Source organism: Haliotis cracherodii, unplaced genomic scaffold, assembly GCF_022045235.1.
Source record: "Haliotis cracherodii isolate W230 unplaced genomic scaffold, xgHalCrac1.p SCAF_3, whole genome shotgun sequence".
Classification (NCBI taxonomy): domain Eukaryota; kingdom Metazoa; phylum Mollusca; class Gastropoda; order Lepetellida; family Haliotidae; genus Haliotis; species Haliotis cracherodii.
Window position 1 is genome coordinate 37663931 of NW_027266286.1, and position 124453 is coordinate 37788383.

The 124453-nt window shown below is 41.1% G+C and overlaps 2 protein-coding genes across 4 annotated transcripts; both read right to left on the reverse strand.

Annotated features, from left to right (window-relative positions):
- Positions 1 to 337: 337 nt before the first annotated feature.
- On the reverse strand, positions 338 to 80731 carry LOC139474317 (single-minded homolog 2-like). Of its 3 annotated transcripts, none has more exons than XM_071257282.1 (11): positions 80669 to 80731; positions 58581 to 58646; positions 54357 to 54541; positions 18313 to 18392; positions 14286 to 14375; positions 13720 to 13828; positions 6710 to 6795; positions 5669 to 5868; positions 5325 to 5431; positions 2760 to 2907; positions 338 to 2236 (listed from the first exon to the last, which is right to left on the reverse strand). In XM_071257282.1, exons 3-11 carry the CDS (start codon positions 54529 to 54531, stop codon positions 925 to 927), a joined length of 2307 nt encoding a protein of 768 aa, XP_071113383.1. In that variant the 5' UTR covers positions 54532 to 54541; positions 58581 to 58646; positions 80669 to 80731; the 3' UTR covers positions 338 to 924. The 3 variants fall into 3 exon arrangements, with proteins under 3 accessions (XP_071113383.1, XP_071113382.1, XP_071113384.1); XM_071257281.1 differs by lacking the exon at positions 80669 to 80731 and adding an exon at positions 59011 to 59644; XM_071257283.1 differs by lacking the exon at positions 80669 to 80731 and adding an exon at positions 59033 to 59076.
- Positions 80732 to 91152: 10421 nt separating this feature from the next.
- LOC139475406 (uncharacterized) lies at positions 91153 to 92493 on the reverse strand. The gene is made up of 2 exons (XM_071258622.1): positions 92035 to 92493; positions 91153 to 91746 (listed from the first exon to the last, which is right to left on the reverse strand). Exons 1-2 carry the CDS (start codon positions 92491 to 92493, stop codon positions 91153 to 91155), a joined length of 1053 nt encoding a protein of 350 aa, XP_071114723.1.
- Between the last annotated feature and the right edge of the window lie 31960 nt (positions 92494 to 124453).

Below are 124453 nucleotides of genomic sequence, written 5' to 3' on the forward strand. Positions count from 1 at the left end.
CAGACATGTGGCGGTTGCAGCAACACAGTTTGCCAAATTGATGCTCAGTGATGCGGATTATCATATGAATCGATATTGCCCTCACTGAGCTTCTCCAAAGATTTGAACATGTTTCACTGGGGTGCTACTCCGCACTGTACCGCCACTAACAAATATAAAAAAAAATGTCATTTGTCGCTTAGAGATTTTTGTGACTAACAATTCAGCCAAATAGAACACACCCCATGAGGCCCGCGGATGTTTTGTGGTGACGTTATAATCCATAAAGAATGCGACGACATCTCAACAATAACACATGTTTATTTGACAAAAAAAACCTAGAGGTTTTTAATGGGACACAATCATGTTTACAATTATATTCAAACATGACAAAGATCAGACAATGTTTCTGACATTATGCAAATGAATAAAGAACATTGATGAGAAATATCAGAGACGGTTCATATGTAACGACATTCACAGGCACATCCGTCTACACCAGCGGCGTGCTGCACGTACATCTAACGTGCCAACCAATTGTCAAAAACAAGGCACCAAATAACTTAAGTTGAATATATGTTAACTTCATATATAAAGGTTTCTGCGTGTGATATTAAGCACATACTATGAAGTCATAGCACCTTTTCAAGTTGAGATTTTACATTTCTGTTTACTGCTGATAGTTGGCTGCCCATGTATTACAGATGATGGAGCAATAATGAGACACGCTGTGTTTGCTGTATATGTATGTCCTATGAATGTAGCTGTGTGCAATGTCAGACAAATACATAATACAGTACGATAATCACATTCACATAAGTCTCTGCGTATAGACATATTCCCTGAATCATGAAATAATTGCAAGTTTGCTTTTACATGAGCCTTCTAGTGCCTTAAATACTGAATAGGAAGCCCGAAGGGATCGCTGATCACCTCGGTGAGTCATCAATGCACATATCCATTGGCCATATGGTACTGTTGTGGTTCTACAATAACACTGGTGTACCCAGCCTGGGGCACAACCGGGTACGGTCTCTGAGCACTTTGATACATACTGGCCTGAGTGTAATTATCATAGCTACATGCAGCCGCCTTCAAACAGTGAGTGTAGTCCGGAGCGGTTATAGAGGACTTATCCTGCAATAACCTCATATTCAATAGTTTATCCCCGGAAGGGGAATCAGTTGTACCAGAACTGTTCAACAGATTTGATTGAGTGCTCTCCGTCCCGGAAGTAGAACGTTTAGATTGCATTGCCCCGGTACCGGAAGTGTGAGACTTGTAGGACGTATTATTATAAGTATCACTCGAGTTTGCATTTGTACGCACCTCACTAGAGGAGTATGGTTGATTTGATGATCTGCGAATGATAACTGATTGCTGCACAGACTCTCTTTGAGGGGGCGATAATGTTTGTAATGGACCGTTAGACTGATCCTGGGGTTTATATGACTCTTCTTTCACAATTTGATTGGTGGTATCCATCAAGGAGTCAAACTTGGAGTTGTTAGGTCGATCTGTGCGGTGAGACTGTGAACTCGAATGGCGTTTTTCATATTCTTCACTCCCAACATCAACTTCTGATGCTGATGATTCAGACCTATTGCTGTACGGAGCTGTGTAATGAGCGGCTGACTGGTTAAAGGTAGCGTCTCTTGAACTACTTCTAGAGCCGTGTCCAGGAGAACGGTAATCAAACTGCTGAGACTGGGGTTGAGTCGTTTGTTGTCCAGTGCTTTGTGAGCTATCTCGGCTTGACTCGTTTTGCGTTAACCGAGACATTGTCTGCATGGATGATGGGGTGGACGAAAGATAACCTGGGTAGTTAGCAGGGTCTCTAGCAGGATAGTATCTTTCCTCATAACCCCGATATGGGTTGCGCTCGTCTATGTACCGTTGATGAGTCTGATACGGGTAAACACAAGCCGCATCTCTGTACACGGTCATGCTTGGGTGTGCATATGGAGCTGTGTAAAGTGCACTGTAGCGGTCCACACCTTCATGTGGGTGCTGATACATCACTCCAGGGTAGTTCTGCACTGGGACGGAAGCATCTGGTGCGAAATCAAACGCTCTTTCTTGGTAGTCAGAAGAGAAATCTTGCGCCTCGGTAACTTGAGGATATGGAGATCGGCGAGACTTGCGCGAGGGACGCACTTTGCTGCGTGATCGATCGGCAATGGCGGAATACGGAGACACCTCTTTTGTGGACAAAGTTTGTTCCAACTGTATTTGCCAATCTTTGGCAACAACGTCGCTGAAATAGAAAGGGAGATGATCAATATTGTTCATCTTCGGTTGATATTGAGTATTGGGAAACGTCCTCGGCACTCATTACGATGAGTTTGTCATTTAATGCTGGATTTGATGGGAATACCCTGTCTAAACTTCATTGTAATTCTAAGCACTGCTACGCAAATCTCGCGTATGACTTCGGATATAAACGGATCAACAAGAGCCATTAATGATAACGTCGATTTTCATTCGGTGATGTAATTCATGTCAGTCCAATCTTAATTCCCATCACGCGTTACAGTCTGTGGTAAACTTCAAACAGGCATTCTTTCACAAGCAAACCATGCGATTTTAAGTCTGAGATCCCCCGTTTTATTTTGTCTTTGAATAAGTTTGGGGTGTGTCAAAAAGGCCCACTTTCTTACTTTCTCTGTGGTAGTTTTAGGATAGATTTTGCACGGAAATTTTTTCTAATATTCCAGATGGGAAACAGTATGATATATATATATCCGCTACAAGTTAGAGAGTTGCAACATAGCGCCTACCTGAGGACGTAGTTGACGCTCACTATACAGTGTGGTCGGGAGGAGCGGCTGTTGTGCACAATAGTGGCGTAACTCTGCATCCATACCCAGCCGCCATCCTTGGCCAGAAACCTGTAGTACTTGGTAGTGACTTGACCTTTCAGTAACACTGCAATAGGAAACCAGAAATATGAAAAGTAATATAATATTTAAAACTGATAAGTATATGTCTACTAGCTATTTACACATATATGAGACGACGGATGACGTAGTGTTTAGTTACCCATGTATTTTGTTTCAAACAAAACTGTTTGTGATCAATGAAGATTATACATTTAGCAACATGGGAGATCCTGGTTAATGGACACCATCACCTACCACTGTGCTTTATAAAGGAGACACAATTGAAAGCAGCCCTAATGATTTGTAGCTAGATATATAGATATATGACATACTAACATGTTTTGAATTCAAAAATTATTCGAACAAACAGACACAAGTGCTTGATATAATTCGGCCTATACGTATAGGAAAGGCCCAATCAGTCAAACAAGTATGTAAACTTGTAGAGACTGAGATAATAAAGCCATTACAAACGCTTGACCCTGTTACATTTGTCTTAAGTTATTATGTAACTAATTTGGTTTAAGCTGTACTGCACAAAGACACTGTCACAGAAAACAGATGTCTAAAGGACCTGATAGTCAAGTTTATTCATCCAGAGATGCGGCATGAAAAGCCAGTGAGATATATTCGTCTTTAGGTTACCTCAATTACATACACTAACATCAACATGATTAAACAGAGTGGCTGACACACTAAACTACCAGACAATATATATCAATTGATATTAATTCGAATTGGGGATATAAGGCGTCATTAGCGGCTGTGGCCTAGTTTCAGGGTCTCATTGTGAAGCAAATTTGCATAGTAGATCATAATTTATTTCTGACAACATTGATTATTATCTGACTCAAATCAGAGTATCGCTGGAGTATCAATAGAGTATCGCTTTTTCTGATATTTGACACGAATGCCGACGTCGTATGTATTAGTTTTGCGATGACGAACAATCCACGGCTACTATTTCCCTTTTTAGTACCTTGAACAAAACTGAACGTTTAATAAGCCATGGGCAGATACACAAAGTCCCATCACATTTCATTCAGCAGTTGTGCCAGTTAGAATTACAGACATCGAAGATCGACTAAATTACACCCATATCTTAAGCTCACATACCATTTTAGCCCAAACACTAAGATAATTATATTCTTATTTTTTCTATGTGTGCTTATTGTCTTTTTTCTTCATATGCTACGATTTATAATAGTAATGACCCTATGCTAGTAAATAAACCTATGACCAGGGCGATATGTATCATAAACTGTACACTGGATGGTTTTGTCATCGCAGCGTTTAATACGGAAGCGCCTAACTTATGATATTGTGTGTGGTTAATATATGACCAAAAAGCCGCAGTGGTCGATCTGAGATTCGGTTCAGATAAACTTAATAAACACATACAATAAAAAACTATTTGTCTATACTATATAGTAGCTGTTCATATAACCTGGTTTGTGGTGTGTAAACATGTAAGTAATTACTTATCAATAAATGTACGGCAAAGGCTTGTTCATTCCCACCTGACACACATATAGTCTGAAGCAACACAAGAATATCAATTCCGCTTCAACTCATGCTTTCCATGAAAGCTTTAGAATAGCCTAGGAGACTTCCAAATGTTGATACTTATTTGCCAGCAACAGAGACAAGCACAACAGCTGGTCTGGTCCCCTGTAAGGCCATTCGGACCCAGGTGTACGGTGCTTCACGGGACACTTGACCTTTAATTGTAGTTTTACGTGCTCGGTTCTGTATAACTGGAAAGCTCGCACTTCGGACACTGCTATTCCATTATTATTACGCCAGTTACCTAGGCATTTACATTGAGAGTATTCTTGATTAATACCGTACTCCTCATGTCAGAATTATTATTCATGACACGAAGGATTTTCGCGATTGCTCTCCATACTTTTCTTCCCTAGCTATGGCCACAAGTTATGGTATGGGCATGGGTGTCCCGCCTACGCTACTTATGGTGAGACTTATTTCTCAGCCTGATGTTCCCGTGTTCACTGTTTCCACCTGCAACAAGTTGCATAGTCTTCTCCAGTAGTTGTAATCATGCCACCACCCGCTACATTCTGTCAGCCTAATATTCTTCCAGATTGATCAGAGCTCATAGTTTGTAAGTACGGTGCCTTTTACTTATACTTACTTTTGGGGCGGTCGGGTAGCCTAGTGGTTAAAGCGTTCGCTCGTCACGCCGAAGACCCGGGTTCGATTCCCGACATGGGTACAATGTGTGAAGCCCATTTCTGGTGTTCCCCGCCGTGATATTGCTGGAATATTGCTAAAAGCGGCGTAAAACAATACTCACTCACTCACTATACTTACTTTTACAATATATAGCATTGATATACCAAGGAACGTATTTGGAGAGTAGCGTGTAACTGGCCAGCTTCAAGAATAGTTGATGAAAGTGGTTTCTGTAAACAATGTATGCCCTCTTCGTCAGGTACTTACGGGTGTGGTGAGCATATCTCATATGTAGAATGTCACATGCGTGTATGTAGTGATACAGGGTCTTTTCTATGAGGTCTTGAGGTTCATATCCAGTTAGGGCAGCTACTCTGAAATAGCATATGACAATGTGTAGTTCTGTCCAAAAATTGGAATAAAGCATATCGCACATCGACAGATGTTCCCAGATAAAACAAATCAACTATTTAAGTATATCAAATAGTTTTAAAGACCCTTTAGAAAAAAGTAAGACGTTTCACAAACGATTTCCTTCAGATGCACAACGTAAAATTCACCATCACACCAACTTATGCAAATGAAAAACTGTGATAGGGGTTTCAACTTACCTGGCATCCAGGAAGATGAGTTTGAGGTCAAGACTGGCCCTGAACATAAACATGTTGTTGAACATTTTGATTTCAGTGACAGCGCTCGGTGGCAGAGAATGTCCGACGGCCACAAGTCCCACGTTCTGGTAACAACCATCATATGGCGCAATGTCCATCGTGTACTGTTTGATCTTCAAGTAGCCGCTACAGTGTATCACCTGCAACACGTCAGTTAGGTTTCAAGAGACATCACCTCTTCACTACAGGGGGAAATGGTATTAGGTGATAGATATGTAGCACTCAGATAACTGCTTCATCCATCTCAATTACTATAACGACTAAATGCCTCACCACATAGCATCACGCAGACATTGCTATGGTGACGTATTAAAATATCCAGAAATAGAGCTTTGTTTGTTTTGTAACGCCGCACTCAGCAATATTCCAGCAATAGAACTATTGAATGAGCCTGGTGAACCACTGTTAAGTTATACATGAAGAGTATTCTCTTAAAGCGATACTATGTATCTACAATTGAGTGAGTGAATGAGTTTCATTTTACGCCGCTTTTAGCAATATTCCAGCAATATCACGGCCGGGGACACCAGAAATGGGCTTCACACATTGTAGTCATGCCGAGAATCGAACCCGGGTTTTCGGCGTTCCTACAATTGTGAAGGTCGCCCCAGACATATGCACTGCTAGTCTACTGATGTACTCCCATACTAAACATATCGTAATATATCTTACCCAGGCATACTATCTGTAAATATATTCTACTTACATATTAGCATACATAACATATGTGGACAATGCTGACTAGAAATACAGAAATTTGAAACATTATAGATCACAAGTGTTTGTTTTATGACTCTCTTCATACCGAGAACGTCCTCGGCGCAGTAAGGCGTCTACAGTTTGTTCCACGTCTCCAACCTTAATTTGTGTGTTTGTTGCAACTCATTTCAGTGACTTGGAATTAACAGTACTGAGTTAGTATTTGCATAGATGTCAGAGACGCCTAGATATAATATGGCAGTATGTTTCATGGTGTCATACCTTATAGCCGCCTGATGTGAGACCAGCGTTTCTCTTTGCAAGGACACATTTCATCCTCAGAAAAAATGACCTCTCCACTTCAATATCTGCAACAGAGAGCATGTGTCACTTTGATTGACAGCACTTAATAAAGCGATGAGCCAAGGCGGACAATAGAGAAAGTGGTATGAAGTCCTGAGTAATAAGGTGAAGATAGCAACGTTGGTCGCGGAGAGTCCTTGGGTAGGTTACCGTGTTCAATCGGCAGGTTGGCTCCTGAAAGTTTATCGGCCGATCGTGCCCCACATTGAAGCACATGTAATACATGTGGTATCTCCAAAGTGACTTTGTTCGAAATGTGCCACCATTAACACAGCAGTGAATCGGTACTCGGTATGATGAGATGGTAATGTAAATATTAACCTTCCAGCTGAGAAATATTATTAAGGCTCCAAGCTGAAAGGCTGTGGAGCACTATTGTAATCGTTCGATTTATTATAATTATTATTAATTATTATTATTATTATTATTTATTATTCCGTCGATTTTTGTACCAGACCTAGCAAAATAACCACTGGCTCGATTTTGTTCAAGTTTTGCGTGTGTATGTAGACTGTTGGTTACTAGTGACCGCAAAAACTCCAAGACCGTAGGCCGAAAGGCCAAGGGCATATAACTGAAAAACAAGTATTTTCTGACGATATATTTTGCCCTGCTTTGCATGTATCTGCTGCTTCAGTTCCTTGATACTTTTTGTTCTTTAAACTTTGGTCATTGATCACGTGGTTAGTGTGCCATATGCACCTCATGTTTTGCTCTTTGTCTCTGGTCATTGGTCACGTGGTTTGGCAGCCATATTGGATTCAAGGTTTTCACAGGGTTTTTTAGGTACATGTCTTCAAACGCAAACTCCTCCGAGCCCACCGCATGAAATGCTTCCAAACGTTCTGGAAATTCTCTCGATACATTACACATCAAATCTTAATATCCGATTTTGCATATCTTTTTTAGTTACGGCCGTTTTGATTTTTATTTTGATCGTTTTTTTCAATGATTTTTTTCTTTACAGATCATATCTTGTAAGGTTCTCCACAGAAACTATTGATAGTTTACATGAAGTTAGTGTGCCATATGTACCTCATTTTTTGCTCTTTGACTTTGGTCATTGGTCACGTGGTTCGGCAGCTATTTTGGATTCAAGGTTTTCACGGTGTGTTTTGGGTACGTGTCTTCAAACGCAATCTCTCCCGAGCCCACTGCATGAAATGCTTCCAAACTTTCTGGAAAGTCTCTCCATACATAACACATCAAACCTTAATATCCGATTTAGGATATCTTGATTGGTTACGGATTTGGTACAAGGAAACCCTTTGAGGATTCGAACATGGACGTTTGTCCGCAGTGTTACTTGGAGCCCGCCATTGCTGCTTGCATCTTTAATTATCATCATCATCATCATCATCATCATCATCATCATCATCATCATCATCATCATCAACATTATTATTATTATTATTATTATTTACAGATTAAAATAAAAATACAGCAAAGAGGGTTTGGGTAATCCTGGCACAGTCAGGCTTGTTAGGCTCATCATCAGCTCAGGGCCCTTGCCCCCTCTACAAGCAGCCCAGACAGCGAATGGGACTTCTCCCAGGAAGTGCTGCCTAGTCAACCCACCCAGAACTATTCGGAGAATGTGAAGACTCCCCAACACTGCAGCCTTCCGCATTACCCATATTATCAGAAGGGCTGTATTCCTTGTAGCAAACCCGGGTACTCTCCCAATGTCAGTCAACAGATTGGGAGGTACCAAAACCTAAGGCACCGAGAACAATGGGGAGTCGGACAACTTGGCACTTGGGATGCAAGCGTATTATTATTATTTACAGATTAAAATAAAAATACAGCAAAGAGGGTTTGGGTAATCCTGGCACAGTCAGGCTTGTTAGGCTCATCATCAGCTCAGGGCCCTTGCCCCCTCTACACGCAGTCCAGACAGCGAATGGGACTTCTCCCAGGGCTGTATGCCTTGTAGCAAACCCGGGTACTCTCCCAATGTCAGTCAACAGGTACCAAAACCTAAGGCACCGAGAACAATGGGGAGTCGGACAACTTGGCACTTGGGATGCAAGCGTATTATTATTATTATTTACAGATTAAAATACAAACTGCAGCAAAGAGGGTTTTGTGTGATCCTGGCACAGTCAGGTTGGTTAGCCCATCATCAGCTCAGGGCCCTTGCCCCCTCTACACGCAGCCCAGTCAGCGAATGGGACTTCTCCCAGGAAGCCTGCCTTGTCAAACCCACCCAGAACTTTTCGGAGAATGTGAAGACTCCCCAACACTGCAGCCTTCTGCATTGCCCAGATTGTCAGAAGGGCTGTATTCCTGGTAGCAAACACGGGTACTCTCCCGATGTCAGCCAACAGATTGGGAAGTACCAAACCTAAGGCACCGAGAACAATGGGGAGTCGGACAACTTGGCACTTGGGATGCAAGCGTAACATTTCGAAAGCGAGGTCTGCGTATTTGCCATGTTTTTCCTCAATCTTGTCAATCACCTTACTGTCAAAAGGGACAGAAAAATCAATAATATAAATGATTTGTTTGGATTTACCAAAAAGGACAAGATCAGGTTTGTTGGCATGGATATGTCTGAGGCTGTATACGGGCCTATTCCAAAGGATTTTGTATTTATCATTTTCCATGACGCCCTCTACATATTCCGGGTCGTACCATGGATGGACCTCTGTGTCATAACCACAAGCATGGCGACAACGGTAATAAAATGATCGAGCCACCCCATCATGTCGCTTAAGATACTGTGTCTGTGCCAAAGCTGGGCATCCACTCACAATGTGTTTGACAGTCTCATTAAATTCATTACATAATCTACATTTTGTGTGTTTTTTTCATTTTATTGCCAATAACAAATCTAATTCCATTTATGTTGCTGGACTTCACATCAATGTTTGGACATAGTGGTTTCTCAGAAGAAAATTCTTAACTTTTTTTCATACATCTTAAAATTTAATTAAAACACACACAACACACAACACACACACACACACACACACACACACACACACACACACACACACACACACACACACACACACACACACACACACACACACTAAATATCACAATCATAGTTAGACTATTATACCCACATGTAATTCCGGTCCTGGTGTGCTCCAAATATAGATCTCTCTTGTTGTATTATGAATAATTGTTGTTGTCCTTATGTTGTATGGAAAGTAATTATCTGAAGCACAGTTGTCATTATTTACCATAAATGCTGGTCTTGTTATATCTTGGGTAATGGGTGTGAATAGTCTACACCTCAAAACAATATTTAGCTTCTACATGTGGTCTCATGGGTCCTATACATTAAGCCAAGTATGTTGTAGTGAGACCAGCCATTACAAAGCCTTCCGCCGACTTTGACATTATATCTGAATATTTTAAGTACATGTACTTTCAACATGCATCTGTAATCATCTGCAAGACACACACTCACGCTCCATGATTTCATTTAAGTTTTTTGTGATGACAAAAAACATTGTGTAACAACAGTATATTTAATCGACAAATGACACTTGTAGAAATATTCCTGGGATGAACTGGAAGAAAATACAACAGGATAGTTTGCTACTTAACATTTACAACAACTCCCTATGTTGACAAAACCTACGTACATGTACATACACTCTTGGTGTCCGGTCGTGCTGTATATGTGCAGCATTGGAATTAGGAAATGTTTTGTTATGAGTACAATAATATAATAACTACTGAAACTTCTTTTCAAGCAACGTGAACAGGACTTTCCGTTTTATATCGAATGCATATTGCTTGTTTGAATATACAAAGTCCGCATACAAGTCGACGCCGAGAACAATAAAAGGTATACCAATGCTGATGTCTAGCAATGTCCATCTGCCCGGGCTTCGTAGTAGCTTTATATATATATATATATATATATATATATATATATATGATATCATTTAAAAACCACTAACAAAACATGTACCGAGTTTTGTAATAGACGATGTAGACTTTCTTACCCACCTTCCCGATGCCGTACCTAAAGATGCGACTCTAGCCACCTTTGATGTGAAGAGTTTTTATACTAACATACCCCATGACCTGGGATTGGAAGTAGTTCAATTTTGGCTAAGAAAACATCCCGAGGCTATTGACACTGAATTTTCGGAAAGCTTCATCATGGAATCTTTGAAATTAGTCGCAGAAAATAATACCTTCTGTTTCAACGGAAAATTCTATCATCAAAGAAAGGGAACGGCCATGGGAACGAAAGTCGCTCCAACATACGCTACACTTGTGATGGGTTACATAGAGGATATTCGTAACAGGAAGGTACAAGATTCCATGTCAGAATCCATCGCCAAACATGTGCGCGAAACTTGGAAGCGATTCTTAGACGATTGTTTTTAGTTTGGCTCTCAACTCGTGAAAATTTACTATGGAGTTTGGCGAGAGCGAAATTCCATTTCTGGACGTCCTTGTAGTTAAGGAAGATACTAAACTTTGTTGTTGTTTGTTGTTAAAAAGTTCAAGACTCTCTTGAAACCTAATGAAAATCTGTGGGCGATCAAATAATTCCGTTTGTATCTACCTTCAATCCTAAAAACTGTGATATCATGCCAGTCATAAGGGACAACCTCCCAATTCTACAGCAAAGTGATAAAATAAACAAGGGCTGAATAAATTAAAAATTATAATAAGTATCAGGCAACCCCAAAATCACAAGCAAATTCTTTGTCCATCCAAATATTCTTGTACAGAAAGTGTATCATGTGGTATATGATATGAGATGTTCGGGATGCGGCGAAAACTAATTCGGTGAATGGAATTAAAAGATAGAGTCACTGTACACAAACAGCAGATTAGAGACCCTGATGTTCGAGTGTCAACAAACACATTGATGATTGCATAAACGGGAAACTTAGTATTTTTCCGTTTTATAAATTGTGTACCAGTAACAAGCAGCAGAGACCGGAAAAAGAACCAATGTTTATCCAATTAATGACACCCAAATTGAACTCTAGAATGTATTGATACATTTGTCATTTCAATCGTAAATGTTACACTGCTACTTTACAAATACTGTATATTTTAATTCAAATGTAACCCTACATTTGTTAAATTACTTGGTGTCGTCGCTGGATTGTGTAAATACATTATGACGTCACAGTTCAAATTTATGACGTCATCATAAGTATGCCGTCATTCATATGTCATTGTCAGTTAAACTGAAGAGCTGTCATGAGACAGTGAAAGTACTATGTCTGAAACTGATATGTAGAAGATGTTGGACTAACGTGGACTCTATTATTTGTGTGTGTGTGTGTGTGTGTGTGTGTGTGTGTGTGTGTGTGTGTGTGTGTGTGTGTGTGTGTGTGTGTGTGTGTGTGTGTGTGTGTGTGCACTATGAGTTCATATATATATATATATATATATATATATATTTATCATCCAAAACTGGCTCCCACAGGAGATATCGCTTGGATCAGATTAAGCGATATCTACACTGTAGATATCGCTGCAATGAAATTACATCACAATGCTTTGAAGACCATCAAATCAAATGACATCACTAATGGCTCTGCTACTGAAGCTGTTTGCAGTACTTATTACACTGAAGACATTGCTAATTACTGTCTACAAATTAAAAATGTTGGAAGAATGATATTGGATGATAAATAAAATCTCGCCCTCGTGTCTTTTGATATCAAATATATCAACACAAAGTGGCAAAAAATCTCGGCAAGCCTCCTGAGTTCCTAAATATATACATATGTGTGTGCACTATGAGTTCCTGAATATATACATATGTGTGTGCACTATGAGTTCCTGTAAATATACATATGTGTGTGCACTATGAGTTCCTGTAAATATACATATGTGTGTGCACTATGAGTTCCTGTAAATATACATATGTGTGTGCACTATGAGTTCCTGTAAATATACATATGTGTATGCACTATGAGTTCCTGTAAATATACATATGTGTGTGCACTATGAGTTCCTGTAAATATACATATGTGTGTGCACTATGAGTTCCTGTAAATATACATATGTGTGTGCACTATGAGTTCCTGTAAATATACATATGTGTGTGCACTATGAGTTCCTGTAAATATACATATGTGTATGCACTATGAGTTCCTGTAAATATACATATGTGTGTGCACTATGAGTTCCTGTAAATATACATATGTGTGTGCACTATGAGTTCCTGTAAATATACATATGTGTGTGCACTATGAGTTCCTGTAAATATACATATGTGTATGCACTATGAGTTCCTGTAAATATACATATGCGTGTGCACTATGAGTTCCTGTAAATATACATATGTGTATGCACTATGAGTTCCTGTAAATATACATATGTGTGCGCACTATGAGTTCCTGTAAATATACATATGTGTGTGCACTATGAGTTCCTGTAAATATACATATGTGTGCGCACTATGAGTTCCTGTAAATATACATATGTGTGCGCACTATGAGTTCCTGTAAATATACATATGTGTATGCACTATGAGTTCCTGTAAATATGATGCACAGATACTTTGCACAATAGTGACAACATATGACAAACAATGTTACACAAGAAGTATAAAGGGGTTTTCGGTTATCTCGGTCGGTACAAAATCGACATCAAAAGTTGGTCCATGTACTCTATAGAGGTTAACGCTGTGACGAATATTGATTGAAGACCTATTTCAAAACGATGTGTCGTGGCCACTGACGTGTTTTGAGAATATCGAGTCAGTTTGGTCATTAACCTTGGTGTTATAGCATTACATAACAATGAATAATTCTCGAATTCCTAATTCAATGTGTTTTGATTATGACTAAAAATGAAGCAATGCAAAACTCAATTTTAGTTTGAAAAGCGGACCTTACTCGACCATGTCTAATGTCTGTTACTTTGACATAATGTGATTTGATGCTTTGCAACTCATATCCACGTCCATTGTTGCGGCATATACATACCTTGCAGAATATGCGTGTGGTATGGGTGATGGACGGTAAGGAGGGCAGTCATCTCATCATGGTCCGCTGGGTGAATGTATTCATATATACTGTTGCCCGTCAGTTCTACCTAGACAGAAAAAAACACAACCAGTATAATTATCATTACCATGCATACAATAAGATGGGGATTTCTTTGGCCAACATAAAACTGACTTGAAAATAGTACATACAGTCAGATTGTAAGTTCGCCGTACAAATAAAAGACATACCAAAATCACGTTTTTCGTCGGGTCACAATAAAGGCATCACATGTATAGCGTTGTTCATGGATGAGACCAACACTGAATGTGTAACCACATTGAACTTGACCGTTGAGAACCAATTGTCCTATGACCACGGCTGGCTCTTCTTTTACAAGACGCTCACTGCAATATCTACTGATAGTTAGGTGTATTTCAAATAGTCTAAAAATTAAGAAAATAGTTTCTTGGTGGACGTTTTTAATATCCCTTGTATTAATTGCTGAAGGAAGTTCATCTTCATTTTTCGTAAATATTTAAGTCGTCTTTCTCTGCTCACCCTACCTGGGAGAGTCCGAGGTGCACCGATGCCGTCTCCGAAATGTACATGATCTTCCCGTCTGGCGCCACCACAAATATAAAGCCATCCAATGTCTGATAACAACAATGAGAATAAGAATAAGAAGAACAACTTGCACTACATGGCGTTCATGTGACTTAACTTAACATACATTTTACCTTAACCATGGTTGTGGGGTAGAGTTACCTATTAATTATATAGTTAGATAGGACAACATGCGTCATGTAAGAGTTGCCAAAAGAAGGGACCAGGTAGTCTCGATGTATGACATAACTGTGTGCCATCACACGTAACAGCGGATCGTTTGCTCTTGCACTGTCACTGGTTTGCCTGACACTGGCTCGAGTATTTAACAGGAAGCAGTGATATCGCAGAAATATCGCTTGGTATCGAGTAAAACAACATTCAGTTAGTCACTGAAATATAGGTTCACTATGTGTTTCGTATTTATTCATATACGATTTATGTATGACTGTTTCTGTGTGTGTGAGAGAAGTTGGAGTGCGTCATGCTCCGCCCAGTGCTGACTGAAGACACTAGGACTACAGCTGAGCGCGGCGCGGGGAGATCGATGGCAGGATCCCGGCAGTGTGGAACAACAAATACTGAGCTGGGCTCTCATGAATACATAATTTGAAATGTCGGTAATTTGCCATTGTACAAGTGAGAAGTATGCCGAGTCACGCGCGCGAGAGGTTTGGGAGCAGACGATAAAACCGGGTGACGTATTGAGAGGCGATCTTGTTGTAGCTCAACCAGGGGTCATTACAAAAGTCGGAATTCCTCATCCGACAGTGATTAATGTTATCAGAGAGAAAGAGGAAAACAAACAGACTCTCCCGCGAATTTTCCTACATTTGAAACGTCTAGGGCCGAATTACCGTAAATGTTGATGCGCTAGGCAAAATAATCCTTCACTTTGACAGACAGTCCTGCTATCGTCTGTTCAGTTATCAACTATATGGGTCCCTACAATTCTTTATCTTAATGTACACATATAAAGGATATTCTACAAATCCGCTCTCCCGCCCGTGTAATTTTGCCGGAGGCAAAGAGAAAAAAGTGGGCATGTTTAACAGCGACATCCATGGCGTGTCTGTGCATAAAATTACTGGTTTAACGTTGCTGTTTATAGTTAATCGGAATTTTAAAGTTGTCATCTCTCTCTATGCTATGGCTTTTCCGAGCACGACAGTTCATCAAATTCATTTTAAAAGTTATTAGCGGTAACGGGGTTGGATACAAAAACGGCAAGTACCAGGCGACAGATATGATTTAAATTGAATAAAATAAGTGTTGTACCACTGTCAATATTTGTTGAGGGAAATTTAGCCATTCGTAGAGCTTCAAAAGAGGTTTAAACCAATTTCACAAATAGCTCAGACAGTATTGTAAATTGAATCAAAATGATGCTTTGAATTGCTTACGCTGGAAGACGTAGAACATTTTTCTGACAAAACACAACGAATACACTGAACATCAGATGTGTCAAACAGAACGTCAAACAGTTTATTTATATATGTATTTAATGTACAAGTAACTGTATCTCCTTACGTGTTCTAGGTATTGACTGCCAGTTACATCAATCTGAACGGCACCCTTCCACCATGTATATAATGTGAGCGGGCATGTAGTGACAGTGAAGACAGGGGGGTATAGTGACAGATAAGAAAGGGAATGTATTTACAGTGAAGACATGGGATGTAGTGACAGATAAGACAGGGGATGTAGTGACAGTGAAGAAAGGGGGATGTAGTGACAGTGAAGACAGGGGTGTATAGTGACAGATAAGAGAGGGAATGTATTTACAGTGAAGACATGGGATATAGTGACAGATAAGACAGGGGATGTAGTGACAGTGAAGAAAGGGGATGCAGTGACAGTGAAGACAGGGGGATGTAGTGACAGTGAAGACAGGGGGATGTAGTGACAATGAAGACAGGGAATGTAGTGACAGTGAAGACATGGGATATAGTGACAGATAAGACAGGGGATGTAGTGACAGTGAAGACAGGGGATGTAGTGACAGATAAGACAGGGGATGTAGTGACAGTGAAGACAGGGGATGTAGTGACAGTGAAGAAAGGGGGATGTAGTGACAGTGAAGACGGGGGGATGTAGTGACAGTTAAGACAGGGGGATGTAGTGAAAGTGAAGACAGGGGGATGTAGTGAAAGTGAAGACAGGGGGATGTAGTGACAGTGAAGACAGGGGTATGTAGTGACAGTGAAGACAGGGGGATGTAGTGACAATGAAGACAGGGGGATGTAGTGACAGTGAAGACAGGGGGATGTAGTGACAGTGAAGACAGGGGGATGTAGTGACAATGAAGACAGGGGGATGTAGTGACAGTGAAGACAGGGGGATGTAGTGACAGTGAAGACAAGGGATGTAGTGACAGTGAAGACAGGGGGATGTAGTGACAATGAAGACAGGGGGATGTAGTGACAGTGAAGAAAGGGGATGTAGTGACAGTTAAGACAGGGGGTATAGTGACAATGAAGACAGGGGGATGTAGTGACAGTGAAGAAAGGGGATGTAGTGACAATGAAGACAGGGGGTATAGTGACAATGAAGACAGGGGGATGCAGTGACAGTGAAGACAGGGCATGTAGTGACAATGAAGACAGGGGATATAGTGACAGATAAGAAAGGGGATGTAGTGACAGTGAAGACATGGGGGTATAGTGACAGATAAGACAGGGGATGTAGTGACAGTGAAGAGAGGGGGGTATAGTGACAGATAAGAAAGGGGATGTAGTGACAAGTGAAGACATGGGATAAAGTGTCAGATAAGAAAGGGCATGTAGTGACAGTGAAGACAGGGGGGTATAGTGACAGATAAGACAGGGGATGTAGTGACAGTGAAGACATGGGATATAGTGACAGATAAGACAGGGGATGTAGTGACAGATAAGACAGGGGATGTAGTGACAGTGAAGACAGGGGATGTAGTGACAGTGAAGACAGGGGATGTAGTGACAGTTAAGACGGGTATGTAATATATGTGTACACATCCGGACAACGTGTATTACGTGGAGTATGTGGGTATGGAATATATGTGTATACATCAGGACAACGTGTATTACGTGGAGTATGTGGGTATAGAATATATGTAGACACATCAGGACAACGTGTATTACGTGGAGTTTGTGGGTATGGAATATATGTGTACACACCCGGACAACGTGTATAACGTGGAGTCTGTGGGTATGGAATATATGTGTACAGATCCGGACAACGTGTATTACGTGGAGTCTGTGGGAATATATGTGTATACATCAGGACAACGCGTATTACGTGGAGTTTGTGGGAATATGTGTGTATACATCAGGACAACGTGTATTACGTGGAGTTTGTGGGAATATGTGTGTATACATCAGGACAACGTGTATTACGTGGAGTCTGTGGGAATATATGTGTATACATCAGGACAACGCGTATTACGTGGAGTTTGTGGGAATATGTGTGTATACATCAGGACAACGTGTATTACGTGGAGTTTGTGGGAATATATGTGTATACATCAGGACAACGTGTATTACGTGGAGTTTGTGGGAATATATGTGTATACATCAGGACAACGTGTATTACGTGGAGTTTGTGGGAATATGTGTGTATACATCAGGACAATGTGTATTACGTGGAGTTTGTGGGAATATATGTGTATACATCAGGACAACGTGTATTACGTGGAGTTTGTGGGAATATATGTGTATACATCAGGACAACGTGTAAAACGTGAAGTATGTGGGTATGGAATATATGTATATATACATCAGGACAACGGGTATTACGTGGAGTATGTGGGTATGCAATATATGTGTATACATCAGGACACCGTGTATTACGTGGAGTCTGTTGGCATATATGTGTATACATCCGAACAACGTGTATTACGTGGAGTATGGGGGTATGGAATATATGTAGACACATCAAGACAACGTGTATTACGTGGAGTATGTGGGTATGGAATACATTGGTTATATACATCATGGCAGCTTGTATTACCTGCAGGAGGTGGGAGCCAAGCTCTTTCTCCAGAGCCGTTCGGTGAGGGGGTGATCGCATGCCCCAAGCATCCCCAAGACCTACAAAACAAACAGTAACAAGCTGTCATGCAGATTTGTCGCATTTTTACATTCATTCTACAATTTCACCAACCATAATCTTCATATCCGCATTGACATGTACAAAATACTCTCATGATTTCCGTATGTAGGGGACAATGGTGTCAATATTTCCATAGTCCGCGGGGCACGACAATAATTCCTTGGCAGATATAACTTGGGAAACTACATGAAGGAATGCAAAAGATGGGTGTTGTTAGTATTTAAATATAGCTTCTTGGGCACATTTATTGCAACAAAATGACAACAAATTGTCTGATTAAAGACATAAGAATAAGCTTTGTGTATTTTCGCTGGAGTGTGAGCAGAGTAACAACCAGACTCCGACGGTCATACAGTTTGGCATCAACTCTATGAAGTTCCTACTCTGATGAACTTCCACACAGTGCACGCCAAGTGCTGGAAGTAGTCTCCAGTGTATACAACGCCGAGTATCACCTTCATGACAATGAAATAACCCCTCTATCTCGCTACAGATTACAACAAACTGTTGACAAATTTGGGTGAAACCGTTGGAACTCAGTTGTGAGTTATGACCGCCATGTTATCCCACAGTTTACACTAGACTGTAGCTTCTTAGATGACAGTTTAGTTAGCAGCTTTCATTCTGATAGCGCTGTTGGATTCAAATGGATATCATTACAATATGTATATACAAACTAACAAAAAGTGCAATAAATCAGTTTTGTCGCTAAGCCGATCACAGCGGAGATGTGGGTAAATCTAGATAACCACCACCGTGAACACACCGGGTCGCCAGAAGCAGGCTATCTCAAACGGATGAATGTCTCACTCCTGCATATGGCTCTACCATGTACTTAAGCGAACACCCCCAACAGTAGTATAACGCTTCTTTAAGTATTTCCATCATACTGCTGCTACCATCCCATACCAAGTTCTGCAGATGTAGTCACACGTGTGTGTGTGTGTGTGTGTGTGTGTGTGTGTGTGTGTGTGTGTGTGTGTGTGTGTGTGTGTGTGTGTGCAGATGTAGTCAGTGTCACTAGATACATGGTGGGTGCAGATGTAGTCAGTGTCATTAGACACACGGTGGGTGCAGATGTAGTCAGTGTCGCTAGATACACGGTGGGTGCGGATGTAGTCAGTGTCACTAGATACACGGTGGGTGCAGATGCAGTCAGTGTCACTAGATACACGGTGGGTGCAGATGTAGTCAGTGTCACTAGACACACGGTGGGTGTAGATGTAGTCAGTGTCATTAGATACACGGTGGGTGCAGATGAAGTCAGTGTCACTAGACACACGGTGGGTGCAGATGTAGTCAGTGTCATCAGATACACGGTGGGTGCAGATGTAGTCAGTGTCACTTGACACACGGTTGGTGCAGATGTAGTCAGTGTCATTAGATACACGGTGGGTGCAGATGTAGTCAGTGTCACTAGACACACGGTGGGTGCAGATGTAGTCAGTGCCATTAGACACACGGTGGGTGCAGATGTAGTCAGTGTCATTAGACACACGGTGGGTACAGATGTAGTCCGTGTCATTAGACAGACGGTGGGTGCAGATGTAGTCAGTGTCACTAGACACACGGTGGGTGCAGATGTAGTCAGTGTCACTAGACACGGTGGGTGCAGATGTAGTCAGTGTCACTAGACACACGGTGGGTGCAGATGTAGTCAGTGTCACTAGACACACGGTGGGTGCAGATGTAGTCAGTGTCACTAGACACACGGTGGGTGCAGATGTAGTCAGTGTCACTAGACACACGGTGGGTGCAGATGTAGTCAGTGTCACTAGACACACGGTGGGTGCAGATGTAGTCAGTGTCACTAGATACACGGTGGGTGCAGATGGCAACCAGAACCCTTCATTTAACAGACTAGGACGACCATGTACTAAACATGAACCTTCCTGTCAAATAATGGCCATTATAGTCTTTCCGCCAGACACAAATGCATACATGCCCAAACATAATAACATCCTCATACCTTTCAGACTGAAATACACGCCCTATTCAATAGACAATATAAAGATGGACCGATTCAATATCTCTGGCATGACCACAGAAACCTCTTTATACAGACTGTCGTATTTACTTTGTGTACAACGTATCCTTAAACGTCTCGACACAAACTAGATCGAGGTTCTAACCTATACGATATCGGTTGAGACGCTGAAAGATGGCGTTATCGACCAAACGAAACCCTGAAATTCACAACACGATTTATCGTTCGGTTGTTGAAGGTTATCGTCTGTCCATCTGGTCTATTGTCTTACAGGAGGGATAGAGGAAGAACTCGGGGTAGCTGCTTAGATTCCATCTCCTCTTGAGGGGGGCCTACAGCCGTGACTGTCGTATCTGTCATCTGTACATTGCTGAAGGGCGGGGGAGGAGATGCTTTCTCTTTGAGAAAAGGGAACAAGTTACAGATAAAGTCCCAGATACCACACGCCAGGAGACTGCAGTCATTGGATATACATATGTATATGAAGATACGTTGTTATTTTAAATGATAAAAGGGGAAACAGGAGATCACTGGAGATCTTATTCAATAAATATGTCGCAGTTCGTCTGTATATTTCTCCGGATTACAGCTACAGAGAGATGTATGTGCCACTCTTTTCATGTATTTACTTTACTTGGTGCAATAAGCCAACTTTTTCACTTGTGTGTCTCTGGGTGATGGGGAAAGTGTGTATAATTCCTCAACCCATGTGTAATATCATCTTTACATCCCCACATTGTATGTAAAGTGTGCATTGTATCCCCACTTTGTGGACCGCCTCCGTGGTCTAGTGGTAGAGCGTCCGCCCGGAGAGCGGGAGGTGCGGGGTTCGATCCCTGGCCGCGTCATACCAAAAGACGTTAAAAGATGGTACTTGTTGTTACCTTGTTTGGCGCTCGGCAGTAAGGGGGAAAACAAGGACTGGTCGGCTCGGAGTCCGTTAACAGTGTCTGAGTAGGGTATTCATGTTAAACTGCGGCATGGTATCTCAATGAGCTAGCACTACAATCGTCATCAGTCCGGACTAGTACACACACACACACACACACACACACACACACACACACACACACACACACACACACACACACACACACACACACACACGACGCTATATGAGTAAAATAATCTTGGACGCGACGTTAAACACCATTTCACCTCACCTCACTGAACACTGTGGGTAATATCTGTGTCATATCTATCTGTATCATATCCCCATTCTTCGTAACCCCACAATGTGTGTAATGTATGTTACATATCTCCACACTGTCTGTAATGTATGTAACATATCTCCACATTATCTGTACTGTATGTAACATATCTTCCCATAATGTGGAATGTAATATATCTCCACATTGTGTTAATGTAACATATCTCCACATTGTGTGTACAGTGTGTAACATATCTCAACATTGTGTGTAATGTAACATATTTCAACATTGTGTGTACTGTAAGTAACATATCTCAACATTGCTTTGTGTGTAATGTATGTATCATATCTCCATATTGTGTATACAGTATGTAACATATCTCCACATTGTGTGTAATGTATGCAACATATCTCCACATTGTGAGTAATGTATATAACACATCTCCACATTGTGTGTACAGTATGTAACATATCTCCACATTGTGTGTAACGTATGTAACAGAACTCCATATTGTGTATAATGTATGAAGCATATATCCACATTGTGTGTAATGTATGTAACATCTCGTCACATTGTGTGTAATGTAACATATCTCCACATTATGTGTAATGATAGTAACATATCTCCACATTGTGAGTAATGTATATAACATGTCTCCACATTGTGTGTAATGTATGTAACATATCTCCACATTGTGTGTAATGTATGCAACATATCTCCACATTGTGAGTAATATATATAACCTATCTCCACATTGTGTGTACAGTATGTAACATATCTCCACTCTGTGTGTAACGTATGTAACAGAACTCCATATTGTGTATAATGTATGAAGCATATCTCCACATTGTGTGTAATGTATGTAACATCTCGTCACATTGTGTGTAATGTAACATATCTCCACATTATGTGTAATGATAGTAACATATCTCCACATTATGTGTAATGTAAAATATCTCCACATTGTGTACTGTATGTGACATATCTCCACGTTGTGTGTAATGTATGTAACATATCTTCACATTGTGTGTAATGTAATACATCTCCACATTGTGTGTAAAGTATGTAACATATTGAGTGTACTGTATATATCCACATTGTTAGTTCTGTAACATATCTCCACATTCTGTGTAATGTAAAATGTATGTAACATATTGAGTGTACTGTATATATCCACATTGTTAGTTCTGTAACATATCTCCACATTCTGTGTAATGTAAAATGTATGTAACATATCTCCACATTGTGTGTAATTTAAAATATTTCCACATTGTGTAATGTATGTAACATATCTCCACATTGTGTGTAAGGTAATATATCTCCACATTGTGTGTAATGTATGTAACATATCTCCACATTGTGTGAAATATTATATATCTCCACATCGTGTGTAAAGTATGTGACATATTGAGTGTACTGTATATATCCACATTGTTAGTTCTGTAACATATCTCCACATTGTGTGTAATGTAACATATCTCCATATTGTGTGTACAGTATGTAACATATCTCCACACTGTGTATACAGTATATAACATATCTCCACATTGTGTATAATATATGCAACATATCTCCACATTGTGTGAAATGTAACATATCTCCACATTGTGTGTAATGTAAGTAACATATCTCCACATTGTGTGTACAGTATGTAACATGTCTCCACATTGTGTGTAAAGTGTGTGACATAATTCCACATTGTGTATAATGTATGCAACATATCTCCACGTTGTGTGTAATGTATGTAACATATCTTCACATTGTGTGTAATGTAATACATCTCCACATTGTGTGTACAGTATGTAACATATCTCCACATTGTGTGTAAAGTGTGTGACATAACTCCACATTGTGTATAATGTATGCAACATATCTCCACATTGTGTGAAATGTAACATATATCCACATTGTGTGTACTGTAAGTAACATATCTCCACATTGTGTGTACTGTATGTAACATATCTCCACATTGTATGTGCTGTATGTAACATATCTCCACATTGTGTGTCATGTGTGTAACATATCTCCACGTTGTGTGTACTGTATGTAACATATCTCCACATTGTATGTGCTGTATGTAACATATCTCCACATTGTGTGTCATGTGTGTAACATATCTCCACGTTGTGTGTACTGTATGTAACATATATCCACATTGTGTGTAATGTAACATATCTCCACACTGTGTGTAATGTATGTAACATATCTCCACCTTCTGTGTAATATATGTAACATATCTCCACCTTGTCTTTAATGCTTGTAACATACACTCTTAAATGCACAGGTAGATTTTTAGTAAATTTACTGTACCTCACAAAATCGATATATGTAATTAAATATCAAAGATACAACAATGAAATTGTGGAGCTCGATAGTCAAATGTTGTCGTTGTACAAAGGCTTTGAAAACTGTTCATTGTCATGTCACCTAAGGCCACAAGGTTGCGCTGAACTAAGTGTCTCGTATGACCGCCCCGTGCATCAATCACGGCTCTGCATCTCCTCGGCACCGACTGGATAAGTGTACGAATTCCGTCCTGCGGAATTCTGCGCCATTCTGCTAGTAACGCGTTGGCCAGTTGCGGGAGCTTCTGTCGCGAGTTCTGACGTTGACGTACACGTCGATCGAGTTGCTCCCAGACGTGTTCGAATGGGTCTCGACGGCCAGGACGTTGATGTTGGCTTTATGAAGGTAGTCTACCGTGATACGAGCTGGGTGCGGTGCGGTGCGGTGCGGTGCGGTGCGGTGCGGTGCGGTGAAACAGCTCCCTCTGGCGGTCAATGATTGGAAGAAGGTGAGGTTGAAGAATCTGATTCATGTAGCGATTTGCTGTCAAATGTCCCTGAACCACAACCAAGTTAGATCTCGTGGTGTAGGATATTTTGGATATTTTGTGTAGTCAGGTTCAATGAACTACACACTACCTGTGCGTTTCTATTTTTGAAGCGTGTATCCCCGTTATGTGTGTAATTGTCGACTAAACCTTACCCACGTCGTTGGGAAATATTTCCTTAATTGCTAAAATGCCCATCTTTTTAATTCACTTCTACTATTTGTCAATAAATATTATCAATACAAAGGTTATATAATCTTTATGAGAATGAGACGGCAATACAGCCTATGACAAGTTCTGTCCTACTGTGAAAGATGCATGCGAGGACTATTACTGCCGACGCCACAATCTGACCTGAAATTTATGCACCCATTGCTATCCTCGCTACGAAGTGATTGTCACATTTTTTTCTACTAAAATCACATCAAAAGAACCTTTCTCTAAGTGACGAAAAGAGAAGGAAGTTTAGGCTTTTACTCCTGAGGGGCCATTCTTTCAATCGATACAAATCCTGGGATAAAAGAAGTCAAAGCAGGCGATATCCCTGTCGGAAGATTAATCAGCCCCATATTACCCCATACCTAGGGCTGTGTAATTTACAAATGGCCTCGGGGCGATTTGTCACTATTAATGGACGGCTTCAACTCGTGCAACCGTTTATAAATTTCCCCCGTATCGTTTGGTTTGACGGAACATTTCACACTTGCCTAACCACCCTAAAAGAAAGGAGGATCGGTTAATCGCGCTCCCAAAGCGCTAATGAGGAGCGTAAGAAAGGCCGTCCAAACTATTAACGCAACTGTCGAGGAAATGACCCTGTTACTCTTGCGGACTAGGCTTAATGTCATCACAAAAAAGCATATGGAATAATGAAATAAAAAATAAAGAGTACTTTCCATAATGTTCGTGTAATTCTTACCACTGTATGCGTATACATAGATCCACGTTGTCGTTCGTTATCTTTAACCATGTCTGTAGCTGATGCCGTCACCTACAATGTCCTAAAATACTAGTAATCACTTCCCAGTGCGCCTGTCATGCACTTTCCTCCACTGTCCGGCGACAGTCTAACTTGACCTCAAATGTATGTCACGGTTAAACTAAGCCTGCTATAGTCAGCAATGACTGGATCTTATAGTCAATGCTTGGTTCTCCTTTCAGTTGCAGAATGTCAAAAACGGTCTTTGTGTGATAAAAACTTCCATACACGGTGGCGTTGTGTCTCAGTATTCAGATCACTACTCAAGCACAGTTATATATTGAACACATTGCCTTCACTGCCTCTGTAAACATTAGTACTTCCCACAGTGCTTATCACTGCTTGAACATAGTTTTATATTAGCCACATAGACTTTCACTTTCTAGCTATAAATCAGTACTTCCCACAGTGCTTATCACTGCTTGAACATAGTTTTATATTAGCCACATAGACTTTCACTTTCTAGCTATAAATTAGTACTTCCCACAGTGCTTATCACTGCTTGAACATAGTTTTATATTAGCCACATAGACTTTCACTTTCTAGCTATAAATTAGTACTTCCCACAGTGCTTATCACTGCTTGAACATAGTTCTATATTAGCCACTTAGACTTTCACTTTCTAGCTATAAATTAGTACTTCCCACAGTGCTTATCACTGCTTGAACATAGTTTTATATTAGCCACATAGACTTTCACTTTCTAGCTATAAATTAGTACTCCCCACAGTGCTTATCACTGCTTGAACATAGTTTTATATTAGCCACATAGACTTTCACTTTCTAGCTATAAATTAATTCTTCCCACAGTGCTTATCACTGCTTGAACATAGTTTTATATTAGCCACATAGACTTTCACTTTCTAGCTATAAATTAGTACTTCCCACAGTGCTTATCACTGCTTGAACATAGTTCTATATTGGACATATAGACTTTCACTTTCTAGCTATAAATTAGTACTTCCCACAGTGCTTATCACTGCTTGAACATAGTTTTATATTGGACACACATACTTTCACTTTCTAGCTATAAATTAATTCTTCCCACAGTGCTTATCACTGCTTGAACATAGTTTTATATTAGCCACATAGACTTTCACTTTCTAGCTATAAATCAGTACTTCCCACAGTGCTTATCACTGCTTGAACATAGTTTTATATTAGCCACATAGACTTTCACTTTCTAGCTATAAATTAGTACTTCCCACAGTGCTTATCACTGCTTGAACATAGTTTTATATTAGCCACATAGACTTTCACTTTCTAGCTATAAATTAGTACTTCCCACAGTGCTTATCACTGCTTGAACATAGTTTTATATTAGCCACTTAGACTTTCACTTTCTAGCTATAAATTAGTTCTTCCCACAGTGCTTATCACTGCTTGAACATAGTTTTATATTAGCCACATAGACTTTCACTTTCTAGCTATAAATTAGTACTCCCCACAGTGCTTATCACTGCTTGAACATAGTTTTATATTAGCCACATAGACTTTCACTTTCTAGCTATAAATTAGTACTTCCCACAGTGCTTATCACTGCTTGAACATAGTTTTATATTAGCCACATAGACTTTCACTTTCTAGCTATAAATTAGTACTTCCCACAGTGCTTATCACTGCTTGAACATAGTTCTATATTGGACATATAGACTTTCACTTTCTAGCTATAAATTAGTACTTTCCACAGTGCTTATCACTGCTTGAACATAGTTTTATATTGGACACACATACTTTCACTTTCTAGCTATAAATTAATTCTTCCCACAGTGCTTATCACTGCTTGAACATAGTTTTATATTGGACATATAGACTTTCACTTTCTAGCTATAAATTAGTACTTCCCACAGTGCTTATCACTGCTTGAACATAGTTCTATATTGCACATATAGACTTTCACTTCCTTGCTATAAATTAGTACTTCCCACAGTGCTTATCACTGCTTGAACATAGTTTTATATTGGACACACAGACTTTCACTTTCTAGCTATAAATTAATTCTTCCCACAGTGCTTATCACTGCTTGAACATAGTTTTATATTGGACATATAGACTTTTATCATTTTCTCGTGTTGCTGATCGATTATAGGTTGGTGTATTATTTATATTACCATAGACTATAAAGTTTGCATAGTATGTACTATATGGCACTGCTCGAATAGGTTAATATGTCATTTATCTCGCGTCACTGCTAGACTTAAAGTTAGTATTTCTTTATATTGCGTGTCTGGACTATAGGTTAGTATATCATTTGTCCCATGTCACTGCTCAACTGCAGGTTAGTATATCATTTGTCCCATGTCACTGCTCAACTGCAGGCTAGTATATCATTTGTCCCATGTCACTGCTCAACTGCAGGTTAGTATATCATTTGTCGCATGTCACTGCTCAACTGCAGGTTAATATAACATTTGTCCCATGTCACTGCTCAACTGCAGGCTAGTATATCATTTGTCCCATGTCACTGCTCAACTGCAGGCTAGTATATCATTTGTCCCATGTCACTGCTCAACTGCAGGCTAGTATATCATTTGTCCCATGTCACTGCTCAACTGCAGGTTAGTATATCATTTGTCGCATGTCACTGCTCAACTGCAGGTTAATATAACATTTGTCGCATGTCACTGCTCAACTGCAGGTTAGAATATCATTTGTCGCATGTCACTGCTCAACTGCAGGTTAGTATATCATTTGTCGCATGTCACTGCTCAACTGCAGGTTAGTATATCATTTGTCGCATGTCACTGCTCAACTGCAGGTTAGTATATCATTTGTCGCATGTCACTGCTCAACTGCAGGTTAGTATATCATTTGTCGCATGTCACTACTTAACTGCAGGCTAGTATATCATTTGTCGCATGTCACTGCTTAACTGCAGGTTAGTATATCATTTGTCGCATGTCACCGCTTAACTGCAGGTTCGTATATCATTTAGTACAAAGAACTGCTTTACACTAACTTAGACCAGTGAATATTAACATACACCCGTTGTTATACTAACTTAGACCAGTGAATATCATCATACACCCGTTTTTACACTAACTTAGACCAATGAATATCATCATACACACGTTGTTGCACTAACTTAGACCAGTGAATATCACCATACACATGTTGTTATACTAACTTAGACCAGTGAATATCATCATACACCTGTTGTTACACTAACTTAGACCAGTGAATATCATCATACACCTGTTGTTACACTAGCTTAGTCCAGTGAATATCATCATACACATGTTGTTATACTAACTTAGACCAGTGAATATCATCATACACCCATTGTAACACTAACTTAGACCAATGAATATCAACATACACCCGTTGTTACACTAACTTAGACCAGTGAATACCATCATACACCTGTTGTTATACTAACTTAGACCAGTGAATAGCATCATAACCTGTTGTTACAGTAACTTAGACCAGTGAATATCATCATAAACCCGTTGTAACACTAACTTAGACCAATGAATATCAACATACACCCGTTGTTACACTAACTTAGACCAGTGAATATCATCATACACCCGTTGTTACACTAACTTAGAACAGTGAAAAGCATCATACACCCGTTGTTACACTAACTAGGAACTCTTATGAAATGCAACTATTGGCAAGTACCCACTATCTACCAATACAACAGCTTCCACTCTAGATTCGACATACATATACATTGCTCAACATACATTTGTAGATGCACTTTCATTACAAAATGTGTTTGTTGGCGTAGTTTCATCAGGTTTTCAGAGAAGTTTTATGCTTCAGGAATTAACTAATTACAGTTATTTTGCATGCATTATCCCATGAATTGCAAATATGTTTACTGCTTCCAACATGACTCTTTCTCCATCTTGAATCTGTCTGTGTAGTTTGGCTACATGCTTCAGACAGACATATTCGTCATGTTCGTTGTAATTCTATGTTGCAGTTCATTGTGCCAGTTGTTTCAAGAAAACGTCAGCATTAACATGTCAACATTTGCAACAAGGTCCCACTTTCCTCGGACAGGGAGTACATTTCCTAATGTGCGCCACATATTGTATAAACCCAGTAATGTGTGTATCTCATCAGCATCGTGCTGTCTTGGCTTTAGTTTACGAGCTATTGTTCCCAGACGACTTCTCACTGGCTTAAATGGTCCCTTTTATTCAGCATTTCATTGCATCAAGACTGAGATATTCATTGTTGTATATATGATAATTCGCTATTAACGGACGAGGGTTGACATAGCAGTTGCACGTGTGCGTGATATAATTCATTACCTACTAATTAGCAGCAATTAGAACACATGACATACAGGCAGACCTGCATGACGCGCCTCACCCCTGCACTCTGTGTGGTTTGTCATTAAACTTACGTAATCATGGGGCCAGTCCACTGCTAAGATATGTCCCATACATAACGCGATACGTGTGACAGAATGAATATCATGGGTAGATTGGGGTTATCGTTTAAACTATCTACCAGCATTGCGGATCTGAATGATGTCCTTCAATTATCCCTGCACACACGATATGAAGGCAGGTCCAGAGCAAACCCTTCAGTGATTACCCGAAATAAGCCTTTCTGTTTGCCATGGCAAACGGCGTCCTCTCCACGTAGCTCTAGCGTGGATAACAAATAGCATTTTAAAATGTGCACCATACCCACACTGAAAAAAGTATCTAAACATTTTATAAATCTAATCTAAACGTGGGGTATATACTTAATTGTGACATTTCATATTTGGAGTCAGGGATGTTGTTGTTATGCAGTGAAATCCTAGCCATTGACCCTTCCATGTGTTCAGATTCTAAGCGTCTTTAGATAAGACACGCAAAACGTGTGTTCCTTTTGTGATTTAACACAATCCTAAACACATTTCGAGGAAAGCATGTCTAGCATGTGTTTAGTACCGGGGCCTGTAGTCAACATCAGGTGAAGAGAAAAGAGAAACCCAATGCCTTTTTATGTGTGAAAATTGCAGTACGGTAATGGACAACGGTGATACTAGGGTACACAAATTAAGATACCCAGACAAGCATGAGATGTACTGTACTGCCTTACATTATAATAGGTCATATTAATTTTCACTTCAGCTGCCGGCCAGTGAGCCATTACAATAGGCAGTAACTGGGACAGGTCGTGCACACTGTCAGCTGCAGGGATCTTGAAGAGGCACGGTGGGCCAAGTAGTATAAAACGCGTTCGCTGTTGATATTTGTGTCCCTAAACCGTGTCTGGATCCGCTGAACGTGGGTTAGAATCCACGATTCGACCCTATTATGGATCATGGTTGTCAGCAAAACAAAGATCTCGCAGGTTTCACAGAGGGCTATGACGTGCGCTACTTTAGGCTTTCTCCCATACTTGGCTTTGACGTCGTGATATAACTGACATACTATAAAACCGAACTCATCCCACACTAATTGACCCTGAGACTTAGAAGATAAAATGATGCCGGAAAATGTCGGGTTTATGCCGATCGACAATTTGTGTGTTATGGCACACTAACAATCGATAAAGGTGAGCTAAGAATTTGCTAATTATGCAGTGAAATGAAGTAACCCTTGGAGAAGTAGTTTATGTCCACAGGATATTATTGGGAAATCATTACGCCATAAAAGAAATGATGTCTTGCCCGACGGCCGTCCACTTCTTCTACACGAGCAGCAAGAAAGAGAGCGGTGCAAGCAAAGGAGGTGCATTGGAGATGGAAGCTGGGATGTATGGGAAGGCGCACAGCGAGGAACATATAGGAAGCTGCACGAGAGGGGAAGCTAGAACATATTCGAAGCTGCGTGTGTGGGTTAGGTGGAAGCTAGATGTATATGGAAGCTGCATGTGTGGGTTAGGTGGAAGCTAGAAGTATATGGAAGCTGCGTATATTGAGTTGAGGCTGATATATTGGATGCTACACGTAGAAGTAACTGAGACGCTGCATGGGATAAGAGTACACTGGGCGCTGTATGGGGAAAGATAACTTGAGGGCTATTTGGAGGAAAGGTAAGAGTACACGGGGCTCTGTATGGGGGAAAGAGAAGATGAGAGCTATATGGAGGAAAGTTAAGAGTATATGGAGAGCTATATTGGGGAAAGATAAGATGAGAGCTATATGGAGGAAAGATAAGAGTATATGGAGAGCTATATGGAGGAAAGTTAAGAGTACATGGAGAGCTGTATGGGGGAAAGATAAGAGCATATGGAGAGTTGTATGGAGGAAAGTTAACAGTATATGGAGAGCTATATAAGAGTACATTGAGAGCTGTGTTGGGGAAAGATAAGAGTATATGGAGAGCTGTATTGGGGAAAGATAAGAGTATGTGAAGAGCTATATAAGAGTATATTGAGAGCTGTGTTGGGGAAAGATAAGTGTATATGGCGAGCTGTATGGGGGAAAGATAAGAGTATATGGAGAGCTGTATGGGGGGAGATAAGAGTATATGGAGAGCTGTATGGGGGAAGATAAGAGTATATGGAGAGCTGTATGGGGGAAAGATAAGATGAGAGCTATATGGAGGAAAGTTAAGAGTATATGGAGAGCTGTATTGGGGTAAGATAAGATGAGAGCTTTATGGAGGAAAGATAAGAGTATATGGAGAGCTATATAGAGGAAAGTTAAGAGTATATGAAGAGCTGTATGGGGGAAAGATAAGAGTATATGGAGAGCTGTATTGGGGAAAGATAAGAGTATATGAAGAGCTCTTTGAGGAAGACATGTACTCTCTGTACAGGGGAGGTCGGAGTATATGGGAAGCTTACAGGGGAGGTAGGGATATATGGGAAGCTGTACAGGGGAGGTAGGGGGGTATGGGAAGCTGTACAGGGGAGGTCGGAGAGTATGGGAAGCTGTACAGGGAAGGTCGGAGTGTATGGGAAGCTGTACAGGGGAGGTCGGAGTATATGGGCAGCTGTACAGGGGAGGTAGGGGTATATGGGAAGCTGTACAGGGGAGGTCGGAGAGTATGGGAAGCTGCACAGGGGAGGTAGGGGTATATGGGAAGCTGTACGATGGAGGTAGGAGTATATGGGAAACTGCACAGGGGAGTTAGGAGTGTATGGGAAGATGTCAGGGGAGGTCGGAGTGTATGGGAAGCTGTACAGGGGAGGTCGGAGAGTATGGGAAGCTGTCAGAGGAGGTCGGGGTGTATGGGAAGCTGTACAGGGGAGGTAGGAGTGTATGGGAAGCTGTAAAGGGGAGGTAGGGGTATATGGGAAGCTGTACAGGGGAGGTAGGGGGGTATAGGAAGCTGTACAGGGGAGGTCGGAGAGTATGGGAAGCTGCACAGGGGAGGTAGGGGTATATGGGAAGCTGTACGATGGAGGTAGGAGTATATGGGAAACTGCACAGGGGAGGTCGGAGTGTATGGGAAGATGTCAGGGGAGGTCGTAGAGTATGGGAAGCTGTAAAGGGGAGATAGGAATATATGGGAAGCTGTCAGGGGAGGTTGGAATGTATGAGAAGCTGTACAGGGAAGGTCGGGGAGTATGGGAAGCTGTCAGGGGAGGTCGGAGTATATGGGAAGCTGTACAGGGGAGGTCGGAATGTATGGGAAGCTGTACAGGGGAGGTCGGAGTATATGGGAAGTTGTACAGGGGAGATAGGGGGGTATGGGAAGCTGTACAGGGGAGGTTGGAGAGTATGGGAAGCTGTCAGGGGAGGTCGGAGAGTATGGGAAGCTGTCAGGGGAGGTCGGAGTATATAGGAAACTGCACAGGGGAGGTCGGATTGTATGGGAAGCTGTACAGGGGAGGTTGGAGAGTATGGGAAGCTGTCAGGGGAGGTCGGAGAGTATGGGAAGCTGTCAGGGGAGGTCGGAGTATATGGGAAACTGCACAGGGGAGGTCGGAATGTATGGGAAGCTGTACAGGGGAGGTCGGAGTGTATGGGAAGCTGCACAGGGGAGTTAGGAGTGTATGGGAAGCTGCACAGGGGAGTTAGGAGTGTATGGGAAGCTGCACAGGGGAGGTCGGAGAGTATGGGAAGCTGCACAGGGGAGTTCGGAGTGTATGGGAAGCTGCACATGGGAGGTAGGAGTGTATGGGAAGCTGCACAGGGGAGGTAGGAGTGTATGGGAAGCTGCACAGGGGAGTTAGGAGTGTATGGGAAGTTGCACAGGGGAGGTCGGAGAGTATGGGAAACTGCACAGGGGAGGTCGGAATGTATGGGAAGCTGTACAGGGGAGGTCGGAGAGTATGGGAAGCTGTACAGGGGAGGTCGGAGAGTATGGAAAGCTGCACAGGGGAGGTCGGAGTATATGGGAAGTTGTACAGGGGAGATAGGGGGGTATGGGAAGCTGTACAGGGGAGGTTGGAGAGTATGGGAAGCTGTCAGGGGAGGTCGGAGAGTATGGGAAGCTGTCAGGGGAGGTCGGAGTATATAGGAAACTGCACAGGGGAGGTCGGATTGTATGGGAAGCTGTACAGGGGAGGTTGGAGAGTATGGGAAGCTGTCAGGGGAGGTCGGAGAGTATGGGAAGCTGTCAGGGGAGGTCGGAGTATATGGGAAACTGCACAGGGGAGGTCGGAATGTATGGGAAGCTGTACAGGGGAGGTCGGAGTGTATGGGAAGCTGCACAGGGGAGTTAGGAGTGTATGGGAAGCTGCACAGGGGAGTTAGGAGTGTATGGGAAGCTGCACATGGGAGGTCGGAGAGTATGGGAAGCTGTACAGGGGAGGTCGGAGAGTATGGAAAGCTGCACAGGGGAGTTAGGAGTGTATGGGAAGTTGCACAGGGGAGGTCGGAGAGTATGGGAAGCTGCACAGGGGAGTTCGGAGTGTATGGGAAGCTGCACATGGGAGGTAGGAGTGTATGGGAAGCTGCACAGGGGAGGTAGGAGTGTATGGGAAGCTGCACAGGGGAGTTAGGAGTGTATGGGAAGTTGCACAGGGGAGGTCGGAGAGTATGGGAAGCTGCACAGGGGAGTTAGGAGTGTATGGGAAGCTGTACGAGGGAGGTAGGAGAGTATGAGAAGCTGCACAGGGGAGGTAGGAGTATATTGGAAGCTGCACGGGGGAAGGGAGGGGTATATGGCAATCTGCAGAATGGGAAAGTAGGAGTGTATGGGAAGCTAGGAGTATATTGGAGGCTGCATTCGATGGAAGATAGAAACATATTGGAAGCAGACGGGGAGGGGAGGGGGTATTGAAACAGAGTTACAGTGGGAATTGGTGAGAGGGAAGAGAAAAGGGGAGGCGGGGAGTATGTTCAATAACCTTCTGAGTTACGTGCTACAATTATGAACTATTTTTGAAGACAAAGTTGTCATTGTGTTATTTCAGTTCATTGAAAGCTGTCACTAAAAAAAATTAATCTTCTCTTAGTGTGCAGCAATGCTGGAGTGCAGAGTGGGAAAGAGTCTAAATACTTCTGTTTACCTTCTCCTATAGTGAGGACACACTGTCTGCTTCAAACAAGGACTGAACGGGGCTTCAAACAGCCAGTCAAGTCTACGAGCTAGTGATTGTCCGGTCGTAGAAAAGCCTGTCCGGGACCATGTTGACACTACCCTTAATTCATGGTGATGTTTGGTCATGGCATTGTCCCCGATGTTTGATATATACAACCCAAGATTCCGATCAATCTAAGACTATGTTCCGAGTAAAGGGACATGTAACGTCTCATGTTTGCTCGTGTCCGTTAAAGTCAAACTTGCCAGAAAAAGTGTGTCCATAATTGCTCTTTCATTTTCGATCCACTTTTCCTCAAAGACGCCGCCAGTTTTCACAGTGATTGCCCACTGTATATTTTCCCAGGGTCGTTTGCTCGATTTGGCTGTCGCTTCATTGCAGGCGATTAAAGATATATTACTCACTTTGCACTTGTGTAAAGAAAGAATGTGTATAAAGTTGCATTTAAGTGAAGATTTTAACGTGCCTCTAACTTGCTATTTGACACAAGCATATGCTTATACAGTAATATATCTTTTACCCTGACAAATAGTACCAACGGGTAGTTTAGACAAAATTGTTTCTTTGATCTAAACGATATATCGAGCTGTTGGAGTTTGAGATAACGAGGTTTCACTGTATGCATCACACATGTAAAGGCAAAAGTTGTATATAATAGCTAAAATTGATAGAATTATCATGAGCATGCCCGCATGTTATCAGAAATCTGCGGGCCACTGTAACCTGATAGCAGTCCGCTTTCCTCTAACGACGGGCTGCTATCTTTTCCAGTGTTATGTGACGTCATTGGCGTCACATATCTTGTTTTTGACGTCATCCCATATCATGTTCAATGACGTGCTATTTGTAAATCAAAGACATCCGTTGGGAGTTTTTTTAATACAACCGCTCGGTCTGTAAATGCCAGACCTCGGGCTTCTGCAAATGATAATGCCCTGAACAATAACGTAACCCTTATAATAATACCGAATACGCCATATACTGGCGCGTCGTCGTTTCATTTTGTATTCACTACACGTATATGACAAGGTAACTTACCTCTTCAATGATTGGTGGACTCGCCCCGTCACAGCTGACCTTTTATACTATGATCAAAAACCTATCAAAAATCAGTGTAACGAACAACCAGTCCCGGACGTTATTGGCAAATGTAATCCATAAATATTGATATTAGATTAGAATAATCTACAGCTTAAGTAGTTTAATCACTCATTCATTATTAGTGAGTGAGTATCGTTTTATGCCGCTTTTAGCAACAGTCCAGGCATATCACGGCGAACCCGGGCCTTTATCGTGAAGAAATCATTCTACATGAAACTTAAAACATTTCACAGTAACAGCAATAATTATCGTCCAGGTACTCTTGTATACAGCCATTGTGAATGCTGCTGTTTGTTAAGAAAGAGTCCCTTAATCACATGTGATAAAACAGGTCTGTTTGAAACATAATATTCAACGGATAACACGATATTAATACCAAGGCAGAATTGAAATCACTTGAAAGTTGTGCAGACAACGTAACATGGTGGCAAACCAAGCCCCGCCACTGCCATTCAACACAGATTGTTGCAAGGCCTCTTGCTTAGTTCATCCAATCAGATTGGACTTGAAGCCACTATGTTTGCGCGTGCCGTTGATATGGTTTCAAATGCGTCCATCATCCAAGTTTCTTGCCTCCCCCTTACAACAGATAAAGAAACGGGTTCTGAAATCAAGCACTATTTGTCAAAAGACAGCCTTATTTCCTGTAGCTGCGCTTCATCTGTTGATATGGAGAAAGACAACTATGAGAAATAATGTTATATATTCCCTGTAATTATATGGCCCAAATATTCTCATCAGTCACATGTGGACACAAATTGTTATCTTTGATGCCAAAGGAACGTATGTGTAAGTCGTTTCACGTGGTCATGTAGCGGCATTAAGCGTGTGGTAAGTCGTTTCACGTGTCTTCTTGTAGCGGCATTAAGCGTGTGGAAGTCGTTTCACGTGGTGATGTAGCGGCATTAAGCGTGTGGCAAGTCGTTTCACGTGACTTCTTGTAGCGGCATTAAGTGTGTGGCAAGTCGTTTCACGTGGTGATGTAGCGGCATTAAGCGTGTGGTAAGTCGTTTCACGTGTCTTCTTGCAGCGGCATTAAGTGTGTGGCAAGTCGTTTTACGTGGTGATGTAGTGAAATTAAGCGTGTGGTAAGTCGTTTCACGTGTCTTCTTGTAGCGGCATTAAGTGTGTGGCAAGTCGTTTCACGTGTCTTCTTGTAGCGGCATTAAGTGTGTGGCAAGTCGTTTCACGAGGTGATGTAGCGACATTAAGCGTGTGGCAAGTCGTTTCACGTGGTGATGTAGCGGCATTAAGCGTGTGGCAAGTCTTTTCACGTGGTCATGTAGCAACATTAAGCGTGTGGCAAGTCGTTTCACGTGTCTTTTTGTAGTGGCATTAAGTGTGTGGCAAGTCGTTTCACGTGGTGATGTAGCGGCATTAAGCGTGTGGCAAGTCGTTTCGCGTGGTCATGTAGCGGCATTAAGCGTGTGGCAAGTCGTTTCGCGTGTTCATGTAGCGGCATTAAGCGTGTGGCAAGTCGTTTCACGTGTCTTCTTGTAGCGGCATTAAGTGTGTGGCAAGTCGTTTCACATGGTGATGTAGCGGCATTAAGCGTGTGGCAAGTCGTTTCACGTGGTCACGTAGCAGCATTAAGCGTGTGGCAAGTCGTTTCACGTGGTGATGTAGCAGCATTAAGCGTGTGGCAAATCGTTTCACGTGGTGATGTAGCGGCATTAGGCGTGTGGCAAGTCGTTTCACGTGACTTCTTGTAGCGGCATTAAGTGTGTGGCAAGTCGTTTCACGTGGTGATGTAGCGACATTAAGTGTGTGGTAAGTCGTTTCACGTGTCTTCTTGTAGCGGCATTAAGTGTGTGGCAAGTCGTTTCACATGGTGATGTAGCGGCATTAAGTGTGTGGCAAGTCGTTTCACGTGGTCATGTAGCGACATTAAGCGTGTGGCAAGTCGTTTCACGTGTCTTTTTGTAGTGGCATTAAGTGTGTGGCAAGTCGTTTCACGTGGTGATGTAGCGGCATTAAGCGTGTGGCAAGTCGTTTCGCGTGGTCATGTAGCGGCATTAAGCGTGTGGCAAGTCGTTTCACGTGTCTTCTTGTAGCGGCATTAAGTGTGTGGCAAGTCGTTTCACGTGGTGATGTAGCGGCATTAAGTGTGTGGCAAGTCGTTTCACGTGGTCATGTAGCGGCATTAAGCGTGTGGCAAGTCGTTTCACGTGGTGATGTAGCAGCATTAAGCGTGTGGCAAATCGTTTCACGTGGTGATGTAGCGGCATTAAGCGTGTGGCAAGTCGTTTCACGTGACTTCTTGTAGCGGCATTAAGTGTGTGGCAAGTCGTTTCACATGGTGATGTAGCGGCATTAAGCGTGTGTCAAGTCGTTTCACGTGACTTCTTGTAGCGGCATTAAGTGTGTGGCAAGTCGTTTCACATGGTGATGTAGCGGCATTAAGCGTGTGTCAAGTCGTTTCACGTGTCTTCTTGTAGCGGCATTAAGTGTGTGGCAAGTCGTTTCACATGGTGATGTAGCGGCATTAAGTGTGTGGCAAGTCGTTTCACGTGGTGATGTAGCGGCATTAAGTGTGTGGCAAGTCGTTTCACGTGTCTTCTTGTAGCGGCATTAAGTGTGTGGCAAGTCGTTTCACATGGTGATGTAGCGGCATTAAGTGTGTGGCAAGTCGTTTCACGTGTCTTCTTGCAGCGGCATTAAGTGTGTGGCAAGTCGTTTCACGTGGTGATGTAGCGGCATTAAGTGTGTGGCAAGTCGTTTCACGTGGTCATGTAGGTACATTATGTGTGTGGTAAGTTGTTTCACATGTCTTCCTGTAGCGGCATTAAGTGTGTGGCAAGTCGTTTCACGTGACTTCTTGTAGCGGCATTAAGTGTGTGGCAAGTCGTTTCACGTGGTGATGTAGCGGCATTAAGTGTGTGGCAAGTCGTTTCACGTGGTGATGTAGCGGCATTAAGTGTGTGGCAAGTCGTTTCACGTGTCTTTTTGTAGCGGCATTAAGCGTGTGGCAAGTCGTTTCACATGGTGATGTAGCGACATTAAGCGTGTGTCAAGTCGTTTCACGTGACTTCTTGTAGCGGCATTAAGTGTGTGGCAAGTCGTTTCACGTGGTGATGTAGCGACATTAAGTGTGTGGCAAGTCGTTTCACGTGGTGATGTAGCGGCATTAAGTGTGTGGCAAGTCGTTTCACGTGGTGATGTAGTGAAATTAAGCGTGTGTCAAGTCGTTTCACGTGACTTCTTGTAGCGGCATTAAGTGTGTGGCAAGTCGTTTCACGTGGTGATGTAGCGACATTAAGCGTGTGGTAAGTCGTTTCACGTGTCTTCTTGCAGCGGCATTAAGTGTGTGGCAAGTCGTTTTACGTGGTGATGTAGTGAAATTAAGCGTGTGGTAAATCGTTTCACGTGTCTTCTTGTAGCGGCATTAAGTGTGTGGCAAGTCGTTTCATGTGTCTTCTTGTAGCGGCATTAGGTGTGTGGCAAGTCGTTTCGCGTGTCTTCTTGTAGCGGCATTAAGTGTGTGGCAAGTCGTTTCACGAGGTGATGTAGCGACATTAAGCGTGTGGCAAGTCGTTTCGCGTGGTCATGTAGCGGCATTAAGCGTGTGGCAAGTCTTTTCACGTGGTCATGTAGCGACATTAAGCGTGTGGCAAGTCGTTTCACGTGTCTTCTTGTAGTGGCATTAGGTGTGTGGCAAGTCGTTTCACGTGGTGATGTAGCGGCATTAAGCGTGTGGCAAGTCGTTTCGCGTGGTCATGTAGCGGCATTAAGCGTGTGGCAAGTCGTTTCACGTGTCTTCTTGTAGCGGCATTAAGTGTGTGGCAAGTCGTTTCACATGGTGATGTAGCGGCATTAAGCGTGTGGCAAGTCGTTTCACGTGGTCATGTAGCGGCATTAAGCGTGTGGCAAGTCGTTTCACGTGGTGATGTAGCAGCATTAAGCGTGTGGCAAATCGTTTCACGTGGTGATGTAGAGGCATTAAGCGTGTGGCAAGTCGTTTCACGTGACTTCTTGTAGCGGCATTAAGTGTGTGGCAAGTCGTTTCACATGGTGATGTAGCGGCATTAAACGTGTGTCAAGTCGTTTCACGTGACTTCTTGTAGCGGCATTATGTGTGTGGCAGGTCGTTTCACATGGTGATGTAGCGACATTAAGCGTGTGTCAAGTCGTTTCACGTGTCTTCTTGTAGCGGCATTAAGTGTGTGGCAAGTCGTTTCACATGGTGATGTAGCGGCATTAAGTGTGTGGCAAATCGTTTCACATGGTGATGTAGCGGCATTAAGTGTGTGGCAAGTCGTTTCACGTGTCTTCTTGTAGCGGCATTAAGTGTGTGGCAAGTCGTTTCACATGGTGATGTAGCGGCATTAAGTGTGTGGCAAGTCGTTTCACGTGGTCATGTAGGTACATTATGTGTGTGGTAAGTTGTTTCACGTGTCTTCCTGTAGCGGCATTAAGTGTGTGGCAAGTCGTTTCACGTGTCTTCCTGTAGCGGCATTAAGTGTGTGGCAAGTCGTTTCACGTGGTGATGTAGCGGCATTAAGTGTGTGGCATGTCGTTTCACGTGGTGATGTAGCGGCATTAAGTGTGTGGCAAGTCGTTTCACGTGTCTTTTTGTAGCGGCATTAAGCGTGTGGCAAGTCGTTTCACGTGGTCATGTAGGTACATTAAGTGTGTGGTAAGTTGTTTCACGTGGTGATGTAGCGGCATTAAGTGTGTGGCAAGTCGTTTCACGTGTCTTCTTGTAGGGCATTAAGTGTGTGGCAAGTCGTTTCGCGTGGTCATGTAGCGACATTAAGTGTGTGGTAAGTCGTTTCACGTGTCTTTATGTAGCAATATTAGGTATATGGTAAGTCTTTTCATGTGTCGCCATGTAGGTACATTAAGTGTGTGGTAAGTCGTTTCGCGTGGTCATGTAGCGACATTAAGTGTGTGGTAAGTCGTTTCGCGTGGTCATGTAGGCACATTAAGTGTGTGGTAAGTCGTTTCGCGTGGTCATGTAGCGACATTAAGTGTGTGGCAAGTCGTTTCACGTGACTTCTTGTAGCGGCATTAAGTGTGTGGTAAGTCGTTTCGCGTGGTCATGTAGCGACATTAAATGTGTGGTAAGTCGTTTCACGTGTCTTTATGCAGCAATATTAGGTATATGGTAAGTCTTTTCATGTGTCGCCATGTAGGTACATTAAGTGTGTGGTAAGTCGTTTCGCGTGGTCATGTAGCGACATTAAGTGTGTGGTAAGTCGTTTCGCGTGGCCATGTAGGTACATTAAGTGTGTGGTAAGTCGTTTCGCGTGGTCATGTAGCGACATTAAGTGTGTGGTAAGTCGTTTCGCGTGGTCATGTAGGCACATTAAGTGTGTTGTAAGTCACTTCAGATGTCGTGGTGTGTCTACATCAAGCGCTTGGTAAGTCGTGTAATGAATCATTTCACATGCATGAGATATATCACCTTTGAAAACCCAAACACTCAAAATACAAAATACAAATGATATAGTGAGGGGCATAACTTCATCACTACATTTATTATATGCGGGGAAATATTGTATATAGCTTCAGCTCAATCCTACTTCAACTTGCTGTCAACTCACTCTGGACATTCCACTAATCTCTCACTTTCCAAGCCATCCACCTCTCACTCACTTACCACCTAAGATCACTCCGGACCATCCCATCCAACTCTCACTTTCCACCTCAGCTAACTCTAGGCCATCCCATCCACCTCTCACTCTCTTCCCACCTCAGCTCATTTCGGACCACGCCGTCCACCTTTCACTCATTATCCACCGCAGCTCACTCTGGACAATCCCATCCACATTTCACTTTCCACCTCAGCTCACTCTTGGCCATCCCATCCACCTCTCATTCACTTTCCACCTCAGCTCACTCTAGACCATCCCATCCAACTCTCACTCACTTCCTACCCCGGCTCACTCTAGGCCATCCCATCCACCTCTCATTCACTTTCCACCTCAGCTCACTCTAGGCCATCCCATCCACCTCTCACTCTCTTCCCACCTCAGCTCACTCTGCACCATCCAATCCACCTCTCAGTCACTTCGCACCTCAGCTAACTCCAGGCCATCCCATCCACCTCTCATTCACTTTCCACCTCAGCTCACTCTGGGCCATTCCACTCACCTCTCACTTTCCACTTCAGTTCACTCTAGACTACCACCCCGTCCACCTTTCACTCATTTTCCACCTCAGCCCACCTCTTGGCCATCCCATCCATCTGTCACTCGCAATCTATCCCAGCTCAATCTCCATTCCATCGCAACAAAACCTCCATCCAAACGTTAATGTCAATTCCCACATACCGCACGTCTCAAGCCTTCTCCGGACACCTTCCTACCCTTCCATCTTACCCCACACAATCACTATCCTTCCCATTCGTCAACTTCCATGCTTCATTCCACAATAAAATACCCTCCGCGTCGGGTCTTGCCCTACCCTACCCCGATATCTGGCATCGCCTTTGCCCTGTATGCGGCTACTGTTGACATCCTGTGTCCCTTTATTCGCTTGTGCTTGTCAGTACCCTGATCACAACGTAAGTGATCCACAGTAAATATTGACAGTGTCCCTGTGCTATTCTTCAGAGAGACCACATTCAGCTGGCCTACCTTCATGGTCATGATATTGTCGGCGCCTCGTTCACTGTTGTCTAGAAATTCATTTTGGTGTTATTATTTTGTCCACAGTTAGTGTCTAGAGTCGGTGGTACACCAAGGTTAAAACAAGTATGCGTCTCAACCGAGATAAATTCGTTCCTTTTGTGTAATTTACTTTTACAATTCCAGTCGTATTTGAAGTGGAAGTGCACGATCTGTGATTACCATGTTAAGTTCGGTAATCGTACGATAGATTATACAGTTCATACTTTTCTTTCGTTATCAGACAGCGTCGTGGACAAGGTATGGCGATACATACCAATTAATAACTTATTTGCTTCAAGTGGTGAGTGGGATTAATGTTATATACATTATCAGTCATAGCCGAGGACTGGCGACTTGCAAATGACGCATTCATTCATATTTACCGCTAAAGTTCTTCCATCATTTCCGAGGGACTGACGTGTTCAGTATTCACATATAGGATTGTAACACACTTACAGACATTACAGGTGAATGACGTGTGTCACAGTCACTTGACTTGGACTCAGCTTAACACCTCCGATAAAGCAGTCCTTCAACCGTGAAATTCAAATTCAGCTCTGTATGCCAAGGTCCCGTCAGTTGTAATTATCCAATATTTACACGAATAGACCCCTAGTGTATTGAGGGGAGGAAACTGTCTGTCAGAAAGTTTTATCGTCTGCTAGCGACATGGCAGACGTCAAATGTAACCAATCGGAACGACATTTACAAACATACGACAAAATTATCGCTTCCGACGTTTCAGCTCAGTAACTTTCGTCTATTCTTTAACACGCTCGACTGATTTGATTCCAATAAGCAACATAATTCAATCCTCGATAAAGCAGATTGTCTGCCATTCTTATTTTCCACCTGTGGTTACAGCGATAACGAGTCTCATGGGGCGGAGGGTAATTGTTGCGGTGAGTGTCAGTCGAGAGTAGCGATTAGCTGAGATAAATCGCAGGACAGCAGGGACAGCGACGGGGAGGATTGAGACAACAGATAATGTAAAGGATCCACCCCCAGCCTGAAATACAACCTCTTATGACTTATACAAACTTCGAGCTGTGCCTTTTATAGCGAACTATGACCGGGTAAAGGGATATTATATACATGCAATTATATTTTATTATTACAGCGTAAAATATCATACAGTTTGATGGAGGTAATTAACCTGAAAACAATTGCATTACACACTGCACAGTGAAGCAATATTCAGAATTAGATGTATTACCAGATGTCATCACTAAATATACGCACAATACTTTAGTGGCATTCGGTATTTGAACCAATTGGGATGATGGTCATTTTCTATGGATGATTATTTAACAGTGTCAACTGTTTCCAGCAAGTATTTACCTTCATCGGCAATCTGCAGACAACTGCCTATTTTAATTACCTATTTTGTTTATCAGGTGAAATACAATTAAGTGTAACATACATTATGGGCTATTATTATACGACTGTGGTTGAAACCAGATTATTTAAAGAAACCGATCCGAGTTATCCTAGACCCCAGGTCAATGAAGGCCGGGGGGCATTGCTGTACCTTGCTTACAGTACTACTTGATATACATGCCTTACAACGAAATGGGGACATAATCGTATCGTAATACCGCAATATCGCGTGATATGACAGAGCAATACATTAAAGATACTCGGATACTTCAGTACAGTATTGAACATACATTCCGACACGTGTACACGTGTATGTAGTTTCTGAAAAGCCAAAAGTAAGAAAGAGGAAGGGCATACCCTGTTATGATTTAGACTTGAGATTCTGGTCGCGGTATTGTGTATCATAATGCTTGAGGGAATGATTTTTCTCCACATAATTTCACTTTATTTGCGTCCCAGAAAAGAGACAAAAACGTTCCTTACTAACGTTTTATCACTGCCGTGTTATTGTGAACAACTGCTGTGAGGATTAAACCATGGGTTAGATCTTCAATACTGCAAGCACCTATTAGTTTGGACTAAGTTGTGTACAGCAACATTTCGATTCATATACACCATTGAAAAGGAAACTTCACATGGTATTATATCATGTTCAAACATTCTAGTTACAATTAATCTAATCCATATTTGAATGTAAACTGAATGCATAAAACATGCGTCACATAAACTGTTTTCAACTGGGTTCTTATTGGATATTACCAACCAAGTTTGTTACAATAGGCTTCCAAAAGAAATTAGGGCTCTTATTACACCCTTATTTGTGTCACAATTGAAAAGTTGAAACACTGAAATGTATCTCATCTTGGATGCAGATGAAACCATGACATGTGTATATTGTGTCTACTTTACATTTGTACAAACTGACGCCATGCTAGTTAATAAAGTCCCAAATCGGAACAAACGAAAGGTCATACACGTGTTAATATTATGTCAGATTTATAAAACGAATACTTTATTACAGAACATGACCGACATGCCTACGTGTTACAATACCACACCTCAACCACACAAATTGTAAGGTGAAATAACAAATATGACGTCATGTTTCATTCTACTGATGTATCTATACATAGTTTGAATGCCTATGAGTCAACGTATGTTCAAGTACCTTACTCTGAACAATGAGTCGTCCATCAATAAATAAAGAATATGAAAGTACATATCATAAAGAATCTATTTGAAAGTGCATATCATATAATCCAACTATTTAAATCATAAATGGTTCAGTGCGAAAAAGCTTAATCTTAAAACCTCATCACAATTTCTTTTCTCGCATGGTACTGTCGCTCTGCTATAACTGAATATCGCGTATAAAGTAAGGTATAATGATGAAATAATTATTCCTCTCAGCCACTCACTAAAGAATTGTGACTTTACAGATAATAATCAAGTCCAAGGCAGGGTTTTACCTGACACAAAACAGTTCATCCTAACACATACAAAATGTGAATAAACACAAAAATCCAGATAAATCCCTGGTTGGTGGTAATATATTTAATGTCTGCACCACGTCCGTATTATGAATAGTGGTAACAGTCTATTCCCTGCCCTGCGCATGACAATATTCCTGCTAAGCATGACCAACTAAAACATAACGCATCGCATTTACCAAACAACCGCTTAAGCTGAAATGATGAGTTTATAGTTGTTTTCTAATATATAGATATATAGACAGGATACTTCGTCGTTGTAAGTGATTGTTGATAGTGGCTGGTTCCGCTTCAACCCCCTCGTCATCCAAAGCCACGTCGTAAGCCGATTGATTACACAATTGGCAGTTCTGAGTGTAATACAGAACCTATTCAATCAAGTTTAGTCTAAAGATTCCATAAATGTTTACCTTGTATACGTATGTTTTTTTCAGCACGATTCAAAAGATGTAGGGATAAATTTAAGCGCATCTTGCTTGGTGGACACAGCCAACTTGTAAATTTGTTAGATCAGGTTAAATGTAACGTGTTGACATTTCTATGATAGTTGCTAATCATATGGAAAATCGTACGTGGAGAATTGGGGTGCACGGGCCGTTACATATAATGCCTGGTCTGTTTTCAAAAGTTACAATCTTGCCTTCAAATATTATCCTGGAAGTTGGAGGTAAACGTACACAGTCGGAGTGCTGGTAAGGATAATAGCTTCATACGACTAATCAGTGAATATTCAGTAAACCGTTCAATGTGTAAAATAGATGTCGTTATTCTATATGATAAAAAAAATTCTGCTAAATTAATCCGGTTTCCATCATTGTATGTAAATAGATTGTCCGACGATAACGGGTGACCAGAGGTAATTATGTGATGTTATATGCATCTCGTCAGCATGCGAGGGGAGGGGACAGATGCTGCTTCATGGACATCGCAGATGACAGAAAGAATATGAATATTCATAATATTATTCACAAATGTTCAAACATGTGTAGTGAGACTGGAGATGTGTGCACTAGTGTGTAAGTCCTACAAGCATGTGTCAATGTTTGAAGCTGTCTCACAGTGCTGACAACTATAGAGGTGGAGTACTGCTCTTTGGTCCTTAGGGCAAATCTTTTTAAGAGATCATCCTCAGTGAGTGAAGAAGAAAGTCAACACAGATATGCGCGGCAAGTGCCAGAGAGGACGTGTAAGCCGCTGCTAAACCACAAGGGAAATTGCTCTCAGCGTGGAGGCACAGCGATATGAAAGCCTACCGTACCCGGCACGTCCTCCTGTCTTCATCTTGTACTGCATGGAGGATGTCGTACAGCCTCACCCCTTCCACCCAACAAACCTGCTACCCAGTCAACAGTGTATGTGTGTCCCACCATGTACTCTCGACCCCCTTTAAGTATTGACATGCTAGGAGATCCAGCCCAGCTGTCCCTTTTTACGCTCATTAACGATAAGGACCGCGGTGACGTCAGCTATGAGTAAATACACACGCACTCATCCCATTCTCCTTGCTTTAGCTCTGATTTAATTTTCATTACAAATTATGTAAATGAACATTTAAATATCATTAAAAATGCATTTCCTATGTTATTCTACAACAAAGGCCTGAGGTGACTGCATCGCTGCTGTGTGGCCAAATCTGCCTGTCTGATGACGCCACAAATGAATATTCTGTCTACCCCTTCGTAGAAAGCCTTTATGGGTTCACATATAATACGAGAGAACTTGGTATATAACCCAGTCAAATGGTGGACCTACAGATTCAATAACTCGTTCAAATGTCACCGATGCAGTTAAACTTATGTCTGAAACCACGGACCTAAAACACACACTGAATCTAAGGAAATGCTTTCCTTGCTGTAATCTTATACAATTCCTTCATGTCATGTGACTAGCTAGTATATCCCGGCATGACACATTATGTGAGCAAAATGTGAAATAGGAACTATTACGAGTGGTCGCTTGCATATATATTGTTTGATGTCAAACAGTGACCAAAGGAACGTCAAACATTAAAAAAGGGATAACATGCATGTATTCTCGGTTGTCGAGATCAGTGTCACAATAATATGTTGAACAAAGAGATTGGCATTAAAGTATATTTCATTTCATACTAGCTCTCTCTGTAGCGTGTACCGTTAGAAAGACGGAACATGTTTATTCTAATACTGTGATCGGCCAGGCTACAGGGTTACATTGTCAACAAAACACTGCTTCTAATCTCGATGTTATTGTGTCAATTCATACACAAACCCTCGCATTTTAAGCTTATCCATTCATAACAGTGTCGACATGACGGACTTCGCTCTACGGATTTAATATCAATTTACATCTTTTCTACATAGCTGAAATGAACGCCGTGGGAAACATATATGTTATATAATAAACTGATGTTAGTCGTGATTGGCTGCGGCGATGTTATACTGCAGAGAGAGTTGACATATATGATAATATGGATGTACACATTGGGGACTATGAGGACATCACATGGTATCCGTAGCGTCCTGAACACTTCTACACACGAGCATTAGATTAAGCAATTCTCATAAGATATGGTTTTAAAACTGCATATCAATGTAACGGGTATTTTGTTTTCCAAAGAATTAAACTTTCTTCAAATTTCATATGTGTCCCCATGTGGTAATATACTACACAACTCGTTGATCTTACAGACAGGGCCGTTGAACTTATATTAAATGACCATACACATATCAGGTTGAAGATTCATTACAGGTAATGTTGGTTTTCCCAAAATTTCCTTACCTTTCCCATGCTGGCAACACAGAGGGTGGAGTAGACGGTAAGGAGATTCACACATGCAACACACACGGGGTAGATAGTGTGGAGTAGACGGTAAGAAGGTTCACACATGTGACACACACATAGGGTAGGTAGTGTGGAGTAGACGGTAAGGAGATTCACACATGTGACACACACACGGGGTAGGTAGAGTGGAGTAGACGGTAAGGAGATTCACACATGCAACACACACGGGGTAGATAGTGTTGAGTAGACGGTAGGGAGATTCACAGATGTGACACACACGGGGTAGGTAGTGTGGAGTAGAGGGTTAGGATATTCACACATGTGACACACAAGCGGTAGGTAGTGTGGAGTAGACGGTAAAGAGATTCACACATGTGACACACACACGGGGTAGGTAGTGTGGAGTAGACGGTAAGGAGATTCACAGATGTGACACACACACGGGATAGGTAGTGTGGAGTAGACGGTGAGGATATTCACACATGTGACACACAAGCGGTAGGTAGTGTGGAGTAGACGGTAAGGAGATTCACACATGTGACACACACATAGGGTAGGTAGTGTGGAGTAGACGGTAAGGAGATTCACACATGTGACACACACACGGGGTAGGTAGAGTGGAGTAGACGGTAAGGAGATTCACACATGTGACACACACGGGGCAGATAGTGTGGAGTAGACGGTAAGGAGATTCACACATGTGACACACATGGGGTAGGTAGTGTGGAGTAGACGGTAAGGAGATTCACACATGTGACACACACACGGGGTAGGTAGAGTGGAGTAGACGGTAAGGAGATTCACACATGCAACACACACGGGGTAGATAGTGTGGAGTAGACGGTAAGGAGATTCACATATGTGACACACACGGGGTAGGTAGAGTGGAGTAGACGGTAAGGAGATTTACACATGTGACACACACGGGGTAGGCAGTGTGGAGTAGACGGTAAGGAGATTTACACATGTGACACACACGGGGCAGATAGTGTGGAGTAGACGGTAAGGAGATTCACATATGTGACACACACGGGGTAGGTAGAGTGGAGTAGACGGTAAGGAGATTCACACATGTGACACACACGGGGCAGATAGTGTGGAGTAGACGGTAAGGAGATTCACACATGTGACACACATGGGGTAGGTAGTGTGGAGTAGACGGTAAGGAGATTCACACATGTGACACACACACGGGGTAGGTAGAGTGGAGTAGACGGTAAGGAGATTCACACATGTGACACACACGGGGCAGATAGTGTGGAGTAGACGGTAAGGAGATTCACACATGTGACACACATGGGGTAGGTAGTGTGGAGTAGACGGTAAGGAGATTCACATATGTGACACACACGGGGTAGGTAGTGTGGAGTAGACGGTAAGAAGATTCACACATGTGACACACACGGGATAGGTAGAGTGGAGTAGACGGTAAGGAGATTTACACATGTGACACACACGGGGTAGGCAGTGTGGAGTAGATGGTAAGGATATTCACACATGTGACACACACGGGGTAGGTAGAGTGGAGAAGACGGTAAGGAGATTCACACATGTGACACACACGGGGCAGATAGTGTGGAGTAGACGGTAAGGAGATTCACACATGTGACACACATGGGGTAGGTAGTGTGGAGTAGACGGTAAGGAGATTCACATATGTGACACACACGGGGTAGGTAGTGTGGAGTAGACGGTAAGAAGATTCACACATGTGACACACACGGGATAGGTAGAGTGGAGTAGACGGTAAGGAGATTTACACATGTGACACACACGGGGTAGGCAGTGTGGAGTAGATGGTAAGGATATTCACACATGTGACACACACGGGGTAGGTAGAGTGGAGAAGACGGTAAGGAGATTCACACATAGACAGATACTACAATCAATAGGAAAAATAGTTGATAGTACCTTGAGATAGAGGTTTTAGGTGCACATATTTGAACTCTATGTAGGGGTCTCGTACATACTTGATTCTTGGCTGTAATGACCCCTATTCTCAGGTATAATCGAAAGAGAAGAGAATAAAGCGCGCACATGTTTCATGCCTAACCAAACAACGATTGATATTGATGCCAATAGGGTACACTGAAAACCTAGAGTAATTGAAAAATAATTAGTTAGCATACGATGACAACAAATTCGAATGTCTAGCTGCGGCCAGAGGATAAATTAAACTTTTGTCTGTTGATACAATACCGTTTTTCTACGACCTTACTATACAATGGACCGGGTATAAAGCTACGTACGCACATTATGATTAATCGTTACGAAATTAATTGACAATAGGGGACATTGGTTGTTCGTCAAGTCATACGCAACATACCTTTCTGAGCACAACAGTACGACATGAGACCAACTATATGCCACTGCAGGACATGAGTGTGACTATATACCACTGCAGGACATGAGTGTGACTATATACCACTGCAGGTTATGACTGTGACTATATACCACTGCAGGGCATGACTGTGACTATATACCACTGCAGGACATGAGTGTGACTATATACCACTGCAGGACATGAGTGTGACTATATACCACTGCAGGACATGAGTGTGACTATATACCACTGCAGGACATGAGTGTGACTATATACCACTGCAGGACATGACTGTGACTATATACCACTGCAGGACATGAGTGTGACTATATACCGCTGCAGGACATGACTGTGACTATATACCACTGCAGGACATGAGTGTGACTATATACCACTGCAGGACATGACTGTGACTATATACCACTGCAGGACATGAGTGTGACAATATACCGCTGCAGGACATGAGTGTGACTATATACCACTGCAGGACATGACTGTGACTATATACCGCTGCAGGACATGACTGTGACTATATACCACTGCTGGGCATAAGACTAACTATATACCGCTGCAGGACATGATTGTGACTATATACCACTGCTGGACATAAGACTAACTATATACCACTGCAGGACATGAGTGTGACTATATACCACTGCTGGGCATAAGACTAACTATATACCACTGCTGAACATGAGTGTGACTATATACCACTGCTGGACATAAGACTAACTATATACCACTGCAGGACATGAGTGTGACTATATACCACTGCATGACATAAGACTTACTATATACCACTGCTGGAAATAAGACTAACTATATACCACTGCAGGACATGAGTGTGATTATAGACCACTGCTGGACATAAGACTAATTATATACCACTGCAGGTCATGAGTGTGATTATATACCGCTGCGGGACATGAGTGTGACTATACACCCCTGCAGAACATAAAACTAGATATATACCACTGCAGGACACGGGTGTTACTATATACCACTGCAGGACGAGAATAACTAATATATATCACTGCAGGACATGAGACCAACTATATGCCACTGCTGGACGTGAGTGTGACTATATACCACTGCAGGACATGAGACTGACTATATACCCATCGCTGGACATGACCGTGACTATATACCACTGCAATACATACCACTGCAGGACATGCGTGAGACTATATAGCACTGCAGGACATGAGTGTGACTATATACCACTGCAGGACATGACCGTGACTATATACCACTGCAGGATATCAGTGAGATTATATACCACTGCAGGACCAGAGACTAACGATATACCACTGCAGGACATGAAACTAACTATATGCCACTGTAGCGCAATGTAGCAGATGTCAGTATGTATTTCATTACTTAAACATAGTGAATTACTTCCATGTTTTTATAATAATTTAAACTTACAGAACTACAACAATTAGGGGCAAGTGATTTTGTTTGATGGCAATGGTGGAATTGTGTACCATCAGACATACTTTATTTCTTCAAGCGTCCTGTTCCAGAACGTTAAGCGTATCAGTTGATGCACTGGTTACTCTCTTCTAATGATCAGATTGTTTAATGGGACTACAGTTCACAGCGCAGCAGTACATCATTGAAAATGGCGGTTAACAGGCTTGGTAATTAACCCCTGCGATGATAGCACGTGTTGTTGCGCCTTGGGTGCCAAACTGAGATGATATCTCCAAAGTTATTGTGGAATTTATTGTTGATGAATTAAAGAGGAAATGTGCTGCTTGTGGTTGTTTTAAGACTGTGGCCTAATAAAACTCCAATCTATATAAATTAGAGATACCAGGATAATGAGATCCACATAAAATTACCATTTCTTAGTATCTATAATTGGAATTCAGTGTTAACATGGAATAAGTATAAAAAGCATATCTTAAGAGAAACCTAAAACATCAATTTGTTTAGTTTTAGCTTTTCTGCAGGGATATTGGTAGTATTAAAAGATTTTCCAATTGATTATTTACTAGCATATGATCATAATTCCCAAATAGTTTTGTGATGGAAATTTTGGATGTAGGACACAAGCCACAGAAAATGCAACTACTTTAGGAACCAACCGGGCAGTCGCCTAACATTGAGCCACTGAAATACTCTTGAAATATTCTTTTGAAAGAAAAATTAAACTCTATATTTAGTGAATGTGTAAGCTATGTTCGATAAATGGCTGATTGTGATGCTGAAAGTTGTGGCCGAGGCACTTCTTGATATTATCTACATGTTAACAGAGCCGTGTTAGCCTACAACGTAGGAGCAGAGGCAGATCTTACGGCACTAGAAAAGATCCACATCTTGCCACAGGCCCTATCCTTTCCCGCATGGCAGCATCTTCAAATTAATTGTCCCCCAAGCATTTAGCAATTATAATAACACTCTAGGCAGGCCCCCGCTGTGCTGAACACGCGCGCACTGCCATGTAGGACTTGTTGCGAGCGAGGCGGAAAAAAGAAATTGCAAACGAGGCTGATTATCCTGGCACTCGACAGACAGAGCCAAATATACTTGTCGTGATCAATGATTAAAAACTGAACATCATACTGATCATTTGGACTGATTAATGAACACACATTTGTTTTAAACTTTAAAAGTTATAAGTTTTAAAAGTATAAATTCTATTTTACCATTTACCAAAATTCTGCACCTGTAAATTAGGTGTTATAAGACGCAATAATTAATACGAATGATATTAACAACAGACACAACTACACAAATAACGATGGAAGTCGTTTCACTACAGTTTCATTTCAATATCTCACTTCTGTGTCAGAGAAAAGCAAATGCACACAGTAACTAAATCTTTACAATTTATGGAATCAAACAAATATTGGAGGCATTTTATGGTCTAATAAACCTAGTCTGAGTATCAATGGATGCATTTCATGTCACTTGAGGCGTGGTAGTGTCAACTCGCTGCTGATATAATGTATAAATCATATTGTCCCAACAACAATTGAATATCATAAATTTCAAGGCTCAAGTGGCTCAGATAATAAACATTATTTCACACGTTTGTTACCTTATTTATTCTATGTCAAGCTGAACACATTTATTGCCAATCCAATAAAGTGCAACTCCGGATTATCTAAGAAACAATTTTCACGCCATATGTTACATCGGAAATTGACTTATGGCTGAAATATTAGCTCCAACATCAACAAGTAAATAGGCATTAACCAGATCACTATGTCAGAATGTTCTCTCCAAGTTCGGACTAAAACTCAAATGGAACATGCTGCATTTGAAATTTAACAGTTAGGTTTCATCAACCCATGAGTGTAACTAGTACGTATATTTCCCATCTGTGGACGTCCGGCAGAAAAGAAAATTACATCGCATATATGACATTCGTATGAAGGAAGAATATCACCCGTTTCATTCACCACACTTACTGGTACGTATTTAAATACTCATTGTTCAGAACAATTGCCGTTACATTGTCGACACCGGTTTTATGTACCAATGTATGAGGGAAGTGGACAACATGACCAGAGAAAACGTGGGACACTGCGGAGACTATCATCAACATTTTCACCGATGTGGATTTAAAGTGTTTGTTCGGTTGACTAGACAAGACTGTCACATATAGTTACACAATCCGTATTACCGAAGAATGTAAAATAATACATTGTATGACAAGGCGACAAGTCGATGGGCGGGAACGGGTTCCTCACACACGCTCTAATGGCTGCATGTATCCAATACAAAATATCATGACCCTGGGATATTGTCTATATTGTCTATAAGACAAAGGTTCCACAGAAAGCTACCCTGCTTGTATATGTATGGGAATGCGAACAGTCAGGGGTGTGTGTCCTACCTACGTTGCATGTCAACTTTCTATAAGTGTACCGTAAGTGTGAGTTGGCAGAGGGAGCTAATAAGACATATGTGGGACCTACCATCCGGGAACACTGTCCTCATCTTCAGGTAGCTCGTGGACAGTCTGATAATGGACGCCTTGTCCAGCTGGCTAGTGATGGCGGACGGGAGTGGCAACATCTTGGCCAACTCGTAAAACTCCGCATTCTCCTTCTCGCGCCGTGTGCGTGCTGCATTCTTTGATTTTTCCTTCATCGCTTCAACCCTGATAATATGCAGAACATGGTATTAAAATAATATATAGTACATGGTATTAAAATAAAAGGTGTTACGTGTATTAAAATAACATGTTGAACATGTGGTATTGATATTACTTCGAAAGAATCAACTGTGTTAAACCGTCTCAAACAACGTTACCATACACTAACCACAGATGAAACATAAATTTGAATATAACTCTCATAATAAAGGTTGTTTCAATTATGTTATTTCATGGTGTTGAAGATCGCATTTTATCCCCTCTCTCAGTATCCTTCGTAACTAAATAGGTAGAGTGGTCCCTTAGCACATTCTGTGAACTGTATTACAATCGTCAAAATCCTAATTATAAAAATTGATTTCAGACAGAATATATATTTTTCACTGATATTAAAATAGAAGTCTCCAGAATAATAGATAGAACGGTAGTACAAACTAGTGAAAAATAAATACAACGATCTTCCATACAAAAGAAATGAAAGAACGAGCTAAACTGATGACCACCTGGAAGTTATGAAGGCGTATTTATTTATTTATTTATTTATTTATTTATTTATTTATTTATTTATTTATTTATTTATTTATTTATTTATTTATTTATCTATTTATTTATTTATATATTTAGAACTTTTTAAACATTATTTTTTTATGGCATTTCAACTAAAACCTCACATAAAATTACATTTACATAGGTATGTAGTATGTTCCGAAAATAATGTGATCATGATCTGCTGGTGAGTGACAAGTAGGGCATATTTCCCGGGGTTGTGGGTTAGGCGCCAATATTTATAGTGACACAATATATGGGAAGTGCCGCGTGAGTTCAAGATTAATTTGTTTCATGTGTTCACAGTCGTTGTATGTTCTAGTAACCAGATTTGTTTGTTCATTAACCTTCATTCGTATTATTTAAAATATTCTTGAAAGAAACAGATATTCCTGTTTCAAAACCCATTTTCTAAAACGGCATCTGAAAATGCCATGCGTAGGTGTGGGGAAAATATTGGTTAGCTCGTACTCCACGGGAGAGGTGAAATATTCCTCTCACAAACTCTTTCACAACCTGTTCTTCCCTACCCCACTCAAACTCTACCCCAATCATTCTGAAAACACACCCTTAAGAATCTCAGTTATTCTCATTGTGTGGAAACACATACTGTCAGCAAATTGGTAGATGGAATTTGACAGAATCTAATTACATTCAATCCCGGGAACAATAGCCTCCAGGTGGGTGCAGCCTCTGACTTGCAGCTACTATTTACCCAGATTGCCGCTCAGAGTTACACAAGTATACAACTGCCCAAGTATACAACTGCCAGACTCAGTAGAGGCAGATATAGTCAAGTGCGTGTTTGGGGGGAAGAATCTACCGGGATTCATCAACAACACCCATCATACCCCAAAGTTCATATTTTAATGTCTCAATGGAAAGCAGGCAGTTGAAGGGTATTCAGTCGGTGATCCGCCAGATCAAAGTAACGATAGACTACGCTGTAAACTCAGTATGTGACAATAGAAAATGTTTCATTGATTCACAGGAACTGTTAGTTTGCTTGCAGTGTTCATTCTATGTATACGAATAAATTATGGTATGTACATGTGAGTTCGTACTGCACATACAAACGCACGTTATAAATATATGCCTCAGTGCGCGTGTGTGCACGGGGCTCACGAAATGTGCCTTGTTCGGATATCACCGATGATTATTTTCAGACTGTCTATTGGTGACGTGAGTAACACGTCTGGCGAGCCTTCGATAAGTTCTGCAAGGAACACATCTTGTTGATGCTCTTTGATGGTCTCTGGTAAAATACCAAAAAAAAAGAAGTGCGCCACTTCAACCAAAACAGCCAAGGGTTTCAAATATACTAGAACATATGCATATCAACGGAATTCGTCGATACTTTTCTTTATATTTTAATTATATATTTGATTGTGTCCACCTGTAAACCTCTTTTTTATATCAGATGTGCATGCATCGGAAATATATTATGTAGAATACGGTTTATTTATGACATGAAGTAAAAGTCATAATATAATATAATATAATATAATATAATATAATATAATATAATATAATATAATATAATATAATATAATATAATATAATATAATATAATATAATATAATATAATATAATATAATATAATATAATATAATGCGCAATATTGACTTAAATTTAATATTAAGGTCTTGTGTGGACTTGTATGTTGAGGTGTATATTGAGAGGTTTTGTGTGTTGATGGTACTAGTACGTCGCTCTTGTGCCTCCACCCCCAACCCTCCTTTCCCGGTCTCCTCTCTCACTGCTCTTCCTACATACTCAATCTCCATATGTAAACATTTCCTGTCTCCAACTCACACAAATTGGCCCGTGTAAAACACAATTTGCGGCAGGGCTTCAAAGCTCACCATTAACCTGTAACGACGCCGGGTATATGTCGCCCACTACACTGTTACGGACCCCGTCCTTTGCGCCCATCCCCACTCCTCCCCGACTCGGGGACCCTTGTTAACAATAGTTGTACAAGCACCTAACTGAGGCAGCCTCCGCTATTCGAACACGTATGTGCCTAGTTTTGCGAACAAAGCAATATACATATTTCAAAGTAGAGATGAAAATTAAGTGCATTTTGTCAACACGGTCTTGAACGTGTATGTCAATAAATTTCAAAACAAAGAGCTTTTGAAAATGAGTTACAGAGAGTATCTGGCAGTGACAAATAATTATTCACCATTGGAATGACATGACTAGTTGTATATTTCACTAGATTATTCACTAAATAATTTCAAAATCCTTATTTTACAATATTGACAAATGATATGATTGGAATCTCATACAGCGTATGCGCGATAGTACGTATTTCTTGTGGTATATGATATGAGGAAAAGGTCGGGCGTTATCTGAGAGATGCAATCAATTATCCCAGCTCATGTAAATTGCAAGAGTGATAATTTGCACACAAGGGACTTGAATTTTAACTAGGGTTTCCCTTTGATGTCTCGACTGGCCTGTTAACCTTACGTTTGCCAAGCTTATTATTTTGGCACCCTTGTATAGTAGATGTATTGTTATCTAAAATATCACACAAGTTTTGTGTGCTCAGTTACATAAAGCTCGAAGGATGAAATCACTTCCAAAAAGCCATCTTGAAAAGATCAATTTGGGAGACTGAAATACGGATTACATGTGTCTTCTGCAGCTCCAGCCGGCCTCAACTATCGTCTCAAGATAAACTTATTTGTTCGTGATAAAGTCTAAGACTCCAGTGAAATATGCCCCTTTCATGTTTTGTATAAGGTGTGGACAGCTTTGTGGATGTGAATGTGTTTATCGGCGAGGGGTGTATATAGATAGCGCAGGCCGCTGTACGTACATGAATATGTCCCCATGCACGCTCGCCATACTGTCACCCTAATCTTGTTACTTTCCATTTTCAAAAAGATTACATGCCAATTTTTATTATCATTACTTTCAAAGCTCGCATCAGCAGATATAACATGTGCGCGAGGCCGTTGTTGATTTGATGTTACTATCCAATTCGGGTAATACCAACGAATGAAATTCTAAGGAATGGTGCAGTAAATTGCAAAATAGGTTTACAAATTTTGAAAAGAATAAAAATCAACAACATATCAGCACAATAAAACCGTGAATAATAATTAGCTGTTTACACATGTCACCTTAAAGCTTGCTTGAGGTGGACAATGCCACAAGCTACAGCTGACAGCGGCCGATATGTAAATGCATGTCGCTTTCTTGTGTATTGCGGGAATTGACACGGCACCTTCTGACGCCAGTCCAGCATGGCGGCGGCCGACCACACATGTCAAACTTCATCTGACTTCATCTTCAAAATATTCCTAGTTACTATACACGTATAAAAGTTAATGGGAACATTAACAGCGTGCACCTGTATACTTTGTTTGATAACCATATATTTACAAACAAATTTCCGAAAGTTGAAAATGCTGAAATATTTAAGTAAACAATGAAGAAATGAAGTTATTTACATATAAACTAAATCAAATTGAGCGTCTCTTACCTCTCATGTTTTTCCGTGCACGCTTCTGTGTCGTTAGAGGCGCAGCCTCCCTCCCCGCTGTCTGATCTGAAACATTACCAACAAACAAATATTACAATATATATTTTTTTAAACACCAAATATTCCCTTCTGATTGTTAAAATCCACCGACAAGAATGTTAATGATATGTACTTGTGCATTTTAATGTTTTGCTAAGTTCAATTTTCGACAAAATTTCAACAAAATTCGGTAATTAAGACAAGAGTGTTAGGAGACAATAAGAAATATATTTACACTAGTAATATTCGTCGTGCTGACACACATGTTTTGGCATTGAAATGTTTTGTAATAAACAAGGCGGAACTGCACTCAATATCTGTTTCTGTCAACATCGATCGCACAGAATTGTTGAGAACAGGGATATTGTCTATAAACACACAAATAACATACACTCGTGACGGCTACTGCCTACATGGTAGACTCGCTCCCCGTGGCGTGGACAAAACGCAGACAGTATTTCCGTGTGAAATGTCAACACCAACAAAGGTGCAGCATCAACGCCGGCTACGTGCACACAGGACAACAGCCACTTTTAAAGTTGTCAGTTTCACAACTGCTGGAAACGAGTATCCGACAAGCTTGATGTTGTCTTGAGCGGTGTGAGGTGGACACGTGTGGGTCCCAGGTACCGAGTTCAATAGGTCCTGATAGCTGTTACAGTAGATCCTTGCTATGCTGACCACATGGTATTATAGATGTCACCTCCCAGGCCATTACACTGCTAGCCACGCGCTTCTTTCCCGTGTTTGTGACGTTATCTAGCTCTCTAGTGGTCACTCCTCGCCATTTGAGTGAGACTGGCCAGGGCTGACAGTGTGTCACCGGCAACCTAGGGATCTCAGCTAGACACTGAGAGAAGTCACCACTGTTATAATAATTAATTCTTATGTTGATGTCAAGTTGAGAGCACGTGATCACTGCCAGTAGATGGGAACCGTCACGGAAGCACCTACTAAAGCGACGCATACACAAAACGTGTTCGGTTTATCAATTCAAACCTGTCGACTTGAAATGATATTTTACCGATTCGTATTGCTAATTTTTGAGGAGGTTTGCTTATCGCTCTAGTGGAAATGTCAATCTCAAATCGCCGCGGACAGGAGGCTGATCTTGTGTCAATTGCTGACAAATCATCGATCAATCTGCATACGTGGGAGTCACATCCAGTGTTCCCATTGGTTTACGTTTTGCCTTGTGGCGGCGAGCTGAGAGGAAGGCATGAACGGGGCGGGGCTCCCGTACCATACAAGCACTGCCCTCATTGTCTGAGTCGGCTGGGGCTGTAAATAGGAGATGATGATCAGTACGTCCGAGGTTATCACAAAATGTGTGGCTCTGTTACTATTGAATATCACTTGCTATGAGCAGACCAGAGTCAATGGGCATCCCGTGTGCTGAGTGCTCTACCCGTTCATTCAATAGCAGATAGCGACCCCTGTTCTTGAGTCATTTAACAAACACAGTGAGTGATGACTTCTGATGTTCTCAAGATCTACTCCAAGCTGGTCGTTACTTGCAAGGCTTAACCCATACCTCCACACATTGTATGGCGTCAATGAGTATAGCCCATGCCTCATTTCACACCTACAAAGCGTGTTAGCTAACTCCAACAAGTCGGTATGCTCTTCTTCAAGTGCCAGCTTTCTCACATACGAGAGTCAACGCACGGCTACTGCACCCGGCGACATACAAGGATAGCCAAAGACGAATACGCATACAGATTTAGCTCTTGTTATGGACATGCGTGATAATGTTAATAAACAATATAACTAAGCACAGACATCTGCTGACGTAACGTGCGTTGGTTCGTAGTGGGACTTTATTCTGCAGACTGTCATTAGTCGTTTTATCCCCTGTCATCATCATTTGGTGCAATAATGCTGAAAGTGATGCAAGAATATACACTATCACTCACTTGTATAATTTGAACGTTTATGAACTTTGCTAACTTTAATATCTTAAACACCACCGATAGCACTGTCCCTTGTCAGGCTTGGGTTGAATGGAAACAAGGCATAACACAGAAACCTTAACCCCACCATGACTTGTGTAGGGGCCATCACTTCCCCTCGTAGAGAGACGACCATGTCCCCCAAGACCATACCCACTGGGACATACGTCATCAGCTGCCAACTCAACAAATACAAGAATAAGCAATTATTACAAATTAGATCAAGGAAAGTTTGTTATAACCCAACCGAGACCTGCACATTATTGTTGCTAACGTTTCAGTATCGCCAAAGAGTGACAAACTGGTGGATTTCCCAACCTTCAGCCTATTAAGATAATCAGATTAGAAGGGCCGTGTAGTTGGATATTACACTTGGCCCCTGTTGTAAGATAGGCTTTATCTTAAGCAAATCCTGTCCTAATTCTGGGAATTTTATCACTGCGAAAGTCCCTTGATCAAATAGATTTCTGACACCTGTTTTGGTCATGAAATTGACCACGGAACCTCCCCGCGAACTCAACAGACGAGTTGAATTTCACAGTCCATAGTTGGGAACTCCGCGAATAAAAATGTCCAACCGCCTTGCTAATTTTATGGATCTAGAGGTTGTGTTTTCTCTATCTCGGTAACGCTTTCAGCTACTTTCCTAACTCAAATACATCATTAACGCTTCCTTATGTCGTCCTATATGTAGTATATGGCCACTGAAGCTTTCTTTTTGGGTCTTTGTCAAAGAAAACAAATATCTATCAGAAAACCTTAATCCCTCCCTATGCCTTTATATCTGGGAAATCCTGTTGAGGGATAGTTAAGTTGATCAGTATTGCCGGGCCATCTAACAATGGAGGTTCGAGAGCCAGGTATTGACAATAGTTTATGGCGTACTTAGGAAAGCCTAGTGTTAGATGTCACATACAACTTAGTTTTACCGCATGAGGACCAGTGCGTCAACTCAAGTGCATCAAGGCCATGACATACCAGTTTGTTTACGTTTCATGTAACTTTATGAAACTAGTGCATGTGTAGCAAACAATATTTTTTTCATACTCTCAAAGCTGCATTTCATACTGATGTACTTGTAAACACAATTCATGTTCCTTACAGAAACAAATCCTACACACACTGCTGCTCTTTCTGGCATGTACACCCAATCTATGCTCCAAACAAAAGCACTCCCTTTTCTGGCCCCACCCCATCAGCAAAACACAAAAAAACCATCACCATTGCAACCCACAAAAAAAGACAACCAGTCTCTATGGAATGGGAAAGAAATGGGCAAATCTTCTGCCACGAGATAGGGTAGGGGGTTTCACATGCTGTAGGGGTAGAAGTTTGGAGCTAGCGCTGAGCGGCCCTGTCGTTATTCACTGCACTAGTAAAGGAGACAGCAGCCACCTGCGATCTGAGCAATACAAAGCCCAGGAGGGGATCGCGAGGGTTGCTAGGTTGGAGTCGGACGGGGGTAATCATGTCATTGAAAGCCTCGGAGCGCAGGTGTGACTGTGTGTTTACTTGGGCCAGGCGAACTATTTGGCTCACGGTTTCCTCAGATTTATTAGAAATACCATAAAGTAGACACCTCGTACCCGAACAGGAAAATGATAATGCCACGTCGGTTTTTCTTGTCGCTTATTTAGAGAACATTGTCACTTTTACCTCTTGTCCACTTTGACTTTCGCTTTATGATAGGACAGCAGTCACGTGATACATTGGACAGCCCTCTTGTTTTGTTGAATGGTTATTATTACGTTTTTTTACCGTAAGTGTTCATACCTTAATCTAGAAATTCACACTTTGTTCCCAATGAACGCCTACTGAGGGTGTTTCAAAGATAGGAACACATTATATTGTATAACAACCCCTGGCGTACTCTGGGTCTGGAACAATTAAGCATAGATATCACTAACAAAGTCGTGTTTTCACGGAAAAGTACATTAACAAGATGGAATGTTCAATCTGTACAACATAGATACCAGGGACAAATCTGTACAATTTCGATAAAAGAGAAAAAAAATGTACATTATCGGTTCAGCAGACACATCGATACAATATCGATACCGGAGACATATTAGTACAATATCGATATAGAAGAAACATCGATACAATATCGATACTGGAGACACATCAATATATATCGATACACATTTGTATATCAGCAGCATGATATCAATATTATGAATTACTGCGGACAAGTGTTTATAATTCCTAGTGATATATCTGATGTCATATATCTAGTTTCCCGACTAGGCTGTGTGAGTGTAGCGGCATTGATGATATCACTAGAACACTGATTGCAATTGTTACGTGATCACATATTCCCAGGAAAGTTTTATGGCCGACGGACACCTGGCATTAGCTCATAAGACAAAACTACGAGACGTCGTGGCGTTTTCTGGAGTAAATATAATTTGAACGAGTTTGACAGTTGGTCTCATTCAGGGCAAGTACGTGTAGGATACAGTTTGTCTGTAATCTTCTATTTACATTTGGATGAACATCTGCATGTACCTGTATATGTATCTTCTGTTGTTTCTATCTGTGTGATCACATCCAAGGTGCCGCTGTATAAAACAACCTTAGCGCTACGACTCTCGCAAGTCTACCGTAAGGTATGAGATTTACGATCACCTTGCGCTAAGATCGCTTTATACAACGGAACCCTGGACACATATTATGCGTAAGTGTAATTTAGGCGAATTCGAACAAGTGTCCAATATAACCTTTCTGTGATTGGCAGAGATACAAACTGTGCATAAAATAAACTAGGCATAGATACTTGACCGAAGACGTGACCAGTGCGCATGAAGAGATTGCACGTGACATAGAACCGCATAATGACTAAACTCCATCAAAGTGAGCATGCGTCAGTGTTTGTCCACAGCACATAGTTTGTACCATGCAATAACACGTTATTAGGCCGCCTTGTTCAACTTCCTATTTGAATAATAAACCAAGTCAGGTATGATGTACAAATCTGGCGCAATGAAATATCATTTCAACGAAATTCAGTTGTGAATAAAAATAGGCCCTGCTCTTATGAAAAAGTATTTTCAAGGGGCAACCTTTCAGGAAAACTAAAGAATACCTTCTTTTGTTGTCATCCTTGGAACTGTAGTGTCTGTACTTTTCATGAATGTAGAATATATGTACCACTCATTCACGTGGACTGTTTGTTTAGTTCAGGCATAGGATATTGGTATTATTCATAAATATAGAATATCGATACTAGTCAATCATGTAGAATACTGGTATTATTCATGCATATATAATACTGATACTCTTCAACAATGTAGTATACTGGTATTATTCATGCATACAAAATACTTATACTCTTCAACAATGTAGAATACTGGTATTATTCATTCATATAAATATTGTTGCTATGAGAATATTTATTATTTTCACGTAAAACATACATATGTTCCGCCACCAACATAATATCTATGATGCTTATGGAATTAGAATGTGTATATCATTCATGAGATGTGAATATATCCTATAATAATGGCATATTGTTTTATCGTGAAGTACTGAACGATGGTGGTTATATTTGTTTCCACAATATCTCTAAAGTCTGATTTTAATTACCTATGGCACGAGGATATATTTGTAAGTACGGCACGTATCTATGAAGCTGGGACATATTTGTATGTATCTATAAAGCTAGGATATATTGCTATGTATCTATGAAGCTGGGTTTTGTATGTATCCACAAAACAAGGATGTATATTAGTTATCCACACATTGTTAGTACAGCCATGCAGCCAGCCCCCATGTACCCTCCTTCCTGTCTATCCCCTACCCCTTTCCCTCCCTGGATCATCCCCTCACTGACAACCAATGGAAGACATCGTGTAGTCCCCACCTTATCACACAAATGCCAAGCAAGCTTATTAGCATAGCTATGAAAATCTAATGAATGTGTTGACCAAATACTGTATAATGTTTTCTCATTTCCACTAATGAGATTTGTAAATTAGTTTAAAATGTGCAAAGTCACTTCCCAAAATGGAGGGTGAAATAAATGGAAATTGTAAGGACATCACATGATCATCTTCTGTCAGGGCGGCTGGAGCAAAGATCGCCCACAATTTGATGCGGAGCTGGGAAGGAATACACTTTCATAATTTCATGCATTTTCGTGTGGCCAGGATCGACCAGGAGATACAGCGCATTTACACACATTCACTGTCAAACACAAAGAAATGGTAACTTTGATTTTCCAATTTAAATTATATAAATAACAAGCCCCTCTTCAACTTTGTTAAGAAAGTAACAGTTTGATGTTATTTAGGGTATATATTGACTTTAACTTTTGTCTTCGACAATTTTCTTTTACATAACCAATGAATTGTAAAGATAGATTTTAGTCTATCCTGACCTTCATATAGTATCCTAACATTGATATTGTATCCTTACATTGATATTGTATCCTTACATTGTTCGTTGTATAATTGACAAGTGTAACAACGATTTTGTTTTTATTCATATGAAGTACAAGTATTGTCGAAAGTTATACCCGACGTCCACGTGACACATTGACATGTTACATCAGCAGCTGGTTTAGTCATTAGTTCGAACCGGGAAGCGTAATGCAGTCAAAATCAAACTAATCAAATAACAAAAACCCAAGCCCATCTTGAGTTCCAAGTCAAACAATTCCTATCTCATCCCACCGTTATATAAACATTTACAGCCTAACCAAACACAAGTAGATGTTACTAAAGTTCGATTTCGGTCAGTAAAGAGGCCACATAAGAAAACATGCACTGAAACATGCATTGTCAGCCTCTGACAATGTCACTTATGTTAATTACAGCTCATTGATCATATGTAGTCACAATAGCTGCCAAAGTAAACCTTCTATTTACATGTAGAGGTGAGACAAACATCTGTGGTCTATATTCCTGATAGTCCCAAGTTGAATGGTGATATACAGAAGTCGGTCATCACAGATAACGATATATTTTAGAACCACACCCGATGCAAATGGTGGAACACAGATACTGTGATCGAGGTAGACAGACAAAGATGGAGGGAAATGAAACCGTCTACCGATTCGTTTACCTCCAGACAGAGCAGCCGCACTAATTTAGAGACAATTACATTTCAAGATTTACAGTCTACCGCAGCCCCACCCGATGTAGATGGTAGAACGCTTGGGCGACCACCAAATAAACATGGAGGGAAATGAGACCGTTTACAAGTTCGCTTACAAATGCCACTCATGAACTGTAGTATTTGGAAGGAAAAATAAAAGTATCCTGTGAAAAGGAGAAACGCAAATACAGACGGATGAACTTAGACACCAGGAGACCAGCAAACACAGAAGGATGAACAGAGACACCAGGAGACCAGCAAATACAGAAAGATGAACAGAGACACCAGGAGACCAGCAAATACAGAAGGATGAACATAGACACCAGGAGACCAGCAAATACAGAATGATGAACAAAGACACCAGGAGACAAAAAAATTTCAGAAGGATGAACAAAGACACCAGGAGACCAGCAAATACAGAAGGTTGAACAGAGACACCAGGAGACCAGCAAATACAGAAGGATGAACATAGACACCAGGAGACCAGCAAATACAGAATGATGAACAAAGACACCAGGAGACCAGAAATTTCAGAAGGATGAACAAAGACACCAGGAGACCAGCAAATACAGAAGGATGAACAGAGACACCAGGAGACCAGCAAATTCAGAAGGATGAATATAGACACCTGCAAATACAGAAGGATGAACGTAGTTGTTTTGTTGTTTAACGCCGCACTCATCAATATTCTAGCTACGGCGGTCTGTAAATAATCGAGTCTGGACATGATAATGGGATGAACATAGACACCACGAGACCGGCAAATACAGAAGGATGAACATGGACACCACGACACCAGTAAATACAGAAGGATGAACATAGACACAAGCAAATACAGAAGGATAAACTAAGACACCACGAGACCAGTAAATGCAGAAGGATGAACATAGACACCACGAGATCGGCAAATACAGAAGGATGAACATGGGCACCACGACACCAGTAAATACAAAAGGATGAACATAGACACCACGAGATCGGCAAATACAGAAGGATGACCATAGACACCACGAGACCAGCAAATACAGAAGGATGAACATGGACACCATCAAACACAGAGGATGGGCATATACACCAGAACATCAGCAAATACAGAAGGATAAATACGGACACCAGTAGACCAGCAAATACAGAGGGATGGATGAACATAGACACCACGAGACAAGTAAATAGAGAAGGATGAACATAGACACCACGAGACCAGTAAATACAGAACGATAAACATAGACACCACGGGACCGGCAAATACAGAAGGATAGACAGGGACACCACGAGACCAGTAAATACAGAAGGATGAACATAGACACAAGCAAATACAGAAGGATGAACATAGACACCACGAGACCGGCAAATACAGAAGGATGAACATGGACACCATCAAATACAGAGGATGGGCATAAACACCAGGACATCAGCAAATACAGAAGGATAAATACAGACACCAGGAGACCAGCAAATACTGGAGGAAGGAAATAAGACACCAATGGACCAGTAAATACAGATGAACGAGTTTTAACATAGACACTAGCAAACACGGGTGGATGAACATAGACACCAGGACACCAGCAAATGCAGAAGGATAAATATAGACACCAAGAGACCAGCAAATACAGAAGGATAAATATAGACACCAAGAGACCAGCAAATACAGGAGGGTGGAAACTAGACACCAAGAGACCAGCAAATACAGGAGGATGAACATGGACACCATCAAACACAGAGGATTGGCATGGACACCAGGACATCAGCAAATACAGAAGGATAAATACAGACACCAGGAGACCAGCAAATACAGGAGGATGAACATGGACACCATCAAACACAGAGGATTGGCATGGACACCAGGACATCAGCAAATACAGAAGGATAAATACAGACACCAGGAGACCAGCAAATACAGGAGGATGAACATGGACACCATCAAACACAGAGGATTGGCATGGACACCAGGGCATCAGCAAATACAGAAGGATAAATACAGACACCAGGAGACCAGCAAATACTGGAGGAAGGAAATAAGACACCAATGGACCAGTAAATACAGATGAATGAGTTTTAACATAGACACAAGCAAATACGGGTGGATGAACATAGACACCAGGACACCAGCAAATACAGAAGGATAAATATAGACACCAAGAGACCAGCAAATACAGAAGGATAAATATAGACACCAAGAGACCAGCAAATACAGGAGGGTGGAAACTAGACACCGGGAGACCAGCAAATACAGGAGGATGGACACTGGACACCAAGAGACCAGTAGATACAGGGGGATGGACACTAGACACCAAGAGACCAGCAAATATTGGAGGATGGAAATAAGACACGAATGGACCAGTAAATACAGATGGATGAAGTTTAACACAGACACAAGCAAATACGGGTGGATGAACATAGACACCAGGACACCAGCAAATACAGAAGGATAAATATAGACACCAAAAGATCAGCAGATACAGAAGGATAAATATAGACACCAAGAGACCAGCAAATACAGGTGGATGGAAACTAGACACCGGGAGACCAGCAAATACAGGAGGATGGACACTGGACACCAAGAGATCAGCAAATACTTGAGAATGGACATACGACACCATTGGACCAGTAAATACAGATGGATGAGTTTTAACATAGACACAAACAAATACGGGTGGATGAACATAGACACCAGGACACCAGCAAATACAAAAGGATAAATATAGACACCAACAGACCAGCAAATACAGAAGGATGGACACTGGACACCAAGAGACCAGCAGATACAGGGGGATGGACACTAGACACCGGGAGACCAGCAAATACAGGAGGATAATTAAGACACCAGGAGACCAGCAAATACGGAAGGATAAATATAGACACCAAGAGACCAGCAAATACAGAAGGATAAATATAGACACCAAGAGACCAGCAAATACAGGAGGGTGGAAACTAGACACCAAGAGACCAGTAAATACGGATGGATGACTTTTAACATAGACACAAGCAAACACGGTTGGATGAACATAGACACCAGGACACCAGCAAATACAGAAGGATGAACATAAAAGCCGGGAAACCAGTAAATACAGAAGGATGAACATAGACACTAGCAAATACAGGAGGATGGACAACAGATAACAGGGAAACAGCAAATACAGAAGCATGAACATCATGCACCAGGGGTTCTATAGATGGATATATAACAGGGAACAAACTAACGTAATAGATAGATAATCATTACTGTCAGACAAGTCTATCAACATTTACTCAGGTATTTAAAGGCTATTGCACCTTTTGTAATGGGCGACTTAGCTCAACTCAAATACTCTCGACCTCTTTTAAATATTGAGTTTAAATTCGCGAAGGGTCTTTTAATTTTTATTTTTGTTTAAACCTTTTAGCCTAGGATCCCCAGCTTGAGCAAATACTTTGACATGACTTTGTTGACTATACAAACTATTGTGGCTCGAATGGCCGCAGAAAAGTGCCCCCTGGCAAGCCCAACATTTGTAGTTTTTTTAAGCGAGTGGCGTTTGCTGTGTTGCAAGAATCATTTGCCGTACGTGAGTGTCATTCTCTCTGGTCAATTGTCGTCACCGGCCACCGCTTCGTGTACACTGACCATTTTGAAGCAAGTCAGGACAAATATTCAACACTACTGTTGGATATCCTAAACAGCTTGTACTTCCATAGATATAGAAGTTGCACTGTAATTACCACAGTCTTCCCAACTGTAGTTTATGTTGCATCGACTAGAACAGTCTTCCTAACTGTAGTTTATGTTGCATCGACTAGAACAATCTTCCTAACTGTAGTTTATGTTGCATCGACTAGAACAGTCTTCCTAACTGTAGTTTAAGTTGCATCGACTAGAATAGTCTTCCTAACTGTAGTTTATGTTGCATCGACTAGAACAGTCTTCCTAACTGTAGTTTATGTTGCATCGACTAGAACAGTCTTCCTAACTGTAGTTTATGTTGCATCGACTAGAACAGTCTTCCTAACTGTAGTTTATGTTTCATCGACTAGAACAGTCTTCCAAACTGTAGTTTATGTTGCATTGACTAGAACAGTCTTCCTAACTGTAGATGCATTACTTGCCGCCTTAATGTATGACTCCCATACCCGTCAAATACAACTCTTGTGCTCACGGTCAACGCTAACAGATCACGTGACCACTAGCGTCTGCCGTGATCCCGAACATTGTATAATGTATCGCGCATGGTGTAAGTGACATGTGAGTCCATCGAATTTCCATTTTTCGGTCCAAATCGCTCGCATTCTCTAAGTTTTCAGTTAATTTTCTGCCAGTTAGTTTTGTTTGACATGAGATTAGGAGAGCGGGAGAGCGAAATATGATTCCCTTCGGCTGCGAGACCCTTAGATGATTGCTAGAAAATTACATTATCATATGTCAATATACAATATTCGAACGCAAGACGACAAGACCCAATACAATTGGTGGACACTGAACAGACTGGCCACATCACCAAGTAAATGTTTATAATTTATCGCACGCTGATATATACGCGGAAATGGTCCAATAGTAACGTGTAACGTCCTGAACATAATTTGTTTTGATATTTAATGTGCATATAACGAATATAATAAGTTTGTAAAAGTGGGTATTAATTAGGTCCTACACGATACTGAACACGTGGAGATGCCCTGGTGATGGGACGTAACATACAGCATTTTGCATACAAAACTGAAACTATTGTATCATAATGATGGTGTGAAAACGTGCAGAAACTGAGCACTGTCTACAAAAGCCTTACATAAGAAAGATACATCTCGTCAAAACACTCATATTGTTTTAGGTTCATGGAGCTTGTAGGCGAGACACATTTTCTTGAAAATAGAAGACATGTAAAGAATACAAAAAATATTCCCAACCATTTTTCCTCACGGACTGTGTTCCGTAAAAACAGAGCTCATTTGTTGACAGAAAACTATATAAAACCGGAGTGGACCCGACAAAAACCAACTGAGGTCGCTACAGGAAACACTCAATCTTTCGTCGAAAATAGTGGACGAAGAAAATGAGTTTCAATTTGAGATAATTGCCAGCCCACGTTGGTGAAGCACGGCCAGGTGAAACAGTATCTCACGCCGGCCGAGGAACGCGCATTATGCCGCTCTTTTACAAGTATAATTTGAAAATGTAGCCCTGTGTTTTATTTGACCTTTGTCTAAATCCGGCGAGAGCAAAGTCAACCATCTTTCCATTTAATGAACATTAGGCGGAGGATGGGTAGCTGGAATTTACGGTTCCGGGTTTCGGGCACGAGTCTTTGTTACAGTATCTACCTAACACATAAACTTAACTCTCCTTTGATGTTGCCGATTGCTTGATGAAGCATCTAACAACGACCCATGTGTCTCTACGAGGAATGTATACTGGTTAGGAACTGGTCGGTTTTGAAGCCGTTATTAAACATCCAATATCAAACTTCATCGGTTAAAATGTGCTCCTATGAATGATGCATGTACAGCTGTCCCCAGACAGGTCAAGATAGTATACACGTCACGTCGTACATAAGCAGGTATATTGCACGGCACAAACCCTAAATATATATATATTCCTTTAATTGTTGTCTTGAACTGATGATCAAGGTGTTGAATGTGAATTACAGAGCTACCATTTTATCCGTCTCAAATGTGTCAATTATATAAAATGGCCCATTATATCAATTCTACGACATATGTTTCAGCTACATCGTGAACACTATCGTGAATAAATTATTTGTCAAAATCCTGCTGCAATATGCCCTTAATCGTGTAAAAGGTTATCATGAAAATCAAAGAAGTAATATATTTTATCTTACAGCTCTTATTCGGAATCAAATATCCCCCCATTTTCCAGACACCCAACATGTTAAGCTGACATGTAGTTTTATGTTTCTTTTAGGGTGTATAAGATATTTACTTCTGCTTCTATCGGTTTAACATCTGATTATAATGCTATCATATGCAAGTATGACAATTTGGGTGGAAATAACAGTGTGGGGTGTTTGAGAATAATACAGCTTCCACACCTTCATTACTGAAGTGGGCTCACAATAAGATCCTCATCAAATATAAGCTGTAAACTATGCAGTCTTACTATGTCTAACTAAACATATCGACTATTTCCAAGTATTATAATATATTTCAACATTCATATCAACAAACGTATTACACATTCTAAGAATTGGCAAATCTCTTTCGTTATAATAATGTTGCTATTTCCTGCAGAGGCCCGTTGAAAGATTGTGGCATATTTAATGTCGGAAGACTGATTATGTAAATAAGATGCTTGTTTTCTGCTTTTCGTTTGCCTAACATATTTGTCACTTTTATATTTATAATATTATCAGAAATATTACGTACAGTTGTATGGGTACTTGGTTTTAATGTGCACTCAAACTGAAAAATGATTACATTATTGAACAATTTAAACCTGCCTGTTATTACTGTTAGTGTAAGGAAAGCAATCATTCCGCTATTTGTGGGTTGTCCGTCTTCAATAAATATCTGCTCCATGTGCTCCGCATTCAGCACTAAAACCATATGATTAATAGCGTTTCGGTGTCCCCTATCGTCCTCCTATCTGAGCGCTGTTTTCAATGCAAACTGACAGTGTGCTTCCCGAGACGAGAGAGTAATATAAATGTAGTCTTCATCAGTGTCCTATCGACCGTTAACTGCCCGTCACGCAATGACCCATTTGGTCTGGAGGAGGCAGCCACGCCTCACTCACATGCAGCAGCCTGTGCATAGGTTGTGCATATACTACATTCCTTGAAGCACATAGGTTTCCCAATTTATTCAAAAGGTTAATACAACTGACTGACGTTTTCATCTGCGAAGGACAGTGAACGAACACTTACTCAAAAACAGAAAAATCTTCTGTTCCTCGGCACTGGGTTCTTTCCACAATAAAGGCTGCAATCATTACACATGAGGTTGTATCATTTCCGCGACCGGCTGCCTTCTCGGAAAAGTTCCTGCTTCCATATATATAATTGAGGCAATGTTTTCTCACGCGCCTCTAACGTCTACTGTTTACTCGAGATGTACATATATAATTACGTTTATCAGAACAACGTTGAAAAATCCGTGGTGTTTATTTTAAAAGAAATACTTTGGCGTGTCCTGTTTACTCCTTCATGTACGAGTCCGCCATACTAACCTGACGATATGATATATTTACATAGATCGCCCCTAGAAAGATGCGCAAATATTTGCTGTGGTGGAAAATGCAAACCAGAAATGTTCTCGCTTTATATCGTAATTACTACACTTACTTCCCGAAACAATCAATAAGATATACATTTTGAAAAATGTGTAAACATGAGGATTATAGTAAGGAATTGATTGTGAAAGAGACGTTAGTCGCTATATTGGTCCACCGGTCGATCGAGCTCACTCAAAAAATAAAAAAAGTGCTCCGAAATAATTTCCCCTTTGTTTAAATACCAGCACCAGTCCCGGCAAGACAAATTTCTTTCTGCTTTCCATAAAATATCGACCCATGATTAAAAGAGCACCCTGTGATAATATTGTCTCGGTTCTCGTTTGATTGAGTGTTGATTGAGCCGGCCACTATAAAGCACGGCACAGTTGGTATTCGCAACATAAGATTTTTTTCCTATTTGCGGCTGGACTAATTTGTCATGAAGCTCAGATTTTGATTGGACAGAAATTTGTCACTGACAAATACTGAGAAAATAAACAAGTTTATTGCAACAGAATATAAAGAAAATTATTTGTATATATTGTTATCAGAGTAATGGTTATGTACAGCGCAATTCACGTCATGCTTCATAGTTAGACATGAATAATACGTATTTGTTTTACATATGTCACAGATAGGATTACTACGTAAATGCAAACCAGCAAAAAGAGTCATACATTCTCAAACAAGATTACATTGTGTATACAAACAGTTGTATATTACATTTTGTATACAGATAGCTGTAAATAAGATTATGTATAAACAGCTGGAAATTACATTTTGTATACAGACAGCTATAAATAACATTTTGTAAACAGAAACCTGTAAATTACATTGTGTATACAGACAGCTGTAGATTACGTTGTGTATACAGACAGTTGTGAATTACATTATATATATACAGACGTTGTACATTACACTGTGTAAACAGACAGTTGTAAATTACACTGTGTATACAGACAGTTGTAAATTACACTGTGTATAAGACGACAGTTGTAAATTACATTGTGTATACAGACAGCTGTAAATTGATTTCGTATACAGACAGTTGTAAATTACATTATGTTTACAGACAGTTGTAAATTACATTTTGTAAACAGACAGCTGTAAGAAATGGTATAGCTCCGTTCAAGATTACATTGTTGTAAATTACACTGTGTATGCAGACAGATGTAAATGACATTGTGTATAAGACCGTTGTAAATTACATTGTCTATACAGACAGCTGTAAATTACATTTTGTATACAGGCAGTTGTAAATTACAATGTGTATACATGCAGTTGTAAATTACATTGTTTTAACAGACAGTTGTAAATTACATTGTGTATAAGACGATAGCTGTAAATTACATTGTGTATACAGACAGATGTAAATTACATTGTGTGTACAGACAGATGTAAATTGCATTGTGTATACAGACAGTTGTAAATAACATTGTGTATACAGACAGCTGTAAATTACATTGTGTTTACAGACAGTTGTAAATTACATTGTGTATACAGACTGCTGTAGAGTACATTTTGTATACAGACAGCTGTGAATTACATTGTGTATAAAACAGTTGTAATTACATTGTGTACACAGCTGTAAAAATTCGTACATTCTCAAACAAGATTGCAGTTTGTCCACTACACCATATGTTTCCCTACAACACTAGTTGCCCCACGACACCACATGTTTCCCCACGACACCACATGTTCCCCACAACACCACATGTATCCCCACTTCACATGTCTCCCAACAACACCGCTTGTTTCCCCACAACACCACATGCCTCCCCACAACACCACATGTTTCCCCACAACACCACATGTTTCCCCACAACACCACATGTTTCCCCACAACATCACATGGCTCCCCACAACATCACATGTTTCCCCACGACACCGCTTGTTTCCCCACAACACCACATGTTTCCCCACAACACCACATGGCTCCCCACAACATCACATGTTTCCCCACAACACCGCTTGTTTCCCCACAACACCACGTTTCCCCACAACACCACATGTTTCCCCACAACACCACATGCCTCCCCACAACACCACATGTTTCCCCACAACACCACATGGCTCCCCACAACACCACATGGCTCCCCACAACACCACATGGCTCCCCACAACACCACATGTTTCCCCACAACACCACACGTGTCCCCACAACGCCACTTGTTTCCCCACGACACCACATGTTCCCCACACCTCCACATGTTTCCCCACAACACCACATAGTTCCCCACAATCCCACACTTGTCCTTACTACACCTCATGTTTCACAACACTTCACATATGTTTCCCAAGCACTTCACGTTTCCTAACAACATCACATGGTACCTCAATATTACTCAGAACTCCCCCCCCCCCCCCCCCCCCCCCAGAACACCACGTTTCCACACAACAGAACACCACATGTCTCCCCAATACTTCACAGGTTCCCCCAAGAACACCACGTTTCCCCACAGCACTACACCACATGGTTCCCCAATACCTCATATGTTTCTCCACAAAATCACATTTTTACACACTACACATGTGTCCACGATACTGCACATGTTCCCCAATACTTTAAATGTCAGCCCGATACACCACGCAGCCCAAAACATTTGAAAATTATTTAGAACACATTCCCTATCTGAACTTCTCTCCATATTATCCCTGTGTGTGTGTGCGTGCGTGCATGCGTGCGTGCGCGTACGTGAGAGACACGTTCAGTTGTACCGCTGGCGGCCCGCAACGGTAGGGCTGGGTAAAAGGGGTCGTGTATAGGCATGAATTAGTAGGATTCTGTCGGTAGATTTAGCCTGAAAATTGAACGAGATCTTTCTGTAAGTAGTTTGAACTGAACTAGGAATATTATATGGCATTCATTGTCAAGTAATATCGACTGGGTTGTCCACTGAAATCACAACCTTCTACTCGGAACGCACGTGGTGTTTAGTAAACTAATTTTGTTGTCAATAGCAACACGTGTCCCCCGTGGGAAATATGGGAAACTGATCAATGATCTACGCCATGCCTATCCCAACGTTTGTTTAACTTCAATTGAAATCATTGACTGATTTCTACATCTATCTATCTACCTATCTTTCCATCCATCCATCCATCCGTCACTGTTAGTAATGTTTTATGTTTCTTACGTTCAAAACGCAATCGCACAAGAAGAGAATTCTTTCATCCTGTATGAAGGACACAGGTCAGTTGAAATTGCGACATGTTTTTTTATGGACAATTTACTTTCGCTCGACTAAATTTATAAATGGAAAGGTTTCTAACCAGGAGTGTAAACGATCACTCATATGTGCGTGATTGCATCTAATGAATTTTATATAATTTACTGGAAAATTGTGAGCATGTGGGAAAGTGCTCATTTGATCTTATCCTTAGTGTCAGATAACAACAGCAGATCAAATGACACATTTGCATTTTATCTAACGTTGGTTATTTAATCGTGTACGGGGGATGTGATGCAGCCCCGATGTTTGTCCTCGCTAATCGTTCTAACATAACGGGTGACACCCCCTCACTGTCCGTTTACCCTCGCCGGGCGCACTGGCATCTCACTAACGCGGTGTCGTAATTTTGGTATGTTTTGGCTTATTTCGGTATGAAGACAATTCGCTATAGCAGCCCAGCGTGCCGTCCCACCCATCTCCTCCCGATACCAGTCATAATAAACATCGAGAGTAAACATGGCAGTAGTGTTGGGATCGACTATAGTTGTTGATAGTCTGCGAGTTTTCACGTTCCCCATGTACATGCACTGACAATGTTGTTAATTGGTGTTTGCAGGAATCTGCATCCACCTTTCTTACCCGTCAGCCACCAGCCCGCCCACTGCGGCGGACCAGCCCCCCCCCCCCCCACACACACACACACACCCAAACCACCCACATCACCCCGCCCCTACCCAAGCCAGGGCTACAAGGGTGACGTGATAGGGGGGGGGGGGGGGGGGCTGGGTTTTAACAGCTCGAGTCGCAGTTACATGTGAAATCTCCGATAAAGCACAGTTTCACTCTAACGTTACAACTGTCTCTATGCTCAATTTGATAGTTGTAGTTTTGCTGTGTTAACACTCTTCAAATGCGTCCTCTTATAGGCTTGGATACACACAATAGTAGGACACGACATGACAAAATAAAGGGTTACTTTCCAATGCGTTAATATGAGGTGAGAATTAATATCATGAATATAAAATGTGATACTGAAACCATGGGATCAATCAAGTTGCAATGTTAGCACTAATAATGTGATAAATATTAAAAGGAAAAAGGTCGATGCTTTATTTCTAAACGGGGCCTTCACATTCACAAATCGGCGATATATGTGAATTTTGAAGTTGAGTGATTTTGCATGTGAGTCTGAACTAGCGTGTACAAGTGAGCCGGGGGGACGAGTTCTGTTTGTCTAATGACGCCATTGCCGACAACTACACACAAAACTGTCGCCACGTCCTACAGCTGGTGCTCTGTTGCAAGTATCTGCTGACCGACCAATATCCTATAGATTTGTGGCCAGACCGGGGCGCAGATACGGGTCGCTGCTGGGTGGATCTACAAACCTAACAGTAGAACTCTGCAAGTTTGGCGTCATTACATAAAACAAAACTTGACTATAATCAAAATAATAAATGTCATTACATAGGTTATTTGTAAATCATATTTAAAGTGGTTTTATTTGGTGGAGACATAGATAGGGATTGGCTTACGCTTTTGGGCGTGGATTTGGCGCATTATAAATATGCACATTATAGGAACACAGAACTTCGAATTGCTTAATATGTCTACTGTGTGTCAAACGTCCACACAATATTACTGATTTTTTTTGTTTTATGAAAAGAAATAAAACATAATATAAAACATTGGAAAGATTAATTAATGTTAGCGCGATTGTTTGAATGTGATAAAGCATGTGATTAAGACCTGGCGACAAGACGCTCTTGTCCATGATTAGCGTAACATTCTTTTGTTGTTTCAACACCGATTTAAGTCAGAGATCGATAATTGTTTAGTTGAATCCAAGGAGACGAAGCGCAGATATGTCATCTATTACCAGATTGCCCGTTCAGGCGAAGGGAGCACTTTCAAACAGCTATACAGATATACAACTTAACAAAACCAAATATATCATTTTGTCCGGATTTAGTATAGACAAGGGAATATGCAAAGTAGAGAAATGCACACTATGGATTTTAGGAACAATGACGTGTTCTTAATATTGTTATTGTTATTAGCAGTAGTATTGTCGTTGTCCTAACTAACATGATTGATTTTATTTGTGACTCGTGTGATTTGTGTAATAATGACGAAGCAAATTGCTACAGTTCTTCAACTGTCCTGTTTTTTAATAAATATTTTTACCGAATTCATAGTGTTTTAAAAACTCTCTTTTAGGTTTCTTTTCGTAAATGTCTTCTAAAAATTGGCATGGCTAATTGAAAATACTACACTAGGTCAATTATGTATGGAAACACTCCAGAATCACGGTGATATGTTCACGTATCAGTTTGGGTTGAATTTCTCTATTATTGTGAAGCTATTAATGTTTGTTGGACACTTTAGTTTGGATAAATGACCTTTTTGGAACGACTGGAACTTAATAATATTGGTAGAATGTTGATTTCCCACACATCGTGCGTGTTAACGTTGTTGCGTGTCATGAGTATTGGTAGCTAATTTAATATTCCTTCATCACATGGTGTCCGAAAATAAATCTGCACATCATTTACAACCTTCGTTTGTAATTAACACATCACCAGCATTGTGTAAGAATACAGACTAAATATGTATTATATTATAGAACGTTCAGTTGTTTTAGTTTAGCCTAATCAATTAATTTATCCATGACAAACTTAGCAAGCAACGAAATTTGTGTGCCTCTTTCTTGTTTTGATATTGTCTCCATACAATCGATATATACATTTGGGATAGAATTTTCTGCAAGAGCAAACTAAATACGATCATGAGTTGTGAGACGATTGAGAATTTGAAATTGATCATTTCGGGTAAATGTACACATATGAAATGGGGCTGGGTGTACACATGCCGTCTCTCATTTCAGCTGTCACTATCGTATTGAAGGGCTTTCAGTACAACCAGCCACAGCGGCCCGCGCACACACTGTATTTTTCATTAAGAACGCATTATATTTTACTGGTTTGTTTTCTGAAGATCTGCGTTGATGATACAGTCCTCACAATTAACAGAGTTTTGGGAGAGCTATATTTCATCAGTGTTCAATGTTACTGCAATCGTTCCTATGTAGCCACAAACAAATTATGTCAAGACAGTTTCTCTTTACAATTGCTACATATATTAGCAATTCAAATATTTCTTTTACTGCAGTTTAGTATTCTGTATTTGCTCAGTGATTGTAAATGTATATATGCCTTGTAAAATTCAGCGAATTGGAAAATATTTTAACATTCTATATTTTCTGATGGTAAAATGAACATGTCTTCATCACTTGAAATGGACATGTATCTGTGAAGGACACTACCATCTACTTGTGCACTCACAACATTTGTGTTGACAATTTCGTTAACGTAATAGTCGCATCTAAACAGGGAGAGCCGTAAAGCCGACATCTCCCGCCTTGCATCGCCAAACATGTCAACAGAAACTACACGGAACACGCTACGAATTTGGAGACATTTTTTACGATCCAGTAGGATTCAAAATTCATTCATTAATCAACGTTCATCCTAACTTCTTTTATTTTTATTCAGAGATTATTTATTGCTTTCATATTTAAACCATTGCATCGTCAAATGTATGTTTCCCGACAAAGACGAATCGTACAGTTTGTTTATTTGTTTTTTTGTAAAATGCAGACACAGAGCATGATCTCGCACATTCATTGTTCATCATTTGAAAACAGTATCTGTTCAATAAAATTCAGAACAAAGCATGTATGTATCTTCCTTTCATGACACTGCAGTTTCAGCTTAATGAAGAATTGGATTTCTTGCTGAAAGTGATCCTCAAAAGATGTTCACGATAGATTCAATTACTCTTCTTAATTTTAATGGAAGTCGTTACTAATTGAATTATGTATGAATTTTTATTTCAAATCATTAACATATAAAAGCTACGTGTGAATAACCGAATATCCATTTTGACTGTATGAACTCTTCGAAAAACTCTCCGCAGAAACTAACTGAATGATTCACAATAAGGTGTAGGCTAGTCTCATCCCCTATCTTCAAGTCACTGGTTGTTGATAAATAGTTTTGAGTGCGGTTTGTGTGCACATGAAGGTACGTGTGAACAACTAGGCCAGTAAAATAGCACATTTTGTAAAATAATACCAATAAGTTGCAATAACTTTTTAACAAAATGTAGTAACAGTAAAAGCCTTCATATTGATAAACTTGCTATCCTGTGTAAAACGATTCAGTTATAATTAATTGGATTAAATAGGTAATTTTGGCACAGAATTATGAAGGCAAATCATTGCATATACATGTATGTAAGGTTTGCAGTGTACATCATACTCACAACAGGAAGACCTGGCAGTAAATCTACTTTCCACATTGGCCAAAACAACACTGATTGCTCAACACTCCAACATATATTTGAAACGATGGATCCTTACTTCTGAGTTACAAACAGCGTGTCCCCTAATAAACCATATATCTAAATTTTGCAACGGAAATCTATTTTCGGCACAATACACTGTAAATGTTTCTTAAAAAAGAAATTGACCCTTTGTTTAAAAGAAATTTCGACCAATGTCGAGAACAGTAGCGCAATCTCCTTTACTGAAATATGTGCACCAAAATAGCCTATACTTACCAGGTAATCCTGCGCGCTCGTACCGGAGCAGGTGTAGACAGCAAGCAAGTGGTCACCACAGATATCGTCAACACACTGGGCAATAACGAGGTTACAGCTGAAGCGGCCAATCACATATACCAGTTTGGTTTGAAGCATTTGACTAGTTACCTCCCCGTTATACAGCAGCGCATACATAAAACTTGGATCAGTGAAAAAATTGTATAATTGTGAGGAATAGGACGATTACTTTATAAATTCAGGCAAGATGTTGCAGATCTATATTAAGTTCAGTGAAACATCGACACACCAGACTAGTTAAATCAAAATCATTTGCACCGTCCGGACAAACCAATTTAAAAGTACATTCTCTATTTGTCAGCTTCCGAAATGCAGGGTTCAGTTGGATTAACATTATGTGGATTAACAAGGTTTAGCTTTTAAGAGTTTGGTCACTAATATTTAAACAAAACGTCACATGCCCTAGTATTATAAGAATGTACATTAATATAGTTCTGTATTTACATTCGATGTTAGCTATGTTGAGACAGCATTTCTAGTGTGAACGAAATGAAGTAAATTCTTGTTGATCTGACCAATGCGAACATACGTAGCCTGCCCACACGATGGAATACCGTTCAAACATACCAAATTCATCTGGATTGCCAACCAGTTAAAGGGTTTGATCATAACAATTGTACATTGAAAGGATCTAAACATAACTCATGTACAGTGAAAGGATCTAAATAACTCATGTACAGTGAAAGGATCTAAACATAACTCATCTACAGTGAAAGGTTTTTAACTTACCACATGTAGAGTTACAGTTTAAAACATACCATATGTACAGTACCAGGTTTAAACGTACCAAATTCAATCAATCTTTATTCATGGTACTGATGAGGCCAAAGACCTATAGCACGTAGTCTGTGTGTGTTAAAAGTTCATACACTTTCTCAGTTTCATAGCATGATAAATGAGCATAGATAATTGTTTGATAGTTTCTGAACAATCACATGACAATAATTTACTAAATTTGTTAACATTTGGATTGTGGTAGAAATGGTTATTTAGATATTTTGCTTTTAATCATTATACACCCGACATACACATTAAAGTGATATTCATCTTCAATACAATCATTTTTACAAATTCCTACAAAGCCTATGTTCTCTGGAAATACCTACATATCTGCCTTTTGCAAGAAATAGACCATGTGATCAACAACGAAATAGAAAAAGAGCTGTTCTGAACTTACATAAATTTACATTTAAACGATAAGGGTTTTTTAAAGTACACAGCCTATGTAATATGGTCTAAAACTCTAAGATTTTTTAATATGCCTACTAAAAGCTTGCAATGAAATGTTATGTGCATTCTTTGACCAAGTTAATCTACTTGTAAAACACTTACTTACGTATTTTAAAAATGAAACAGCTTCTACATGATTCCCCCTATAATGCCATTTTTTCTTTCTATGCAAGTTACCACCATTTTTAAAACAGCAACATTAGTTTTATCAATTTTTTAGTAAGTTTCGACCCATCACAATAGCACTCTAATACATGTATTTGCTTTTGCAAGCCAGGTTTTGAGCTTGATATGCTAATTAATCTATAGAAAGGAAACATAGAAACATACTTAATATACACCCTTGACGGATCATATTACAGTGACATGTTTTTAACATACCACACATGTTGAGTGTCAGGGTTTTAACATATTACACATGTAAAGTGTCAGGGTTTTAACATACTACACATGTAGAGTCTCAGTGTTTTAACATACTACACATGTTGAGTGTCAGGGTTTTAACATACTACACATGTTGAGTGTCAGGGTTTTAACATATTACACATGTAGAGTGTCAGGGTTTTAACATACTACACATGAAGAGTGTCGGGGTTTTAACATACTACACATGTAGAGTGTCAGGGTTTTAACACACTACACATGTAGAGTGTCAGCGTTTTAACATACCACACATGTAGAGTGTCAGGGTTTTAACATACTACTCATGTTGAGTGTCAGGATTTTAAAATACCACACATGTAGAGTGTCAGGGTTGTAGCATACTACACATTGAGAGTGTCAGGGTTTTAAGATACTAAACGTGTAGAGTGTCAGGGTTTTAACATACCACATGCAGAGTGTCAGGGTTTTAACATACCACACATGTAGAGTGTCAGGTTTTTAACCTACTACACGTGTAGAGTGTCAGTGTTTTAACAAACTACACATGTAGAGTGTTGGGGTTTTAACATACTACACATGTAGAGTGTCAGGATTTTAACATACGACATGTAGAGTGTCCGGGTTTTAACATACTACACATGTAGAGTGTCATGGTTTTAACATACTACATATCTATAGTATCAGGGTTTTAACATACCACACATCAAGAGTGTCAGGGTTTTAAAATACTACACATGTAGAGTGTCAGGGTTTTAACATACCACATGTAGAGTGTCAGGGTTTTAAAATACCACACATGTAGAGTGTCAGGGTTTTAACATACTACACATCAAGAGAGTCAGGGTTTTAACATACCACATGTAGAGTGTCAGGGTTTTAACATACCACACATGTAGAGTGTCAGTGTTTTAACATACCACATGTAGAGTGTCAGGGTTTTAAAATACCACACATGTAGAGTGTCAGGGCTTTAACATACTACACATGTAGAGTGTCAGTGTTTTAACATACTACACATGTAGAGTCTCAGTGTTTTAGCATACTACACATATAGAGTGTCAGGGTTTTAACATATCACACATGTAGAGTGTCAGGATTTTAACATACTACACATCAAGAGTGTCAGGGTTTTAACATACCACACATGTAGAGAGTCAGGTTTTTAACCTACTACACGTGTAGAGTGTCAGGGTTTTAACATCCTACACATGTAGAGTGTCGGGGTTTTAACATACTACACATGTAGAGTGTCAGGATTTTAACATACCACACATCAAGAGTGTCAGGGTTTTAACATATTACACATGTAGAGTGTCAGGGTTTTAACATACCACATGTAGAGTGTCAGGGTTTTAAAATACCACACATGTAGAGTGTCAGGGCTTTAACATACTACACATGTAGAGTGTCAGTGTTTTAACATACTACACATGTAGAGTGTCAGTGTTTTAACATACTACACATATAGAGTGTCAGGGTTTTAACATACCACACATGTACAGTATCAGGGTTTTAACATACCACACATGTACAGTATCAGGGTTTTCATATACCACACATGTACAGTATCAGGGTTTTTATCACATGTAGAGTGTCAGGGTTTTAAAATACCACACATGTAGAGTGTCAGGGTTTTAACATACTACACATCAAGAGTGTCAGTGTTTTAACATACCACATGTAGAGTGTCAGGGTTTTAAAATACCACACATGTAGAGTGTCAGGGCTTTAACATACTACACATGTAGAGTGTCAGTGTTTTAACATACTACACATGTAGAGTCTCAGTGTTTTAACATACTACACATATAGAGTGTCAGGGTTTTAACATATCACACATGTAGAGTGTCAGGATTTTAACATACTACACATCAAGAGAGTCAGGGTTTTAACATACCACATGTAGAGTGTCAGGGTTTTAACATACCACACATGTAGAGTGTCAGTGTTTTAACATACCACATGTAGAGTGTCAGGGTTTTAAAATACCACACATGTAGAGTGTCAGGGCTTTAACATACTACACATGTAGAGTGTCAGTGTTTTAACATACTACACATGTAGAGTCTCAGTGTTTTAGCATACTACACATATAGAGTGTCAGGGTTTTAACATATCACACATGTAGAGTGTCAGGATTTTAACATACTACACATCAAGAGTGTCAGGGTTTTAACATACCACACATGTAGAGAGTCAGGTTTTTAACCTACTACACGTGTAGAGTGTCAGGGTTTTAACATCCTACACATGTAGAGTGTCGGGGTTTTAACATACTACACATGTAGAGTGTCAGGATTTTAACATACCACACATCAAGAGTGTCAGGGTTTTAACATATTACACATGTAGAGTGTCAGGGTTTTAACATACCACATGTAGAGTGTCAGGGTTTTAAAATACCACACATGTAGAGTGTCAGGGCTTTAACATACTACACATGTAGAGTGTCAGTGTTTTAACATACTACACATGTAGAGTGTCAGTGTTTTAACATACTACACATATAGAGTGTCAGGGTTTTAACATACCACACATGTACAGTATCAGGGTTTTAACATACCACACATGTACAGTATCAGGGTTTTCATATACCACACATGTACAGTATCAGGGTTTTTATCACATGTAGAGTGTCAGGGTTTTAAAATACCACACATGTAGAGTGTCAGGGTTTTAACATACTACACATCAAGAGTGTCAGTGTTTTAACATACCACATGTAGAGTGTCAGGGTTTTAAAATACCACACATGTAGAGTGTCAGGGCTTTAACATACTACACATGTAGAGTGTCAGTGTTTTAACATACTACACATGTAGAGTCTCAGTGTTTTAACATACTACACATATAGAGTGTCAGGGTTTTAACATATCACACATGTAGAGTGTCAGGATTTTAACATACTACACATCAAGAGTGTCAGGGTTTTAACATACCACACATGTAGAGAGTCAGGTTTTTAACCTACTACACGTGTAGAGTGTCAGGGTTTTAACATCCTACACATGTAGAGTGTCGGGGTTTTAACATACTACACATGTAGAGTGTCAGGATTTTAACATACCACACATCAAGAGTGTCAGGGTTTTAACATACTACTCATGTTGAGTGTCAGGATTTTAAAATACCACACATGTAGAGTGTCAGGGTTGTAGCATACTACACATTGAGAGTGTCAGGGTTTTAAGATACTAAACGTGTAGAGTGTCAGGGTTTTAACATACCACATGCAGAGTGTCAGGGTTTTAACATACCACACATGTAGAGTGTCAGGTTTTTAACCTACTACACGTGTAGAGTGTCAGGGTTTTAACAAACTACACATGTAGAGTGTTGGGGTTTTAACATACTACACATGTAGAGTGTCAGGATTTTAACATACGACATGTAGAGTGTCCGGGTTTTAACATACTACACATGTAGAGTGTCATGGTTTTAACATACTACATATCTAGAGTATCAGGGTTTTAACATACCACACATCAAGAGTGTCAGGGTTTTAAAATACTACACATGTAGAGTGTCAGGGTTTTAACATACCACATGTAGAGTGTCAGGGTTTTAAAATACCACACATGTAGAGTGTCAGGGTTTTAACATACTACACATCAAGAGAGTCAGGGTTTTAACATACCACATGTAGAGTGTCAGGGTTTTAACATACCACACATGTAGAGTGTCAGTGTTTTAACATACCACATGTAGAGTGTCAGGGTTTTAAAATACCACACATGTAGAGTGTCAGGGCTTTAACATACTACACATGTAGAGTGTCAGTGTTTTAACATACTACACATGTAGAGTCTCAGTGTTTTAACATACTACACATATAGAGTGTCAGGGTTTTAACATATCACACATGTAGAGTGTCAGGATTTTAACATACTACACATCAAGAGTGTCAGGGTTTTAACATACCACACATGTAGAGAGTCAGGTTTTTAACATACTACACGTGTAGAGTGTCAGGGTTTTAACATCCTACACATGTAGAGTGTCGGGGTTTTAACATACTACACATGTAGAGTGTCAGGATTTTAACATACCACACATCAAGAGTGTCAGGGTTTTAAAATACTACACATGTAGAGTGTCAGGGTTTTAACATACCACATGTAGAGTGTCAGGGTTTTAAAATACCACACATGTAGAGTGTCAGGGCTTTAACATACTACACATGTAGAGTGTCAGTGTTTTAACATACTACACATGTAGAGTGTCAGTGTTTTAACATACTACACATATAGAGTGTCAGGGTTTTAACATACCACACATGTACAGTATCAGGGTTTTAACATACCACACATGTACAGTATCAGGGTTTTCATATACCACACATGTACAGTATCAGGGTTTTTATCACATGTAGAGTGTCAGGGTTTTAACATACCACACATGTAGAGTGTCAGGGTTTTAACATACTACACATCAAGAGTGTCAGGGTTTTAACATACCACATGTAGAGTGTCAGGGTTTTAACATACCACACATGTAGAGTGTCAGGGTTTTAACATACTACACATGTAGAGTGTCAGGGTTTTAACATACCACACATGTAGAGTGTCAGGGCTTTAACATACTACACATGTAGATTGTCAGTGTTTTAACATACCACACATGTAGAGCGTCAGGGTTTTAACATACTACACATGTAGATTGTCAGTGTTTTAACATACTACACATATAGAGTATCAGTGTTTTAACATACTACACACGTACAGTATCAAGGTTTTCACATACTACACATGTACAGTATCAGGGTTTTCACATATCACACATGTACAGTATCAGGGTTTTAACATACCACACATGTACAGTATCAGGGTTTTAACATACCACACATGTACAGTATCAGGGTTCTAACATACTACATGTACAGCGTCAGTGTTTTAACATACCACATGTATAGTGTTATGGTTTTAACATACCACATGTATAGTGTCAGTGTTTTAACATACCACATGTACAGTGTTAGGGTTTTCAGACAGAGTTTTCAGCATACAATACTGACACACTGACTGACACTATTTGAACACATAACGATGGCGCCTTTATAACAAGACTTAAATGCATGATTGTATACACAATATCGTTAATGTATGAATGAATAAAGTATAAATCAATAGATTTTAACATCATCACAGTCAATTACTATTTCTGACTTGATGTCCTGTTTGTGTTGGTTCTTGTTCTGTCTCTTTTGCAACCTGTGTAACAGCAAGGGGGTTATCATCAATAAAGTACACCAAAGAGATAATTTTCAATTAAGTCAGAGCTGTGCGATATACTGACACCATAGCAAACTTTTATAAGCTCATTTAAAGTCATACGTCAGTGCAGTACCGATATGACTGTGTACTGACTGTGGTTCAACCACATACCAACACTAGGAGCTGACTGTGGTACAACCACACATCCACAGTACGAGCTGACTGTGGTACAACCACGTACCCACACTAGGAGCTGACTGTGGCACAACCACACATCCACACTAGGAGCTGACTGTGGTACAACCACATACCCACACTAGGAGCTGACTGTGGTACAACCACATACCCACACTAGGAGCTGACTGTGGTACAACCACACATCCACACTAGGAGCTGACTGTGGCACAACCACACATCCACACTAGGAGCTGACTGTGGTACAACCACATACCCACACTAGGAGCTGACTGTGGTACAACCACACATCCACACTAGGAGCTGACTGTGGAACAACCACATAGCCACACCATGAGCTCACTCGATATCTCCAACATAGCTACACTAGGAACTAACTGTGATATACATGAGATAGCTACACTAGGAATGTGGTACAATCATAAAGCGACATTGGGACATGGATGCGGTACAATCATATAGCGACACTGTAAGCCCATGTTATAGCTTCCACATGGACAAAAGTAAGTTTTGTACGCGTAACTAGAAAGAGCTCATCCATTAGCCCATTGAAGGGGACGATCAGAATACATGCCATGTCAGTCGTTTGATTGTCTCTCTTTAGCAATATTTGTTGAGTAGTAGATAATCACATCACACAGTAATCGAACAGAGAAATAATGTAATGCTTGTTCGTTTGGTGGTAGTCTGAGGAGAGACGAGAAAGTCAATTCACTCAAAATGATACACATTCACTGGTGAATTTACCCTGTATCCTGCCCAATACCCACTACGTCCATGCCCTGCGCTCCCCAACCTTGGTCTGACTGTCTTCTACCCTGCCTCATCCCACCCGGGCGCTCCTCAAAACCGGGGACCTAGAAGCTACTGCGAATAATAGAAGCGGTCTAAGAATACATCCCGGTGTTATCTGGTGTCTTCTGTACAAATATTTGTGTGGTTTGGATGTTCATATCAAGTGGCTGGTGTTTGAGCAAGCGGCTGCCCTCTCTTAAGTCCGATAAGAGTGAGATGTACAACTACCGCACACATCCGCAGCAGTGATACAGCAGCACCCTGGAGGAGCAACAGTCAGTGCTGCTTTAAATGCAATAGTATATCTTGTGCACATGCACATGCACATCCCGCTGACGATGTGTTCAGGTATCTTTATAGGTTCACCCACCAAACAGACACATCTGTACACAGGCCCGTTATGCCTGATGCACCTCCACAAATATACGAGTTAATCATTATATCCACTCTAGACGGTGTATTTCTGATGTTGAGGCATTTGCCTCACGCACATGCGACAATGGCCGCCATTGTCACATTTAGATTCGTTCCGCCAGTATTTAACTCACGGTACATTATCTTCCCATGTCCTCCGAATGTCTTTCATATACAACACTTCAATATATCAAAGAAATCATTCTAACGTACATTAAGACATTTTTAAAATATTAATGTATTCCATCAAGCAAGTCTAGCCGTAAACTACGCACACCCATTTCCCTCCACTAGTTTTATGCCACCTACCCGACTGCGAAAATAACCCTCGACCTCGCTACCCTCCCTTTTGATCTGATCACCAATAGGATGTTATCGTAATGGATTTTTTTCAGAGTGAAAAAATGACGGGCAAATTTAAATTGCTCTGTATATAATGGGGTACATGATACGAACGCTTTGCTTGGAGAGGGCCGAAGATGGCGGATGTTATTCTTTGATACTAATCTAGGAACTGGATATCTTTGGGTTCGCATCTGGAAATGACACATTAAATTACTGTGTAACACGCTAAAACGTTATGAACTGTAAATATATTTGCACATATGTTTTCCAATATTTTGAAAAATCATATCCGTTAATGCACCAGTCTCTGTGTCATGTTCATATTACATGGTATTCGAGCATATATGCATTCAACACATTCATCATCATCATTATATAGAAGTATACCATATCACCCACCACAAGCTCTACCTCAACCTGTGACCTCCTCGAGCTCTGAGACCCCGCGATCCCTACTACCCCAACAGCTAACAAAACACTAAACCCCACCCTTTGGTTTCACTCCATCTGCCCTACATTCTCCCCCACATTTATTCCTGTCTGCACCGCATCGAGTGTATTGGTGTAATCCTAATTTCGTCGACATACAAAGTCATGGTAATGGACTTCCGATGGTGAAAATTACAAATGCAAACACATCCATAATGCTATCATAACTATCAAATAATTTACTCGCCCTATTTAATGAGGAAAATATGTATAATTGCTTGACTAGCGAATAATTTGCAAATATCCCCTATTATCATCTGACAACAGCACCCCTGAAACGTGAACAAATGAAGGGGATTTAGATTGGTTTCCCATATTCTAGCTGTCTGTCCTAGCTTGCCTCCCCTACTTCCAGTATGGAAATACTTTGACCACTTATCTACCTACTGCTTCAATAGACCAGACATCAGGGCCCTGCTTATCGCGCTACTGCCTAGTGCTCTTTGATGATTAAAAATCACTTTATCTTTTACATTGAGTTATCATCCTATCTTTCAGCTTTTAATACCTAGCGGTCCTGTATGCTACGACTCCATATTATTTGTAAATAATATGATGTAAACATGCTTCGATTTCAGCCACTAAACCCAAACCCACTTCCTCACCTCAGGCATAATCATCATAATGATGAGCTTGGTGTGTCTGACACATCTGACATACTCTGCAGTCTTTCACTGATATTGTCACACGCAATATCTTTCATTTACCTGCGCCGTGCAGGAGAACGTGCCTCTATGCAACTGATACCCTACAGCTGTCAGTATAAAGTCCGAAGCAAACTGCTTCATGACCATACCAGATCCCGTCAATCGCCGGATCCAGCTGCCCGCTAAAAGTACGTTGTTTGTGTCAGATGGCGTTTATTTTGTTTGCAAATGGAATACGTCCACCAACCTTCCGCGTTGCGGTTGTAAACAACAGTGAACCCCCGAATGAGAGACATGTCATGATTTACATTTCTTCGTTGTATTAAACACAGACAATGTTCAGGTTCTCTCCAACTTTCACAACGTTTATGACCAACCAATTCCCAAACATCCTTCCAACCTACTGTCAACCCGCCTGCACAACCCTGACAGCCGGTCAACCCGCCTGCACAAGCCTGACAGCCTTCCTGTCCAACTTCCTGTCATTCCGCCTGCACAACCCTGACAGCCTTCCTGTCCAACTTCCTGTCAACCCGCCTGCATAACCCTGACAGCCTTCCTGTCCAACTTCCTGTCAACCCGCCTGCACAACCCTGACAGCCTTCCTGTCCAACTTCCTGTCATTCCGCCTGCACAACCATGACAGCCTTCCTGTCCAACTTCCTGTCCACCCGCCCGCACAACCCTGACAGCCTTTCTGTCCAACTTCCTGTCAACCCACCTGCATAACCCTGACAGCCTTCCTGTCCAACTTCCTGTCCACCCGCCTGCACAACCCTGACAGCTTTCCTGTCCAACTTCCTGTCAACCCGCCTGCACAAGCCTGACAGCCTTCCTGTCCAACTTCCTGTCCACCCGCCTGCACAAGCCTGACAGCCTTCCTGTCCAACTTCCTGTCAACACGCCTGCATAACCCTGACAGCCTTCCTGTCCAACTTCCTGTCCACCCGCCTGCACAAGCCTGACAGCCTTCCTGTCCAACCTCCTGTCCACCCGCCTGCACAACCCTGACAGCCTTCCTGTCCAACTTCCTGTCAACCCGCCTGCACAAGCCTGACAGCCTTCCTGTCCAACTTCCTGTCAACCCGCCTGCAAAACCTGACAGCCTTCCTGTCCATCTTCCTGTCCACCCGCCCGCACAAGCCTGACAGCCTTCCTGTCCAACTTCCTGTCCACCCGCCCGCACAACCCTGACAGCCTTCCTGTCCAACTTCCTGTCAAACCGCCTGCATAACCCTGACAGCCTTCCTGTCCAACTTCCTGTCCACCCGCCTGCACAACCCTGACAGCTTTCCTGTCCAACTTCCTGTCAACCCGCCTGCACAACCCTGACAGCCTTCCTGTCCAACTTCCTGTCAACCCGCCTGCACAACACTGACAGCCTTCCTGTCCAACTTCCTGTCAACCCGCCTGCACAACCCTGACATCTTTCCTGTCCATCTTCCTGTCCACCCGCCTGCACAACCCTGACAGCCTTCCTGTCCAACTTCCTGTCCACCCGCCCGCACAAGCCTGACAGCCTTCCTGTCCAACTTCCTGTCCACCCGCCCGCACAACCCTGACAGCCTTCCTGTCCAACTTCCTGTCAACCCGCCTGCATAACCCTGACAGCCTTCCTGTCCAACTTCCTGTCCACCCGCCCGCACAACCCTGACAGCTTTCTGTCCAACTTCCTGTCAACCCGCCTGCACAACCCTGACAGCCTTCCTGTCCAACTTCCTGTCAACCCGCCTGCACAAGCCTGACAGCCTTCCTGTCCAACTTCCTGTCCACCCGCCTGCACAAGCCTGACAGCTTTCCTGTCCAACTTCCTGTCAACCCGCCTGCACAACCCTGACAGCCTTCCTGTCCAACTTCCTGTCCACCCGCCTGCACAACCCTGACAGCCTTCCTGTCCAACCTCCTGTCCACCCGCCTGCACAACCCTGACAGCCTTCCTGTCCACCCGCCTGCACAACCCTGACAGCCTTCCTATCCAACTTCCTGTCAACCCGCCCGCACAACTCTGGCAGCCTTCTTGTTGACAGAAAGGGTTGACAGCTTGGCATGACATATAACATAGGGTTGGCAGAAAGTGTTGAAAAGGGAAAGAAAAATATCCTGTCAACCCCGTGCAACACTTATATCTTGCATCACGACTTATCCACGTCAGCAAAGTAGAAAATAACAAAGGCTTGATTTTTTTGTATTCCCTTTACACATATATTCTTCTAGAAATACGGGGAATATAATGTCAAACATTATACGAAATGTGAACACATAGTTAACAAGACAAACATGAATGTTGGCGTGCACCCAGTGCTCAACCCGTATGTTAATGGTGAGTGTTGACATTTAACTTACTCACTTTTGTAACTCGTAATTATCTACAAATCTGTCACTCCCTCTTTGCTCAATAAACCGTCCTTGTTAGCTAGCGTAGTGACCACGCCCTGCTCTAGCCCTGTACGCTTGTCCCTTGTTCCGATGGACACCAAACAGAAGGTGCAAATCACAGTGCTTTGTTCCCACACACCGTCTGACAATCTCCTTTCTCTCATTTTGTGTGCTTAATATTCAATAGGTGTTCTGTTGATTGTACCTCCGCACTCTCTGACAGTTATATGATATTACAGTCAGTGATATGTATACACAGTGTGGCAGGAGTTATACAGCTAGATTGAAGCGCTGGTACAATAGTATATCTGTCTGCTTGATGTGAGAGTAGGAGAGGCCATCTCATTAGTGCAGATTCACTCTGCACCTGTAAAGTAAGGTAATTTGCTGTAACTTGAAATACCGTAGATTGAATATACTGTAATTTTGAAGAATTTGTATTTTGTACTTCGGGTAGATACCAAACAGCCTCCGATGTCTAGTGGACAGAGCGTTTCCTGGGGAGCAGGAGGTCGGTGTTGTCAATGCCATTGCCTCTGCTCAGTTACAGACTGCTGATAGGTGAGGCAGTCTGGTGTCAATGCCATTACCTCTACTCAGTTTCAGACTGCTGATAGGTGAGGCAGTCTGGTGTCAATGCCATTGCCTCTGCTCAGTTACAGACTGCTGATGGGTGAGGCAGTCTGGAGTCAATGCCATTGCCTCTGCTCGGTTACAGACTGCTGATGGGTGAGGGAGTCTGGTGTCAATGTCATTGCCTCTGCTCAGTCAAAGACTGCTGATGGGTGAGGCAGTCTGGTGTCAATGCCATTGCCTCTGCTCAGTTACAGACTGCTGATGGGTGAGGGAGTCTGGTGTCAATGCCTTTGCCTCTGCTCAGTCACAGACTGCTGATGGGTGAGGCAGGCTGGTGTCAATGCCATTGTCTCTGCTCAGTTACAGACTGCTAACGGGTGAGGCAGTCTGGTGTCAATGTCATTGCCTCTGCTCAGTTACAGATTGCTGACGGGTGAGGCAGTCTGGTGTCAATGCCATTGTCTCTGCTCAGTTACAGACTGCTGATGGGCAAGGCAGGCTGGTGTCAATGCCATTGTCTCTGCTCAGTTACAGACTGCTGATGGGCAAGGCAGTCTGGTGTCAATGCCATTGTCACTGCCCACTTCACGATCCCTGATAGGTAAGATGGCCTAGTGTTGACGCCATTGACACTGTCCAGTTAAGGACCGCAATTCCCATCCCTTTGATCAATACCTCAGTGCAACCTCTCAACAAGCACATAGCCTTGACTCCACGTTTGTCGATGTCCGTCCAAAACAGACACGACTATACTGGTGTTGCGTTAAGTTGATTCATTTTGTAACGCATTCAAAAATACTTGAAATTTACAGGATTGAACAAACTAGAATTGGATCCATCCCCGTCAAGTTTGCAAACATTTGTCATTCCTGTGAAAACTTTGGTGACTTGGCCGCCATCACTCTTCCCCCGCACCTGACTTATATGTTTGTTTGTTTGTTTTCTGTCGACCTCTAAATGCCTGAAATTCTCTCAAATTAGATCCTAAGACTAATAAAACAAAAACTTCGATTTTCTAAATTACTTTGTCTGCTTTCTTAAACACAGACATGTCAGTGTCGACGATTTGTGGCCATTGTCAAATGTAAATGTTTTACGCTCCAATAAAAAAACCTCTTATGTCTAGAGGCTTACCCTCTATGAATTATTTCTTCTGGAAATAAAGTCGAATCTGAGCAGTCTGCCTAGAAGGTTATGGAAGGTACCAATGGTACAATCAGTTGTTGAACATTTACTTTAAACTTAAATGCTGATTTGAATTACATATATTTGCTTCAAATATATCTTAATATTAGTTTTAGATCCCCAGACGTTAGGTAGGTGTATCCTCACAACAGGTTTATTAGATGCATCGACACTTGAGAAAGTTAGACTTAATTCAATTAAGTAGGCATCACGTTTCAAATAATAAATTTATGTATAACTATTAATAACTCAGTCCATAAAACACCTAAGGATTGAGTCAGAATCACGTGTTATTCATTAACATACTATATTCACTTTAACTGACCGTAGTTCATATGAAGGCCACACTACTTTTACTTGCTTTACGGATCCGCCGACTGTAAATTTTGTTGAAATGGTAAAAATTAATTCAGAATTTGATTTGCATTGCTTAAAGTAACAGGTGTGTTGCAACTTCTACCCCCACACTAAACCATTTTTATTCCATTTATACCAGTGGAGAAAATAACTAAAAATGAAATTGCTTTTTCTTTTTCCTGCAAAAAATCCGTGTAGCAAGTACAAAAAATGGGTTTTGTATATTTCAAATATCAAATATAGTTGCATTGAAATTGTTGTAATGACAATGTCCGGTTGATGTCATCCCAACACACAAGGTGATGCCGTCGCCTGATTAGGCAGCTGTTGACGGCATGGGTGGCCTACATAGGATTGCGATGTCAAATGGTTGTGATCTCGGATATCAACAATGAATCGCCAATGTCTTGTGCACTACATCGCACTGTATTTACAATTCAGCAATATATGTTTCTTTCATATCAGAAACCACGAATATCTTCAAATCATCTTACCGCCGAAGTTTTTATTCCATCTTTATTTATTTCGCTTTTTGACATATGATATTATGCTGTAATTGTACATAAAATTAGTATGAAATACATGTATTTGATTCCTTTTGAACACGAGTGTCTAAACTAAAGAACTTGGGTTCTTAATTGTTTCTGATAAAAAAAACTGATTTTGCCTTTCATTATAGACCGAGACAAACTATATTCCTGATGTTCACACCTTTAGTTGTGGTCGCAAGGTAAAATTAGATCTCTTTATTATACCTGCGAGTGGAGGAAACGTGCCGCGCTCAAATCAAGTCAACAGGTTTCCAAGGAGCTAGTCAAACATACGTTGGAATTAGAGATAGTATCACAAGACTAAATGTTGTCTTACAGGAAATTTAATCACACTCATTGTGACATTTGTATTGTTTTAAGTTGTAGTTGGCACTTTGATAAAGAGCGCAATTTGTGTGTGTGTGTGTGTGGTGTGTGTATGTGTGTGTGTGTGTGTGTGAAGAAACAGCTGGGGAAGTCAGAAGTACGACGCGTGAAAATGTTCCTAAAATGTTGATTGTCGATGATGACTATGAAATTTAAAACCAATGTGACCAGCCTGAATTGATTTCAATTGTCTACTCGCAACTAGTCAGGTGAGTACAGGGATCTTTTATCGATTTGACGCGCGCGAAGTTTTCTAAATGCACCAACAGCCGTCAAATTGATCTGGTAATTCAAATTTAGCATCTCTGGAAGTAATATGTTTTCAAAAGGGCAGCAGTGTCTCCTTTCATGGATTTTGGTATCATTTATTCCTTGTAGAGTGTCAGTTTTCAAGCAAATATATAAACACGGGAACAGCTATGGTATACAATTGATGGGAAAAAACTGGAGCCAGAGGATCGCCTTGCAGAACCGCGAAATGTCATAGAGGTCTTAACGCATGCGTAAATGGTGCGTGTCGACAATTGACTAGCCAGGCGCGATTTGCGGCATCAATTGATCAAATTTGGCCGATCTAGGAAAAGTAAATATGGAAAAACCTAAGGATGGTGGCTGAGGTTTTTCAACATATTGTTGTGTTCACAGGCTGTGGTAGTACACCGTAGGCTCAGGTTTCACGACTTGCCTATCGTGTGTCTCCGGGTTGTTTCAGCATGTTTCTTAAAGAAGTATTCTTATGGGTGTCAGTTGAGTGGAGTTACAGTAAGTAAGGTCGGCATTCAGGTGAAGAAAGAAAAGAGATCGATGTCAGTTGCAGGCTAATTAGTGTGAGAGATGCTGGCGGTTAGCAAGTCGATTGTACAAACTGTGGGCTAGCAGAATGAGTTGAACTGCGGGCTTCAATGCTTGTTTAAGATGCAATTTTTTTCTGATCAATGTCCACCCTTCGTAAGGAATGATCATTCATATAGTAACAACACATTTCCTGTAATAATTGGTTTATTGGACTCTGCCTTTAGTAAAACAAACCATACGTCCAGTTGTTAAAGTGTTTATATTCACTTTGTTGTAATATATGCTGCCAATAGTATCACTTTCATATATGCCGTATGTTAATTATTGGTTTATTGGACGATTCCTTTGGTAAAACATCCAGTGTTTAAAGTGTTAAATTCATTTTGATATTATATATGATGCGAATAGCAGCACTTAAAACATGTGTTCACTTGGCGTCGGCAAATGTAGTTCATACATGATCTTACGACTTGATGCAATTACAGATTACTGGGTATATACAAGCAATATATCTTACGTCAGTTATGGTGAGAGATATAGTGAGCTGTTGCTACCGCGTACACAATAACAACGATATTTGGATATCCAATATTTCCTCTGAACTTTGATAACGTCACAAATATTCGTATTTTCTGAGACGTTAAACGTCATAAACCGGTCGGCGAATCATAAAACTTCACAAGCCATCCCCATTTCGGTTGAACTGTGTCGAAAACAACATATATATTGATAGAAGCAGGTGAAACAGATAACATTATGTTGTCTATTACTGAAAGCTTTTGAACACTGATGTGTATATTTTGAAGAAATTGCATGTCATTATGTTGTGAGTAATGTTTGAAAGTCGAATGTCTGTACGCATTGCACGATATCTCGGACCCGATAGCGGACACATAGCATCCTCTTTGCCATGATTGAAGACACAACATTATCTCTGTCTTGATTGAAGACACCATATTCTCTCCGGCATTAGAGAAACAGCATTATCCCTGTCCTGATACTGTCAATGGCATTGCAGAAACATTATCTCTGTCCTGATAAGAGACAATATTCTCCCTCTCCTGAATGTAGGCACACTATTTTCTCTACCCTGATTGCAGACACTGCAGTCTTTCCTCCCTGATGGCAGACATGACACTCACTCTGCCCTGATTGCAGGTACATCATTTCTCTGCTCTGATTGCAACTACAGCATTATTTCTGCCCTGTTTGAAGACACATAACATTCTCTCCGTCCTGATGGCAGACATGGCACTCACTCTGCCCTGATTGCAGGCACAGCATTATTTCTGCCCTGAGCGCCGACACAATATTCCCTCTGCCCTGATTGCTGACACTGCACTAATTCTGCCCTGATTGCAGGCACAGCATTATCACTGCCCTGATTGCAGATTCAGCATTATCTCTGCACTGATTGAAGACATATATCATCAATACACCCATACAACATACCTATTCTTTCTGACGTTGTTGCATGTACCACAACACATGTATTGTCTTTGACTTTATTGCAAGTACCAATCAAGAACAATGCTGTTTGAGGTGTCCGCATGTACATGTACATTCTTTGATAACATTGAGGTGTGTGTGACAGCCTAGTAGTCACAGCGTATCGTCCAACACTCAGATGTAATTCCTCACCTGGGTAGGGCAGCCCCATGTCAGTTCCTGATGCCTCCGTGATATCCGGAATGTTGCGTAAATGGTGCAGGAAAGAATTCTTATTGTACCCTTGTTGTTTAGTATAATACCTAACTTAAACGAAACTATATGGTCGGGGTACAGTCCAAATCGTGATGTGATTGAGGAAAAGTACAATGTGTCAATTGTTAAAGTCTGATACAAGGTCAGTCCTCTGCCTTTTACAACTACACCAACGCCTACCACTGACTTAATGATTTATGACCATTACATAAAACTACGATTTTGTCCAGAGTATGAAAGAATCAGTAGCCACCCGTCTTGTACTACGTGTACGCCATGCACAGAGCCCTAGACTTTCATATCATGTTATTCTTTATCGAGATTGGATAAAAACCCTAATGAGATTTTGTTAATTTTTTTCTCCAATCTTTGATTCTGTCATTTCCAACCTTTACCATGTCTAAATGACAATTAGGCAGATCGGGATTACTGAAGCTGTAATCTTGCTCGATTCAGGATTCTCACGACCAGGGGAATATGAGAAGATAGAAGTAGAAGTGAGCATTCGGAGAGTTTCCCCGCCTAAGTAGGGTTAGTTTGGGGAACAATCCACGCTCTCTGTTGACACATAACTTATCAAAGCCCGCCTTACATAAAAGAAGCACCACTTTGCAGGAGTGAACTGTTTTCCAATCTTAAATCAGACTAAATACAACAGCGACATTTGATAGGAGAACAGAAAAGAATTCTGAGACACGGCATCTTTAATAATTGTTATTCTAAAAATATAAGGCCTTAGTAACACCAAACCATTGAAATATCTCACCCATGTTGCGAGGGATATTGTCTACCACCCCTCTCGTCTATAATACTGGTAGATCTACCGACCATTGTTTGAAGTCGGATGGCCACAACTTCAACACTGTTGTTAAACCATTCGGCTGCAGACTTTTTGTTAAGTTTACTGAATATTGTCAGAGCGACCGATTCAGGACGTCTTTTGCCCGAATGAACACTCACTTTCAAAGGCTAATTACCAGGCAGCCATGACAGGGATATGTCTAGAATCACTTAATTGTCGTTATGTCTAAGATGCTAATTCCATTGTTAATCATCACAATTGTATTGAACATATACTGTCAATCATGAAATTACAGTTGTCCATATTTACGCATATCCGTAACGATATAAACCTTGGTCTAGAGACGAAGAAAAGAAAGCAGCACCCTTAGCCTAGCTATGGTTAGGCTGGTCCTCCGGCAACACTAACTCTGCAACAACTTCCACTACGTGCTGACCTGGCACACAGGACTACTTGTGTATATCTACCTGTATGAAGTATATCCACTCGATGTCACTTCCTACCGAGAACCGCACGACACGTTGTTAATATCACATACGGAGTTTATTTGATATATATTTATAACCAAACTAATCTCAGCCTAAAGTTATTATACCACAGTGAAAAGTTATTTCATGCATATGTATTAGGTATTTCAAAAACTCCAAATATTACAGGTATTCAGCTTTGTATTACAGGCAGTAATTAATATGCTGCGCATTCACTAGACATTTCGTTCAAATACGAGCAATGGATTACATCCATATCAAGCTTTTATTCAATAAGCAAAGAAAAAACAACAGCGATCAAGCAGAACAGCTCATAGTGCATCTGTGGAATAGGAGCTGATTAAATGTAGGGTTGGAGAGATGTTTAAAATAAAGCATTTCGAAACTTACATCTAAATAGTTAAAATCTACCGTAGCGGTCCATTGTATTGTGATACTCTCCTTCTCTTGTATAAGGTTAGAATGTATTGAGGGAATGTTGAGACTGGTTCTCACACTCGAACACAGACTATATCTGTATCTGCATATATACAGCTTGGTAAAATACACTGTACACTGTACATTGTTTGGTTACCTCAGTGTGTGGGAAAGGACGGAGTGACCGTGCTAGTGAACGCGTTAGGGTAGCTCTCACTGACCGATGGTCAGAGAAATAGGCGGCATTGTGTCTCAGCACAGGCGTGGCGGCCGGCGGGAGTCAGGTGGTGTCCGCTCAAACAAAGCCAACATGCACCAGAGTAAAGTACAACGTAATGAATATTGGAAATTCTCTGGGCTGGGATGACAAACTAATTCAGCGTTTGTTGGAAGCGAATACTTTTAATGAAATGATCAAACCATAGTCCAGATATCAATGGGTTTATTGAATTGGATTATAAAATTTGAATTGCAAATATATTGATAAATTAGCTTAATATAGTGAATTTGACAATCCAATGTGAAATATTTTCTCAACGAAATTAAAAGTGTAAGAAAATCTCCCCATATTGCCATGCCATATGCAGGTCTGCCGTGTGTACTACAAGTAGATAAACTACGTGTGGCATGTGGTTGGATGACAGATCTGTCAGAGGCACTGTAAGACTAGTGTTTGACAGAAAAACGGAGAGACACACCGACTTATAAATCTGTACTACATAGAATTCAAAAGAGATTGAGGTTGAGAAGAACATTCAGTGCATTTTTCTTATGTCAGAATTTTAAGAAATAATTTTCAGTTGGAAGTCTCGTGCAAGTGTGCAGTGTCCTGCATTGGGTTCACCACAGGTTGTTGCACACTGACCATGTAGATGACGCACATCCGTGCACACCGCCACCCGCTTTCTGCCTTCACGGCGCTCAAAACTATTCCTAGTTAATATCCAAGGATAGCTTGTGAGTAAATAAACTGGTACAGGCAAATGAAAGCAGAATTGTAACTCATGAAACTCCTCTAATCTTCAGCCCCCTGCCCCTTATATTAGATACTAGCTTCTTTGTTAACAAGCTTCTCTGTAATTGGATAAATTGCAGTATCGACAAGTGGCCGATTTGTAAACTTTTATTTGAAAAAAAAGGTAGAAATGAACACCACCACTTGAGCACGGCAGCAAGACCCCAAGACGGACTCTTCACATTTTGTCGACTGAAAGACAAACGAGAACTGCTTAAGAGTTCCTCAAACATCAATGTGTTCGCTGCCGTAATTGTTGTCTATAAATTTGACTTTAGAATCCATATGCTAAGCTATAACTATCACATGAAAGCGACAGCCGTGTTTCCTCAAATAATCATGCCAAATATATGTGCAATAACACTCATTTTTACCTTCCCCATAAATCAGTGACGCGTACAGCTTTATGCTGACGTTCAGTTGATGCTGGAGGGGGACGATGCAAATACCCACGTTATACGAAGCGGTTGGCTGGGAACAGTAGTAGTATCGGCCGAGTGCAACGTCAAGTAATGGCGTTTTACCCGCCAACTGACGAAAAGGAGACAGTACTCGCTACAACAACCAAGGCAAGTGTATTACAACCCGGGAGGTTGGCCAGTACCTATACCTGAAAAGCGTGGGCCAGTATTGGTAGCTGCATAGCGCACCCCGGGTAGGTGGACCAGTATTGGTAGCAGCATAGCGCAACCCGGGTAGCTGGACCAGTATTGGTAGCTGCATAGCGCAACCCGGGTAGGTGGACCAGTATTGGTAGCTGCATAGCGCAACCCGCGTAGGTGGGTCAATACTGGTAGCTGCATAGCGCAACCCGGGTAGGTTGGCCAATACTGGTAGCTGCATAGCGCAACCCGGGTAGGTGGGTCAATACTGGTAGCTGTATAGTGCAACCTGGCTAGGTGGACCAGTATTGGTAGCTGTATGGCGCAACCCGGGTAGGTGGGCAAATACTGGTAGCTGTATGGCGCAACCCGGGTAGGTGGACCAATACTGGTAGCTGTATAGCGCAACCCGGGTAGGTGGACTAGTACTGGTAGCTGTATAGCACAAACCCGGTAAGTGGAGAAGTACTGGTAGCTGTATGGCGCAACCCGGGTAGGTGGACCAATACTGGTAGCTGTATGGCGCAACCCGGGTAGGTGGGCCAATACTGGTAGCTGCATAGTGCAACCTGGGTAGAAGGGCCAATACTGGTAGCTGCATAGTGCAACCTGGGTAGGTGGGCCAATACTGGTAGCTGTATGGCGCAACCCGGGTAGGTGGGCCAATACTGGTAGCTGCATAGTGCAACCTGGGTAGGTGGGCCAATACTGGTAGCTGCATAGTGCAACCTGGGTAGGTGGGCCAATACTGGTAGCTGTATGGCGCAACCCGGGTAGGTGGACCAATACTGGTAGCTGTATGGCGCAACCCGGGTAGGTGGGCCAATACTGGTAGCTGCATAGTGCAACCTGGGTAGGTGGGCCAATACTGGTAGCTGTATGGCGCAACCCGCGTAGGTGGGCCAATACTGGTAGCTGCATAGCGCAACCCGGGTATGTGCGTAAATACTGGTAGCTGCATAGCACAACCCACGTAGGTGGGCCAATACTGGTAGCTGCATAGCGCAACCCGGGTAGGTGGGCCAAAACTGGTAGCTGCATAGTGCAACCCGCGTAGGTGGGCCAATACTGGTAGCTGCATAGCGCAACCCGGGTATGTGCGTAAATACTGGTAGCTGCATAGCACAACCCACGTAGGTGGGCCAATACTGGTAGCTGCATAGCGCAACCCGGGTATGTGCGTAAATACTGGTAGCTGCATAGCACAACCCACGTAGGTGGGCCAATACTGGTAGCTGCATAGCGCAACCCGGGTATGTGCGTAAATTCTGGTAGCTGCATGGCGCAACCCACGTAGGTGGGCCAATACTGGTAGCTGCATAGCGCAACCCGGGTAGGTGGGCAAAAACTGGTAGCTGCATAGTGCAACCCGCGTAGGGGGGCCAATACTGGTAGCTGCATAGCGCAACCCACGTAGGTGGGCCAATACTGGTAGCTGTATAGCGCAACCCACGTAGGTGGGCAAATACTGGTAGCTGCATAGTGCAACCTGCGTAGGTGGGCAAATACTGGTAGCTGTATGGCGCAACCCGTGTAAGTGGACGAGTACTGGTAGCTGTTTAGCATTACCCGGGTAGGTGGGCCAATACTGGTAGCTGTATGGCGTAACCCGGGTAGGTGGACAAGTACTGGTAGCTTTTTATCATTACCCGGGGCGGTGAGCCAATACTGGTAGCTGTATGGCGCAACCCGGGTAGGTGGGCCAATACTGATAGCTGTTTAGCATTACCCGGGTAGGTGGGCCAATACTGGTAGCTGTATAGCGCAACCTGGGTAGGTGGGCCAATACTGGTAGCTGTATGGCGCAACCCGGGTAGGTGGACCAATACTGGTAGCTGTATAGTGCAACCTGGGTAGGTGGGCCAATACTGGTAGCTGTATGGCGCAACCCGGGTAGGTGGACCAATACTGGTAGCTGTATAGTGCAACCTGGGTAGGTGGACCAATACTGGTAGCTGTATGGCGCAACCCGGGTAGGTGGGCCAAAACTGGTAGCTGCATAGCGCAACCCGGGTAGGTGGACCAATACTGGTAGCTGTATGGCGCAACCTGGGTAGGTGGGCCAATACTGGTAGCTGTATGGCGCAACCCGGGTAGGTGGGCCAAAACTGGTAGCTGTATTGCGCAACCTGGGTAGGTGGGCCAATACTGGTAGCTGCATAGCGCAACCCGGTATGTGCGTAAATTCTGGTAGCTGCATAGCGCAACCCACGCAGGTGGGCCAATACTGGTAGCTGCATAGCGCAACCCGGGTAGGTGGGCCAGTACTGTAGCTGCATAGCGCAACCCGGGTAGGTGGGCCAATACTGGTAGCTGCATAGCGCAACCCACGTAGGTGGGCCAATACTGTAGCTGTATGGCGCAACCCGGGTAGGTGGGCCAATACTGGTAGCTCTATGGAGCAACCAGGGTAGGTGGACCAGTACTGGTAGCTGTTTAGCAGAACCCGGGTAGGTGGACCAATACTGGTAGCTGTATAGCGCAATCCGGGTAGGTGGACCAATACTGGTAGTTGTATGGCGCAACCCGGGTAGGTTGGCCAGTACCGAAACCTACGTAGCACAACGCAGGCATGTGTGTATCACATCCGGGTAGGTGGGCCAGTTCCGCTGTCTGAATTTTACTACACGAGAAGGTGGGTTAGAACAGTTACCTGGACATTTCTACACGACAAGCGGTACCTTAATATATTTCTACACAGCTGGGTGGGCAGAACAGATACCTAATATTACTTCACGAGTAGGTTGGCCGATATGTAAACCAGCACCGATATCTGATTTGTACCAGTCTGGGTGTTTGTGTTGCGTGATATCAACAGCATACCACAACATGGTGTATGACATACATTGCAGCACAACATGATGTATGACATATATTGCAGCATAACATGGTGTATGACACACATTGCAGCATAACATGGTTTATGACACACATTGCAGCATAACACGGTGTGTGACATACATTGCAGCACAACATGGTTTATGACACACATTGCAGCATAACATGGTGTATGACACACATTGCAGCATAACATGGTTTATGACACACATTGCAGCATAACACGGTGTGTGACATACATTGCAGCACAACATGGTTTATGACACACATTCCAGCATAACATGGTGTATGACACACATTGCAGCATAACATGGTTTATGACACACATTGTAGCATAACACGGTGTGTGACATACATTGCAACACATGTTGTTGGACATACATTGCAGCACAACATGGCGCATGACATACATTTCAGCACAACATGGTGTATGACATACATTGCAACACAATATGGCGCATGAAATACATTTAAGCACAACATGGTGTTGGACATACATTTCAGCACAACATGGTGTATGACATACATTGCAACACAACATGGCGCATGACATACATGGCAGCACAACATGGTGTATGACATACATTGCAGAACAACATAATGTATTGCATACATTACAGCACAACATGATGTATGACATACATTGCAGCACAACATGATGTATGACATACATGGCAGCACAGTATGATGTATGACATACATTGCAGCACAACATGGTGTATGACATACATGGCAGCACAGTATGATGTATGACATACATTGCAGCACAACATGGTGTATGACATACATTGCAACACAACATGGCGCATGACATACATGGCAGCACAACATGATGTAGGACATACATTGCAGCACAACATGGTGTAGGACATACATTGCAGCACAACATGTTGTATGACATACATGGTAGGACATGTTGTAGCACATACAATGCAACACAACATGATGTAGGACATACATTGCAGCACAGCACGTGCATTCATTGGAACACAAAATGCCATATGACCTTTTAAGACAGCCCTGGCTGTCAGGCTCCTTGTTTTCACTCACACCAAAACAGGAAGTGATCAATGACTAATTTAGAAATATATTGGCGAAAAGATCAGAAGCCAGACTACTACTCACTTATGAACTATGATTTGATCTCAAAAACTCTAACTGTACATTGATAATTACTAGACCGATTAAACAGACGGATTAGACATGTTGTTCCTGTGTGGAGGGAGCTACAGGGTACATTGTGACCTAAGCGCCCTCGCCACCATATAACAAAGCGAGACACGCCACTATGCAAGAGCTTCACCTCTCACCTTCTTCACACCCCTGCCTCTCTACGTGATTCATAAATCAAGATAGTTTTTACCCTCTTGAGAAATAACATTCATAAAAAAGGCAGAGTGTAGCCAGCTGCATGTTGTAAATAGCTGGTGGTTGTAGCACTTAAAAGGTTCAGGTAGAAGGAAATGGAGTGGAGGGTGCGACGGAGGGGGTTGGTTAAGGTGGTTGTTGGGTGAGTCGGAGAAGAGGTATTTTGAGGCGGTCGAGTGGAAACAGAGGGTTTGGGTGGGCCGGTGGAGGTTTGGGGGCAGTTTGAGGCTGAGATAGAAGATGTGTATTTTGAGGCTGCTCAGGGTTGGGCTGAGTGGCGGTACGTCGTGACATTGGAGCGTGAGATGAAGAAGATATGGCGGGTGTGTGTGGAGGGGATGGTGGGGACGGGGAGGCGGTTTGAAATGTAGATGGGATATTTAAGGTGATTCAGGAAACAGCTGGTTATTTGGGACGTGAAGGGTTGCTGCAGCGTCGGAGGATGGGGCTGTTTGAGGTGAGACAGTAGGATTACTGGAGTATATATATATATATATATATATATATATATATATATATATATATATATATATATTATGAGGTCCTCTGCATGTCACTGGGAGACAGCATCCGCGTAAATGCCAAAACAATGTTTTATGTTTGACTTTTAGCAGAAAGTAATAACAAATATGATTATGTTTACATCTTAATTTTATTGTTTTTCCCCGAAATGATGTCCCATCATTACACGCATATTTTCTGTTTACATTCTACACAAATAGTCTGCAAGAGTCAACACTAATGTCATGACAGCACCCAATGCCTCATCAGATATCACACATATCATGTCAGGACTCACCGCCCATCAGATAACACGTCATGTCAGGTCCACCGCCAATAAGATAACACACATGTCATGTTAGGACTCACCGTCCATCAGATAACACACATGTCATGTCAGGACTCACATCAATCAGATGACATCCATGTCATGTTAGGACTCACCGCCCATCAGATAACACACATGTCATGTCAGGACTCACCGCCCATCAGATAACACACATGCCATGTCAGGTCCACCGCCCATCAGATAACACACATGTCATGTCAGGACTCACCGCCCATCAGATAACACACATGTCATGTCAGGACTCACCGCCCATCAGATAACACACGTCATGTCAGGACTCACCACCCATCAGATCACACAAATGTCATGTCAGGGCTCACCGCCCATCAGATAACACACGTCAGGTCAGGACTCACCACCCATCAGATAACACAAATGTCATGTCAGGGCTCACCGCCCATCAGATAACACACGTCATGTCAGGACTCACCACCCATCAGATCACACAAATGTCATGTCAGGGCTCACCGCCCATCAGATAACACACGTCAGGTCAGGACTCACCACCCATCAGATCACACAAATGTCATGTCAGGGCTCACCGCCCATCAGATAACACACGTCATGTCAGGACTCACCACCCATCAGATCACACAAATGTCATGTCAGGGCTCACCGCCCATCAGATAACACACGTCAGGTCAGGACTCACCACCCATCAGATCACACAAATGTCATGTCAGGGCTCACCGCCCATCAGATAACACACGTCATGTCAGGACTCACCACCCATCAGATCACACAAATGTCATGTCAGGGCTCACCGCCCATCAGATAACACACGTCATGTCAGGACTCACCACCCATCAGATCACACAAATGTCATGTCAGGGCTCACCGCCCATCAGATAACACACGTCATGTCAGGACTCACCACCCATCAGATCACACAAATGTCATGTCAGGGCTCACCGCCCATCAGATAACACACGTCATGTCAGGACTCACCACCCATCAGATCACACACATGTCATGTCAGGACTCACCGCCCATCAGATAACACACATGTCATGTCAGGACTCAGCACTAACCCCGCGTCTCAAGTATAATTGTCCAGGTGCGCCAACAAGGCAACACGGAGGCTACGACGAACGATGAACATACTTGTCTGAGCGAATGATTTGACGCTGTTCTGGAAGATTTTAAAGCCGCAACCTGGAAATGGTGTTCCGATATCAGAATGTGAACGGGAAGAGTTGCTTCCCTTCCACCGTTACCCGTGAATTCTGGGCACCGAACATTTGGAGCAAGTTATGTGCGTTTCATCTGAACACTCAACAAGAAAGCATTAAAGCGTCAGACTGAATTCTACAAAATATACATACATTCACTGAGATTATTGACCTTTTATGACATCAAAGTTAACATTGAACATATCGAGGTCTTTGTCACAATTTACAATTGAGTTCCTGGTCAAGAACAAACAACTCTTTAATCTTCGAAGAAACATATGCAATTTTCGTAGCATCAGATTTGTACCGCTCAACAATCATATTGTTATTCTCTAGAAATATCACCATGACACCATAACACGATATCTCATAACCAAGAGGTGCATAATATAAGTCTAAGTTACCTTCTTGTCACGTGCCCCTCTTCTACGCTCACTCTTTCTATCCTTTCTTATGTCTACGCTTCCCTCTTTTACAGGCCCCTCTTTCCAGTCTTCCTTCTTTCTTCCCTTCCCTCTTACACATTCCTTGTTGCTTCCCATCCTTCTTTCTGCACACCCTTCTCCAAGCTCCCTTCTTCCTACACCCATTTTATCTACTCTTCCTGCAAGGCAAATGCAAGTAATAACACTTCTACTAATTTGACAACATAATAAAGGTCCTGTTTCATTGCATCAAGTTTGAATTCGTTGCTTCGTTACTTAGAGACACAGAACGCAAAAAAAACCCACAATGTACAACGATCCTTTCATAGTTAGCATCGAAATACCCTCAAACACCACGGACATAATACTCTGTCTATTTTCCTGGCACAAACCTCTCCTCATATTATAGATACTAGCAACACCTGCTTTAACCTTTCTAACAGCCATTATGGTTCCCTAAAGTGTCAAACTCTTTTGTACGTGAAACTAGGCTATACTTCACACTCATTTCTAAAACAATTAAACTCATTTCATAGTTATTTCATAAACTGGCTAGTTTAGTACAAGTTGTTAAATATTCTATATACTAGTATACATACACATCACATACATCGTATTAGCACTCAGGTCAAAAAGTCACACACTGCATAATAACTATGCTAGCTGGGCAACAGAGGTGTGTTTGTGAAAATATTATTTGACACATGAGAAATATGTCTAATGTTATGTCACCAACACCAGCAATAATAAGTCAAACACTGCAATAATAATATCTATGCTAGCTAGACAAAAGAGTACTTAATAGATGTCTCGCGTTTCACCGTTCAGCACAAATTGGTTAAATGATTACAAATGTGATATCACAAATGGTCAACCAGAGAAAAATGTTTCCCTCACTGGTGTCTACACAGTATGCTATAGTGAAGATTATCTCCCTTTAACATGTGATACATCGCAATTTGAACTGGGCTAAAGATTCTGACAAACGACTGTCAGTCAGTATTTTAGCAAATTAATTTGAGCTGCATGCTAAACATGGTAGACGTTTATACCTCAGTTGTTTGTACAGTGGACCATAACATAACATTATTTCCAGCTCCATTTCTCTTGTATAACTCCATTCCATTCTATTCTATGATTTGCACATCTAAATGTACACAATGCGAATTTTACGATGTTACTTTTGTAACTGAATGAATATTCATCTGGTTCTATCAGAGATTTAATTGTACTGTATTGTTCTAGTTTCCCACAAGTTTGCACGTTGGTAGACCAAGTCTATGTACAACAACCCTAGACATCTGAACTGCAACATAAGACTAGTGCTACCACTCTATAGAATAAAATGCGATACCTCGCGGATTACGCTTTACAATCTTAATAAAAGTTAATAAAATAAACATTGCTTGCCCTGCTTGCTGGGACAAAGTATTCTAGATTCCACGTGGCTTCGAATTCAAAAATGTACATAGGTACCTGTGGGCCGTGACAAATCCCTCCTCATTGTACCACCGTTTTGTAATTCCTTTGATTACACTACCAATAGAAAACATTTGTCTCCTCAAGGTTTACTCGAAGGCCGTACTGGTTGCAACCTTTGTTTTGTTAAGGTTTACTCGACGGCCATATTGATTACAACACTTGTCTCGTCAAGGTTTACTCGAAGGCCATACTGATTGCAACACTTGTCTCGTCAAGATTTACTCGAAGGCCGTACTGGTTGCAACCTTTGTCTTGTCAATGTTTACTCGAAGGCCATACTGATTGCAACACTTGTCTCGTCAAGATTTACTCGAAGGCCGTACTGGTTGCAACCTTTGTCTCGTCAAGGTTGGACCATCTCAAGGAAACCTTTACATCTCTCAACAGCTATCCTGCCCACCTGGTCTCCAAAACCATCCGCAAGACACTCAAGAACTCCGACCCCAGGCCCACACCAGCTCCATCGCCCATCAGAATCCTCATACCCTACCAAGGCCCTGTCACCCATCAGATTTCCCGCCTTACCAAGAACAAAGCCAAAATAGATGTCACCTTCTCTCGCGACACGTCCACCAAGACCCATCAACAAGCCAATGGCAGAGGCCCCGAGGATGTATATACCAGATACCCGAAAACTGTGGCCACCAGTACATTGGAGAAACCCTGAGACCCCTGAACACCAGACTCAAAGAGTATCGAACTTCTGTTAACAAACTCGACCTGAAATCCGCCATTCATGAAGAACCAAAACCACAACATCATGTGGGAAGCCACCAAAGTCCTCACCACCATCAACAACAAGTGCAACTGCAAGAAGCCATTGACATCAGGAGACACTAGCCAGCCATGAACCGTGACCAGGGAACCTATCTGCCTTGTGCTTGGGACTTATTGTTTTGATCATCGTTAGTGTTAATTACCTATGCGGCTTCAATTTGCCCTTTGCTATGCCCATTCTTTCACCCATCAGTGCTAATTACCCCCGGCCTCACGTTTGACCAGTGTCAATTACTTATCTTTATAACTTAAATAACTTAAGTACTGGCTTCCATACCATCAGCGCTAATTATTGTAAAGTGTTGGCTTCCATTGTCTATTGCTAATCACCCATCAGCGCCAATCATCTGTTGGGCTTACTTTGTTGTCCTTACATGTACATATATATGCTATCTGCCTCATGGCATTCATTCTATAGAAGCAACCACTAAAACACCCCTACTGGATTGCCAAACAACTTTTCCCCCTTTTCGGAAACACCTTAAATGGCTTGGCCGGGCCCGTGTGCGAAATACGCTGCAGTCGGAAAGCGCACGTAAAATCTCCAATATAAGTAAGTAAGTAAGTAGGGCATTCATTCACCTGATGAAGGAGTAAGCATATAAAAATTATGTTCCTCATAATAAAGAAGTTGACATCCATATCTCCTCTTCCTTAATAGGTACTTTCTGTCATTGTCATTTAGATATGTACATGGTGTTACACTGCCGTTGACATATAGATATGTACATAGTGTAACACTGTCATTGTAATATAGATATTTACAGACTGTAACACTGTCATTGTCATATAGATATGTACATAGTGTTACATTATCATTGTCATATAGATATCTAAATGTGTAACACTGTCATTGTCATATAGATATGTGCATGTGTAACACTGTCATTGTCATATAGATATGTGCATGTGTAACACTGTCATTGTCATAGAGATATGTACATGGTGTTACATTATCATTGTCATATAGACACTAAATGTGTAACACTGTCATTGTCATATAGATATGTACATGGTGTTACCTTGCCATTGTCATAGAGATATGTACATAGTGTAATACTGTCATTGTCATATAGATATGTACAGACTGTAACACTGTCATTGCCATATAGATATGTACATAGTGCAATGACAGTGTGCATCACATACATACGGGCAGCGTGAGCCATTGTACATCTCTATATGACAATGGTAGTTTGTACATGTACATATAAATGTTCAGTCGCGAACTTCTGCCTATGTGACTTTAAATGTTAACTCATTCACTCACATATATTTGTGACAATGACAGTATGAAACTATGAACATACCTATTCTGAGGATCTACATGTATGCCTGGCAGAATGTACGTTCACTCCTTCTTGAAAGTGATGAGTTTCAAAAGTGCGAAATCATCTCAAAGAAGACAATCCCATGGCTGTCCCATATATAGTCCTATTGTCTGACCTATTTCCCTGGTGACATGTAGAGTCACTCTTACACAGCAATACGGACAACAGCATCATCTCAACGTCAAGCTGTTCAAGATACTGTTGTGCAAACCTTGACAAGATGTAGCAAGTGTTGATGTAATCAGTCTTGTGAAGTATTTGAAAAGGAAAATTTTTGTTTAAGAATAATAACACATAAAAAAACATAATACAGTGTGTGTGTGTGTGTGTGTGTGTGTGTGTGTGTGTGTGTGTGTGTGTGTGTGTGTGTACAAGGAGAAAACATGTCGCCTGTCTTGTTTGCAATATTTTTAAATGACCTCAAAGCATCTCTTGTACAGGATTTATGTAAAGGTGTCTAATTGAAATCAGACGAATTCTATGATCGAATCGAAAATATTGTCACACTATTTGTATTACTGTACGCAGATGATGCAGTGCTATTGGCCACAAAAGCTTATGATCTAAAACATATGTTAGACTCATTTCATAATTGATGTATACACTGGAGGCCTATGGAGGTTAATACTACCAAAAACTAAAATATTAATATTTGGTGGATCAAAAACCGATTATAAACATAATTTCAAAATCGGTCATGATGTTTTGGATAAAGTTGATTCCTATAACCACCTTGGTGTTATCTTTAAAAAAATTGGAAATTCACTTTAACAAAGATAAAACCTAATAGAACCAGCAACGAAAGCTATGTTCTATGTTTTATGCCAAGGATGGAAGTTAATTTTGTCACTTAAATGTCAACTGCGGCTTTTTGACAGTGTGGTTGTACCAGTTCTTCACTACGGATGCGAAGTATGGGGATTTGAAAACATCTCAGCTCTAGAAAGTTTACATTTGCGTTTCCTAAAATATCTTTTATCATTAAGAAAATGTACTCCAAATTTCATGGTACAAGGGGAACTTGGAAGACTCCATCTTAATCAAACATCGTCAAAATTTGTTGGGCAAAATTGCTTTCGGGGAAATCATCTAAATTATCCTTTCTTGTATACAAGTTAAAACGTTGTTATTTAATGACGACCTATTTGGAAAATGTAAACATAAATGGATTACATATATCAAACGAACTTTTGATGAACTTGGACTTAGCTACATTTGGTTTTCACGAAGTTTAAAACACCCCACATACCTAAAACATCTAGTCCATGAAAAATTAAATGACATTTACATACAGTGTTGGACCAGTGCAAGGGATAAGTCTTCAAAAGGCACAGTGCATGGTATAATCAAAAATGATTGCCTAAATTTTGAATATTATTTAAACGTACTGCAGGAAAACGCGTGGCGAGTCTTACTTAAGTTTAGAACTTGTAATCATAATCTACCTATTGAAACTGGGAGATGAAGACAAATATCTTTAACCGAAAGGAAATGCCAACTTTGCAAATTATCTGACATAGGTGAGGAATTCCATTATTTGTTAATTTGTCCATCTTCCGAAAACGAAAGAAAACATTTTTGACACATATTCTACTACATTAAACCCAATATGCATACTTACTTTTCAATAATTCACAACTAGGAACATTGAGAAAACTGTCAAAATTCTGCAAAATCATCATGTCATTGTTTAAACCTATCAAGTAACTCTCCCTCTTTCTGAATTGCACATATATTGCTACCATAGTATATCGTAAAAATATGCATGCATGCTCGGCCAAGATGTTTTTTTATATATTCTATATGTATGTGTATTATATTGTTGAAATAATGTTGTACCTCTGACGCCGCTGATAGAGGCCTGAGGGTAAATAAAGTTCATTTCAGTTCAGTTAAAATACTCTTCTTTACACACGCATATCGCTTTTGCAGTTAAAGTTGTGGAGTTTACATAAGGTGAACAGCTATCATATTAACAGTGCGCACTTGGTGTCATTATTTTGCCAAAAAACGATCACTTTTTATTAAGAATGTATCAGGCACTTAAATATTACCTAATACACCATTGATGACAGATTGATCAACGTGGCTATATGAAATGTTGTATACCGGCATCTGTAAGGTATACCGAGCAAAGAACACAACGTTGCAGCAACGTTGTCACAACGTTTCCTCTGTTTCCTCTTTTACCTCTATTTCGTATATCTGAATTTGTTTTCTTTTTCCCTTTTGTTTTATTATTTTAGGTGTGAACAAGTATAGTTTCAGCTGGGTATGGAGTGTTGCATACAAGATATGTAGTGTTGCATACCGCCTTCAGTAATGTCTGTGTAATGTTGCATACTAAAAATGTAGTGTTGCATACTGACATCAGTGAGGTCTGTGTAATGTTGCATACCAGATATGTAGTGTTGCATACTGACATCAGTGAGGTCTGTGTAATGTTGCATACTAGAGATGTAGTGTTGCATACTGACATCAGTGAGGTCTGTGTAATGTTTTACATACTAGATATGAAGTGTTGCATACCGCCTTCAGTAATGTCTGTGTAATGTTGCATACTAGAGATGTAGTGTTGCATACCGCCTTCAGTAATGTCTGTGTAATGTTGCATACTAGATATGTAGTGTTGCATACCGCTTTCAGTAATGTCTGTGTAATGTTGCATACTAGAGATGTAGTGTTGCATACCGCCTTCAGTAATGTCTGTGTAATGTTGCATTCTTGATATGAAGTGTTGCATACCGCCTTCAGTAAGGTCTTTGTAATGTTGCATACTACATCGGTAGTGTTAGACACCGACATCAGTAAGGTCTGTGTATTGTTGCGTATTTCATCCGTAGTGTTGCAAACCGCCTTCCGTAAAGTTTGTTTAATATGTGTAAGATCTCTGTAATGTACATGTGTCTGAAATAGAATGAAATGGTTTTGGCTGCTTTTTCGCCAAAATAGATTTCAGCAGAGCAAAAGTTATTTAATTATATCTATTCAAATATCTATTCGGAATGAAGCACTTAAAAGTCAAAAGTTTGGTTGATCCAACACAGGGTGTTCATTCGTAAAATGATCATATATTGCACTCAGTTCAAAGACTATTATCATACATAGAATTACTCGCGTTCCTACTTCTGGTAAGCTCGTAACAGACATGGACAACTTTACGAGGATTGTGTCTCTAACTTCCTTGTCAACCTGTGACAATTATTTGCGACTTCACTGAGCAGCAAGATGTCACCAAATGTTCTTCCAATGAATGTGTTGGTCCCAAGTCCACAATACCATAACTCCTCATGATGAAAATATATTAAACAACTTTTTTTTGCATTATCTATAGTTTGTTTACAAATATTTTTCGTCGGAAACAGAAAAGAAATTGCATAAAATATATTACACATAATAACTTTAAAATGTGTGCATATTATTTCGAGTGAAAGCATATTAAAATTTTACCAACTTGATTTGTAAGAACAAAAAACAATTAACATCCCATTTTCGAAACTAAAACTATTGATTTGTTCTTGCGTGTTGTGTGCATGCTTTTTGTGTGTGTGTGTGTGTGTGTGTGTGTGTGTGTGTGTGTGTGTGTGTGTGTGTGTGTGTGTGTGTGTGTGTGTGTGTGTGTGTGTGTGCATGTTGTTTGAGTGATGTGTGCAAGTGGGGTTCGGCGCCTCCGTTACCTCCAGTCTGTAGAGACACTCTCATAACTCTCAAGCTTGTGAAAATTTATAATATTTAGCAAGAGCCGAAGACAGGCAGTAAGTACCTTATCTCTTAAAGCAAAGGGTAAAGAAAAAGTTGTATTTTAAATATTTCAGACAAGTTCACTAAGTCTCTCCGCCGCCCAAAGGCTTACAGGCTGTTGGCTATTGGATCCCAGCTGCCACACACAGCCGGGGAAAACTGTCAGTATGTGTAGGCCTTCCGGAGTAACTATTGCTTTCCAGTATAATACTGCTAAGTCTAGATATAAATGCAACTGACTAACTGTATTACAATGGTGTAACAGAATTATGAAATTTTGATCACGAGCAGAATTATGCTCCACAACAGTGGACAGATAGATGAAGGGTGTGTGTGTGTGTGTGTGGGGGGGGGGGGGGGGGGTAGGCATAGATAACAAGAGAAGACATAAAGAGAAGAAATAGCGGGAACAAAAATATTGTTGAATTCAAACTCAAATAGTGAGTGAAAACTAATATGAGAAAAAGAACGTCTACAGGAGAGGTGAGAGGTGATATGACAGGGCCTTGGAAGCAGTGCATGAGGAGGTCTCATCGTCTCTTGTTTGTCCCTGTCTTAACACCTGACGGCACAGGCAGATGCTTTCTCAACCACGTTCAGCAATGAGAGTACGAGCTGACTGTACACAAACTACAAACAACACACACTCCCCATCACACACACTGCAAACAACACATAGGCCATGTTTGTGTGAAATTTACTACAGAAAAATAATAGTTTGCAAATGCAGCAATAATGCCACACGATTATTTATTATACCAATAGGCTTCTCATCTGAAATTTGAATTATTATCTATCAAATGTCCGTTTACTGTCTTCTCCCTGGAACCCTACTGCCTCACCCTCTCTTTCGGCACCCTAATGCCTCACCCTCTCTTTCGGATCCCTACTGCCTCACCCTCTCTTTCGGAGCCCTGCTGCCTCACCCTCTCTTTCGGAACCCTAATGCCTCACCCTCTCTTTCGGAACCCTACTGACTCACCCTCTCTTTCGCAGCCCTACTGACTCACCCTCTCTCTCGGCACCCTACTGCCTCACCCTCTCTTTCGGAACCCTACTGACTCACCCTCTCTTTCGGCACCCTACTGCCTCACCCTCTCTTTCGGAACCCTACTGCCAAACCCTCTCTTTCGGAACCCAACTGCCTCACCCTCTCTTTCGGAACGATACTGCCTCACCCTCTCTTTCGGAACCAGTAGTTAAAGCATTTTCTCACGAGGCCCATTTATTTCGTCTCTGGACGTGATTATTGCTAAAATTTGCTAAAGGCGGCGTAATTCCACACTTGCTCATTCTCCCAACTGCCTAACCCTATCTCCCGGCACCCAACTGTTACACAAACCAACTCAGTCAGTCGAACATATGAATGCACAATTAGAAATTAAAGTAGGCTTCTATGAAGAACACATATGCAGAAAAACTAACGGGATCGGGTGGTCAGGCTCGCTGACTTGGTTGATGCATATAATCGATCCCAATTGCGTGGATCGATGCTCATGATGTCAATCGCTGGATTGTCTGACTCGATTATTTACAGACCGCCGTCAAAATAGCTGTAATATTGTTGAGTGCGGCCTTAAACAACACACAAACAAAAAAACCGAGGTTTGATAGGTAAAGAGAATTTTAGGCGTGACGTTCCTTTGTGAACCCAGTGCGTTTAAACACGGAATCCAGCTACCCTGAGGTGTCTTCAGTAATGGTTGGTTGTGTACATAATTAATCTTTGTCAATAATTACTAAGTCTAATTTATCAATAAATTCATATGATCCAAGTAACTATTGGATTTGAGTATATTTACATCGTAAATCGTATAGGCGTCTGAAAATCTATTTCTGTCTGCTGTAATATTGGGCACACCTGCCCCATATAGTAGGTGCGTTCTTCACCGATATAGGTGTTTCTTTGTCTGGCAAGATTGAAAACGGCGAGGTTTCCACTAGTGTTCGTACTATTATATGCTGTGGAGGACACTGGTAGCACTACTAGGCTGGCAGGTTGTGGGTAGTTTTGTAAGACTACGTTCCGAATGCCGAAGATGTGGAGAGTGAAGGAATATGGTTTTTCATGTTGCAGCTGTCGGGAATAGGATTAACCCGAACACACTGTAACTTAAGAATAACATGACATAACTTTTTAAAATCACGATGGACGAGATATATATTGTATCGTCTATAGAAGTAGAACGTGAGTACTATATATTAAGAAATATATTCTCACAGGCCGTTATGAAAAGATAAACATGTAACATATGTTTACCACATACTAACATGTAACGGCATCCTCTCTTATTGCTTCTGGTATACTCCTCTATTCATATATCTACTAATTTCACCGTCCCTTGTGATGTTAAAAATCTAACGAACGAAAGTTTACAATGTATATAATATATCGGCTCTTTCCATATTTCCGCTACTCATCCCCATGAAGGTTAACGATGGTGTGAGGTCCTGCTACTGAGTCCTGCTCTGGCGAGTCGGGGTGGTCTTCCCCGGGGACGTGCCTACTCCAGGCAACACCAGCCTGAGGTATTTTCCACGTTACTGTCATCTCATTCAGGAGCCATCATCAGAAATCATGCTTCAATTGTTCTTAGGTTTTTCTGGATTTGCTTTCAACTTCTAACCAGTTTTAAGATGCATGTGTTCTTTAGACTGTATTTTTGTTTTTGAAAGCAAGGTGATTCTTTTGAGGAACATGTCTAAATTATGACATGGACTGAAGATGTGAGTGGAATCATCATGGAATGAACTATAAATAAGAGTGGAATTATCGTGATATGGACTGAAGATAAGAGTGGAATTATCATGACATGGGCAGAAGATGTGAGTGGAATTATCGTGACATGGGCTGAAGATGTGAGTGGAATTATCGTGACATGGACTGAAGATAAGAGTGGAATTATCATGACATGGACTGAAGATAAGAGTGGAATCATCATACATGGACTGAAGATGTGAGTGGAATCATCATGACATGGACTGAAGATAAGAGTGGAATTATCATGACATGGACTGAAGATGTGAGTAGAATTATCGTGACATGGACTGAAGATGTAGGGGAAATTATCATGACATGGGCTGAAGATGTGAGTGGAATTATCATGACATGAACTATAGATAAGAGTGGAATTATCGTGACATGGACTGAAGATGTAGGGGAAATTATCATGACATGGACTATAGTTAAGAGTGGAATCATCATGACATGGACTGAAGATGTGAGTGGAATCATCATGACATGGACTGAAGATGTGAGTGGAATTATCATGACATGGACTGAAGATGTGAATAGAATTATCATGACATGGACTGAAGATGTAGGGGAAATTATCATGACATGGGCTGAAGATGTGAGTGAAATTATCATGACATCGACTGAAGATGAGAGTGGAATTATCATGACATGGGCTGAAGATGTGAGTGGAATCATCATGACATTGACTGAAGATGAGAGTGGAATCATCATGACATGGACTGAAGATAAGAGTGGAATCATCATGACATGGACTGAAGATAAGAGCGGAATTATCGTGACATGGGCTGAAGATGTGAGTGGAATTATCATGACATGAACTATAGATAAGAGTGGAATTATCGTGACATGGACTGAAGATGTAGGGGAAATTATCATGACATGGACTGAAGATGAGAGTGGAATTATCATGATATGGGCTGAAGATGTGAGTGGAATCATCATGACATGGACTGAAGATGTGAGTGGAATCATCATGACATGGACTGAAGATAAGAGTGGAATTATCATGACATGGACTGAAGATGTGAGTAGAATTATCGTGACATGGACTGAAGATGTAGGGGAAATTATCATAACATGGGCTGAAGATGTGAGTGAAATTATCATGACATCGTCTGAAGATGAGAGTGGAATTATCATGACATGGGCTGAAGATGTGAGTGGAATCATCATGACATTGACTGAAGAAGAGAGTGGAATCATCATGACATGGACTGAAGATAAGAGTGGAATTATCATGACATGAACTATAGATAAGAGTGGAATTATCGTGACATGGACTGAAGATGTAGGGGAAATTATCATGACATGGGCTGAAGATGTGAGTGAAATTATCATGACATCGACTGAAGATGAGAGTGGAATTATCATGATATGGGCAGAAGATGTGAGTGGAATCATCATGACATTGACTGAAGATGAGAGTGGAATCATCATGACATGGACTGAAGATAAGAGTGGAATCATCATGACATGGACTGAAGATAAGAGTGGAATTATCATGACATGGACTGAAGATGTGAGTAGAATTATCGTGACATGGACTGAAGATGTAGGGGAAATTATCATAACATGGGCTGAAGATGTGAGTGAAATTATCATGACATCGTCTGAAGATGAGAGTTGAATTATCATGACATGGGCTGAAGATGTGAGTGGAATCATCATGACATTGACTGAAGAAGAGAGTGGAATCATCATGACATGGACTGAAGATAAGAGTGGAATTATCATGACATGAACTATAGATAAGAGTGGAATTATCGTGACATGGACTGAAGATGTAGGGGAAATTATCATGACATGGACTATAGTTAAGAGTGGAATCATCATGACATGGACTGAAGATGAGAGTGGAATCATCAGGACATGGACTGAAGATGAGAGTGTAATCACCATGACATTGACTGAAGATGAGAGTGGAATCATCATGACATGGACTGAAGATGAGAGTGGAATTATCATGACATGGACTGAAGATGTGAGTGTAATCACCATGACATGGACTGAAGATGTGAGTGGAATCATCATGACATGGACCTGAAGATAAGAGTGGAATTATCATGACATGGACTGAAGATGTGAGTGGAAGATGACATGGGCTGAAGATGTGAGTGGAATCATCATGACATTGACACTGAAGATGTGAACGAAATTATCGTGACATGGGCTGAAGATGTGAGTGGAATTATGATATGGCTGAAGATGTGAGTGAAATTATCATGACATGGACTGAAGATGTCGGAGGAATCATCTTGACATGGACTAAAGATGTGAGTGGAATTATCACGACATAGACTGAAGATGTGAGTGGAATTATCGTGACATGGACTGAAGATGGGAGTGGAATTATCATGACATGGACTGAAGATGTGAGTGGAATTATCATGACATGGACTGAAGATGTGAGTGGAATTGTGATATGGACTGAAGATGTGAGTGGAATTATGATATGGACTGAAGATGTGAGTGGAATTATTATGGCATGGACTGAAGATGTGAGTGGAATTATCATATTGACTGAAGATGTGAGTGGAATTATCATGATATGGACTAAATATTTGAGTGGAATTATGACATGGACTGAACATGTGAGTGGAATTATGACCTTGACTGAACATGTGAGTGGAATCTTCATGACATGGACTGAAGCTGTGAGTGGAATCATCATGACATGCACTGAAGCTGTGAGTGGAATTATGACATGGACTGAAGATGTGAGTGGAATTAAAGGGGGATTAGATCATCAAGCAAACAGCAGACGGGTTGCATGATTACCACAGTAGTAATGTGTTGAGGCATCCTTGGTATACACATAACGATGCAGCAATAAGCGGTCTGAAAACTCCATTTTTGGAGATCACGGTTGTGGTGAAACATTTTGAAGGTAATTAAATAAAATAATTTCATGCTTTCAATAAAATTGATATCGCGTCACACTAATGTACCGTTTTGACCTACCAGACCATCTTTGTATACAAAATGCAAAAGTTGATAATAATTTATTGGTGATGCTAAAAATCTGCCATTTACCTAAATGTTCACTAGTTTCGTTGTCTGATTTAGAAGATGAAATGCGATGTTCACAAGGTAAGAAATACGCTGCAAGGTGACCGGTGATATCTCGGCCCAGAGAAGAAGATTGGAATGTTTTTCTCTGAAAAATTATAATTTAATTTCTTGCTTTGAAAAACATTTACTCACTTATGGCGTCATGATATGCTTAAGAGCACATTTTCAAACTTTAAATTCACGGTGTTTGTAGATATATATAGAATATTAATATAGAATGGATACAAACATCCTTGCCGAGCATGCATGTATGACACAGATTCACCAAAGTAACAGTATCTGTAACCCCCTCAATAAGGTGAGGGTTACTGTACAGGTTTAAACAATGACATGATAATTTTACAAATGTTTGATAAAGCGGGAAGGAGGGGATGACTGAATCATCTCCTCGAGATACATGTACAGATACTCTTCGCGGTATCAACCGCTCAAGTAGTCTATTCAGTGAACAAATTAATGCCAATTTCTGCAGTTGCAGCGACATACTTTCAGGGCGACATCAAAATTATTTCAGAATATAAACATGGAATATGCCAACACTCCAAGTGTACTAGTATTTAAGCGTTCAGCTCCCGAGACAAGAATGCAAAACAATTTATGTTTTATTCTAATCTTGAAAATAAAACGTTTCAAATAATGCAAATTTTAAAACATATGGACCTACGAATTTTGAACACTGAATGCTGACTGGAAATGGAGTCAATGCATTTTAAAGTCCAGTACAGTAACATGCACCCCGCCGAACCTGGAAGTCAATCGGATTAAAACTATAACAATTACAAAGACGTAATTATGTTCCTACTGTCTATATGGAAATATGTACCGGCTTACGTGTACACCTCTACTACAAGTTAACCCAGGAGAAGCGAGAGAGAAACTAAGAAATATAAAAGAATAATCATAAACACGTCAAAAGGTGTGTTAACATATGGTAAAATATATGTTGGATGCCAGCGTAGTTTGCCACCGAACATCTATTTGATAATTTCCATATTGTTTTTATAGAATTACCCGTCCCCCATGCCTACAAGACGATCACTTCAACAATGCATTTCAACTGCTTTCATGTTCGATGGTGACATTACAACCTTGTTGAAAATCAAATTTCCTTTGCGCTTTTGGTGGAGTATTTAAAAGGGGAAATATTTGTCCTTTCTTACCCATTATTTATTATCAATGGCTGGCATCTATTTACATTTAGAAATCACAAACATAGCACCCATTGAAAAAATCTAGCAAGCGGGGTCTGAGTGCATTTCATAAATCGACGTCTCTCAACCTGCCCTCTGTAAGAATGTTTTGGAGAGAAAAAACTTGTGTCGTGCGAGACGTCGCGAACAATCTATCTGTTGTTGTGAGGGGCATATTATACTCAACAATGATTTACTCGGTCAACACCCAGCTTACAGACAGAAGCAGTCAGCTGGCGGTACCGGCAGTGGTCACTTGTACACGCCAACAAGAAGCCCTGACGACTTCATAACTTAGTACACTATATGCGCTGTATATATCTCACTGTTCAAAATGTTATGCATCTTGTTCGTGCATCTAAAAAGATTTTCATTTAGTGACAATGTTAGAAAAAAAAATGACATGATAAGAGCTCGCTCATAGTTCCTTTCTATGTTTCAATAAACTGCTATAGAAATGTGATGAATAATGAACAACGTCAAGTGAATGGTGAAATGCTTCCAGCAAGTACAAATGTGTCGTTATTTTCACAGTTATATATGAAACTATTTCTATTTCAATTGTTTTTAAAGTGAGCGCGAGTAACGACAAGATCCATGAGCCAGATTTTAATTTAATTACACCGTGATATCAGCGAGAAGCTACAGACACACGCTGCTCTTTAACAAGGACAACGAACCTTGTAAAGCACACTTGACAGAAATTAAGCCGGGTATCTTGGCTTATACCATGGAGGATACACAAAGCAGGGTCTTGCTTCATAGCAGGACCCAGGTCGACACCCATCCTATTGTATCTTCACCACCCAAAGTCATGCAACCATGCTTAGCCTTCTCGGTAGATAGACGGACATTATCACACTCCGCAAGTCGACCAAAATGTCTGGATGTGTTGACTGGACGGTACTTTCTACAAAGATAATTAAATGCAATGATGTGCCAAAACATGTATTGCGCGTGTAAACACTTGCCTACTTTTTTTAAACATACTCTATCCGCTTCAATATTTCTGACAAAAAAAATAAATATTTTGATTCCTGTACTTAGTATGTTGCTTTATTGCGTTAAGCTGGAATATTGCTGAGTGCGGCGTTAAACAAGAAACTAACAAACAACTCCATGCACCAACATGCATAATCAAATGTAATATTGTGATGCATTTTCTGTTCTTTCATTCGAGAATTTAATCTTTTGACAGAAAGAAAATCGGCAAAATAACTATTTAGATGCATTATATGAGTTCCTATAGTGAACTTGAGGTGGTTTGTGTATGCACATAACAACTTACAGTGTGTCATGGAGATATCCCATCAGATAGTGTTATTGAAGCTTACTCAGTCGTATGTTCTTCTTATGTCAAAGCAGCACAAAATCGCTCATAAAATATGTGTCTGCGTTCAAAGTGGAAACTGCAGAAAGTGAAGAGCGATTAAAGGTTTCAAGGTTAACAGTGCACACTTCCGTATTTACCCCACAACTAAGTATGTCTGCCTCTGTTCACTCACGTTTACCAACAATCTGATCCCAAGTCAATACATATTGTATATGTAATTGTAGTTGAAAATATATGATGACTGTTCATTGTATAACACGTGTTATACATCAGATAGAGTTCTGTGTTCGTGATGATGATGTTTGTTGTGGTATCAGATGCTCTCCTTATATGTGACACGAGACCAAAAAAGTGTTTATTTTTAAATGAAAACTTGTCAAGAGGGTGAAAGCGAGCGGTAATTACGGGCCAATGCAGACGAGGAAGACTGCCGGGAACCACG

What these genes read in the sequence shown, in the direction of transcription:
- LOC139474317 (XM_071257282.1), bottom strand. Translation starts at nt 54,531, where the DNA reads ATGAAGGAAAAATCAAAGAATGCAGCACGCACACGGCGCGAGAAGGAG. An exon ending in TCACATCAGGCGGCTATAAG is followed by an intron (nt 5,869 to 6,709) that starts GTATGACACCAT and finishes GACGTGTTGCAG; the next exon opens with GTGATACACTGTAGCGGCTA. An exon ending in CTCATCTTCCTGGATGCCAG is followed by an intron (nt 5,432 to 5,668) that starts GTAAGTTGAAAC and finishes ATGCTATTTCAG; the next exon opens with AGTAGCTGCCCTAACTGGAT.
- LOC139475406 (XM_071258622.1), bottom strand. Translation starts at nt 92,493, where the DNA reads ATGTCATGCCAAGCTGTCAACCCTTTCTGTCAACAAGAAGGCTGCCAG. An exon ending in AGGCTGTCAGGGTTATGCAG is followed by an intron (nt 91,747 to 92,034) that starts GCGGGTTGACAG and finishes GCGGGTTGACAG; the next exon opens with GAAGTTGGACAGGAAAGCTG.